Source organism: Somniosus microcephalus, chromosome 4 (assembly GCF_052327205.1).
Source record: "Somniosus microcephalus isolate GS21.2 chromosome 4, FLI_Smic_1.0, whole genome shotgun sequence".
Lineage (NCBI taxonomy): Eukaryota > Metazoa > Chordata > Chondrichthyes > Squaliformes > Somniosidae > Somniosus > Somniosus microcephalus.
In genome coordinates, this window is record NC_140990.1 from 338,442,444 (window position 1) to 338,585,383 (window position 142,940).

Sequence of the window (142,940 nt, forward strand, 5' to 3'; positions counted from 1 at the left end):
GGAGTCGGCCATTTGGCCCCTCGAGCCTGCGCCGCCATTCAATAAGATCATGGCTGATCTTCTACCTCATCTCCACTTTCCTGCACTAGCCCCATATCCCTTGATTCCCTTAATAAAAGAAAACAGACTTGCATTTCTATAGCACCTTTCACGGCCACCGGACGTCCCAAATCGTTTTACAGCCAATGAAGTACGTTTTTTTTTAAGTGTAGTCACTGTTGTAATGTAGGAAATGCGGCAGCCAATTTGCGCACAGCAAGCTCCCACAAACAGCATAATAATAATGACCAGATAATCTGTTTTAAACATAAATATTGGCCAGGGCACCGGAAAGAACGCCCCCTGCTCTTCTTCGAAATAGTGACCGTGGGATCTTTTACCTCCCCGAGAGAGCAGACGGGGCCTCGGTTTAACGTCTCATCTGAGAGACGGCCCCTCCGACAGTGCAGCACTCCCTCAGCACTGCACTGGAGTGTCAGCCTGGATTTATGTTCTCGAGTTTCTGGAGTGGGACTTGAACCCACAATCCTTGTGCCTCCGAGGCGAGGGTGCTGCCCACTGAGCCACGGCTGAGACTCATGGGAAAACGTCAGTCTGTCACAGTTAAAGACACAGGGGTTCAGGGTTCGAATCATTCCGGTCCCAAGCCGTGCTACACTGCGTGTCCGTGCAGCTTCGAAGAGAGATTGCTTACCACGTCACGTCTCTAATTACTCATATACTGTATCCCAAAATGTTATTTTTTGAAAGAAATCTATCTAATCTGCATTTGAATGAAGCAACACTGTTTGCACCATCTCCCTGTGGAATCTGTTCCACAGATTGACCACTTGCTCACACACGATGAGTTAGTGTAGGATGGTCGGTGCTGTATACTGAGAGTTGCAGTGACCAGAGAGGGCCAGGCTGGTGTGGGATAACGTTCTCTTCAGCCCCTCTCAATCCTGTTACTGAGCCAACTTGAGATGTGACCCCTGGGTATCTTGTTCCGACACGATTGGGATTCAGTGTTTCAGTCAAATAAATGAGGAAAGCAGTCTTTGGATAAAACAATTGTGTTTGGAATGAGCTTTTCTCAGTTGGTAGCAGGTCGTCGATTCAACCCAACCGCAGGGACTTCAGCACAGAAGCTAGGCTGGAACCACCGAGGGAGTGCTGCACTGCCTGCGGTCCCATGCAGTGTTTCACTGAAGCCCTGTCTGCCCTCTCAGGTGGACACCATAGATCCCACGGCACAATTGGAACAAGAGCAGGAGTTCTCCCTGGTATCCTGGCCAATGTTCCTCCCTCAACTAACATCACTGATGCTTCTGGGATCATGTACTATGCAAACTGGCTGTTGGATTCACCAAAAAAAACAACCCTCGACCCCTGCGTCCTTCCAAACTATTGCCCCATCTCCAACCTCCCTTTCTCTCCAATGTCCTTGAACGTGTTGTCGCCTCCCAAATCCGTGCCCATCTTTCCCGCAATTCCATGTTTGAATCCCTCCAATCAGGTTTCCGCCCTTGCCACAGTACCGAAACGGCTTTCATCAAAGTCACAAATGACATCCTTTGTGACTGTGGCAAAAGTAAACTATTCCTCCTCGTCCTTCTTAACTTGTCTGCAGCCTTTGACACGGTTGACCACTCCATCCTTCTCCAACGTCTCTCCACCATCGTCCAGCTGGGTGGACTGCACTCGCCTGGTTCCATTCTTATCTATCTAATCATAGCCAGAGAATCACCTGCAACGGCTTCTCTTCCCACTCCCGCATCATTACCTCTGGTGTCCCCCCAGGATCTATCCTTGGCCTCCTCCTATTTTTCATCTACATTCTGCCCCTCGGCAACATCATCGGAAAACACAGCGTCAGTTTCCACATGTACGCTGACGACACCCAGCTCGAGCTCACCACCACTTCTCTCGACCCCTCCATGGTCTCTAAATTGTCAGACTGCTTGTCCGACACCTAGATCTAGATGAGCAGAAATGTTCTCCAATTAAATATCAGAAAGACCGAAGCCAATTTTCAGTCCCCGCCACAAACTCCGTTCCCTAGTCACTGACTGCATCCCTCTCCCTAATATCTGAGGCTGAACCACACTGTTCTTGGTGTCATATTTGACTCTGAAATGAGCTTCCGACCGCATATCCGCAGCATAACTAAGACTGCCTATTTCCACCTCTGTAACATCACCCATCGCTGCCCCTTGCCTCAGCTCATCCGCTGCTGAAACCCTCGTCCATGCCTTTGTTACCTCTAGACTTGACTATTCCAACGCACTCCTGGCTGGCCTCCTGATATACCTATCAATTCATTCCATGAAAAGCGACGAGTTAAGATAGTAACTATAGGTTTTTATTGGCTAAATAACAGAGCCCACCCTCGTGGGTGATCGGTTCCAACAAGGACGAATACTAGCCAAGCGGTCACCTTTATGCCTGGGCAAGCAGGCGGAGCCATGGGCGGAGTCAGCTGAGGTATGCCTAGGTATAACAGCGTGCGTGGCAAGAGGTAACTGTGATAACAACAGTGTAAACAGTGATAACAACAGTGAACGGTTGTGAACGATAACAGTGGTTTACCACATTCACCCCTTGTTTAAAATTGAGTCCGGCGGGGTGAAGTGTACTACCAGTTCGTGTATGTCAGTCTATCAGGAGGCCTCGTAAGCCTTTCTGATCGGCGCAGCAGCGGCGGCGGTGGTGCAGTATCCGATGTTAATGCTGGTGTCTGCGTGGTCGACGAAGGCTCCTGGGGTTCCGGCATGCCGCCTACAGGAGCTGGATTTGGGGGAGTGGTGGGGGATAACGGTGGTATCTCAGGGGTGCCCGAGGGTGCGAGGTCTCGCAAGGAGACTGTGTCCTCCCGCCCATCTGGGTATGCCACATAGGCATACTGGGGGTTGGCGTGCAGGAGGTTCACCCTCTCGACCAGGGGGTCCGTTTTATGGGTCCTCACGTGCTTCCGCAGCAGGACGGGCCCCGGAGAAGTCAGCCATGTTGGTAGCGAGGTTCCCGTCGTCGACTTCCTGGGGAAAACAAACATTTGCTCATGAGGGGTGGCGTTAATGGCAGTACAAAGCAGTGACCGGATGGAATGGAGCACTGCCGGGAGGACTTCCTGCCAGCGAGAGGTTGGGAGGCCCTTAGACTTTAGGGCTAAGAGGACGGCCTTCCAAACTGTCGCGTTCTCTCTTTCCACCTGGCCGTTCCCCCGGGGGTTGTAGCTGGTGGTCCTGCTCGCAGCAATACCTCTCGCGAGCAGGAACTGGCGAAGTTCCTCGCTCATGAAGGATGAGCCCCGGTCGCTATGTATATAGTTCGGGAACCCGAACAAGGCGAAGAGGTCGTTCAGGCATTTGATGACCGTGGTACTGGTCATGTCTGGGCAGGGGATGGCAAAGGGGAAACGGGAGTACTCGTCAATAATGTTGAGGAAGTACACATTACGGTCAGAGGACGGGAGGGGCCCCTTAAAATCGATGCTCAAGCGCTCGAAGGGGCGGGTGGCCTTGATCAGGCTTGCTCTGTCCGGCCTATAGAAATGCGGTTTGCATTCGGCACAGGCTTGGCAGTTCCTGGTCATGGTCCTGACCTCCTCGATGGAATAGGGCAGGTTGCGGGCCTTAATGAAGTGGTAAAGTCTAGTGACCCCGGGGTGGCAGAGGTCGTTGTGGAGGGTCCGCAGTCTATCAACTTGCGCGTTGGCGCATGTACCTCGTGATAGAGCATCAGGGGGCTCGTTGAGTTTACCAGGCCGGTACAAGATATCGTACTCGTAGGTGGAGAGCTCAATTCTCCACCTCAAGATCTTGTCGTTCTTGATTTTGCCCCTCAGCTTGTTATTAAACATAAAAGCGACCGAACGCTGGTCGGTGAGGAGGGTAAATCGTTTGCCTGCCAGGTAATGCCTCCAGCGTCGTACCGCTTCCACAATCGCCTGGGCCTCCTTCTCGACAGAAGAGTGTCGGATCTCAGGGCCCTGGAGGGTCCTTGAGAAGAAGGCCACAGGTCTCCCCGCCTGGTTAAGGGTTGCAGCTAGGGCGAAGTCGGATGCATCGCTCTCCACTTGGAAAGGGATGGACTCATCCACTGCGTGCATTGTGGCCTTCGCAATGTCTCCTTTTATGAGGGAGAAGGCTGCGCATGCTTCTGCTGTCAGGGGGAAGGAGGTGGACTTCATGAGGGGTCTGGCTTTGTCCGCATAATTGGGCACCCATTGGGCATAGTAAGCGAAGAGCCCCAGGGTTCTCTTCAGTGCCTTTTGACAGTGGGGAAGGGGGAGCTCCATGAGGGGGCGCATTCTTTCGGGGTCGGGGCCGATGACTCCGTTCTCTACTACGCAGCCGAGGATGGCAAGGCGCGAGGTGTTAAACATACATTTCTCCTTATTGTAAGTGAGATTCAGCCGTTGGGCCGTACGGAGGAATTTCTCCAGATTAAAATCATGGTCCTGCTGGTCGTGGCCGCAGATGGTGACGTTATCTAGATAAGGGAACGTGGCATGCAGCGCGTTCTGGTCAACCATCCGGTCCATCTCCCTTTGGAAGACCGAAACCCCGTTGGTGACGCCGAAGGGAACCCTAAGGAAGTGGTAGAGGCGGCCATTCGCCTCGAAGGCGGTATACTGGCGGTCCTCAGGGCGGATAGGGAGTTGGTGATAGGCCGACTTAAGGTCGATGGTGGAGAATACCCGGTACTGTGCAATCTGGTTGACCATATCAGATATGCGGGGAAGGGGGTATGCATCCAGCTGGGTGTACCGGTTTATGGTTTGGCTGTAGTCGATGACCAGGTGGTGTTTATTGCCGGTCTTAACGACTACGACCTGGGCACGCCAAGGGCTGGTGCTCCCCTCGATGATGCCCTCCTTCAGGAGTCGCTGCACCTCAGAGCTAATAAAAGCTCTGTCCCCGGCGCTGTACCGCCTGCTCTTGGTAGCGACGGGTTTACAGTCGCGGGTGAGGTTAGCGAACAAGGAGGGGGGGCGAGACTTTGAGAGTGGAGAGGCCGCAGGTGGTACGCGGCGGGCGGTTTAAAAACTGCTGGTTGTAGACTGTGAGTGGGGGGAGGGGTCCACCGTATGCCAAAGTGACACTTTGAAGGTGGCATTGGAAATCCAGCCCTAGTAGGACGGCAGCGCAGAGCTGGGGCAGGACGAGAAGTTTAAAGTTTTTATATTCCGTGCCCCTAACCGACAGGGTCACCACACAGTAGCCGCTGACGTCTGTTGAATGGGACTTCGACGCCATCGAGATCCGATGGCGCGTTGGCCGGACAGTGAGGGAGTAGCAGTGCACCGTGTCTGGGTGAATAAAACTCTCCGTGCTCCCGCTGTCGAACAGGCAGGTCGTGGCGTGGCCGTTTACTTCGATGTCCATCATGGACCTGGACAGATGATGCGGGAGAGCTTGGTCAAGCGTGACGGAGGCCAGTGTATGGCTGAGTGAGCTGCTGTAGTCGGCAGGTGAGGCGGTGGTCGGGTCTGGAGACAAAATGGCGGCCGAGTGCGGCGAACAAAATGGCGGCGCCCATGACGCGGATCCCCACAAGGTCGAAGTTGAACAAAATGGTGGAGAAGATGGCCGCCCCCACGACTCACATGAGGCACTGCTGGCGTCTGTGGCCTTGATCAAAGATGGCCGCCCCCACGACTCACAGGAGGCACTGCTGGCGTCTGTGGCTTTCCCCCTGCAGGCGTTTGCGAAGTGGCCTTTTTTTTCGCATCCGGAGCAGGTCGCGTTCCTTGCAGGGCAGCGCGCCCTTTGATGTCTCGCCTGGCCACAGAAATAGCAGCTGGCGGCCCGATCGCGGGGCTCCGCTGCCGCAGCAGGTCCCGAGGGTGGCGGTCCCGATCGATTCCGGGACACCGACGCCGTAGTAGGTCCCAGGGGCGGTGGTGCGAGGGGTATTGCGGCCTAAGTCGGGCCCGAGTCCCAGGGTCGCGCAGCACTGTACCCGGAGTACGCCTCGAGGTCCCGATGGGCCACTTCCAGGGAGCGAGCGAGGGCTGCAGCTGCTTTCAAGCCGAGGTCCTTTGATTCGAGCAGTCTTTGCCGTGAGTAGTTGGACCGAAGGCCTTTCACGAAGGCATCACGGATATTTCCTTTAGCATGTTGTGCAGCCGATACAGCTTTAAAGTCACAGTCCCTGCCGAGTGTTTGTAGCGCCCATAAAAATTCATCTACAGACTCTCCTGGCTGTTGCGAGCGGGATCTTAGGAGATGTCTGGCATACATTGAATTTACTGGGCTCCGGTACTGCTCTTTTAGCAGGTCGAGGGCCTCCTCGTATGTAGCAAGGTCCCGGATGAGTGCAAATACTTTAGGGCTCACCTGGGCGGTCAGAACTCTTAGTTTGTCGGCTTCCGATGGCACGCCGGAGGCTACCAGGTAGGATTCAAAGCAGCTCAGCCAGTGATCGAAATCGAGGGCTGAATTCGCTGCCTGTGGATTTAGATCCAGGTACGGCGGTCGGAGGGCTCGCAGCCAAGTCGGCAGCTGGGGCTGTTGTAGCTGGCCGTTTGGCTGGTCGTTTGGCTGCTCCAGCCCATTCATTTCAAAATTTAGCCAATAAAATTGATATACCTATCAATTCATTCCATGAAAAGCGACGAGTTAAGATAGTAACTATAGGTTTTTATTGGCTAAATAACAGAGCCCACCCTCGTGGCTGATCGGTTCCAACAAGGAAGAATACTAGCCAAGCGGTCACCTTTATACCTGGGCAAGCAGGCGGAGCCATGGGCGGAGTCAGCTGAGGTATGCCTAGGTATAACAGCGTGCGTGGCAAGAGGTAACCTTGTGTAGTGATAACAACAGTGTAAACAGTGATAACAACAGTGTAACAATAGTGAACGGTTGTGAACGATAACAGTGGTTTACCACACCTCCCACATTCTACCCTCTGTAAACTTGAGGTCATCCAAAACTCGGCTGCCCGTGTCCTAACTAGCCCCAAGTCCCGTTCGCCCATCACCCCTGTGCTCACTGACCTACATTGGCTCCCGGTTAAGCAAAGCCTCAATTTCAAAATTCTCATCCTTGTTTTCAAATCCCTCCATGGCCTCGCCCCTCCCTATCTCTGTAATCTCCTTCAGCCCCACAACCCCCGAGATCTCTGCGCTCCTCTAATTCTGCCCTCTTGAGCATCCCTGATTATAATCGCTCAACCTTTGATGGCCGTGCCTTCAGTTGCCTGGGCCCTAAGCTCTGGAATTCCCTCCCTAAACCTCTCCGCCTCACTCCCTCTCTTTCCTCTTTTAAGATGCTCCTTAAAACCTCCCTCTTTGACCAAGCTTTTGGTCACCTGCCCTAATTTCTCCTTGTGTGGCTCGGTGTCAAATTTTTTTGTCTTTTAATATTCCTGTGCAGCACCTTGGGACGTTTTACTACGTTAAAGGCGCTATATAAATCCAAGTTGTTGTTGTTGCAGTGAGGTGCTTAGGGACATTCCGAGAATGTGAAAGGCACTATATAAAAGAAGGAACTTACATTCAGATAATGCCCTTCGTGCCTTCAGATGTCCCAGAGCGCTTTACAGCCAATGAAGTACTTTTGAAGAGATTGAGTAAACTAGACCTGTGTTCTCTTGAATTCAGAAGAATGAGAGGGGATCTCATTGAAGCATACAAAATTATTACAGGGCTTGACAGGGTAGATGCAGGGAGGATGTTTCCCCTGGCTGGGGAGTCTAGAACCAGGGGTCACAGTCTCAGAATAAGGGGTCGGCCATTCAGGACTGAGATGAGGAGAAATTTCTTCACTCAGAGGGTGGTGAATCTTTGGAATTCTCTACCCCAGAGGGCTGTGGAGGCTCAGTCATTGGGTATATTCAAGACAGAAGTCGATAGATTTCTGACTAGTAAAGGCATCAAGGGATATGGCGATAGGGCTGGTGAATGGAGTTGAGGCAGAAGGTCAGCCATGATCTCATTGAATGGCGGAGCAGGCTCGAAGGGCCGAATGGCCTACTCCTGCTCCTATTTCTTATGTTCTTAAGTGTAGTCACTGGTGAATTGTGGCAGCCAATTTGCGCACAGCAAGCTCCCACAAGCAGCGATGTGACGATGACCAGATCATCGGTTTTACATGTTGGCTGAGGGATAAACATTGTCCAGGACACCGGGGAGAACTCCCCCACTCTTCCTGATTTAGTGCATTGGGATCTTTTACGTCCATCTGAGGGGGCAGACGGAGCCCTCGGTTTAATGTCTCATAACAACAACGTGTATTTATATAGCGCCTGTACCGTAGTAAAACGTCCCAAGGTGCTGCACAGGAGTGTTGTAAGACAAAAACTGTGTCACCAAGCCGCATAAGGAGAAATTAGGGCAGCTGGCCAAAAGCTTGGCCAAAGAGGTAACTGCAAGTACTTTCCTTAAAACCACAATGCTGCGATTACAGCTCAAGTCCTGGTGTTTGAAAACCTTATTTAATTCCTGCAGGTTGTAGGAGGCAGAATGATGCCCGAATCGTAATACACACCCGTTTAATGGCCTCAAGACGATTCTGGACATCTGCTTCGAGAGCCAGACTGCCCGAGCCAGGAGCAGGTGCTCGCCCAAGGTGCAGGTGAGCTGCCCCACTGAGTCAGAAGGTCGTGGGTTCAAGTCCCACTCCAGAGACTTGAGCACAGAATCTAGGCTGACACTCCAGTGCTGTACTGAGGGAGCGCTGCACCGTCGGAGGTGCCGTCTTTCGGATGTGACGTTAAACCGAGGCCCCGTCCGCTCTCTCAGGTGGATGTAAAAGAGCCCACGGCCACTATTTGAAGAAGAGCAGGGGAGTTCACCCCAGTGTCCTGGGGCCAGTATTTATCCCTCAATCAACATCACGAAAACAGATTATCTGGTCATTATCACATTGCTGTTTGTGGGACCTTGCTGTGCACAAATTGGTAGCCGCGTTTCCTACATTACAACAGGGACTACACTTCAAAAGTACTTTATTGGCTGTAAAGCGCTTTGGGACATCCTGAGGTTGTGAAAAACGTGATAGAAATGCAAGTCTTTCTTTTTTCTTTGGGTGTCCTAGTACAAGAAACACAGAGTTAGCATGCAGGCACAGCAAGCAATTAGGAAGGCAAATTGCATGTTGGCCTTTATTGCTCGAGGTGTGGAAGTCTGAGCACAGTTTTAGTCTCCTTATTTAAGGAAAGATATACTTGCTTTAGAGGCAGTGCAAGAAGGTTACGTGGATTGATCCCTGGGATGAGAGGGCTGTCCTATGAGGCAGGTTTGAGTAGATTGGGTCTATAGTCTCTGAAGTTTAGAAGAATGAGAGGTGATCTCATTGAAACATCTAAGATTCTGAGGTGGATTGACAGGGTGGATGCCAAGAGGTTGTTTCCCCCTGGCTGGGGAGTCTAGAACCAGGGGTCACAGTCTCAGAATAAGGGGTCAGCCATTTAGGACTGAGATGAGGAGAAATTTCTTCACTCCGAGGGTGGTGAATCTTTGGAATTCTCTACCCCAGAGAGCTGTGGAGGCTCAGTCGTTGAGTCTTTCAAGACAGAGATCGACAGATTTTTGAATATTAAGGGAATCAAGGGATATGGGGATAGTGTGGGAAAGTGGAGATGAGGTAGATCATCCGCCATGATCTTATTGAAAGGTGGAACAGGCTCGAATGGCCGACTCCTTCTGATGTTTCTGCACCATCCCCATCAGGCCAGGACTCACCAGAAGCAACAACCTCCCCTCACCCCCAGTCTGAGCTTCTCTGACATCTTGCACTCCAGCCACTGCCAGTATTTACCTCTCACCCAAGACCCAGCCCTCCAAGCAGCCGCCATCTTAGTCCTCCTCCGTCCCGGCATGCAGCAGCCCAGCGCTCGGGCGCATGCGCCAGTATTGAGGGCGCAAGGTCTTGTGGGAGTAGTAGTCCACGGGCCCTGGAAAACACCAGTTCACAGGCGGCTATAACCCGGGATCTCGGGTCTGATTGCACTCACAGGGCAGGCAGTAATGATCAGGGAGAGGGACGCGGCGCCCCGAGTCCGCGGGAAGGCTTTGCCAAGCTAAGGCGAACTACAACTCCCAGAGGGCCGAGCGCACCAGCAGCCCCCTCGGACAGGAAGTCCCGCCTCCGGGCGTCAGTGATTGACGGCCGATAGTGACGTCACGCGCCGGCCGGCCTGCCATTGGCTGTTTCCAGGGCGGCCTGTGAGAGCCGGGTGGGTGAGCACGAGCGGGAGGCGCCGGGCTGGTTAGTGAGTGAACTGGTTAGTGAGTGAGTTAGTGAACTAGTTAGTGTGAGACTAGCTGAAGATGGCGGAGCAGGAGCTCAGCCCCCAACTGGAGCTGCACGAAGGCGAGGAGATCGTGGAAGTGATCGAGCTGAGCGAGGGAGAAGAGGCGGCAGGTAAACAGGGCCCGGTGTCACAGCGTTACCCGTCCCCCCGGTGTCACAGCGTTACCCCTCCCCCCGGTGTCACAACGTTACCCGTCCCCCCGGTGTCACAGCGTTACCCGTCCCCCCCCCCCCCCCCCGGTGTCACAGCGTTACCCGTCACCCCCGGTGTCACAGCGTTACCCCTCCCCCCGGTGTCACAGCGTTACCCCCCCCCCCCCCGGTGTCACAGCGTTACCCGTCACCCCCGGTGTCACAGCGTTACCCGTCCCCCCCCCCCCCCCCCGGTGTCACAGCGTTACTCCTCCCCCCGGTGTCACAGCGTTACCCGTCCCCCCGGTGTCACAGCGTTACCCGTCCCCCCGGTGTCACAGCGTTACCCCTCCCCCCGGTGTCACAGCGTTACCCCTCCCCCCGGTGTCACAGCGTTACCCCTCCCCCCGGTGTCACAGCGTTACCCGTCCCCCCCCGGTGTCACAGCGTTACCCCGTCCCCCCGGTGTCACAGCGTTACCCGTCCCCCCGGTGTCACAGCGTTACTCCGTTCCCCCCGGTGTCACAGCGTTACTCCGTTCCCCCCGGTGTCACAGCGTTACCCGTCCCCCCCCCCCCCCCCCCCCCCCCGGTGTCACAGCGTTACCCGTCCCCTTGTGTCACAGCGTTACCCGTCCCCCCGGTGTCACAGCGTTACCCGTCCCCTTGTGTCACAGCGTTACTCTTCCCCACCGTCGCACCGTTACCCTTCTTCTCCACCCCCCCCCCCTTGCTGGTGTCACACCGTTACCTCTCTCCCCCTCTCCACCCCCCCCCCCCCCCCCCCCCCAGGTGCTTGTGCGGTGCTCCCTAAGCACTGCCCCTCCGACAGTGCGGCGCTCCCTCAGTACTGCCCCTCCGACAGTGCAGCACTCCCTCAGTACTGCCCCTCCGACAGTGCGGCGCTCCCTCAGTACTGCCCCTCCGACAGTGCGGCGCTCCCTCAGTACTGCCCCTCCGACAGTGCGGCGCTCCCTCAGTACTGCCCCTCCGACAGTGCGGCGCTCCCTCAGCACTGCCCCTCCGACAGTGCGGCACTCCCTCAGTACTGTCCCTCCGACAGTGCGGCGCTCCCTCAGCACTGCCCCTCCGACAGTGCGGCACTCCCTCAGTACTGTCCCTCCGACAGTGCGGCACTCCCTCAGTACTGTCCCTCCGACAGTGCGGCACTCCCTCAGTACTGTCCCTCCGACAGTGCAGCACTCCCTCAGTACTGTCCCTCCGACAGTGCAGCACTCCCTCAGTACTGCCCCTCCGACAGTGCAGTGCTCCCTCAGTACTGCACTGAAGTGTCGGCCTGGATTATGTGTGTGAACCCACGAGCATCTCACTCTGAGGCTACCACTGAGCCAAGCCGTGATCTGATTGTGCAAAATGTACTGGTACCAAATATAATAATAAAGCTCATGGTGCTGATGGCATCAAGTGCAGTGTGTAGTTCGAGGTTAATCTCCCGTATTATCTCCATTAGCACATATTGAAGCTAATTTTCTAACAGCCTGCACTGTTGCTATCACATCAGACCGCGGATATACCCCCCGGTCCCCCGACAGCCCGCCTGCGAGTCAGTGACGGACGGTGCTTGCTCCGTATTGCCTGGAGAGGATTGGCCTGGGGTGATGGGTCAAGATGCGACTCTGTTCATGGCGATGTGGAGCAGCCCCTCTGACCTGCTTTGTTTTTTTTCAACCCCTCCCCCAGATGACCTTACGAATGAGGCGGAGGAAGAGGAAGATGACGGGGGATGGGAGACCGAGGACGAGGAGTCCATGGAGGTGGTACAGGACGACAGCGATCTGACTTTCTCCAGGCATACTAGTAACTGAAAAGTTTTCTGTGCGGCACTGGAACTGGTCACTTGGGGGTGGGAGAGGGGGCGCTCAGGAAAATGGGGGGTGGGGAGTGGAGCTGCTTCAAAGGGGACCTCTGATGGCACAGTTAGTAAGTGAATATTATAAAATTCTAACAGGACTAGACAGACTAGATGCAGGAAAGATGTTCCCGATGGCGGGGGAGTCCAGAACATGGGGCCACAGTCTAAGGATAAGGGGTAAGCCATTTAGGACAGAGATGAGGAATTTCTTCACCCAGAGAGTGGTGAACCTGTGGAATTCTCTGCCACAGAGGGCGGTGGAAGCCAATTCATTAAATATATTCAAGAAGGAGTTGGATATATTTCTTAAGGCTAAAGGGATCAAGGGATATGGGGAGAAGGCAGGGACAGGGTACTGAATTTGGATGATCAGCCATGATCTCATTGAATGGCGGAGCGGGCTGGAGGGGCCGAATGGCCTACTCCTGCTCCTACCTTCTATGTTTCTATGTATTGAGCAAAGTTGGCCTCAGCACCCCTCGGTTGATCCGGCAGGGTTCCTGCTGCTTGTTATCTCGTAGCCTGTTGGGTGCCGGGTGAGGTCGGGATCTGGTTTAACTGTGATGCCTTTCAGAGTTGAATAGACTGCCGATGCCCATTGTTCGGGCTGGAATCGCGGTCACTTGAGTGAGATCCACAGTGTCCTGACACCAAGCAAGTGGTTACAGGGGAGGAAAGAGGCTGCAAGGGGTTATAGACAGGCTCAGTGAGTGGGCAAGAACATGACAGATGGGGCATAATGTGGAGAAATGTGAAGTTATCCACTTTGGGAGGAAAAATAGAAAAGCAGAATATTTTTAAATGGTGAGAGATTGGGAAATGTTGGTGTTCAGAGGGAGCTGGGGGTCCTTGTACACGAATCACTGAAAGATAACATGCAGGTACAGCAAGCAATTAGGAAAGCAAATGGTATGTTAGCCTTTATTACAAGAGGATTTGAGTACAAGAGTAAAGATGTCTTATTGCAATTATATAGGGCCCTGGGGAGACCACACCTGGAGTATTGTGGACAGTTTTGGTCTCCTTACCTGAGGAAGGATATACTTGCCATAGAGGGAGTGCAACGAAGGTTCACCAGACTGGTTCCTGGGATGGGGGGATTGTCCTATGAGGAGAGATTGAGTAGACTAGGCCTATATTCTCTAGAGTTTAGAAGAATGAGAGGTGATCTCATTAAAATTCTTACAGGGCTTGACAGGGTAGATGCAGGGAGGATGTTTCCCCTGGCTGGGGAGTCTAGAACCAGGGGTAACAGTCTCAGAATAAGGGGTCGGCCATTTAGGACTGAGATGAGGAGAAATTTCTTCACTCGGAGGGTGGTGAATCTTTGGAATTCTCTACCCCAGAGGGCCGTGGAGGCTCAGTCGTTGAGTATATTCAAGATAGAGATTGATAGATTTTTGAATATTAAGGGAATCAAGGGATATGGGGATAGTGCAGGAAAGTGGAGATGAGGTAGAAGATCAGCCATGATCTTATTGAATGGCGGAGCAGGCTCGAAGGGCCGAATGGCCGACTCCTGTTCCTATTTCTTATGTTCTTATGTAGGAGAGGAGAGAATTGATGGAAGGAGATTGGTGGCTCAAACTGAACTGTATCAGCAGGAAAATGCCGAAGCTGCTGATAAATGCTGTGCTCTTGTTCTTTCTAGAGGCGGTATTTTGCTTGAGTTTGGATCCTAAGAGCAACTCGCTGGCAGTGACCGGTGGCGAGGACGATATGGCCTTTGTGTGGAGGTTGAGTGATGGCGAGGTGCTGCTGGAATGTACAGGTAACTCGTTCACTGAGATTGCAAACTAGCGCGGACCTCGCCACTCCAGAGTGGTGCGATTCGCTGCCTGGAAGCAGATTCAATAGTAACTTTCGAAAGAGAATTGGATAAGTACTTGAAAAGAAAAAAAACTGCACGGCTCTGGGGAAAGAGCAGGGACTAATTGGATAGCTCTTCGTCCAAAGAGCTGGCGCGGGCACAGTGGGCCGAATGGCCGACTTTTGTACTGTATCATTCTACGATTCTGCATTGAGAAACAACCTCACAGTCGCGGCAGCCAGTTTGTGCACAGCAAGCTCCCACAAACAGCAATGTGATAAATGACCAGATAATCTGTTTTAATGATGTTGGTTGAGGGATAAGTATTGGCCCCAGGACACCGAGGATAACTCCCCCGCTCTTCTTCGAAATAGTGGTCGTGGGATCTTTTATATCCACCTAAGAGGGCAGACGGGGCCTCGGTTTAACGTCTCATCCGAAAGACGGCACCTCTGACGGTGCAGCGTTCCCTCAGCACCGCACTGGGAGTGACAATCTGGATTGTGTGCTCAAGTCTCTGGAGAGTGGGGCTACCAACTGAGCCATGGCTGACACACAATTGCTGGGGTTAAAAAGTTTCTATATAGATGGAGTAAAATTGATGGCTATAATTTCTCTTTTCTTGCTGAATCATCTATTTAATATCCTACATTACAGCAGTGGCTACACATCAAAGGTGTTTAATTGGCTGTAAAGTGCTTTGGGACGTCTTGCGGTCGTGAAAGGCGCTATAGAAATGCAAGTTCGTTCTTATTAAAAATCCCGTGTCTGCATCATCCTAGCAACTTTTCCCAATATAAATTTCTCTGTCCACATTTATCATGGAAGTTGCTTATTTAATCGTGTCTTGCTGTAATTACAGCCTCCTGCCAGTGGAGATATTTCAGCACCATCACTGGTGGGAGGGTGTTACTACAGCGTGACACGTTTACATAGCACTTCTTCTTATAAATCTGGATCGAAGAGGTTATAGTGGAAATATAAGAACAAGGCCAGAGTGTGTTACTTCATAATGTGGAACTCATTACGCCTCCTCACCCTGGTCCAATGATCCCCCCGCCCTCTAACCCAGCTTCACCTGAAGACTACACTTGGCCGTGACTCCCCATACACAGTGACATGGGAGGGAGAGCGACCAGCTTCTTCTAAATGATTGAGAACGGGTTGGTTTCCTTTGATTGGTCAGATTATGTGAAATGGTGGTCAGTTTAATCTTCAGGTATTTCAGGTCAATTCACCTGAATGCGAAGCTATTGGAAAGTTGTTGGAAAGTTTAAGGAGACTTGAGACTTTGGAAGCTTGTAGAGATTTTGGGAAGGGACTGAAAACCATTCACCAGCGGGAGGCTATGTTCCCTTTAGGCTGTGTGGCCAAGCAGGGGTCCCGCGCAGCCGGTGAGCCAGCTTTTAAATTGAAAAAAACCGCGCCTGTGCGGAATTTTGAATGGGCCGCACAGCCCCCAAAACATTACAGGGAACATTGGTCAGAGGAACATGAAAGCTCACTTGTCGTAACCCATACCAGCACGTGATCGAAACCGACTGCACTGTCAGACCCTAGCTTATTCACTGGTATGTCAAACAGATTGTATCTTTTGCCATTGAAAATGAAAGCTTTGACCTGAAAACACTGTAGTGCTACCTTGAGCTCTTGTCAGCTGCCGTAATCTCGGGCTCTCCGGAATCGAACTGTTTACGTGTTTGTCACAGTCGGTGTTTTGATACAGGAGTATTAACGTCAGGGCCGGTTGGACACAGTGTGGTGGGCCTCGGTACCCTGGGCTTCAGGAGTGGGGCTGGGGCGGGGGGGGGGGGGGGATGCCAGGGTTCGCACTCCTGGTAACTACCCAGTGACTCCCACTGGAGACTGTGGGTGTTGGGGGGTATGTTCCCTGTCTTTTTTGGCACTGAAATGCTGGCAAGCCGCCTGTGCAGGTTCCCTGGAGTTCGACTGAGCGCCCCCCCCCCATTGCCGAATAGCTTGCCTGTTCTCGCCGTCAAGGATCGTGCTGGCAGTATAGCTCCTTGGGCAAGTGCCAGAGACCTGCCAGTGTCTGCACTGATCGTTGGCGTGGTGCTCGTTGACCTGGAATCCATTTCTCTCTCCTGTAGGCCACAAAGATTCAATCGTCTCCGCCTCCTTCAGTCACGATTCTGCTATGGTCGTCACGGGAGACATGAGCGGCCTGATCAAAGTCTGGAAAGTTGAAACCAAGGAACAAGTCTGGTCATTCGAAGTAGGTGACCTGCAGGTGAGGGCCGTGACCGCGGTGACAGTAACTGGCCGGCCCACCCTGGGGTGGAACCAGTTTCTTCAACTCCAGGCTCGGAGGGAATATCTGACCCACGGGGAAAGGACCAAGTGGCACTTCAACCTCTGCCACGGGCACAGAAACAGCCCGGAACAATGGGACAGTGTAGAAGGAGCTTTACTCTATCTAACCCGTGCTGTACCTGCCCTGATACTGTCACTATAACACTGGGGTACAGTACTGGGGGGTACAGGTCTGTCACTGTATAACACTGGGGTACAGTACTGGTGGGTACAGGTCTGTCACTGTATAACACCTGGGTACAGTACTGGTGGGTACAGGTCTGTCACTGTATAACACTGGGGTACAGTACTGGTGGGCACAGGTCTGTCACTGTATAACACTGGGGTACAGTACTGGTGGGTACAGGTCTGTCACTGTATAACACTGGATTACAGTACTGGTGGGTACAGGTCTGTCGCTGTATAACACTGGGGTACAGTACTGGTGGGTACAGGTCTGTCACTGTATAACACTGGGGTACAGTACTGGTGGGTACAGGTCTGTCACTGTATAACACGGGTACAGTACTGGGGGGTACAGGTCTGTCACTATAACACGGGTACAGTACTGGTGGGTACAGGTCTGTCACTGTATAACACGGGTACAGTACTGGTGGGTACAGGTCTGTCACTGTATAACACTGGGGTACAGTACTGGTGGGTACAGGTCTGTCACTGTATAACACTGGTACAGTACTGGTGGGTACATGTCTGTCACTGTATAACTCTGGGGTCCAGGTCTGTCGCTATAACACTGGGGTACAGTACTGGTGGCTGCAGGTCTGTCACTGTATAACACTGGGGTACAGTACTGGTGGGTACAGGTCTGTCACCGTATAACATGGGTACAGCACTGGTGGGTACAGGTCTGTCACTGTATAACACGGGTACAGTACTGGTGGGTACAGGTCTGTCACTATAACACTGGGGTACAGTACTGGTGGGTACAGGTCTGTCACTATCACTGGGGTACAGTACTGGTGGGTACAGGTCTGTCACTGTATAACACGGGTACAGTATGGTGGGTACAGGTCTGTCACTGTATACCACTGGGGTACAGTACTGGTGGGTACAGGTCTGTCACTGTATAACACTGGGGTACAGTATGGTGGGTACAGGTCTGTCACTGTATACCACTGGGGTACAGTACTGGTGGGTACAGGTCTGTCACTGTATAACACTGGGGTACAGTACTGGTGGGTACAGGTCTGTCACTATAACACTGGGGTACAGTACTGGTGGGTAAAGATCTGTCACTGTATAACACTGGGGTACAGTACTGGTGGGTACAGGTCTGTCCCTGTATAACACTGGGGTACAGTACTGGTGGGTACAGGTCTGTCACTGTATAACACTGGGGTACAGTACTGGTGTGTACAGGTCTGTCAGTGTATAACACTGGGGTACAGTACTGGTGGGCACAGGTCTGTCACTGTATAACACTGGGGTACAGTACTGGTGGGCACAGGTCTGTCACTGTATAACACTGGGGTACAGTACTGGTGGTTACAGGTCTGTCACTGTTTAACGGGTACAGTACTGGTGGGTACAGGTCTGTCCCTGGTATAACACTGGGGTACAGTACTGGTGGGTACAGGTCTGTCACTGTATAACACTGGGGTACAGTACTGGTGGGTACAGGTCTGTCCCTGTATAACACTGGGGTACAGTACTGGTGGGCACAGGTCTGTCCCTGTATAACACGGGTACAGTACTGGTGGGTATGGGTCTGTCACTGTATAACACATTAAGTGAATAGTACAGCATTAATGTGTATTTTCTTAATGGGTTTTATTTTTCTCCTCATCTGTCCCAACGTAGCAAATAAAGCTGTGAGGTTGGTTAGACTGGCGTTCCTTCATGCTCTTGCTTTCTGTGTGTACAGTGGGTGGAGTGGCACCCCTGCGCCCACGTGCTGCTGGCTGGCACGGACGAGGGGAGCTGTTGGATGTGGAAAATCCCCAGCGGAGAATGCAAAACCTTCCAGGGCAGTGGCTGTCAAGCGACCTGCGGCAAGATCCTCCCCGACGGTAAGGACCGAGAGTGGGGCGGGGGCTTTCATAAATGGCAGGTGAGCGGCTCTGACAGATTATCATCCAGGGATTGATGAATCCTTGCTGGAACACTCTCCCAGGTAACCAGGGATTGATGCTCCGTTACTGGAACACTCTCCCAGGTAACCAGGGATTGATGCTCCGTTACTGGGACACTCTCCCAGGTAACCAGGGATTGATGCTCCGTTACTGGGACACACTCCCAGGTAACCAGGGATTGATGCTCCGTTACTGGGACACACTCCCAGGTAACCAGGGATTGATGCTCCGTTACTGGGACATTCTCCCAGGTAACCAGGGATTGATGCTGCGTTACTGGGACACTCTCCCAGGTAACCAGGGATTGATGCTCCGTTACTGGGACACTCTCTCCCAGGTAACCAGGGATTGATGCTCCGTTACTGGGACATTCTCCCAGGTAACCAGGGATTGATGCTCCGTTACTGGGACACTCTCTCCCAGGTAACCAGGGATTGATGCTCCGTTACTGGGACACTCTCCCAGGTAACCAGGGATTGATGCTCCGTTACTGGGACACTCTCCCAGGTAACCAGGGATTGATGCTCCGTTACTGGGACACACTCCCAGGTAACCAGGGATTGATGCTCCGTTACTGGGACACACTCCCAGGTAACCAGGGATTGATGCTCCGTTACTGGGACATTCTCCCAGGTAACCAGGGATTGATGCTGCGTTACTGGGACACTCTCCCAGGTAACCAGGGATTGATGCTCCGTTACTGGGACACTCTCTCCCAGGTAACCAGGGATTGATGCTCCGTTACTGGGACATTCTCCCAGGTAACCAGGGATTGATGCTCCGTTACTGGGACACTCTCTCCCAGGTAACCAGGGATTGATGCTCCGTTACTGGGACACTCTCCCAGGTAACCAGGGATTGATGCTCCGTTACTGGGACACTCTCCCAGGTAACCAGGGATTGATGCTCCGTTACTGGGACACTCTCCCAGGTAACCAGGGATTGATGCTCCGTTACTGGGACACTCTCTCCCAGGTAACCAGGGATTGATGCTCCGTTACTGGGACACACTCCCAGGTAACCAGGGATTGATGCTCCGTTACTGGGACACTCTCTCCCAGGTAACCAGGGATTGATGCTCCGTTACTGGGACACTCTCCCAGGTAACCAGGGATTGATGCTCCGTTACTGGGACACTCTCCCAGGTAACCAGGGATTGATGCTCCGTTACTGGGACACACTCCCAGGTAACCAGGGATTGATGCTCCGTTACTGGGACACTCTCCCAGGTAACCAGGGATTGATGCTCCGTTACTGGGACACTCTAATGGGTAGCACGGTGGCATAGTGGTTAGCACTGTTGCCTCACAGTGCCAGGGACCCGGGTTCAAATCCGGCCTCGGGTGACTGTCTGTGTGGAGTTTGCACATTCTCCCCGTGTTTGCGTGGGTTTCCTCCGGGTGCTCCGGTTTCCTCCCACAGTCCAAAGATGTGCGGGTTAGGTTGATTGGCCATGATAAAAATTGGCCCTTAGTGTTAGGGGGGATTAAATACGCGGGGTTACGGGGATAGGGCTTGGGTGGGATGGCTGTCGGTGTAGGGACCGGGTGCTAGGGTTTGGATGATCAGCCATGATCTCGTCGAATGGCGGAGCAGGCTCGAAGGGCCGAATGGCCTACTCCTGCTCCTATCTTCTATGTTTCTATGTAACCAGGGATTGATGCTCCGTTACTGGGACACTCTCCCAGGTTTTCACAGATGTGAGGGCAAAGGTAAAAAGAAGCGACTGAAGATTTTCTGTCCTGAATTTTGCGTAAAGCTTCCTGCTTTATGTCCCCAGGTAAGCGAGCGGTCATCGGCTACGAAGATGGAACAGTGAGGGTCTGGGATCTGAAGCAAGCGTCACCACTTCACATCATCAGAGGTAATGTAGCAGGCAAGGGCTGACCAGCAAGTAGGTCAGTTCTGTTGTGGCACTAAAGGATTATACAGTATCACAGTCACTGAAAACAAGGCTAAGAGTAACAACCCCAACCTTCGCACTCTGACCCTGATGGTGACAGTGCCCTGACTGGCACAATCATGCACGCAACATTCTGATACCATTGAGGAGGTGCCCACAGTTTGAGGGGAGACTGAGGGAGGGGAGGAGTCCCACAGTTTGAGGGGAGACTGAGGGAGGGGAGGAGTCCCACAGTTTGAGGGGAGACTGAGGGAGGGGAGGAGTCCCACAGTTTGAGGGGAGACTGAGGGAGGGGAGGAGTCCCACAGTTTGAGGGGAGACTGAGGGAGGGGAGGAGTCCCACAGTTTGAGGGGAGACTGAGGGAGGGGAGGAGTCCCACAGTTTGAGGGGAGACTGAGGGAGGGGAGGAGTCCCACAGTTTGAGGGGAGACTGAGGGAGGGGAGGAGTCCCACAGTTTGAGGGGAGACTGAGGGAGGGGAGGAGTCCCACAGTTTGAGGGGAGACTGAGTAAGAGGTGCTGGGAGAGAATGAGTTCGAGTAGGAGGCTGTGCGATGCGTCTTAGTATCAGCAGAGGGAGGATGCAGAGTGGGACCAGGAATTTGGAGCACGATTCAAATGCACTTTATATGAGAACTGAGTTGTTGAGACGGGAAATGTTTGGCACAAATGAGGAAACGGAGCTTTAGCGATGGAGGGCGTGGGGGGAGTTCTACTTGAAATCAGAGGAAATAGTGAGCCCAAGAATATCAATCGATGAAGAAGAACTTAAGGTGGAGCCATCAAAGCCGAGAGCCGGGATTGCTCTTGGAAAAATACAAAGAACCGGTATCTTTGGCGAATGAATAGAAGATTATTACGATCCCACTGAGGACTTGGAGGAGGCCGAGGTGTAGTGATTTCGAGAGGACTGAGGAGCGTGAGAGCTGAGGGAAGGTCATGAATGTTGAATGGGACCAGCAGCGAGTGAGTTGGATGATGACTGGAGGGAGGTCAGTGATATGGAGGAGGGAACTGGATCGGAACCCCAGGGGAAATGAGCCAGCAGCGAATGAGCGGCCAGCTCCGTCACCGAAAGAAGCAGCTTTGCAGGAAGCTCGATAACCACGCCTGCAGCGATGGTGGGAGACCATCCAATGGCAGCCTGTTCAGAAATACACTGCGCCACATCACGTCAAAGGCTCAAGTCCCAAGTGCACTTTACTCCTGGTCATCCAATGTCATTTCTTGTTCAACAAGGTTGAATGTATTCAGTAATTCTAATGATGCGATTTAACTGAGCCAGCAATGGGAGCTTTTATATTGAGCCTGACCACAGCAAGAGTAAGAGATAAAGGAAGACGATTGGAGCAGTGTGTGATCGGGGACGGCTACCTGGCCAGAGGCTTCCGCTCCAGTCTCGTGATGTGGCGGTGGAGACTGGGGGGGGAGGGCGAGACTGGGGGGGAGGTGGAGACGGGGGGAGGTGGAGACGTGGGAGAGGTGGAGGCGGGGGGAGCGGGAGACACGGGGGGAGGGGGAGACTGGGGGGGGAGGGGGAGGAGGCGGAGACTGGGGGGGAGGTGGAGACTGGGGGGGGAGGTGGAGACGGGGGGAGGTGGAGACGTGGGAGAGGGGGAGGCGGGGGGAGGGGGAGACACGGGGGGAGGGGGAGACGGGGGGGAGGGGGAGACACGGGGGGAGGGGGAGACGGGGGGGGAGGGGGAGACGGGGGGGGAGGGGGCGACTGGGGGGGGAGGGGGAGACTGGGGGGGGAGGGGGAGACGGGGGGAGGTGGAGACGTGGGAGAGGTGGAGACAGGGGAGGCGGGGGGAGGGGGAGACACGGTGTGAGGGGGAGACTGGGGGGGGGAGGGGGAGCCGGGGGGAGGCGGAGACGGGGGGAGGCGGAGAGGGGGGGAGGCAGAGACGGGGGAGGTGGAGACTGGGGGGGGGGGAGGCGGAGACGGGGGGGGTGGAGACTGGGGGGGGGATGTGGAGACGGGGGGAGGTGGAGACGGGGGGGAGGTGGAGACGGGGGGGAGGTGGAGACGGGGGGGAGGTGGAGACGGGGGGAGGCGGAGACGGGGGGAGGCGGAGACGGGGGGAGGCGGAGACGGGGGGAGGCGGAGACGGGGGGGAGGCGGAGACGGAGACGGGGGGGGAGGCGGAGACGGGGGGGAGGTGGAGACGGGGGGGAGGCGGAGACGGGGGGGGAGGCGGAGACGGGGGGGGAGGCGGAGACGGGGGAGGCGGAGACGGGGGGGGGAGGTGGAGACGGGGGAGGCGGAGACGGGGGGGAGGCGGAGACGGGGGAGGTGGAGACGGGGGAAGGCGGAGACGGGGGGGGGTGGAGACGGGGGGGGAGGTGGAGACGGGGGGAGGCGGAGACGGGGGGGGATGTGGAGACGGGGGAAGGCAGAGATGGGGGGGGGGGATGTGGAGACGGGGGAAGGCGGAGACGGGGGGGAGGTGGAGACGGGGGGGGTGGAGACGGGGGGGGATGTGGAGACGGGGGGAGGTGGAGACGGGGGGAGGTGGAGACGGGGGGAGGCGGAGACGGGGGGGAGGCGGAGACGGGGGAGGTGGAGACGGGGGGGAGGCGGAGACGGGGGGGAGGCGGAGACGGGGGGGAGGCGGAGACGGGGGGGAGGCGGAGACGGGGGGGAGGCGGAGACGGGGGAGGTGGAGACGGGGGGGAGGCGGAGACGGGGGGGAGGCGGAGACGGGGGAGGCGGAGACGGGGGGGGAGGTGGAGACGGGGGAGGCGGAGACGGGGGGGAGGCGGAGACGGGGGAGGTGGAGACGGGGGAAGGCGGAGACGGGGGGGGGGTGGAGACGGGGGGGGAGGTGGAGACGGGGGGAGGCGGAGACGGGGGGGGGATGTGGAGACGGGGGAAGGCAGAGATGGGGGGGAGGTGGAGACGGGGGGGAGGTGGAGACGGGGGGGGGGTGTGGAGACGGGGGGAGGTGGAGACGGGGGGAGGCGGAGACGGGGGGGGGGATGTGGAGACGGGGGAAGGCGGAGACGGGGGGGAGGTGGAGACGGGGGAGGCGGAGACGGGGGGGGTGTGGAGACGGGGGGGGTGTGGAGACGGGGGGGAGGTGGAGACGGGGGGGGGGAGACGGGGGGGAGGTGGAGAAGGGGGGGAGGTGGAGAAGGGGGGGAGGTGGAGAAGGGGGGGAGGTGGAGAAGGGGGGGGAGGTGGAGAAGGGGGGGGAGGTGGAGAAGGGGGGGGAGGTGGAGAAGGGGGGGAGGTGGAGAAGGGGGGGGAGGTGGAGAAGGGGGGGGAGGTGGAGAAGGGGGTGGAGGTGGAGAAGGGGGTGGAGGTGGAGAAGGGGGGGAGGTGGAGAAGGGGGGGGAGGCGGAGACGGGGGGGAGGCGGAGACGGGGGGGAGGCGGAGACTGGGGGGGAGGCGGAGACTGGGGGAGGTGGAGACTGGGGGGGGGAGGTGGAGACTGGGGGGGGGAGGTGGAGACTGGGGGGGGAGGCGGAGACTGGGGGGGGAGGCGGAGACTGGGGGAGGTGGAGACGGGGGGGGGAGGTGGAGACTGGGGGAGGTGGAGACTGGGGGGGGGAGGCGGAGACGGGGGGAGGTGGAGACTGGGGGAGGTGGAGACTCGGGGGGGAGGCGGGGGGGGAGGTGGAGACTGGGGGAGGTGGAGACTGGGGGGGAGGCGGAGACTGGGGAGGTGGAGACTGGGGGGGGAAGGTGGAGACTTGGGGGGGGAGACGGGGGGAGGTGGAGACTGGGGGGGGAGGCGGAGACTGGGGGAGGTGGAGACTGGGGGAGGTGGAGACGGGGGGGGGGAGGCGGAGACGGGGGGAGGTGGAGACTGGAGGTGGAGACTGGGGGAGGTGGAGACGGGGGGGGAGACGGGGGGGGGAGACGGGGGGACGGGGGGAGGCGGAGACTCCCACAGTTTGGAGGTGCTGGCTATAAGATAGGTTGAAGTAAGAGGCAGTGCAATGGGTCCCGATTTCAACAGAGGAAGGGGGCTGGGAGGAGGAACAGTGTAAGACGGGGGAATGAGAGGAAAGTTCCAAGGCGCACTGTCCACAGTCTTGTTGATAAAATGGATAGGAAGGAGTTGGGGTTGGAAGCTAGAGGCGACAGAAATATTTCTGGTAGCTGATACTGTTCTTTTTCTTTTTTTCGTTCCTGGGATGTGGGCGTTGCTGGCAAGGCCCGGCATTTATTGCCCATCCCTAGTTGCCCTCGAAGGTGGCGGTGAGCCGCCGCCTTGAACCACTGCAGTCCGTGTGGTGAAGGTGGTCCCACAGTGCTGTTAGGGAGGGTGTTCCAGGATTTTGACCCAGTGGCGAAGAAGGAACGGCGATATATTTCCAAGTCAGGTGGTGGTGTTCCCATGCGCCTACTGCCCTTGTCCTTCTAGGTGGTAGAGGTCGTGGGTTTGGGAGGTGCTGCCAAAGAAGCCTTGGCGAGTTGCTGTGGTGCTTCTTGTAGATGGTACACACTGATATTTGTATTTATATTGCTCCGTGATGTGATTCTTACTAGTTCTCTCCTGGCCCTCACTCCTGAGGGAGATGTGGTACGATGGGAGGCAGTTGTCCGAGTATAGCGTGACTCTCGCACTCTGTTTGTGCCTCTGTCTCTAGGTCAGGACAGTCACCAGGGTCCCCTGACCTGCATCGCCACCAATGACAACGGGAGCCTGGTCCTGACTGGGTCTGTCGACTGCACGGCCAGACTCCTCAACCCACTCACAGGCAAGGTAATCCGAGTAATCCCGAGTCAACCCGCTCACAGGCAAGGTAATCCAACTAATCTCGAGTCAACCCGCTCACAGGCAAGGTAATCCGACTAATCCCGAGTCAACCCGCTCACAGGCAAGGTAATCCGAGTAATCCCGAGTCAACCCGCTCACAGGCAAGGTAATCCGAGTAATCCCGAGTCAACCCGCTCACAGGCAAGGTAATCCGAGTAATCCCGAGTCAACCCGCTCACAGGCAAGGTAATCCGACTAATCCCGAGTCAACCCGCTCACAGGCAATGTAATCCGAGTAATCCCGAGTCAACCCGCTCACAGGCAAGGTAATCCGAGTAATCCCGAGTCAACCCGCTCACAGGCAAGGTAATCCGACTAATCCCGAGTCAACCCGCTCACAGGCAAGGTAATCCGAGTAATCCCGAGTCAACCTGCTCACAGGCAAGGTAATCCGAGTAATCCCGAGTCAACCTGCTCACAGGCAAGGTAATCCGAGTAATCCCGAGTCAACCTGCTCACAGGCAAGGTAATCCGAGTAATCCCGAGTCAACCTGCTCACAGGCAAGGTAATCCGAGTAATCCCGAGTCAACCCGCTCACAGGCAAGGTAATCCGAGTAATCCCGAGTCAACCCACTCACAGGCAAGGTAATCCGACTAATCCCGAGTCAACCCGCTCACAGGCAAGGTAATCCGACTAATCCCGAGTCAACCCGCTCACAGGCAAGGTAATCCGAGTAATCCCGAGTCAACCCGCTCACAGGCAAGGTAATCCGAGTAATCCCGAGTCAACCCACTCACAGGCAAGGTAATCCGACTAATCCCGAGTCAACCCGCTCACAGGCAAGGTAATCCAACTAATCCCGAGTCAACCCGCTCACAGGCAAGGTAATCCGAGTAATCCCGAGTCAACCCGCTCACAGGCAAGGTAATCCAACTAATCCCGAGTCAACCCGCTCACAGGCAAGGTAATCCGACTAATCCCGAGTCTAACCGGCATTAGATTGGACAGCTCTTTCAAAGAGCCATGATGGGCCGAATGGCGGCGGCCTCCTGCGCTGTAAGATTCTATGATTCTAACAGGCTGAGGGGTGACCAGATAGAGGTCTTTAAGATTATGAAGGGGTTCGATAGGTTAGGCGTAGAGAGGATGACCCCACTTGAGGGGGAGATCAAAACTTGGGGTCACAAATATAAGATAGTCACTAATGAATCCAATAGGGAATTCAGGAGAAACTTCTTTACCCAGAGAGTGGTGAGAATGTGGAACTCGCTACCACAGGGAGTGGTTGAGGCGAACAGCAGAGATGCATTTAAGGGGAAGCTGGATAAACACATGAGGGAGAAAGGAATAGAAGGATATGGTGATGGGGTGAGATGAAGAGGGGTAGGAGGAGGCTCGTATGGAGCACAAACACCAGCACAGACCAGTTGGGCCGAATGGCCTGTTTCTGTGCTGTACATTTGATGTAATTTACTGACCTCTGTGGAGCTATGGTGAAAATTCTTTCTTCCTTTTTCAAGGTTGAGTGAAGATGTCAGTGAGATGATTTAGATTCAGTCGGCTATGGAAGCAGCTGTTCTGTGATGTGTATTGAAGTGGGGTGATACCCCATCTTGTACACGTGGGCCATTTATTCCTTTTCGATAACATAGTGAGTGATTATTTATCATCTTTTTTTTTTAGTCCAAATTTTCTCATTTAAAATATCCAGGAACAAGGTAACCCTGTACCAACCAGTCAGATACCGGATTAACCTGTGGATAAAGAACTTGCATTTATGTAGCGCCTGATCACATCCTCGGGACGCAGCAAAGCACGACCCAGCCAATGAATTACCTTTTGAGATGCAGCCGAAGTTGTTCTGTGGGAAACGGGGCAGCCAATTTGCGCACAGCAAGATCCACAATGAGTCTTGCCCCCTGGTCTGGGAGGGGAGCCTTAAAGTGATCGGGGCCCAACCTTCCCGTTCAGCTGCACGGCCGCACAGCGCGCTCGAGCTCCCGCGCAGACGGTCAGCCGGCTTTTAAATTGAAAGAAACGCGCATGCGCGGAATTTTGAATGGCCCCAAAAAATGACAGGGAACATTGTCGGGGAGCTCGGGTACTTGGTGATGATCAGGAACCCCACCCTAACCCCAGGACGCGACGACCAAGTGTGCCGCCTGAGCTAAGAACGGCCTGTCTGCCTCACTGCTACACTAAGCGGCACCTTTCCCCTGTATAGTGAATTAGATGCCCATTTTGATTTAATTTTCAATCCCTTTTGATGGGAGTTTCGGACATTACAATCACTACCTGTGCCCTGCATTTGTTCTTGAACTTGCAGTGATTTTTGAAGCCAGCAGGTGGCGCAGGCTGATGACGATGGTGAATGGATTTGATAAATGCTGCAGGGGAACTGAGTTGGATTATTTGAAGAGAATATTAAAATAAGTTTGGGAAGAGATAGTAGAGGAGGAGGAGGCTATTCAGTCCCTCGATTCTGTTCTGCCATTCAGTGAGATCATGGCTGATCTGCGATCTAACTTCATATACCTGCCTTTGCCCCATATCCCTTAATACCTTTGGCTAACAAAAGTCTATCAATCTCCGATTTAAAATTAACAATTCATCTAGCATCAATTGCCATTTGCAGAGGAGAGTTCCAAACCTCTACCACCCTTTGGCGTGTAGACGTATTTCCTAACTTCACTCGTGGAGAGCCTGGCTTTAATTTTTAGACTGTGTCCCCGAGTCCTAGGTTCCCCAACCAACTAGGATAGCTATTGTGATTCCTACATTTATAAAGGAAGATCAAACAAGCCCAGGGGACTATAGACCAGTTAGCTCAACGTCGGTGGTAGGAAAGGTAATGGAATATTTACTCGAAGATGCAATAGAAAAGCATCTAGAACCCGAAAATATAATGGAGTAGTCAGCACGGATTTCAAAAGGGAGGGTCATGCTTGACCAACCTTATTGAATTCTTTGAAGAAGTAACAAAGAGTAGACAAGGGTAATGCAGTAGATGTAATATATTTGGATTTTCAAAAGACCTTTGTTAAAGTACTGCATGGTAGATTCCTGACTACGGTCGGAGCACGTCGAGTCGGGACAGGCAGCAGAATGGAGAGCAAGCTGGCTACACCACAGAGAGTAGGGGTTAAAGGTAGTTCCTCGGATTGGGAAGTGGTGTTCCACAAGGATCGGTGCTGGGACCAGTGTTCACCATTTACAGAAACCATTTGGACTCTGGAATCGGAAGTATCATTTCAAAATTTGTGGACGACACCAAATTGGGGGGTGTAGTTAATACAGAGGACTGCGACAAAATACAGGAAGACGTTAATAAACTTGCAGAAAGGTTTTGTAATTGGCAAATTCTCTTCAATATAGGTAAATGAGGGGTGACCTGATCGAGGTCTTTAAAATTATGAAGGTGTTTGATAGGGTAGACGTAGAGAGGATGTTTCCACTTGTGGGGAAGACCGGAACTAGGGGCCATAAATATACGATAGTCACCAAGAAATCCAACAGGGAATTCAGTAAAAACCTCTTTACCCAGAGAGTGGTGAGAATGTGGAACTCACTACTCCAGTCTGTAGTTGAGGTGAATAGCACGGATGCAATTTAGGGGAAGCTGGATAAACACATGAGGTAGAAGGGAATAGAAGGATATGTTGGTGGGAGGAGGCTCGTGTGGAGCACAAACGCTGGCATGGACCAGTTGGGCCGAATGGCCTGTTTCTGTGCTGTACAGTCTATGTCATTCACTGTAATAGAGGGGTGGTTATTACTGGGGGGAGTTCTGCCTGCCTGTTAAATTAAGATGGTTCGAAATTCTTAAACTGCTCATAAGTGAAGATATCTGAATGCACAACAACTACTTGCATTTATAAAGAGCCTTTAACACAAAGACATCCCAAGGCCCATCAGAGAGAGATGCAAGGAAAAAGTGAATGCTGAGCCAAAGAAGGAGATACTGGGCGGGGTGACCGAGAACTTCGCCAAAGAGATGGGTTTTAGGAAAGGCGGCAGAGGTGGAGCGGTTTGGGGGGAATTCCCGAGCACCTCCCCCTTGCTTCGTATGTTACATTTTCCAGCTTGTCTGTACCATTGGGGCCTGCACCCCGAGAGGGAGTGCCAGTGGCCTGGTGCTCTGTGTGGGGAGGCTAGAGCCCTGGGATATGTTGCACTGGAGTGTCAGCCTGGACTAAAGGGCTCAGGTTTCTGGAGTGAAACTTGAACCCACAACCTTCTGACTGAGAGGTGCAAGTGAGATGGGCTGTTTAGCTTCACCTTTGGCTCTTTCTCTTTTCTCTCTGGCTCTCTCTCTCTCCCTCTCTGGCGCGCGCTCCCTCTCCCTCTCTCCCCCTCTCTGTCCCCCCTCTTTTTGGTGCGCTCCCTCTCTGTCTGGCGTGCTCGCTCGCTCTCTCTCTGGCGCTCGCTCTCTCTCTGGCGCTCGCTCTCTCTCTGGCGCTCGCTCTCTCTCTGGCGCTCGCTCTCTCTCTGGCGCTCGCTCTCTCTCTGGCGCTCGCTCTCTCTCTGGCGCTCGCTCTCTCTCTGGCGCTCGCTCTCTCTCTGGCGCTCGCTCGCTCTCTGGCGCTCGCCCGCCGCGCTCGCTCTCTGGCGCTCGCCCGCCGCGCTCGCTCTCTGGCGCTCGCCCCGCCGCGCTCGCTCTCTGGCGCTCGCCCGCCGCGCTCGCTCTCTGGCGCTCGCCCGCCGCGCTCGCTCTCTGGCGCTCGCCCGCCGCGCTCGCTCTCTGGCGCTCGCCCTCTCTCTGGCGCTCGCCCGCCGCGCTCGCCCTCTCTCTGGCGCTCGCCCGCCGCGCTCGCCCTCTCTCTGGCGCTCGCCCGCCGCGCTCGCCCTCTCTCTGGCGCTCGCCCGCCGCGCTCGCCCTCTCTCTGGCGCTCGCCCGCCGCGCTCGCCCTCTATCTGGCGCTCGCCCTCTCTCTCTCTCTCTCTGGCGCTCGCTGTCTCTCTCTCTCTCTCTCTCTCTCTCTCTGGCGCTCGCCCGCCGCGCTCGCTCTCTGGCGCTCGCCCGCCGCGCTCGCTCTCTGGCGCTCGCCCGCCGCGCTCGCTCTCTGGCGCTCGCCCGCCGCGCTCGCTCTCTGGCGCTCGCCCGCCGCGCTCGCTCTCTGGCGCTCGCCCGCCGCGCTCGCTCTCTGGCGCTCGCCCGCCGCGCTCGCTCTCTGGCGCTCGCCCGCCGCGCTCGCTCTCTGGCGCTCGCCCGCCGCGCTCGCTCTCTGGCACTTTCTCGCTCTCTCTCTCGCTCTCTCTGGCACTCTCTCGCTCTCTCTGGCACTCTCTCGCTCTCTCTCTCTGGCACTCTCGCTCTCTCGCTCTCTCTGGCACTCTCTCGCTCTCTCTCTCTGGCACTCTCTCGCTCTCTCTCTCTGGCACTCTCTCGCTCTCGCTCTCTGGCACTCTCTCGCTCTCTCTGGCACTCTCTGGCTCTCTCTCTCTGGCACTCTCTCGCTCTCTCTCGCACTCTCTCGCTCTCTCTCTCTGGCACTCTCTCGCTCTCTCTCTCTGGCACTCTCTCGCTCTCTCTCTGGCACTCTCTCTCTTGCTCTCTCGCTCACTCTTGCTCTCTCGCTCACTCTTGCTCTCTCGCTCTCTCTCTCTAGCTCTCGCTCTCTCTCGCTCTCTGGCACTCTCTCTCCCTCTCGTTCTCTCTCTCTCGCGCTCTCTGGTACTTGCGCTCACTCTCTCGCTCACTCGCTCTCTCTGGCACTCTCTCGCTCACTCTCGCTCTCTCTCGCACTCTCTGGCGCACTCTCTCTCTGGCTCTCTCTTGCTCTCTCGCTCTCTCTCCCTCTCGTTCTCTCTCTCGCTCTCTGGCATTCTCTCTCTCTCGCGCTCTCTGGTACTCTCACTCACGCGCTCGCACTCTCGCTCTCTCTCTGGCACTCTCTCGCGCTCTCTCTCTCTGGCACACTCTCTCTGGCTCTCGCTCTCTGGCACTCTCTCTCTCTCTCTCTCTGGCTCTCGCTCTCTGGCACTCTCTCTCTCGCTCTCTGGCACTCTCTCTCTGGTGCACTCTCTCTCTGGCTCTCGCTCTCTGGCACTCTCTCTCTCTCTCTCTGGCTCTCGCTCTCTGGCACTCTCTCTCTCTGGCTCTCGCTCTCTGGCACTCTCTCTCTCTCTCTCTGGCTCTCGCTCTCTGGCACTCTCTCTCTCTCTCTGGCTCTCGCTCTCTGGCACTCTCTCTCTCTCTCTCTCTCTCTGGCTCTCGCTCTCTGGCACTCTCTCTCTGGCTCTCGCTCTCTGGCACTCTCTCTCTCTCTCTCTCTCTGGCTCTCGCTCTCTGGCACTCTCTCTCTCTCTCTCTGGCTCTCTCTCTCTGGCACTCTCTCTCTCTGGCGCACTCTCTCTCTGGCTCTCGCTCTCTGGCACTCTCTCTCTCTGGCACACTCTCTGGCTCTCGCTCTCTGGCACTCTCTCTCTCTCTCTGGCTCTCGCTCTCTGGCACTCTCTCTCTGGCTCTCGCTCTCTGGCTCTCTCTCTCTCTCTCTCTCTCTCTCTCTCTGGCTCTCGCTCTCTGGCACTCTCTCTCTCTCTGGCTCTCGCTCTCTGGCACTCTCTCTCTGGCTCTCGCTCTCTGGCACTCTCTCTCTCGCTCTGGCGCTCTCTCTCTCTCTGGCACTCTCTCTCTCTCTCTCTCTCTGGCTCTCGCTCTCTGGCACTCTCGCTCTCTCTCTCTGGCACACTCTGGCTCTCGCTCTCTGGCACTCTCTCTCTCTCGCTCTGGCGCTCTCTCTCTGCCTGGCGCTCTCTCTCTCTCTCTCTCTCTCCTTCTCTGGCACTCTCTCACTGGCTCTCTCTCTTTGTCTCTCTCTCGCTCTCTCTGGTTGTTGGGGATACAGTATATCCTGCCTGGTGTGTGCCTGGGTTTGCAGTGCAACACCGAGTGTGCACACTTCTTTTCCTGCTACTGGTCGCTATTTTATAATTACTTTCACACTAACTCATTGTGTCTTTCTCTACAGGTAGTTGGTGTCTTTTCAGTCCAAAACAGCACGAAAGAATGTATGGAGAAAGAGCAAATGGAGGATACCGAATCCAACTCCAATTCGGTGGAGTCTGTGGGATTCTGTAAGGTGTAAGTCTAATCTTCCTCCATGTTCGATGTACCCGATAATCCATCGGGTGTTTGGTTCCATTGATTAGTTACTGAACATCCCGTTCCATTGATCAGTTAGTGGCTTGGTCGATCACTTTGAAGGGCATTAAGAGTAACCCGCGTAGTATGGGGCTGGAGTCACGTATAGGCTAGACTGGGTAGGGGTGGCTAGTTCCGGTCCCGAGGGGCTTTACTAAACCAGTTATATTTCTGCGATAATCTGGTAGTTTTCAGTATAATTTCTGTCTGGTGCCAGCCCACAGATGGGGCGATTTACAGAATTCAGCTTCACAGCCTGCTGCAGAGGGATTTCAACTCACAACCCCCGGGCTGCGATTCTAGTAACCAGTAAAGGACCGCACTTATAGATACTTGGCACAGTTGACGAGTTATTGGATGCCTGGTCCATCGCTGGGTTGTCGGGCGATGGGTATTGTTTGTTTCAGTGTTGCGCAGTGTGCGGTAGGGAATGGGAGGGCCTGGCGAGACGAGATTCTCCGGATCTCCAGCAGTTTAAATATTAATGGTGCATGCCTGCTGGATGGAACTGTAAGGAGATGCTGACTGAGCTCCCTGTGTCAATAAGGCTGGTCTAATGTTTACGGTGCCGATCTGTCAGTGAAGGGGTTAATTATATTTTCCTGGTCTTGGTAGAGGTCCCACAGTACATAGCGGGCTGAGTAATGGACGGTTGTGTATACAGCGGTCGTCTTATCTGCTGTGTGGGACGCTGCTCTGTCTGTTGCAATATAAAGGCTGGGAAACGGCGTCCCTGGATTCGGAGATCGTAGGATAAGGCTGAATAATGACTGGTTTCCCAAACCCACGCGCCCTCATCTCCGGAAGGTGCTGACCCTTCGCTGGGTTATGGGTTCAATGGGCCCCAGCCGCCCTCCGGCACCTCAACCAACTTGTCCACCGGTCATGCGCGAGTCCAGACAGTGATTGTCCGTGTGAGGGTGGTGCAGCCAAGTTTGGTCTTGTCCCCGCATTCCTTTCCGAGGAGTTGCTGGCTGGCTGGTGATCAGGGGCGTGAGTCCTGTCTGATTTCACCCCACCCCCCCCCCCCCCCCCGCCACTTTGCTCACCCAGGGCGCTGAGGCTCGTAGCTGAAAAAAGAAAAAAAGACTTGCATTTCTCTAGTGCCTTTCACGACCACTGGACGGCCCAAAGCACTTTACAGCCAATGAAGGACTTTTGAAGTGGAGTCACTGTTGTAATGTAGGAAACGCGGCAGCCAATTTGCGCACAGCAAGCTCCCACAAACAGCAATGTGATAATGACCAGATCATCTGTTTTAGTGATGTTGGTTGAGGGATAAATATTGGCCCCAGGACATCGGGGAGAACTCCCCTGCTCTTCTTCGAAATAGTGCCATGGGATCTTTTACGTCCACCTGAGCGAGTAGACGGGGCCTCGGTTTAATGTCTCATCCGAAAGACGGCACCTCTGACAGTGCAGCGCTTCCTCAGTACTGCCCCTCCGACAGTGCAGCACTCCCTCAGTACTGTCCCTCCGACAGTGCGGCGCTCCCTCAGTGCTGCCCATCCGACAGTGCGGCGCTCCCTCAGTACTGCCCCTCCGACAGTGCGGCGCTCCCTCAGTGCTGCCCATCCGACAGTGCGGCGCTCCCTCAGTACTGCCCCTCCGACAGTGCGGCGCTCTCTCAGTACTGCCCCTCCGACAGTGCAGCGCTCCCTCAGTACTGCCCCTCCGACAGTGCAGCGCTCCCTCAGTACTGCCCCTCCGACAGTGCAGCACTCCCTCAGTACTGCCCCCTGACAGTGCAGCGCTCCCTCAGTACTGACCCTCCGACAGTGCGGCGCTCCCTCAGTACTGCCCCTCCAACAGTGCGGCGCTCCCTCAGTACTGCACTGGGAGTGTCGGCCTAGATTTTTTTGTGCACAAGTCTCTGGAGTGGAACTTGAACCCACAACCCTCTGACTCAGAGGGCGAGGGTGCTGCCCACTGAGCCACAGCTGACTATCCTGGAACTCCCTCTCTAACAGCACTGTGGGAGCACCTTCACCACACGGACTGCAGCGGTTCAAGGCGGCGGCTCACCACCACCTTCTCAAGGGCAACTACGGATGAGCAATAAATGCCGGCCTTGCCAGCAACGCCCACATCCCAGGAATGTCTTTTTTTAAAGTAATGCTGGAATCTTACTATAACTTTAAATTGTTCTTTGCTTGGCTCCTGCAGGCTTCCTTTGGTTGCCGTTGGCTATTTGGACGGAACCATAGGGATCTGGGATGTTCCGTCGCAGACGCTACGACACAAGTGGCAGCTTCAGGTAAGCGAGCCCTGCAAGCGCTGACCTGCCCTTCCCCTCGTTAGCCTCGTCTTGCTGGGTTGAGTCCTTCTCCTGCCGATCATTCAGCTTCTGGGCCCATGTCAGTGCCTAGGCAGCCAGTGGGTGTCGCTAGAGAACATCCTGACCCTGCTGACCCCCACCCCGGGGGAGGACTAGGCCTTCGCCCAGCGTGGGTACAACTGAAGCTTGGGATTGGGGCTGTGGATGTGAACCTGTGTCGTACGCTGCCGCGTGTTGGGTTTCCAGTGAGCCCAGTGATGCGGCTGAGATTCTTTATCCGGACCTCCTTCCCTCGCTGCCTCTGTCCTCACCTTCAGAAGCCACAAAGCTCGTGTCTGGGTGCTCGGTCACTGTTCCGGATCTCCGGATCTCCTCTCCTGCTTGGTTTCCACTGCTGCTGTAAAGCTCCGTGGAAGGTTTCATTACCCAGGAGGTGCTTTGCAAAGGTCTGTTGTAATTCATGGGAAGAGGAGGAGGCCGTTGGAATAAACGGGTCTTTTTCCGAGTGGCAGGCAGTGACTAGTGGGGTACCGCAGGGATCGGTGCTAGGACCCCAGCTATTCACAATACAGGAAACTTTCGTTTAACCGGAGGTTAAATGTCCGGAAAGCTCTATCTACCGGCAAAATTCAGGAGCCGTTTCCTATAAGTTTCTTTACTTCTCGTTGCTTTTTTTTTCCAGTCAGGCTCTGCAAGGTCTAGCTGAAGCTGTTGCTTAGCTAGAGACGCTTTTAAGCTGCGGCCGACTGTTTTGAAGCTGTTGCTAACAGGGTTTGTTGATTCACACGGAGCTCCGTATGTTTTAACATTAGCGCTGGTTTCTACGGCAGTTTTGATGGTACGGCACCAGCTCGGTCCCGTCGGTACCGGATACCAGAAAGTTTCCTGTATATATTAATGATCTAGACGAGGGAACTAGATGTAATATCTCCAAGTTTGCAGATGACACAAAGCTGGGTGGGAGTGTGTGCTGTGAGGAGGATGCAGAGAAACTTCAGTATGATTTGGACAGGTTGGGTGATTCGGCAGATGTATGGCAGATGCAGTATAATGTGGATAAATGTGAGGTTATCCACTTCGGTGGCAAAAACAGGAAGGCAAATTATTATCTGAACGGCAATAGATTGGGAGAAGAGGAAGTGCAACGAGACCTGGGTGTCCTTGTGCACCAGTCGCTGAAGGTAAGCATGCAGGTGCAGCAGGCGGTTATGAAGGCAAATGGTATGTTGGCCTTCGTAGCGAGAGGATTCGAGTACAGGAGCAAGGATGTCTTGCTGCCGTTGTACAGGGCCTTGGTGAGACCACACCTTGAGTATTGTGTGCAGTTTTGGTCGCCTTATCTGAAGAAGGATGTTCTTGCCATGGAGAGAGTGCAGCGAAGATTCACCAGACTGATACCTGGGATGGCAGGAATGACGTATGAGGAGAGATTGGGTCGATTGGGCTTATATTCGCTAGAGTTTAGAAGAATGAGAGGGGATCTCATTGAAACTTATAAAATTCTAACAGGACTAGACAGACTAGATGCAGGAAGGGTGTTCCCGATGGCAGGGGAGTCCAGAACCAGGGGTCACAGTCTAAAGATAAGGGGTAAGCCATTTAGGACTGAGATGAGGAGGAATTTCTTCACCCAGAGAGTGGTGAACCTGTGGAATTCTCTACCACAGAAGGCAGTTGAGGCCAATTCATTAAATATATTCAAGAAGGAGTTGGATATATTTCTTAAGGCTAAAGGGATCAAGGGGTATGGGGAGGAAGCAGGGACAGGGTACTGAATTTGGATGATCAGCCATGATCTCATTGAATGGCGGAGCAGGCTCGAGGGGCCGAATGGCCTACTCCTGCTCCTATCTTCTATGTTTCTTCTATGTTTCTATGTTCTGCCTCTCCGGCCTGTCCTGCCATTCAGTCAGATTATGGCTGGTCTGTATCTCAGCCCTGGTTCCATTTCCCATAATTGCTTTACCCCAAAAAATTACCCATCTCACGTTTGAAATTGTCAGTTAACCCCCCTCAGCCACAGCAGCTTTTTGGGGGAGAGAGTTCCAGATTTCCACCCCCCTTTGTGTGAAGAAGTGCTTCCGGACATCACCCCTGAACGGCCTGGCTCTAATTTTAAGGTTCTGCCCCCTTGTTCTGGACTCCCCCCACCAGAGGAAATAGTTTCTCTCTCTCTCTCTATCCTTTAATCATCTTAAACAGCTGAATTAGATCATCCCTCAGTAATTTAAACAAGCCTAGTCGATGACTATTCTGTGACTGGTCGAACTGAAATTGTAAACTGAGCTGTGTGCTGGGTTTCTGATCCCTGGATTATTTGTGCTGATCGAGGGGAGAGCTGTTGGTATTGGGGATGGAGGATGGTCACCGCTCTGTCACCCAGGAAGGGCCTCTTTCTGTGTTGTATGACTCTATGAGGGGCCTTTACCTGATTCTAGGATCCTACATTGGCCAACTGACTTTCTCGTGACGCGCTCTGACTTTTAACCTGCTCATCGGGAGATGGTCTCTGTGAGGGTCCTGGGATTGAACCTGGCAGGTCCTGGCTCAGTCCCGCGAGCCATTCCGCAAACGCTGAAAAGGTCACGGACCTGGGTGCGGGCAGGCCAGAGAGTTCGGTCACCATGTTTAGAGCCTGGACGATTCGTGGGGAGAGGGCAGTCACTCTCTGACTGGTGGGGGAGGGAGCGGTCACTCTCTGACCGGTGGGGGAGGGGGCGGTCACTCTCTGACCGGTGGGGAGGGGGCAGTCATTCTCTGACCAGTGGGGGAGGGCGCGGTCACTCTGACCGGTGGGGGAGGGGGCGGTCACTCTGACCAGTGGGGGAGGGGGCGGTCACTCTGACCGGTTGGGGAGGGGGCGGTCACTCTCTGACCGGTGGGGAGGGGGCAGTCACTCTCTGACCGGTGGGGGAGGGGGCGGTCACTCTGACCAGTGGGGGAGGGGGCGGTCACTCTCTGACCGGTGGGGAGGGGGCGGTCACTCTCTGACCGGTGGGGAGGGGGCGGTCACTCTCTGACCGGTGGGGCGGTCGCTCTCTGACCAGTGGGGAGGGGGCGGTCACTCTCTGACCGGTGGGGAGGGGGCAGTCACTCTCTGATGGTGGGGAGGGGGCGGTCACTCTCTGACCGGTGGGGAGAGGGCGGTCACTCTCTGACCAGTGGGGAGGGGGCGGTCACTCTGATTGGTGGGGCAGGGGTCACTGACCGGTGGGGAGGGGGTCACTCTGACTGGTGGGAGAGGGGGCGGTCACTCTCTGACCAGTGGGGATGGGCGGTCACTCTCTGACCGGTGGGGGGGGGGGCGATCACTTTCTGACCGGTGGGGGGGGGGGGCGATCACTTTCTGACCGGTGGGGATGGGCAGTCACTCTCTGACCGGTGGGGATGGGCGGTCACTCTCTGACCGGTGGGGAGGGGCGATCACTCTCTGACCGGTGGGGATGGGCGGTCACTCTCTGACCGGTGGGGATGGGCGGTCACTCTCTGACCGGTGGGGATGGGCGGTCACTCTCTGACCGGTGGGGATGGGTGGTCACTCTCTGACCGGTGGGGAGGGGCGATCACTCTCTGACCGGTGGGGATGGGCGATCACTCTCTGACCGGTGGGGAGGGGCGATCACTCTCTGACCGGTGGGGATGGGCGATCACTCTCTGACCGGTGGGGATGGGTGGTCACTCTCTGACCGGTGGGGATGGGTGGTCACTCTCTGACCGGTGGGGATGGGCGGTCACTCTCTGACCGGTGGGGAGGGGCGATCACTCTCTGACCGGTGGGGATGGGTGGTCACTCTCTGACCGGTGGGGATGGGCGGTCACTCTCTGACCGGTGGGGAGGGGCGATCACTCTCTGACTGGTGGGGATGGGCGGTCACTCACTGCGCTGGTGATCTGCACGATTCATGGGGTGGGCTCTCTGGAAAAAAAGACTTGCATTTCTATAGCGCTTTTCACGATCACCGGACATCCCAAAGCTTTTTACAGCCAGTGAAATATTTTTAAAGTGTAGTCACTGTTGTAATGTAGGAAACGCGGCAGACAATTTGTGCACAGCAAGCTCCCACAGACAGCAATGTGATCATGACTAGATAATCTTTTTGTTATGTTGATTGAGGGATAATTATTGGCCAGGACACCGGGGATAACTCCCCTGCTCTTCTTCGAAATAGTGGCCATGGGATCTTTTACGTCCACCTGAGAAAGCGGACGGGGCCTCGGTTTAACGTCTCATCCGAAAGATGGCACCTCCGACAGTGCCGCGGCTCAGTACTGTACTGAATGTTAGCCTAGATTTTTGTGCCCAAGTCCTGGAGTGGGACTTGAACTCACGACCTTCTGACTCAGAGGCACAAGCTGACAAGCAATGTTCCCTCTAATTTTGTTTTGGGTGTGCAGTCCCTTTAAGTGGCTGCGCGGCCCATTCAGATTTTCGCGCATGCGCGATTTTTCCCAGTTAAAAGCCTGCGCGGGACCTCCGGACCGCTGCGCAGTGGCACAGCATCAACGGGAATGTTGCTGACCAGTTTTTCCATCTTTCAGGCCGGCATCGTGCAGCTGCTGTGGGAGGACCACTCGCCAATTATATACACTGGGAGCCTTGACGGAGCCGTGCGCATCTGGGACGCCCGGTCGGGAAGAATGGAGAGTGAATGCTGCGGCCACGCAGCAGAAATCCTGGACTTTGTGGTGAATAAGTGAGTGTCTCTGTCTCTGTTTCAGCCCTTCTACCACTAGAGGCCCAGAGCGGCCAGGACTGCGCGATTTGCCCATCCTGTGCCATGTGGGATATCCTGGGTGACCACGTGTGCAGGAAGTGTCGCCAACTGCAGCAACTCGAGCTCCGGGTTTCGGAGCTTGAGCGGCAGCTGGAGTCACTACAGTGCATCCGCGAGGCTGAGAAATACTTGGAAAGCACGTTTCTGGAAGTGGTCACCCCGCAGCCTCAATGTGCAGGCAGAGAGGGAATGGGTGACCACTAGACAGAGGCGGAGGACCAGGCAGGTAGGGCAGGAATCCCCAGAGTGCATCTCACTCGCTAACCGGTTCACAGTTCTGGAAACTGGTGGGGGTCATGGCTCCTCTGGGGAGAGCAGCCAGAGCCAAGACCACGGCACCGCGGGTGGCTCAGCTGCACGGGAGGAGGAAGAAGAGCGGAAGAGCAATAGTGGTAGGGGGTTCATTGGTTAGGGGAACAGACAGGCGTTTCTGTGGATGCAGACGTGACTCCAGGATGGTATGTTGCCTCCCTGGTGCCAGGGTCAATGATGTCACTGAGCAGCTGCAGGACACTCTGAGGGGGGAGGGTGAACAGCCAGAGGTCGTTGTCCATATCGGTACCAATGACATAGGCAGAAAGAGGGATGAGGTCCTGCAGGCAGACTATAGGGAGCCAGGAAAGAGATTAAAAAGCAGGACCTCAAAGGTAGTAATCTCCGGATTACTCCCAGTGCCACGTGCTAGTGAATACAGGAATAGGAGGATAGAACAGATGAATGCGTGGCTGGAGAGATGGTGCAGGAGGGAGGGCTTTAGATTCCTGAGGCATTGGGACCGTTTCTGGGGAAGGTGGGACCTGTACAAGCCGGACGAGTTACACCTCAACAGAGCCGGGACCAATATTCTCGCGGGGAGGTTTGTTAGTGCTGTTGGGGAGGGTTTAAACTAGCTTGGCAGGGGGATGGGCACCAGCATATAGGAGTAGAAAAGAGGAATAAGGTGCATAAAAGAGTGAGTGAGTTGGACAGTACTTGAGAAGAAAGTAGTACTAGAGGTGGAAATAGTACCGTATTAGATAGGAGCAGACTAAGAAAGGCTCCGAAAAATTCAAAAATGGGTTTAGAATGCATGTACGTAAACGCACAAAGTGTGGTGAATAAGGTTGGTGAGCTACAGGCACAATTAGTCGTGTGGCAATAACGGAAACGTGGCTTAAAAACGGTGAGGACTGGGCACTTAATATTCAAGGGTACAAGGTGTTCATAGAAACATAGAAGATAGGAGCAGGAGTAGGCCATTCGGCCCCTCGAGCCTGCTCCGCCATTCAATGAGATCATGGCTGATCATCCAAATTCAGTACCCGGTCCCTGCCTTCTCCCCATATCCATTGATCCCTTTAGCCTCAAGAAATATATCCAACTCCTTCTTGAATATATTTAATGAATTGGCCTCTACTGCCTTCTGTGGTAGAGAATTCCACAGGTTCACCACTCCCTGGGTGAAGATATTCCTCCTCATCTCAGTCCTAAATGGCTTATCCCTTATCCTTAGACTGTGACCCCTGGTTCTGGACTCCCCCGCCATCGGGAACATCCTGCCTGCATCTAGTCTGTCTAGTCCTGTTAGAATTTTATAAGTTTCAATGAGATCCCCTCATTCTTCTAAACTCTAGCGAATATAAGCCTAATCGACCCAATCTCTCCTCATACGTCATTCCTGCCATCCCAGGTATCAGTCTGGTGAATCTTCGCTGCACTCCCTCCATGGCAAGAACATCCTTCCTCAGATAAGGCGACCAAAACTGCACACAATACTCAAGATGTGGTCTCACTAAGGCCCTGTACAACTGCAGCAAGACATCCTTGCTCCTGTACTCGAATCCTCTCGCTATGAAGGCCAACATACCATTTGCCTTCTTAACCGCCTGCTGCACCTGCATGCTTACCTTCAGCGACTGGTGCACAAGGACACCCAGGTCTCGTTGCACTTCCCCTTTTCCCAATCTATTGCCGTTCAGATAATAATCTGCCTTCCTGTTCTTGCCACCGAAGTGGATAACCTCGCATTTATCCACATTATACTGCATCTGCCATGCATCTGCCCAATCACCCAACCTGTCCAAATCATACTGGAGTTTCTCGGCATCCTCCTCACAGCACACACGCCCACCCAGCTTTGTGTCAGAAAAGATATGAAGGGAGATGGGGTGGCAGTGCTGATTAAGGAGGACATTATAGTGTTGGAAAGGGGGGATGTTCTTGAGGGGACAAGGACAGAATCCATTTGGTTAGAGTTGAGGAGCAAAAAGGCTATGATCGCGCTATTGGCGTATTCTATAGGCCTCCAAATAGTGAGAGGGAAGTAGAGGAACAAATCTGCAGGGAAATCGCAGAGCTATAGAGTGGTGATATTGGGGGACTTTAGTTACCCAAATATCGATTGGGATAAGGGAAAGGAGGGGAGGAATTTCTGAAATGTGTTGAGGAGAATTTCCTTGATCAATATTGTAGTGTCCGTGTGTAGATAAAGACACTGAAGACAGGAGTTGGTTCATAGGTATTTACTAAGCAAGTCTGGGGGGGGGGGTCTAAAGGATATACACAATACACAGGCTTATATAGCCCAAGTGGCAATTACCGGCATTACGCACACCTGGGGCTCTTAAAGGCACATACACCACCATTGCTCTTAAAGGCACATACACCACAATTCCTCCCCTTCTAGCTAACTAGTACATCATATTTTAAGTAATTATTAATTAAATGTTATATGCAAAATAAGATACATTGCTGTATTAATTAATTATAAGTTAGTCTCTCAGGAGGCTTCCTGACTCGGTCCGGATAACGCCTCGGGGGTGTAGTAGTTTCTGGTGGTGTAGTAGGTTCTTCTGGCAAGGCTGATTCGGCTTGAATGCCAGTGTCGGGTTCATCGGGTTCCAGTCTCACCGGATCGGAGGTAGATATGGGTATATCTACTTCATCGTTAGATGTATAGAGTGGTGGTGTAGGTTGTCCCTTTTCGGATGACTTGATGATTTGGTCAGCATGGCGTCTTATTATGCTTTCTCCGATGTCCACGGTATACATCAGTGGTCCTAGTCGTGTGCAGATAGTTCCAGGCTGCCATTTCTCGGTACGGTAGTCCCGGGCCAAAACCGGTTGGCCTATCTGGAAGGTCCTAGTTGGCTTTTCATTCATGCCCTGAAACTGCCGGTTCTCCACGTCCCTTCGGATGTTGGGCTTGACCAAATCCAGCCGGCATCTTAGGTTTCTATTGTAGAACATCATGGCGGGAGTTTGGTTAGTAACCATATGTGTTGCATTCCTATATGCAAATAAGAAGTTATCCACCTTGTGCTGAAGTTTTATGTCTTCATTGCTCATGGCCTTTATGGCCTTCTTGAAGGTCTGGACAAACCTTTCAGCCAATCCATTGGTGGCGGGATGGTATGGGGCGGAGGTGTAGTGCTTTACCCCATTGTTCTTTAAGAACTTTCTGAATTCTTCGGACACAAATTGCGGTCCATTATCAGAACATATCTGTTCCGGCAGCCCATTCCTGGCAAATATGGTCCTTAATACTGTGATGGTTTTTTCCGTGGTGGTGGAGGACATCTTTATTACCTCCGGCCACTTGGAGTGTGCATCAACTGCGATTAGAAACATTGAGTCCATAAATGGACCAGCAAAGTCGATGTGCACCCTTTACCAGGGAGATGAGGGCCACTCCCGTGGATGTAGAGGGGCTTGTGGTGGAGCGTTTTGGACCTTCTGGCATCCTAGGCAGCTCTTGGTCATTTCTTCGATGTCTCCATCGATACCTGGCCACCATACAAACGCCCTAGCTAGGTTCTTCATTTTCACTCCACCCAGATGCCCCTCGTGAAGCTCCTTTAGCACTTTATCCTGGAGTTTGGGTGGAATCACCACTCTGGATCCACACATCAAGGTTCCTCGGCACACTGACAGCTGTTCTCTTCTTTGCGAGAATGCTGGCAACAGTGGCTCGCCATGTGCTGGCCATCCCTTCACTGTTAAATCGTAGACCCGTGAGAGAGTAGGGTCATTTCTTGTCTCCCTTTCAATGGCAGAATTTGTCACCGGTAGACATTCCACTATGGTAGAGTGGAATATCTCTACTGGGTCTACTGTAGGTGCCTCTTCTATCGTTGGCAACGGTAGGCGCGATAAGCCGTCAGCATTCCCATGCTGTTTTGACCCTTTGTATTCAATGTTGTATTGGTGTGCCCCTAGAAAAAGGGACCACCTCTGTAGTCTTTGTGCCGTCATAATGGGGACACCTTTTTTAGGGTTGAATATGGAGATGAGGGGTTGATGGTCAGTCAGCAAGGTAAATTTTTGTCCGTGTAGGTAATGGTTGAATTTCTTCACTCCCCATACCAGGCTGAGTGCTTCCCTGTCTATTTGGGCATAGTTACGCTCAGCTGAGTTTAATGAGCGTGACGCAAAAGCTATCGGCCGTTCTGAGCCATCAGGGAATCTATGGGATAATACCGCTCCTATGCCGTAAGGGGATGCATCGCACGCCAGTCTGATTGGTAGTGATGGGTTGTAATGAGCCAAAACTTTCTCGGATGTGATTAAGTCTTTACATTTATGGAAGGCACGTTTACAGTCTTCGTTCCATTTCCAAATCACTCCTGTCTGTAGAAGATCATTAAGAGGGTGTAGAATAGTTGATAAGTTCGGTAAAAATTTATGATAGTAATTTATTAATCCCAGGAATGACCTGAATTGTGAAACATTTTCAGGTGCTGGGGCTTTTATAACTGCTTCAATTTTTTCAGGTGACTTATGCAACCCTTCCTTATTAATTATGTGGCCACAATATGATATCTGATTTTGGAAAAATTCGCACTTGGGGCGATTTGCTCGTAGGCCCCGTTCTTTCAGCCTAGTGAGCACCTGCTCCAAATTGGCAAGGTGCTCGTTGTCGTTTTCTCCTGTTATAAGGATGTCGTCTAGGTAGCATTGAGTCCCCGGAATCCCTTGCAGGACTTGCTCCATAGCTCTTTGCCAGATAGCTGGAGCTGATGCTACTCCAAAAACCAGTCGATTGTACTGGTACAGGCCTTTGTGTGTGTTTATTGTGAGATACTTTTTAGAGGTCTCCTCAACCTCCATCTGTAGATATGCCTGTGCCAAGTCAATTTTTGTGAAACGTTTCCCTCCGGATAGTGAGGCGAAAATATCTTCTATCCTCGGAAGAGGATACTGTACCGTGTGAAGGACCGGGTTTACAGTCACCTTAAAGTCCCCACAGATGCGAATTTTTCTCTGTTCCTCAGAGTTATTTTTCAATGCTTTTTTCATGACTGGAACGATGGGTGTTGCCCATTCGCTCCAATCTACTTTGGATAATACGCCTGCCTTTTCCAAATTCTTCAGCTCTGCCTCGACTGCCGGACGTATTGCGTATGGCACCGGTCTTGCCTTAAAAATTTTTGGAATTGCTGTATCTTCCACTTTTATTGAGGCGGTGATGCCTTTCAAGGTTCCTAGTTTCTCTTGAAACACTTCTTTGGCGTTGGCCAAGATGTCTTTTAATCGTTCAGGTATGATGTCATCATTGTTTTTTTCCTTACTGGTCACCGTCAGTGCCTGAATGGAGTGCCAGTCTAAACGTATCTTCCTTATCCATTCACGTCCCAACAACGGTGGACCACCATCTTGTAGAATGTATAAATACAACTTTTGTATTTCTTTGCCGTTGTATACCACAGGCACCCTTATTTTTCCTTTGGGGTAGACTTTCTGCCCCGTATATGTTTTTAAGATAATGGATGTGTCTTTTAGAGGTATATGCGAAAATAGCCTCTCGTAATCTCGTCGATTTATCACGGTTAGAGCTGATCCTGTATCTAGCTCCATTTTAACTGGGGACCCTGCTATTGTGAGGGTAACCCAAATGGTTTGGTAATCTTCATTGGCAATTACATTGTGTAATTTGAGAGAGCTTAGTCTCTTGTTCCCAGAGTCGCTATCGCTCTTCTGGTCTTTGGAGCTACTGTCCGTCATCATTTGTACCTTTCTGTGCTTTTCCTTATTGATTCTTTTCCCGTTAGTGGATTTTTTATTTTCAGATCGGCATACACGTGGAATGTGTCCTATCTTTCCGCATCGCTTGCATGCTTTTTCTTTGAACCAGCAATCCCTCTGGTCATGGTTGGATCTGCCGCATCGATAACATTTCTTGAAACCCCGTGTCATTTCATGGGTGCCGAAGTCCTGTGGCCTTTGCTTTATCTTTGCCACTCCTATTGCACTGAAAGCCTTGTCCAGTGTTGAATCTTTTCTAGAAGATACCTTCTTTTGTGTTTCTACACTTAGGGGATCGCAGATGAATTTGTCTTGCAGAGAATCTGCCAGTCCTGCCTCGAATTGGCAGTGTAGGGTATCAACAATCTCTTCAAAATTCTTGTCCATCGGTTCGGCTGGAGTGATTAAGTTGCGTAACAGCTTGTATGTTTCTGCGCCCATTAGATCCAGAAGAACTGAAGCTTTTTTTTCATCTTCTATTCCATTTGCGGTGCAAAACACCTCCACTCTTTCTACATATGTGGTCCAATCCTCTATCTTGTTATCAAAAACATCAATATTGCCAAAGTTAGGCTTTGTTTCGTTATCAAAAGCATCAATATTGCCAGACTTAGGCATTTCAAAAAAAAGATATGGCGCTTCCCGCGCTTTTTTTTTCTCTGTAGCAACGATATGGCGCTTCCCGCGCTTCCCCGCCACTGCTACCGATAACAACGCTGTTTTACTGTGGTTTCCGTTTATTCACTGTTGGAGACTCATTCCCGACGGAGGTCTAAATGCTGACCTGCTTGCCGCGCCGGCCGTCTCCCGAGTGCACCCTCCCAGTCCGTTATTGCTTGCCTCCGATTTCGCTGCTTGCCTCAGCTGTAGAGCCCGCCGCTGGAGCCCCAGCCTGACGCCCAGGAAGGATTAGCGCAGTACCTGTCACCAGCTTGGCCAGCTGGTGAAACCACAGTTTCTCTTACTTCCTTGAGTCTTCTGGACGCTGGAGGAATCGATGTCCTTGAGGTGCTGCCGAATTGCAGGTAAGTCCGTTTCCACTTCGTCGCCACTGTAGTGTCCGTGTGTAGATAAAGACACTGAAGACAGGAGTTGGTTCATAGGTATTTACTAAGCAAGTCTGCAGGGGGGGGGTCTAAAGGATATACACAATACACAGGCTTATATAGCCCAAGTGGCAATTACTGGCATTACGCACACCTGGGGCTCTTAAAGGCACATACACCACCATTGCTCTTAAAGGCACATACACCACAATTATGTTCTTGGCCCAACTAGGAAGGAGGCATTGCTGGGGAATGAGGTGGGCCAGGTCGACCAAGTGTCTGTGGGAGAACACTTGGGTACGAGTGATCATCGTATCATAAGATTTAGATTAGCAATGGAGAGGAGCAAGGAACAATCTAGAGTGGAACTTCAAAACTGGAATAGGGCTAACTTCGATGGGATGTGAAAGGAGCAAGCCAGGGTAAATGGAACCAAAGACTCTGTAACAGAACAATGGGTGATCTTTAAGGAGGAGATGTTCCAAGTACAGGCTAGGTACATTCCAACAAGAGAGAAGCGTAAGGGAACCAAAGCAAGGGCTCCTTGGATGACGAGGGAGATAGAGAAGATGATGAAACAAAAAAAGAGGGTGTATGATGAATGTCAGGTGAATTCTTCAAGGGAGAACCAGACCAAATACAATAAGTTGAGAGGGGATGTGAAGATGAAAATAAGATTGGCAAAGAGAGAATATGAGAGTAGAATGGCAGTTAACATAAAAGGGAACCCAAAAATCTTATACCAGCATGTAAACAGTAAGTGGGTAGTAAGAGGCGGGGTGGGGCCTATTCGAGACAAAGAAGGTGATATATGCTTAGAGGCGCAGGGCAAGGCTAGAATACTCAATGAGTACTTTGTATCGGTGTTTACTAAGGAGGTGGATGCTGACAAACTATCGGTAGAAGTGGAAAAGGTAGAAGCAATGGAAGGGGTGAAAATTGATGGACAGGATGCACTAGAAAGGCTGGGTATGCTTAGAGTGGACAAGTCGCCTGGTTCAGATGGCTTGCATCCCAAACTGCTAAGGGAATTGGGGGAGGAGATAGCGGAAGGGCTTGCCATAATTTTCCAATCTTCCCTAGATGCGGGGGAGGTGCCTGAAGATTGAAAAGTGGCAAATGTGACGCCATTGTTTAAGAAAGGGTGTAAGGATAGAAGGCTGGTTAACAAAATTGAGGTTCATGGAATAGGTGGGTCAATGGCAGCTTGGATAAGGGATTGGTTTAAGGACAGAAAACAGCGAGTTGTGATAAATGGCTGTTTTTCAGACTGGAGGATGGTAGACAGTGGTGTTCCCCAAGGGTCAGTGCTGGGGCCACTGTTTTTTTTGATATATATAAATGACCTGGATATTGGAATATAGAGTAGAAGTTCTAAATTTGCCGATGACGCCAAACTTGGAGGTGTGGCAAACAGTGAGGATGATACCAATTGACAGCAACAGGACATAGAAAGACTAGCAGAATGGGCAGACAAGTGGTGGATGGAATTTAATACAGAGAAGTGTGAGCTGATGCAATTTGGCAGAAGGAACAGGGAGAGGCAATATACACTTAATGGCACAGTTTTAAAGAGTGTGCTGGGACAGAGGGACCTGGGAGTTAATGTGCATCGGTCCCTGAAGGTGGCGGGACATATTGAGAGAGTGGTTAACAAAGCATATGGGATCTTGGGCTTCATAAATAGAGGTATTGAGTACAAAAGTAGAGAAGTTATGCTGAACCTTTATAAAGCGCTGGTTAGTCCACAACTGGAGTATTGCGTCCAGTTCTGGTCACCACACTTGAGGAAGGATGTGAAGGCCCTCGAGAGGGTGCAGAGGAGATTTATCAGAATGGTTCCGGGGATGGGGGATCTTAGCTACAAGGACAGGTTGGAGAAGCTGGATTTGTTTTCATTAGAGCAAAGGAGGTTGCGGGGTGATTTGATAGAGGTGTACAAGATTATGACTGGTTTGCATAGGCTAGACGGGGAAAGGCTGTTCCCACTAATTGATGGTACAAGGACTAGGGGACACAGATTTAAGGTTTTGGGCAAGAGATACAGGGGGGACGTGAGGAAAAACTTTTTTACGCAGCGAGTGGTGAGGACCTGGAACTCGCTGCCGACGGAAGTGGTGGAAGCGGAGACACTCAATGTTTTCAAGGGGAGACTGGATAGGCACTTGAGGGAAATAAACTTGCCGGGCTACGGGGATAGAGCGGGGGAATAGGACTGACTGGATCGCTCTACAGAGTGCCGGCACGGACTCGATGGGCCGAATGGCCTCCTTCTGTGCCGTTATGACTCTATATGACTGGGAAAGATCCAATGCAATCCATCTCGCTGGTCCCAAGGTTCAAAGCATCCCGTCTCACACGCTCACACCCCTTAATAACCTCTTTCACCAAAGCAGGGCAGGGTAGTGGTTCTGTTACTGGACTGGTAATCCAGGGAACATGAGTTCAACCCCCACCGTGGGCACGTTGAGAATTTGAAGTCAGTTTATTTTAAATCTGGAAATAAAATGCCGGTCTCGGTAAAAGTGACCATGAAGCTGCTGGATTACCATAAAAACCCAACTGGTTCACTGCTGTCCTTTAGTGAAGGAAATCTGCCGTCCTTACCCAGTCTGGGCCTATACGTGACTCCTGTCCCACACCAATGTGGTTGAGTTTTAACTGCCCTCTGAAATGGCCTCGTAAGTCATTCCGTTGTAGCAAACCACCCAGTGGTTCCAGAAGAAGGCCCACCACCATCTCTCAGAGCATCGAGGGCAATAAATCCCAGCCTTCCCGCGACGCCCACATCCCAAGAATGAGTTTACAAGTAAAACTATTCAGCTCTGTCTTTAATTTCGCGGCACTATATAGGAATGTAGGAGCCTTAAGTATATATAGTAACAGGAGTCGGCCTCTCGAGCCTCCTCTGCGATTCGAGTAGATCATGGCGCCTTAGCTCAATATCCCTTGACACCCTTGGCCTAACTAAAGTCAAGCGATCTCAGTCTTGAAAGTTGTCTGTTGTGCGTTGTCCCGGTCCTCTGTGCGAGCTTGTTTAATCTGAATCAGTTCACCTGAGTTTGAGCCCGTGCTCTGTGGCTACATTGAACAGTTTATTGTGCGCAGGCTTCTATAAAAAAATGGACCCTCCACGTTTCCTGCAGCTCGGAGTGGGGACACGCCCAGGGCGTTACCACTTTAAGACTGCCGCCGCTTTAACCGTCGCTGCCTGGATGTGAGGCTGCTATTAAGGGAACGTTTCAAAAGGCTGACGTTTGGAGAGGAAGTAGAACCCATAATAGTTTTCAGAAAGGAAGTGGATAAATATTTGAAGAAGAAAAATTTAAAAGGGCAATGGGGGAAAAGGGCAGGGGAATGGGAGTAAGTGGGTAGCTCTGTCCGAGAACCAGCACAAGCACAGTGGGCCGAAAAGATTCCTATCGTGGTGCAAAATTCCAAGTTTCATTCATTTCTGTTGGGGCCAGCTTGGCGCAATCGGTAGCACTCTCACCTCTGGGCCGAATGTTCCAGCTTCAAGCCCCACTTGAACTCTCAGTCCAGGCCGGCACTCCATTGCTTGTACTGAGGGAGTGCTGCGCTGTCGGAGGAGGAAAGTTGGACATCCCGTATCACTGTTGGAAGAAGAGCAGGGCGTTCTCTTGGTGTCCTGGCCAGCACATAAATCACTGCTGGAGTATTGTGTCCAATTCTGGGCACCGCACTTTAGGAAGGATGTCAAGGCCTTGGAGAGGGTGCGGAGGAGACTTACTAGACTGGTCCCAGGGATGAAGGACTTCAGTTATGTGGACAGACTGGAGAAGCTGGGATTGTTCTCCTTAGAGCAGAGAAGATTAAGGGGAGATTGAATAGAGGGTTCAAAATTACGAGGGGTTTTGATGGAGTAAATAAGGAGAAACTGTCTCCATTGGCAGGCGGGTCGGTAACCAGAGGACACAGATTTAAGGTAATCGGTAAAATAACTAGGGGGCGATGAGAATTTTTTTTTACGCAGCGAGTTGTTGTGATCTGAAATGCGCTGCCTGAAAGCTGATTCAATAGTAACTTTCAAAAGGGAGTTGGCTAAAAACTTGAAAAGGAGAAATTTGCAGGGCTACGAGGAAAGAGCGGGGGAGTGGGACTAATTGAATAGCTCATTCAAAGAGCCGGCACAGGCACGCTGGGCCGAATGGCCTCCTTCTCTGGTGTACGATTCGATTCCTGCCTCACCCAATACTACCCAGAAAAAAACCACACTTTGTGGGTGGTTACAGGCACAGAGCAGCTGCTCCAGTCTCTGCATTCCAAAAACACACTCATTGCCTGGGATGAGCTTTCAGATGTTTTACTTTTAATTGTGTCAAACTTACAAACCTCTGTGACCCTTTCCCAAGGCCTTTAACCTGCATCAATCATTGTAGTGGGATGATATTAGTAACTACTTCTGCATCATAACTAGTTTAGCTTTTAGTGGGAAAAGAAGTCTGCGCCAGCTCCCACTGTGTGACTAAATAATTCTCGAGGGTTAGAGTCATAGGCCTAGAAATTCAGTATAGCCACTTTTGGGGCGGTAAAGTCGGGCGGCCGCTAAAGTTTGCGCCCGGCGCAAAGTCGCGCCCCCTTCGCCGATATTCAGTCGCATCGCCCCAAGAGATTGCTGCTGCGCAAAAACAGGCGATGCACGACTATCTTTAGGCGCTAAGCCGGCGGTGCTGAGCGATACCCCCGAGGCCGGGCGCAGCGCAGGTGCGGCGAGTTCTTGATTGACGGCAGACACTCTGGCGCCGGTCATCTCTTAAAGGGGGAGGGTGGATTTGTTTGCCTGCCACGCCCTGCACACTGAAGCCCTCAACCTAGGCCTGACCACTTCAGCTTCACCTGTACAACGCCCAGGACTATGGAGAAGGCCAGGGAGAGAGCGCAGCGCTTCAGTGATGGTGACCTGAGGCTGCTGGTTGGCGGAGTGGAGCGCAAGCGCCATGTTTTGTTCCCAGAAGGTGGCAAGAGGCCGCTGCCCAGCGCTTACCGGAAAGCCTGGAGGGAGGTGTCCAACAGGGTGTCTTCCAACAGCGTGGTTGCCAGGACTCCTGTGCAATGCCGGAAGAAGTTCAACGACCTCACTCGGGTTGTCAGGGTGAGTACCCTTTCCAGTGTCCTCCTGATCCTTGCATGTGCACCTCACATTATGGGCAAAGGGACCTGAAAGCCCTAATGGCCAGCCCTCATCCAGCAGCTATGGGACTGGCATGAAAATCAATTGCACATTCAGCACTTTACACACTGTCCAAGCTATTCGCCATGGGAGGCATTGCAGACAAGATCAGGGCTACACACTGTACTAGCTATTCGACCATGGGAGGCATTGCAGACAAGATCAGGGCTACACACTGTCCAAGCTATTCGACCATGGGAGGCATTGCAGACAAGATCAGGGCTACACACTGTACTAGCTATTCGACCATGGGAGGCAGTGCAGACAAGATCAGGGCTACACACTGTACTTAGAGGCCGTCCTTTCTCTTGCAGGCCAAGGTTGCGCACAACCGGCGCAACCAAACTGAGACCGGGGGAGGCCGTCCTGACCTCAAAGAGCTCTCCGACCTCGACCAGCGTGTGGAGCGCATTATGGGAGGCCGGCTGATTGGCCCCGTCGCCACTGGAGATGCCGACCCTGTTCTGGACACCAATGGTAAGGGCATCACCTTTTGGACCTCTCTCGTTCCACTTGCGCATCAGATCAGCATCCTTTGCCACTGTCCGACCAATGCGGTGAATGGCACCACTCATGCCTCCCTCGCTGCCGCCCTGTCCTCACTCTAAAGCTACTTTTGTGCCTTCCTGCTTTCAGATGGTGAATCGCCAGGTGAGGAGGCGGGCCCTCAAGCTGCCACTGTCAGCCCTTCGGAAGACGAGGAGGAGGAAGAGGAAGCCGGCCCATCAGTGCCACCCTCAGCCGTGCCAGCCCATGGCGATGTAGGGGACACGTCTTCCCTGGAGGGGAGCCGGGGGGAAGGGTCGGAGGAGAGTGAAGCTCCGGGGCCCAGCAGCCTGCAGCAACGCGGGAGGGGTGGGGAAGCTCGGCAGCCTTCTCCCCGGAGGGTGAGTGCGGCCTCCAGTCCTGCAACGGTGAGCGCAGAGGAGGTGCGCCTCCTAGAGGAAATGGCCGTCCAGGCTGAGCGCAGGCACACTGAGCTCATGGCTGCAGTGGGAAGGATGCCTGACTCCATAGAGTCACTGGCAAGGAGTGTGCAGGAATTCGGGGCAGCACAGGCCAGGAGTCTGCAACAATTCAGTGCAGCACAGGACAGGAGTCTGGAACAGTTCAATGCAGCACAGGCCAGGAGTCTGCAGGACATCAATGCAGCACAGGCCAGGAGTCTGCAGGACATCGCGGCAGCACAGGCCAGGAGTCTGCAGGACTTCGCGGCAGCACAGTCGGCTTCTAGCCAAGTGCTCAGTCGTGCCGTCCATTCACTGGCTGGTGTGATGCGGACACAGACCAGGGCCACACGGGCACTAACTGCTGCCACCCTCGCTGGATCAGCCAGGCATCGCCAGGGCACTCGCCGCGCAGCAGCAGCCCAGCAGTCTGTCCTTCAGCTGTTTGCTGCACATGCTGCAGTGCTGGCCCGTGCGAGTGCCAATGTGTCAGGCGACCAGCGAGCACCTGCGATCTGCCAGGTTGCCACCATTCCTGCAGCCGACACTGCCACGCCGCCATTGCAGCTGCCAGGAGCTGCTGGACACAGTGCTGCCGCCCAGCCAGAGTTGGAGCAGTCAGCAGCCGGCCACTCCAAGGCCGGAGCTGGTGCAGGCCGACCCCCAAGGGCAACTGCCGTCTCGCCATCTGCCCCTCAGCAGCCTTCCCCCAGCCTTGCTGCAGCCACTGGGCTCCCATTGAGGAGGAGCAGCAGGGCGGGCAGGGGCCAGGCAAGGATGCGCAAGGCATCGCCCTCGCAGGGCAAAAAGTAGAGGTATGCACAAATGCTTGGTGCTTGTTGGAAGGCCGACACTGGTGCAGTTGTTTTTGTGTAAGGCCGAGACTGGTGTCTATCTTTATTTGTGTAAGGCCGAGACTGGTGTCTTTCTTTCTTTTTGTAAGGCCGAGACTGGTAGTTTTGTGTTTTTGGAGGGGGCTTCTCCACATGAGCATGTAATGTGGGAAGGGCAGAGGTTTTCAATAAATTTTTGCTCTTAAATTGCAGTGTCCATGGTTTTTTGGTTAAGTCCTGGTTGCCCTGCTCGGCTGAGGGCTTGTGGAGCGGCTACATTCATCTGCTGACATTGGCACAAGCCAGTCCCTGAGAGGGGGCCTAGAACCGACGTTCAATAAGCCGGCGACGGGCGGCCCTTGCACTTTGTGCCTCCCTCCTGTGCTGGTCCTCCTGCTCCTCCTCCTGAGGTGGTCCTCCAATCTGTGGTGGCAGTGGCTGAGTCCTGCGGATAGCCAGGTTGTGCAGCATGCAGCAAACGACCACGAAATGGGAGACTCGCTCCGGAGAATACTGCAGGGCTCCACCGGAACGATCGAGACAGCGGAACCGTTGCTTCAGGACGCCGATTGTTTGTTCGATGATGTTCCTGGTCGCTTGATGGCTCTCGTTGTATCGCTCTTCAGCAGGGGTGCTGGGTGCACAGAGCGGGGTCATCAGCCAGGTACACAAAGGATAGCCTTTGTCCCCGATAAGCCATCCTCGTGGGCGAGGCTGTGCCTGGAACATGTCTGCCACAGAAGTCTGTTGCAGGATGAAGGCATCGTGGCTGCTGCCTGGAAAGCGGACATTGACAGCTAGGATGAGCTGCCTGTGGTCACACACCAGCTGTACGTTCAGCGAATGGTAGCCCTTCCGGTTGCGGTAATCCTCGGCATTCTCCAGAGGTGCCCGCAAAGCCACATGCGTGCAGTCAATGGCGCCCTGCACCATGGGGAAGCCCGCGAATGCTGCAAAGCCCATTGCACGCTGTTGCTGCTTGTCAAGGGCCATGGAGAAGGAGATGAACTGACGTCTCCTTTGGAAAAGGGCATTGGTGACCTGGCGGATGCAGCAATGCACGGCGAACTGGGAGATGTTGGCAATGTCCCCAGTAGCGGATTGGAAGGAGCCGGTGGCATAAAAGTTGAGAGCCACCTTCACTGCCACCGACAGAGACGTCCTGCTCCTCAGCTGTGGCTGCAGATCAACGGCAAGCAGCTGGCAGATCTCTGTGACCACGTCCCTTCTGAATCGCAGCCTCCGAACACACTGCTCCTCAGACATGTTGAGATAGGAGAACTGCTGGCGGTATACCCTGGCTGGGTAAGGCCTCCTTTGCCAACGCCTGTTGCCCCCTCTCCGTCTAGCCAGGGCTGCCACTCTCTCACGGCGTCTGTGAGCCCTTTGGATGTAATTGAGAAAGCCAGCGTTGACACCCATTGCAGCCCCCATAATATGCTGGCAAACAATGAGATGTCAATGAAGGCAAAAACTTTTTGAAAGCTGTGGCCTGAAGCCAGAAGTACCTGTCCGAGTGCTGGGCCAAAGCAGAAAGCTATCTACCTTGGTCTCTCTCCAAAGATCCGTTTCGCAAGAAGGTGTGCTGCAATATGGCAGCCTTTTATATTGCAGGATGAGTGCCCTTTAATTTGCGCCCCCCGCGCCCCGCATCGGCTGATCACCGTTCCACTTAACAGTCGCTAGGGGCGCCAGGCGCACAATGGGGCGGCGCGACTGAAGTTCCGGTTGGGGGCGCACAAAGGGCGTTGCATGAGGAAATGACGTCATGATCTGCGCGTGCAGCTGAGCGTGCGCAAAGACTTTGCGCCGGCGCTAAATCTCTAGTGAAGTTGGGGCGAGGCGCAGTTCGCGCTGCGCCCGGGCGCTACCCGCCTAGCGCCCGACATCTACTCCTCCTAAGGCGCTAATGGCTGGCGCAACCAACTGAATTTCTAGGCCATAGAGTCATACAGCACAGAAAGAGGCCCTTCGGCCCATCGTGTCCGCGCCGGCCATCAAGCCCTGTCTAATCTAATCCCATTTTCCAGCACTTGGTCCGTAGCCTTGTATGCTATGGCATTTCAAGTGCTCATCCAAATGCTTCTTGAGTGTTGTGAGGGTTCCTGCCTCTACCACCCTTTCAGGCAGTGAGTTCCAGATTCCAACCACCCTCTGGGTGAAAAAGTTTTTCCTCAAATCCCCTCTAATCCTGCCCCTTACCTTGAAACTATGCCCCCTGGTTATTGACCCCTCTACTAAGGGGAAAAGTTCCTGTCTATCTACCCTAGCTATGCCCCTCATAATTTTGTACACCTCAATCAGGTCCCCCCTCAGCCTTTTCTGCTCCAAGGAAAACAACCCCAGCCTGTCCAGTCTCTCTTCATAGCTGAAGTGCTCCAGCCCAGGTAACATCCTGGTGAATCTCCTCTGCACCCTCTCCAATGCAATCACATCCTTCCTATAGTGTGGCGACCAGAACTGCACACAGTATTCCAGCTGTGGCCTAACTAACGTTTTGTGCAGATCCATCATAACCTCCCTGCTCTTATATTCTATGCCTCGGCTAATGAAGGCAAGTATCCCATATGCCTTTTTAACCACCTTATCTACCTGTCCTGCTGCCTTCAGGGATCTCTGTACATGCACACCAAGGTCCCTCTGCTCCTCTGTCTTTCCTAGGGTCCTACCATTCATTGTGTATTCCCTTGCCTTGTTAGTCCTCCCAAAATGCATCACCTCACACTTTTCAGGGTTAAAATCCATTTGCCACTGTTCTGCCCATCTAACCATCCCCTCTATATCGTCCTGTAGCCTGAGGCTTCCCTCCTCGCTATTTACCACTCCACCAATTTTCGTGTCATCTGTGAACTTACTGATCATACCTCCTACATTCATATCTAAATCATTAATGTACACTACAAACAGCAAAGGACCCAGCACCGATCCCTGCGGTACACCACTGGACACGGGCTTCCAGTCACATAAACAACCTTCGAACATCACCCTCTGCCTCCTGCCACTAAGCCAATTTTGGATCCAATGGGCTCTTAGCTTCTTGACCAGTCTCCCATGCGGGACTTTGTCAAAAGCCTTACTGAAGTCCATGTAGACTACATCAACTGCACTACCCTCATCCACACATCTAGTCACCCAATTCACAATTCACAATTCAAATCGCTTTATTGGCATGATAAGTTACATCTTATGTTGCCAAAGCATCAAAATACATTTATGGTTTACCACATAAACGCAGTTCTATTCATACAGTGTATAAACAGGTATATCCCTGAGTGTATAAATATACATTCGCATTGTTTATATATATTCTTTTCTTAGTTTACTGGTTGGCTCTCTGTTCATGGCAAGCTGTAACATAGCGTGCCGCCAGTGTTATACAGCTTCTCTCCTCTCCCAGTAGGAATGGGAGTTTTTGGTTGTCATTCAGATTTCTGAAATCAGGGCACCCTCTCAAAATTCAATCAAATTGGTCAGACATGATCTCCCCCTGACAAAGCCATGCTGACTATCCCTGATTAACCCTTGCCTCTCCAAGTGGAAACTAATTTTGTCCCTCAGAATTTTTTCCAATAATTTCCCTACCACTGATGTTCGGCTCACTGGCCTGTAACTCCCTGGTTTACCCCTACTACCTTTCTTGAACAATGGTACTACGTTAGCTGTTCTCCAGTCCTCTGGTACCTCCCCTGTGGCCAGAGAGGTTCTGAAAATTTGTGTCAGAGCCCCTGCAATCTCCTCCCTTGCCTCACACAGCAGCCTGGGATACATCCTGTCGGGGCCTGGGGATTTATCCACTTTTAAGCCTGCTAAAACCACTAGTACCTCCTCGCTCTCAATACTAATTTGTTCAAGTATATCACAATCCCCCTGCCTGATTTCTATGCCTACATCGCCCTTCTCCACAGTGAACACAGATGCAAAATATTCATTTAAAACCTCACCGACATCTTCCGGCTCTACACACAGATTGCCACTTTGGTCCCTAATGGGCCCTACTCTTTCCCTGGTTATCCTCTTGCCCTTAATATACTTATAAAACACCTTGGGATTTTCCTTTATTTTGCCCGCCAGTGTTTTTTCATGCCCCCTCTTCGCTCTCCTGCACTTTCTATACTCCTCTAGGGCTTCCACTGTTTTCAGTCCTTAGTATCTGCCAAAAGCCTCCCTTTTTTTCCAAATCCATTCTTGTATATCCCTTGACATCCTGGGTTTGTTGGTCCCACCCTTGACCTTTACGGGAACATGTTGGCGTTGTACTCTCTCTATTTCCTTTCTGAAAGACTCCCACTGCTCTGATGTGGATTTTCCTACAAGTAGCTGATCCCAGTCCACTTTGGCCAGACCCTGCCTTATCATTAAAATCGGCCTTCCCCCAATTTAGAACCTTTATTTCCAGTCCAGCTTTGCCCTTTTCCACGACTACCTTAAATCTCACCAAATTATGGTCACTGTCACAAAAATGCTCTCCTACTGACACATCTACCACTTGCCCGGCCACATTCCCTAGAATTAGGTCCAGTACCGCCCCCTCTCTTGTAGGACTTTCTACATGCTGGCTCAAAAAGCTCTCCTGGATGCACTTTAAGAATTCCGGTCCTCTAAGCCTTTCACACTCTGACTATCCCAGTTAATATTGGGGAAGTTGAAATCCCCTACTATTATTACCGTATTATTTCTACACTTCTCTGAGATTTGCCAACATATCTGTTCCTCTATCTCCCCCTGACTGTTTGGGGACCGAAAGTACACTCCCAGCAAAGTGCTTGCCCCCTTTTTGTTTTTAAGTTCTACCCATATGGCCTCATTAGAGGAACCTGCTAAGATATCATCCCTCCTTACAGCAGTAATTGACTCCTTGATTAATATTGCGACACACTCTCTTTTACACCCCCCTCTGTCTCGCCTGAAGATTCTATATCCCGGAATATTGAGCTGCCAGTCCTGCCCCTCCCTCAACCATGTCTCTGTGACAGCAACAATATCATACTCCCATGTGTTCATCAACACCTTCAATTCATCTGCCTTACTTGCAAGACTCCTTGCATTAAAATAAATGCCATCCAGCCTTGCCATACTCCCTTGTGCCGTTACATATTTGCTCTGCCTTCCAGGCTGACTTGTTTTTTCCTCTATATTTGGCAGTGCATCATCCCCTACTATAGCTCCACTCCATATCCCATCCCCCTGCCAAGTTAGTTTAACCCCTCCACAACAGTACTAGCAAACCTCCCCGCAAGGATGTTGGTCCCGTTCCGGTTCAGGTGCAACCCGTCCGACTTGTACAGGTCCCACCTTCCCCAGAAGCAGACCCAGTGATCCAGGAAACTAAAGCCCTCCCTCCTACACCAACTACTTAGCCATGCATTCATCTGCTCTATCCTCCTATTCCTATACTCACTAGCACGTGGCATCGGGAGTAATCCAGAGATTACAACCTTTTGAGGTCCTGCTTTTTAATCTGCTACCTAGCTCCCTAAATTCTTGTTGCAGGACCTCATCCCTCTTTCTACCCATGTCGTTGGTACCAATGTGATCCACGACCTCTGACTGTTTGCTCTCCCCCTTCAGAATGCCCTGCAGCCGTTCAGTGACATCCTTGACCCTGGCACCAGGGAGGCAACAAACCATCCTGGAGTCACGTCTGCGGCCACAGAAACGTCTATCTGTTCCCCTTACGATAGAATCCCCTATCACTATTGCTCTCCCACTCTGTTTCCTCCCCTCCTGTGCAGCTGAGCCACTCGCAGTGCCACAGACTTGGCTCTTGCTGCATTCCCCTGAGAAACCATCTCCCCAACAGTATCCAAAACGGAAAATCTGTTGGAAAGGGAGATGGACCCAGGGGACTCCTGCACTACCTTCCTAGTTCTTTTACTCTGTCTGGCGGTCACCCATTTCCTGTCTGCCTATGCACTCTTTACCTGCGGTGTGACCACCTCGTTAAACGTGCTAACCACGAAGATCTCAGCTTCGCGGATGCTCCACAGTGACTCCAACCGCAGCTCCAGCTCCGAAACGCGGATTTCGAGTAGCTGCAGCTGAAGACACTTCCTGCACATGTGTTTGCCCTGGACACCGAAAGTGTCCCTGACTTCCCACATAGCACAGGAGGGGCACTCCACGCTGCCGAGCTGCCCTGCCATGTCCTACCCTTAATTTACTCCCTTTAAATGAAAGAATATTAAATACTCTTAGGGACCTTACTTCCCTTTAAACACTACTTACTCTAGTTCTAGTGTGACATAATAGTTTATCTCCCTTCTATAATGGTGAGTGTAGCAGTGGGAAGATCGGGTGACTTTGGACCTATGGTTCCCAACGCGCTCTCATAGGAACAGGAGGAGGCCATTCAGCCCCTCGAGCCCGTTCCGCCATTCAATGAGATTATGGCTGATCTACGACCTAACTCCACGTACCCGCCTTTGACACTTAATACCTTTGGTTAACAGAAAGCTATCAATCTCCGGTTTAAAATTAACAATTGAGCTCGCATCAATTGCCGTTTGCGGAAGAGAGTTCCAAACTTCTACCACCCTTTGTGTGTAGAAGTGCTTCCTGTATAAGTAGGTCTGGCTCTAATTTTTAGGCTATGCCCCCTAGTCCTAGACTCCCCAACCAGCGGAAATAGTTTCTCTCTCTCTACCCTATCTGATCCCCTTAATATCCTGAGAACTTCACTCTAATCACCCCTTAACCTTCTGAATTCCAGGGAATACAACTTTAGTTTGTGTAATCTCTCCTCGTAATTTAGCCCCTGGAGTCCGGGTATCGTTCTGGTAAATCAGTGCTGGGGGTTTTCTTTGCTAATTGATAGAGATTGATTGTCATGATTAGTCGAAAACTCCTATTATTGTTTATCATGCACCTACTTCGGAGGCACAGTAAATAGTGGAGAAGGGAGCAGAAAGTTGCAAAGGGACATTGAGAGATCGAGCGAGTGGGCAAAACTGTGGCAGAGGGAGTTCAATGTCGGGGAGTGTGACTCTTTGGACACAAGAAAAATAAATCTGAGTATTTTCTAAATGGTGAGAAGCTGGGAACTGTGTAGGAGCAGCGAGATTTAGGGGTCCATGTACAGAAATCACTAAAAGCCAGTGGGCAGGTACATGAAGTAATCTTGTATTAAAAGGCTGATCGAATGTTGGCCTTTGGCTCGAGGGGGCTGGAATACGAAGGGGTTGAAGTTATGTTCCAGTTGTACAGAACTCTGGTCAGACCCCATCTGGACACTGCGTTCAGTTCAGGGCCCCGCACCTTAGGAAGGGTATATTGGCCTTGGAGGGAGCGCAACACAGATTCTGGAGCTAAAAGAGTTAAATTATGAGGACAGGTTGCATAGACTGGGCTTGTGTTCCCTCGAGTTTAGAAGATTAAGGGGTGTTTAAGATGATTAAAGGAGTTGATAGGGTCGAGAGAGAGAAACTATTTCCTCTGGTCAGTGGGGGAGTCCCGGTTACACGGCCACAGGTGCAGGAACCCCGGTTACACGGCCACAGGTGCAGGAACCCCGGTTACACGGCCACAGGTGCAGGAACCCCGGTTACACGGCCACAGGTGCAGGAACCCCGGTTACACGGCCACAGGTGCAGGAACCCCGGTTACACGGCCACAGGTGCAGGAGTCCCGGTTACACGGCCACAGGTGCAGGAACCCCGGTTACACGGCCACAGATCCAGGAGTCCCGGTTACACAGCCACAGGTGCAGGAACCCCGGTTACACGGCCACAGGTGCAGGAACCCCGGTTACACGGCCACAGGTGCAGGAACCCCGGTTACACGGCCACAGGTGCAGGAACCCCGGTTACACGGCCACAGGTGCAGGAACCCCGGTTACACGGCCACAGGTGCAGGAACCCCGGTTACACGGCCACAGGTGCAGGAACCCCGGTTACACGGCCACAGGTGCAGGAGTCCCAGTTACACGGCCACAGGTGCAGGAACCCCGGTTACACGGCCACAGATCCAGGAGTCCCGGTTACACGGCCACAGGTGCAGGAACCCCAGTTACACGGCCACAGGTGCAGGAACCCCGGTTACACGGCCACAGGTGCAGGAACCCCGGTTACACGGCCACAGGTGCAGGAACCCCGGTTACACGGCCACAGATCCAGGAGTCCCGGTTACACGGCCACAGGTGCAGGAACCCCGGTTACACGGCCACAGGTGCAGGAACCCCGGTTACACGGCCACTAATATAAAGTAAAACTTACCTGAACCTACTCCTGAATTTTGCCGGTTAACAGAGATTTCCGGATTTAGGTGCCGGTTAAAAGAGAGTTTCCTGCCGATGGATCGTAGACTCTCTTCGTCTATCAATTCCTAAGTTCCTCTAATCACTTTCCCCAACCTTACCCCTACCCACCTAGTGATGCTACTACCTCCCCCCTCCCCCCGTGCCATTGCAGACACACAGCATTTTAAATGGACCACTGCCGCCAGCATTTATGGAGCAGGTGCAATGGGGTGAGGACTAGGTAATTCCCTCAGTAAGCTGCTCGGAGAGATTTTATCTCTTCGCCCTGTTGCCCTAAATGTCTGCTGAATACCAGCTGACGGGGAGTGCGGTTCACAGGCACATTGAGGATGTCGAAACCCATGACGGGCAGGAAATGATCACACTTAAGCCGGTACGCGTTAACATTGTGCGATCAGCTTCTTTTGCTGCATTTAATCCACCCCCTCAAATTTCCCTCCCTGCCAGTGACAGGCTTGTACCCACCCACCCACAGGCTTCTGATTCAGGGGCTCCGTCCGAAACACTAACATAGGAACAGGACGAGGCCATTCAGCCCCTCGAGCCTGTTCCACTATTATATTAGATCCAGGCTGATCTGTACCTCGACTCCATTTACCTGCCCTTGCTCCCTAGCCCTCGCTACCCTGACCCAACCAAAATCTCTCCGTCTCAGCCTTGATCATTTCAATTGAGCCCCAGCACCCACAGCCCTTTGTGGGAGGGAGTGCCAGATTTCCTCTACCCTTTGTGTGGGAAAAGTGCTTCCTGATTTCCCTCCTTTATGGCTTAGCTCTAATGTTTAGGTTACCCCCCTTGTTCTGCACTCCCCCCACCAGTGGAAATAATTTCTGTATTTACCCTAGCAAATCCCTTTATCATTTTGCACCCCCAGCACCCTCCCAAAAGGCCGATACGCCCTTCCTGAGGTGCGGTGCCCAGAACTGTACACAGTCGCTGCAGGATGGGGTCTGACCAAGGCTCTGTATAGCTTGAAGCGTTCTGTCCTCCCCTTTGTATTCCCGCCCTCTTGTGATAAAGGCCACATTCCATTAGCCGCCTTCATTATTTTTTGTACCTGTGCACTGGCTTTTAGTGACTTGTGCAAAATCTCGTTGCTCCTCCACGGCTCCCAGCGTTTAGAAAATATTCCGATTTGTCACTCTTGCATCCAAAGTGGATGACCTCACACTTCCCCACCTGCCACAACTTTTCCCCCTCACTTTACACTAACCGGTCTCTTTTCCAGAAGCTGGTTATTCCCTGCTGTGTATTCTCAGCGTTTTCTGTTTATCGTTCATATTTCCCACATTCCCAATTTTTCTTGATGTAACTCTGTGGTTTCTTTTCCCCCCGACAGGGAGGCATCTGTGATCGTCACTGCTTCAGGAGACCGGACAGTGAAAGTCTTCTACCTACAGCGGCCGGAGCGGTAGACCGAGCTTTGTCGCATTTAATCGCCCTCGCCCCCCCCCCGCTGTCCCCACCTCACAGGCTGGGTTGCTGCAGCACCTTGTGTGACCTGGACTGTGCTGTGAAACAGGGACTATCCTTTCTGATTATGACTCACTTTTTGTAAAAAAAAAAATTAAAATGTCTGAATTTTTTGCTTTTAGTTTAAAAAAATGTGTTGGGACAGAGGCAGGAACGAAACGATAAACAGCCTGGTGTAGTTGTTGAAGGAGGTTCGATCTGTACCACCATCTGGGACTCTCGGCACTGGTCCACATAGATAGAAAGAAGTGTAGAGGGAGCTTTACTCTGTATCAAACCCCCTGTACCTGCCCTGGGAGTGTTTGATGGGACAGTGTAGAGGGAGCTTTACTCTGTATCTAACCCCGTGCTGTACCTGCCCTGGGAGTGTTTGATGGGACAGTGTAGAGGGAGCTTTACTCTGTATCTAACCCATGCTGTACCTGCCCTGGGAGTGTTTGATGGGACAGTGTAAAGGGAGCTTTACTCTGTATCTAACCCCATGCTGTTCCTGCCCTGGGAGTGTTTGATGGGACAGTGTAGAGGGAGCTTTACTCTGTATCTAACCCCGTGCTGTACCTGCCCTGGGAGTGTTTGATGGGACAGTGTAGAGGGAGCTTTACTCTGTATCTAACCCATGCTGTACCTGCCCTGGGAGTGCTTGATGGGACAGTGTAAAGGGAGCTTTACTCTGTATCTAACCCCATGCTGTTCCTGCCCTGGGAGTGTTTGATGGGACAGTGTAGAGGGAGCTTTGCTCTGTATCTAACCCCGTGCTGTTCCTGCCCTGGGAGTGTTTGATGGGACAGTGTAGAGGGAGCTTTGCTCTGTATCTAACCCATGTTGTACCTGCCTTGGGAGTGTTTGATGGGACAGTGTAGAGGGAGCTTTACTCTGTATCTAACCCATGCTGTACCTGCCCTGGGATTGTTTGATGGGACAGTGTAGAGGGAGCTTTACTCTGTTTCTAACCTGTGCTGTACCTGCCCTGGGAGCGTTTGATTGGACAGTGTAGAGGGAACGTTACTCTGTATCTAACCCCGTGCTGTACCTGCCCTGGGAGTGTTTGATGGGACAGTGTAGAGGGAGCTTTACTCTGTATCTAACCTGTGCTGTACCTGCCCTGGGAGTGTTTGATGGGACAGTGTAGAGGGAGCTTTACTCTGTATCTAACCCGTGCTGTACCTGCCCTGGGAGTGTTTGATGGGACAGTGTAGAGGGAGCTTTACTCTGTATCTAACCCATGCTGTACCTGCCCCTGGAGTGTTTGATGGGACAGTGTAGAGGGAGCTTTACTCTGTATCTAACCCGTGCTGTACCTGCCCTGGGAGTGTTTGATGGGACAGTGTAGAGGGAGCTTTACTCTGTATCTAACACGTGCTGTACCTGCCCTGGGCATGTTTGCCAGTGACTCTGGACTCTATTCAGGGCAAAATATTAATGCCAGTGATCAGTACATAAAAAATATTACAAAAGAGTAATTTTTTTAAACTCTTTTTAACCGAGTAACTGCGATTAGTAATGTGAAAATGACCTTTGACCCACCATGTCGGGTGCAGTGTGTGGACGCCCCAGTATGGTGTGTGTGGGAGAATTTAGTTGTAGCTTTATTTGCTGTCGGGAGAGGTTGCTGAGCAGAGAGCAGGTCGTGCCATCCGCACCCTTCACCAAAACAGGGCGCGGGGAAATGGACGGGTGGATCACGATTGGCTCCTCCTGCTGCTGTCCGCCCCCGGCACTCAAATCTTCGTCACGTTTTCACTTTCCCTGTTGCCCCTCCCAAAACAATTAGCCGCTTGATGTACTTGTAAAGGAAAGGTTTGCAGGGCTCTGGGGAAAGAGCAGAGGAATAGGACTAATTATACAGCTCTTTCAAAGAGCCGGCATAGGCACGATGGGCCGAATGGTCTCCTCCTGTGCGGTAAGACTCTGTGATTCGTTGCCCAATGTTGGGTTGCGGGGTGCGAGGCGGTGTTTCTGCACTCCTTGCGATTCCCCCAGTGCGGATCTCCCAGTTGAAGTGGGTGTGCGAGGAATGCTGGTGGAAGTGGGGATTCAAGCAGTCAGGGTTGGGAAATCGGCGAATGGCAGATCGTGTTCCAGCAGCCAATCAACAACAACTTGTATTTATATGGCGTCTTTAGCGTAGTAACACGTCCCGAGGCACTTCACGGGAGCGATTATCAAACAAAATTTGACACCGAGCCACATAAGGAGATACTGGCACAGGTCAGTCAGTGGTAGGTTTTAAGCAGCGTCTTAAAGGAGGAGAGAGAGGCGGAGAGGTTTGGGGAGCGAGTTCCAGAGCTCAGGGCCCAGGCAGCTGAAGGCACGGCTGCCAATGGGGGAGCGATTAAAATCAAGCGTGTGCAAGAGGCCAGAAATGTCAAGGCAATGCAATTGGGGGGCTACTGGATTACATTGACGGAATAAGTCGAATTATCCATTTTATTGCATGCCGATTCTGAGATTTGCACTGTTGCTGGATGATTAACTTCTGCAGATCCATCTATTTTTCCATGAAAACTAATGACTGTGCTAATTTACCATGTTTTCTCCATACTGATTGTTCTCTGGGTCTGGAGGGTTGACGGCAGGGCAGTGGAAACCCCTTCGATCTGTGTGTTGACTAACGCCAAGGGCGATGGAACAGCCCATTCCCGATACATCACCGTGCCCTGACCTTTCATATCTTACTAAGTAACTACAATTCTGTTGGAATGTTTCTGGCCTTTACAGGTGTGATTTGAATTGAGATTTAAAACTTTTCAAAGACTCTATGCCCCTGAATTTGCGGTCGGTATGCTGGGGAACTGTCAGAGTATGCCATCGTACCGCCTTTGGAACTGACCGCAACTTCAGGATTTGGCAGATGCTGTTGATGATAACTCTGAAACTGCTCCCCGCCCCCCCCCCCCCCCCCCTTCCACACAGAGCCGGCAATCAGTGAAATCTCGTAAATCATTGAAACGGACAAACTTCAGCTCTTCCACAGTAATTACACTGTTAAATTCCCCACTAAAAATTAGACCCAAAGGGATTCGGTGTAACTGGGGTTTTAACAGCGTATTGACTGCTAAACAAATGTTAAGGGCCTGGAAAACTAATTTTAATTTTGTGCAGTGTGAAATTTGTCCATTTTAATAAAAGATTAACATTTTTAAGAAACTTTAAAAAAAAGTGTTAAATTTGTTTTTAAGTTTGTGCAGGTTTACCTTTTCCCCGTGTGAGAGTCCCAATCTTTCTTTTGCGTTCATAGTCATAGAGTCATAGGCCTAGAAATTCGGTATAGCCGCGTTTGGGGCGCTAGTCCTGGCGATGCGCAAAGTTTAGCACCAGGCGCAATTTAGCACCACCTAGCGCAATATTGGGTTGCAGCGCCCCTAAAGGTGATTGCGGCGCTAAATCAGGCGCTGCACACTACTCTTAAGGCGCTAACCCGGCGGCGCAAACCAATTTTGCGGCAGCGGGGCGCAGCAAAGGTGCTGTCAATAATCACTTTCCCTGAGACACACTGGCGCCGGCCAGCTCTTAAAGGGGCAGGTCAATTGGCATCACCAGACACACTCACTGCCTTGTAGGCCTTCAAAGCGGTGGGAGCCTACCTGTGGCGCACCAGCCTAGCAAGACATGGAAAGGGTGAGGCAGAGGGCGGAACGCCTCACTGATGGGGCATTGGATGCTTTGGTTGGCGCAGTGGAATCAAGGCCAAGGAAGATGGTCGGAATGTGATTTATGCTTTGAACAGTCTCCCGGGTGTGAGAGGCAGTTATGTGTCAGTATATTAGTTTTGCTTTCTGTTGCCATAGCTTTCTCATGTTTGAAGGAACCACATTTTGTGTAATGAAACACTTTCTTCATTTACAATGGCCATGCCTGCTATTTACATGCATCTTGCCCTTCACAGGCTTGGGGGTATCAGACCGGTTCCATTCCTGTTCTTGGAATGGCAGCAAGCATTCCGTGAGAGGGGCCTAGAAGCTACTTCTGATCAGCCTCTGACGCGCAGCCTGAGAAGAGCCGCTCGCGTAGAAGTTCAGGCCAGCAGGCATCTTCTCAGACACCGACAGAGATGTCCTGCACCTTATCTGAGGCTGCAGATCTGGCTGAAGCAGCTGGCACAGCTCAGTCACCACCTCCTTTCTAAATCGCAGCCTTCTGACACACTGCTCCTCCGGCATGTTCATGTAGGAAAACTGCTGTCGGAAAACCCTGCCAGCATAAGGTCTGCTGTGGCAACGTCTGTTGGCCCTCCTCCGTCTGGCCATGCCCGCCCCCCTCTCCCAGCGTCTCAGTGCCCTTTCCAGATGATTCAGCAGCAGGACGTTCCCCTCCAATGCAGCCCCCATAGTAAGTGCCCACAGGAAGGTTCCCTGTTGTCAAGGCTCACCAACAGCAAGGTGATGGTCAGAAGGCTGAAGATCATCTGCCTGCGCTGGCTCAGTGGTCAAATGGCTCTCAGTGTGCAGCTCAGCAACTCTTTGTAGCTCTCGAGGAAGTTGTGCTCCAAAAATGGCTGCCACTTTTAAACCACACCAGTCCCCTTTAAATAACGCTCCTCCAGCCCGAGAGCGACTTGGTAAGGCCCAGGTAAGCTGTCACTATTGGCGCCAGGCGCAACAGAGGGGGGCGCCACTGAATTTCCGGTCCAGGGTGCCCAAAAGGCGTTGCACACTCAAATGACGTCATAATCAGCCTGCGCCCGTGAGCGGGCGCTAAGATTTAGCGCCGGCGCTAAATGCATGCTCAATATGGGGCGAGGCGCCCTGCGCCCACCCGGAAATTGGCTAGCGCCCCACTTCTTGGCCTCTTTAGGCGTTAATCGGTGACGCTAACAACCGAATTTCTCCCCCATAAAGTCATACAGCACAGAAAGAGGCCCTTTGGCCCATCGTGTCCACGCCGGCCATCAAGCCCTGTCTATTCTAATCCCATTTTCCAGCACTTGGTCCGTAGCCTTGTATGCAATGGCATTACAAGTGCTCATCTAAATGCTTCTTGAATGTTGTGAGGGTTCCTGCCTCTTCCACCCTTTCAGGCAGTGAGTTCCAGATTCCAACCACCTCTGGGTGAAAAAGTTTTTCCTCAAATCCCCTCTAAACCTCCTGCCTCTTACCTTGAAACTATGCCCCCTGGTTAGTGACCCCTCTACTAAGGAGAAAAGTTCCTTTCTATCTACCCTATCTATGCCCCTCATAATTTTGTACACCTCAATCAGGTCCCCCCTCAGCCTTCTCTGCTCTAAGGAAAACAACCCCAGCCTGTCCAGTCTCTCTTCATAGCTGAAGTGCTCCAGCCCAGGTAACATCCTGGTGAATCTCCTCTGCACCCTCTCCAATGCAATCACATCCTGCCTATAGTGTGGCGACCAGAACTGCACACAGTACTCCAGCTGTGGCCTAACTAGCGCTTTGAACAGCTCCATCATAACCTCCCTGCTCTTATATTCTATGCCTCGGCTAATGAAGGCAAGTATCCCATATGCCTTTTTAATCACCTTATCTACCTGTCCTGCTGCCTTCAGGGATCTCTGTACATGCACACCAAGGTCCCTCTGATCCTCTGTCCTTTCTAGGGTCCTACCATTCATTGTGTATTCCCTTGCCTTGTTAGTCCTCCCAAAATGCAATACCTCACACTTTTCAGGGTTAAATTCCATTTGCCACTGTTCTGCCCATCTGACCAACCCGTCTATATCGTCCTGTAGCCTGAGGCTTCCCTCCTCGCTATTTACCACTCCACCAATTTTTGTGTCATCTGCAAACTTACTGATCATACCTCCTACATTCATATCTAAATCATGAATGTACACTACAAACAGCAAAGGACCCATCCACACACCTAGTCACCCCCTCGAAAAATTCAATCAAATTGGTCAGACATGATCTTCCCCCTGACAAAGCCATGCTGACTATCCCTGATTAACCCCTGCCTCTCCAAGTGGAGACTAATTCTGTCCCTCAGAATTTTTTCCAATAATTTCCCTACCACTGATGTTAGGCTCACTGGCTTGTAATTCCCTGGTTTAGCCCTACTGCCCTTCTTGAATAATGATACTACGTTGGCAGTCCTCTGGCACTTCCCCTGTGGCCATAGAGGTTCTGAAAATTTGTGTCAAAGCCTCTGCGATCTCCTCCCTTGCCTCACACAGCAGCCTGGGATACATTCCGTCAGAGCCTGGGGATTTATCCACTTCCCTGCCCTCTCCCTGTAACCCCTAATTCCCTTATCTGCTAGGAAAATGTCTATCTCCATTTTAAACTTATTTAATGTTGCAGCTTCCACAGCTCTCTGGGGTAGCAAATTCCATAGATTTACTACCCTCTGAGTGAAGAAGTTTCTCCTCATCTCAGTTTTGAAAGGGCAGCCCCTTATTCTAAGATTATGCCCCCTAGTTCTAGTCTCACCCATCAGTGGAAACATCCTCACCGCATCCACCCGATCAAGCCCCCTCACAATCTTATATGTTTTGATAAGATCGCCTCTCATTCTCCTGAACTCCAATGAGTAGAGTCCCAACCTACTCAACCTTTCCTCATACATCAACCCCCTCATCTCTGGAATCAACCGAGTGAACCTTCTCTGAATCGCCTCGAGAGCAAGTATATCTTTTCTTAAATATGGAAACCAAAACTGCACGCAGTATTCCAGGTGTGGCCTCACCAATACCCTGTATAACTGCAGCAAGACTTCCCTGTTTTTATACTCCATCCCCCTTGCAATAAAAGCCAAGATTCCATTGGCCTTCCTGATCACCTGCTGCACCTGCATACTAACTTTTTGTGTTTCATGCACCAGGACCCCCAGATCCCTTTGTACTGTAGCACCTTCACAGGAACATGTTGGCGTTGTACTTTCTCTATTTCCTTTCTGAAAGACTCCCACTGCTCTGGTGTAGATTTTCCTACAAGTAGCTGATCCCAGTCCACTTTGGCCAGATTCTGCCTTATGTTAAAATCGGCCTTCCCCCAATTTAGAACCTTTATTTCCAGTCCATCTTTGTCCTTTTCCATGACTACCTTAAATCTCACCGAATTATGGTCACTGTCACAAAAATGCTCTCCTACTGACACTTCCACCACTTGCCCGGCTACATTTCCCAGAATTAGGTCCAGTACCGCCCCCTCTCTTGTCGGACTTTCTACACGCTGGCTCAGAAAGCTCTCCTGGATGCACTTTAAGAATTCCGCACCCTCTAAGCCTTTCACACTCTGACTATCCCAGTTAATATTGGGGAAGTTGAAATCCCCTACTATTATTCCCCTATTATTTCTACACTTCTCTGAGATTTGCCTACATATCAATGCAGGCAAAGAAATCGGGCAAGGGGACTGTGACATACTTGAACATATTAGCATCGAGAGGGAGGAGGTGCTAGCGGTTTTAGCAGGCCAAAAAGTGGATAAATCCCCAGGCCCGGACGAGATGTATCCCAGGCTGCTGTGGGAGGCAAAGGAGGAGATTGCAGGGGCTCTGACACAAATTTTCAGAACCTCTCTGGCCACAGGGGATGTACCAGAGGACTGGAGAACAACTAACGTAGTACCATTATACAAGAAGGGTAGCAGGGATAAACCAGGGAATTACAGGCCAGTGAGCCTAACATCTGTGGTAGGGAAATTATTGGAAAAAATTCTGAGGGACAAAATTAGTCTCCACTTGGAGAGGCAAGGATTAATCGGGGATAGTCAGCATAGCTTTGTCAAGGGTAAATCATGTCTGACAAATCTGATTGAATTTTTTGAGGGGGTGACTAGGGGGGTGGATGAGGGAAATGCTGTGGATGTGGTTTACATGGACCTCAGTAAAGCTTTTGACAAAGTCCCGCATAGGAGACTGGTCAAGAAGGTAAAAGCCCATGGGATCCAGGGTGCCTTGGCGCTTTGGATCCTAAACTGGCTGAGTGGCAGGAGGCAGAGGGTGATGGTCGAAGGTTGCTTTTGTGACTGGAAGCCTGTGTCCAGTGGGGTACCTCAGGGATCTGTGCTGGGTCCCTTGTTGTTTGTGATCTACATAAATGACTTGGATGAGAATGTAAAAGGTATGATCAGTAAGTTCGCAGATGACACGAAAATTGGTGGGGTGGTAAATTGCGAGGAGGAAAGCCTCAGGCTACAGGACGATATAAACGGGTTGGTCAGATGGGCGGAAAAGTGGCAAATGGAATTTAACCCTGAAAAGTGCGAGGTGATGCATTTTGGACGGACAAATAAGGTAAGGGAATACACAATGAGTGGTAGGACCCTAGGAAGTACAGAGGGTCAGAGGGACCTTGGTGTACATGTACATAGATCCCTGAAGGCAGCGGAACAGGTAGATAAGGTGGTTAAAAAGGCATATGGGATACTTGCCTTCATTAGCTGAGGCATGGAATATAAGAGCAGGGAGGTTATGATGGAGCTGTACAAAACGCTGGTGAGGCCACAGCTGGAGTACTGTGTGCAGTTCTGGTCACCTCACTATAGGAAGGATGTGATTGATTTGGAGAGGGTGCAGAGAAGATTCACCAGGATGTTACCTGGGATGGAGCGCCTCAGCTATGAAGAGAGGCTGGACAGGCTGGGGTTGTTTTCCTTGGAGCAAAGAAGGCTGAGGGGGGACCTGATTGAGGTGTACAAAATGATGAGGGGCATAGATAGGGTAGATAAAGAGGAACTTTTCCCCTTAGTAGGGGGGTCAATAACAAGGGGGCATAGATTCAGGGTAAGGGGCAGGAGATTTAGAGGGGATTTGAGGTGGAGCTTTTTCACCCAGAGGGTGGTTGGAATGTGGAACTCAATGCCTGAAAGGGTGGTAGAGGCAGGAACCCTCACAACATTCAAGAAGCATTTGGATGAGCACTTGAAATGCCATTGCATACAAGGCTATGGACCAAATGCTGGAAAATGGGATTAGACTGGACAGGGATGGATGGGCGGCGTGGACACGATGGGCCGAAGGGCCTCTTTCTGTGCTGTAAAACTCTATGACTATGACTCTATATCTATTCCTCTATCTCCCCCTGACTGTTCGGGGGCCAATAGTACACTCTCAGCAAAGTGCTTGCCCCCTTTTTGTTTTTAAGTTCTACCCATATGGCCTCATTAGAGGAACCTGCTAAGATATCATCCTTCCTTACAGCAGTAATTGACTCCTTGATTAATATTGCGACACCCCCTCCTCTTTTACACCCCCTCTGTCTCGCCTGAAGATTCTATACCCCGGAATATTGAGCTACCAGTCCTGCCCCTCCCTCAATCATGTCTCTGTGATAGCAACAATATCATACTGTAATGTGTTCATCAACACTTTCAATTCATCTGCCTTACTCGCAAGACTCCTTGCATTAAAATAAATGCCATCCAGCCTTGCCATACTCCCTTGTGCCGTTACATATTTGCTCTTCCAGGCTGACTTGTTTTTTCCTCTATATTTGGCATAGCTCCACTCCATATCCCATCCCCCTGCCCAGTTAGTTTAAACGCCCCCCCCCCCCCCCCCCCACAGTACTAGCAAACCTCCCCACAAGGATGTTAGTCCCGTTCCGGTTCAGGTGCAACCCGTCTGACTTGTACTGGTCCCACTTTCCCCAGAAGCAGACCCAGTGATCCAGCAAACTAAAGCCCTCCCTCCTGCACCAACTCTTTAGCCACGCATTCATCTGCTCTATCACCTATTCCTATACTCACTAGCACGTGGCCCCGGGAGTAATCCAGAGATTACAACCTTTGAGGTCCTGCTTTTTAATCTGCTACCTAGCTCCCTAAATTCTTGTTGCAGGACCTCTGGATGCAGGAAGGATGTTCCCGATGGCCGGGGAGTCCAGAACCAGGGGTCACAGTCTAAGGATAAGGGGTAAGCCATTTAGGACAGAGATGAGGAGGAATTTCTTCACCGAGAGTGGTGAACCTGTGGAATTCTCTACCACAGAAGGCAGTGGAGGCCAATTCATTAAATATATTCAAGAAGGAGTTGGATATATTTCTTAAGGCTAAAGGGATCAAGGGATATGGGTAGAAGGCAGGGACAGGGTACTGAGTTTGGATGATCAGCCATGATCTCATTAAATGGCGGAGCAGGCTCGAGGGGCCGAATGGCCTACTCCTGCTCCTATCTTCTATGTTTCAGTGTTTCATCCCTCTTTCTACCCATGTCGTTGGTACCAATGTGAACCACGACCTCTGACTGTTCGCCCTCCTCCTTCCGAATGCTCTGCAGCCTCTAACTATTTTTAAAAAGTTAGAATTTTAAGGGCTTACTCACTTCCTTGTTTGCTGGCTGTGAGAATTCTGCCTTTTGATTGGCTGCTTAGACAGCCCATTGACGTCACAGCAGCTCGGACAAGGGGATTCCCCTAACTTCCGTTGAATTGAATGCAAGATCGGAAAACCCAAAGTTCTCGACGCGGGATTGCGAGATCCTTGTGCAGAGCGCACTTTGGGGCCGGCAATGATCACCTTCACTTCGCTGCTGATTGCAAATTTAGGGCCAGTATTTATATAATGTGCATTCGCCCCTGTGATAATCTGAATGCTGGGACAACCATTTCTGTCGAGAAATAAACTCCCCAATACTGTGTATAGCTGGCCCCAAGAGATTCTCTGCACTTCACACGCCGGAGTGGCTGCAATGCCCTGGTCTCACCTGGGGTTTCAAATGGTCACCTCAGTCAAGATCTCCTCCAGGAGTGCTACAATTGGCCTCACCGTCCCTGGGCTGGGAGAGATCAGGGTTCCCAATCCTGATCACTGTCGGGGGATCCATGCACGGGCATCAAGCGGACCCAGCCACCACAGTCCAATAGCTCGTCGAGTTGCCAAGACTGGCTGGCTAGCCTGACCAATGAAGGATGGCCGCTGACTCCCAGTTCAAGGGGGTGGGGCCTGCACCAGCTTTGTGCTGTCTGTAGCTTCATCATGTCTGTGTATCTCTCAGTTACAGCACAGTTCCCAGCTATCAGTTGTTAGAATTACACAGCATAGCAGGAGGCCATTCGGCCCATCGTGCCTGTGCCAGCTCTTTGCAAGAGCTCTCCAATTAGCCCCACTCCCCCTGCTCTTTCCCCAGAGCCCTGTGAATGTTTCCTTTTCAAGTATTTATCCAATTCCCTTTTGAAAGTTACTATTGAATCTGCTTCCACCGCCCTTTCAGGCAGCGCATTCCAGATCACAACAACTCGCTGCATTAAAACATTCTCCTCCTCTCCCCTCTGGTTCTTTTACAAATTATCTTCAATCTGTGTCCTCTGGTTACCGACCCTCGCACCAGTAAAAACAGTTTCTCCTTATTTACTTTGTCTGAACCCTTCACATTCATCGTTGAGACAACAGCACTCCGCATAGCCCTATCCAAACCCCTACACATGCAAAGCTAAAAGCGAACATGCCAGTGATTAAGGAATATAAGCAGATGGGACTGATTTGGCTGGTATTTGTCGGGATGACTTGGGCTGGCTGAGGTTCGCAGGCTGTGGTTTTAATGCCCCTAATATTCAGAACACAACTCCCTCTTCGTGACTACTGATACCGTCCCTCAGTGTCACAGACACTGCCATGTTTGGTACCAACCTTTGAAAAATACTTGCAGCCAGCCATACCACTATTATTGGACCTGGTTTGTGTGGGTGAAGCCTGCCAGGGGAAGGTAACGGTTGAAGAAGCAGCTCAGTGACGTAATGTTCCAACAGTTTGCTGGGTCGTCGAGTTGGGTCAGTGAGGCGGATGAAATACTTTGACTGTTGATGTGTTGCTATCGCTTTATATATATATTTACAAATTCTTGTAACAGAAAAGTGAGGCAGAAGTTTTTAAAGACCTCCCACGTTCCACCCTACGTAAACTTGAGGTCATCCAAAACTCGGCTGCCCCGTGCCCTAACTCGCACCAGGTCCCGTTCACCCATCTCCCCTCTGCTCGCCGACCTACATTGGCTCCCAGTTAAGCAACGCCTCGATTTTAAAATTTTCATCCTTGTTTACAAATCCCTCCGTGGCCTCACCCCTCCCTATCTCTGTAATCTCCTCCAGCCTCACAACCCCCCCCCCCGAGATATCTGCGCTCCTCTAATTCTGGCCTCTTGAGCATCCCTGATTATAATCGCTCCACCATTGGTGGCCGTGCCTTCTGTTGCCTGGGCCCTAAGCTCTGGAATTCCCTCCCTAAACCTCTCCGCCTCGCTACCTCTCTTTCCTCCTTTTAAGACGCTCCTTAAAACCTCCCTCTTTGACCAAGCCCTGCCCTAATTTCTCCTGATGTGGCTCGGTGTCAAATGTTGTTTTGCTAACACTCCCGTGTAGCGGCTAGGGACGTTTTACTATGTTAAAGGCGCTGTATAAATACAAGTTGTTGCTGTTTTTTTCTTGGGAGATAAGCACGGAGTTGAAGTGATGGCAGCGAGTATTTGCCGTGTTTCAGTGAGATGTTAACCGGGGTCTCATCTGAATGCTTTGTCTGCTCAGGTAGAAGGGACTCCTTCTGCTGTACTGGCCTACATTCCTCCTTCAGCAACCGCCTCCCGTGTGTTGTGCTGTCGTGATAGCATTTCAAAAGGGTACAGGGTTTCATCAGAATGTCACCACAGAGTAAATGTTCCTCTCCCTCACACAAGGTTACGTAGACGGGGTAACGGCGCTCTCAGTTCCTGTTTGAATTTGATCCAAGAACCACCATATCCAGAGAACCTGACGCGAGTAAATTGACCCTCTGTCTTTGTGTAATAAAGTTACTAGAATCATAGAATGATACAACACGGGAGGAGGCCATTCGGCCCATCGAGCCTGTGCCGGCTCTTTGAACGAGCTCTCCAATTAGTCCCACTCCCCCCTGCTCTTTCTCCAGAACCCTGTCAATTTTTTCCCTTCACGTATTTATCCAATTCTCTTTTGAATGTTACTATTGCATTCCAGATCACAACAACTCACTGTGTAACAAAGTTGATCCTCTGGTTCTTTTGCCAATCACCTTAAATCTGTGCCCTCTGGTTACCAACCCTTCTGCCACTATTTACTCTGTCTAAACCATTCATGATTTTGAACACCTCTATCAAATCTCCTCTTAACCTTCTCTGCTCTAAGGAGAGCAACCCCAGCTTCTCCAGTCTGTCTACATAATTCAAGTCCCTCATCCCTGGTTTTATTCTAGTAAATCTCCTCTGCACCCTCTCCAAGGCCTTGACATCCTTCCTAAAGTGCGGTGCCCAGAATTGGACACAATACTCCAACTGAAGCCTAGCCAGTGTTTTATAAAAGTTTAGCAATAACTTCCTTGCTTTGGTACTCTGTGCCTCTATTGATAAAGCCAAGGCTCACTTCAATGTTCCCTCTCATTTTTTGGGGGCTCGTGCGGTCCCTTTAACGGCCATTCAAAATTACACGTGTGCGCGTTTTTTCTATTTAACAACTGGCTCACTGGCTGCGCGGGACTTGCGGAGCGCTGCACTGCTTAGAAGGAAGGTTGGATCCCATCTGCTTTTTGAACAGCCTTCTCAACTTGCCCTGCCACCTTCAAAGATTTGTGTGCGTACCCCCACAGGTCTCGCTGTTCCTGCACCCCCTTTAGAATTGTACCATTTAGTTCATATCGCCACTCCTCATTCTTCCTACCAAAATGTATCACTTCAACTTCTCTGTGTTAATTTCATCTGCCACGTGTCTGCGAATTTCACCAGTCTGTGTCCTCATGAAGCCTGTTACTGTCCTCACTGTTTACTACATTTGAATTTTGTATAATCTGCAAACTATGAAATTATGCCCAAGTCCAGGTCATTAATATATATCAAAAAAAGCAGTGGCCCCAATACCGACCCCTGGGGAACACCACCGTATACCTCCCTCCAGTCTGAAAACCATCCGTTCACCGCGGTCTGTTCTGCTTTCTGTCCCTCAGCCAATGTTGTGTCCATGCTGCCACTGTCCCTTTCTTCACACGGGCTTTAATTTTGCGAACAAGTCTGTTATGTATTAATCGACGAAATGGTACCTTTCTCATCAGGACAATTTCAAATCCTGATATACCTATCAATTCATCCAATGAAAAGCGACGAGTTAAGATAGTAACTATAGGTTTTTATTGGCTAAATAACAGAGCCCACCCTCGTGGGTGATCGGGCCCAACAAGGAGGAATACCAGCCAGTCGACCACCTTTATACCTGGGCAAGCAAGCGGAGTCATGGGCGGAGTCAGCTGTGGTCAGCCCAGGTATAACAGCGTGACAAGAGGTGACCTTGTGTAGTGATACAACAGTGTAAACAGTGATAACCATAGTGTAACGATATAAACAGTGATAACCATAGTGTAACGATAGTGAACGATAAAAGTGGTTTACCACATTTGTTAAGTCTGTGAATTATTTAGTTAATTAAGACACAGACTAATGAGTAACAATAAAAACAGGTCTTTACTGGTTGGAGATAGGGACTATACTGAATACAAGATTACTGCACAGTGCTTATATACCGGTGTGTTCACCCCCGGTATTACATCTACAGCAGCCTGAGAAAGTAGTACATCTCTTAAGGTGGAACAGGCTTAAGCTCTCTTAAGGTGGAACAGGTTACATACACAACACTCCTCCCTTCTTAGCTTTATAGTCATCCCCCCATTTAACATAACGTAATAACATATATACATATATAACTTCATGTTTAACGTAACATATCACAGATTCAGTCTCTGCGGAAAACAGTTCACAGATTCAATCTCTGTGGTGTAGTCGGTTCACGTTACTCATTCAATAGTCCTTTCATGGATTTAACAGCTTGAACTTCCGAACTGATTTGGCTCCGTTCGGAGGGACCACGTGTGTGATCTGGTAGAGGTGATAATGGTTCAGATGGGTCATCTTCTGTTTTTACTTTTCCTTTTCTGCTTCTTGGAGACTCTCTGGGCTCCATTGTCAGCTGCCACAGCTGCCAGCTGCATGCGCAGTTCCTCCTTCTCTTCCTCCTGTTTCCGTCGTAGAGCCAGCTTCTCCCGATGTTCCGTAGACTTTTGGTGCTCCTCCATGATTTCTGCACTTTGGGAGTCGAAGTTACAAGCTGGGCAGGACAGGACATCGTAATATTCGGTGTCGTCCACCAGGTCATGGTAATATTCGGTGTCGTCCTGAGCTAGACCAGTGAGAGGGTCGTCTATTTCCTCCATACCCAGCTGGACGTTAGCCAGCTCTTGTTCCAAATCCAGACATCTTTCCTGAAGAGACTTCTTCATGTGTACCTCTGCATCCAGCTTTTTCTGGGCTTTCAGCAAGTCGTTTACTAGTGACCTCATTTGTGATTTTAATACTTCAACTTCCTTTGGAGATTGATTGATCGGACTATGCAATCCCTCTACCGGAGCAGCTGTTTCAGCGGTCTGTTGTTCTACATTGACGTGAGTCAGCGTACTTTTGGCATCCAATGGCTGCTCTGTTGCAGTCGTTTCAGTCTGTGTCGTCACATCAGCCATCTCAATGACTTTTGAGAGCTCCGAACCCTTTTCCTTTGAAGGTCGCAGCTCGTGTTCAAGTTTTTCCCATTTCAGAGTCTTGTCCCTCAGTATATGAAGGAGTTGGCTGACCGTTAACTCTTCTGACACCAGATTATGGCACGCACCTTCAGAACCTGAATCAGCTTTGATTCGTTCGGCCTCCTCGCGCAGATGGTTGGTGTGCTCCTGCTCCATTTTCTCCATCAGTTGCTTCTGTTGCCTTTCCAGATTCTCCCACTCTGTAACAAAGAACTTTTTTATTTCATTCATCTCTTGCTCAAAACGGCGAATCATTTGTTCTAATTGCTGTTGTAGTTTGAAATGGAGTTGAGTTCGAGCCCAGTGTCCCTCAAAAATGTGCATATCAGTAGACTTGACAGACTCAGAATTCTCTGTTAAACTATGTTGTTGTTGCTCAGTGGAATTCTGTGCTGAAACTTTGTCTTTTGCACATGGGTTGGTCTTACCATCATCAGTTCTAGAGTCTGGGCTGATTATCTGCACCGAGTTCTCACTCTTTATGGCTTTTAGCGAATGCCAGTCCATATTTATGTTTCTAAACCACTCCCGGCCTAGTAGTGGTGGACCTCCCTCCGGTAGCACATATAAGTCCATTATTTGACTTCCTTCGCCCTTATTGGCCACTGCAACCTTTATTGTCCCGATGGGGTACACTCTCTGCCCCGTGTAGGTTGTCAATATAATCTCCGTATCCTGTAGGGGAATATGTTGGAATAACCTTCTGTAATCTTTCTTATTCATGACCGACAATGCCGATCCAGTGTCCAATTCCATTTTTACTTGGACTCCTTCTATCTGAAGAGTAACCCAAATTGTCTGGAGGTCTGCACCCTTACCAACGTTGAGTACCCTTAAGCTAGCCAGTTCAATACTGCTTAAGCCAGCCAGTTCATTACTGCTAGCATCTGAATCGGACTCCTGTTCGGCCACCTTGTGTACCTTTGCGTATTTTCCTTGCGGTGGCTTCTTGTTGCTGGTCTTCTTCCCTGACCTGCATACTCTAGTTATGTGTCCAAGCCTACCACAAGTTCTACATTCTTGGTTTTTAAACCAACACTGGTTCTGATCATGCGTTGTCTTTCCACAACGATAACATTTGCCAGAAATCACACCCAATTTGTGTGCACTGAGCTCCGGTGACCGTAGCTGCATTACTGCCGTGCCTCTCGCTGCGGCTTCGTGTGCTGCTGCCATAGTGACCGCCTTCTCAAGCGCCAGCTCATTCTTTTCGAGCAGTCGCTTTTGTGTATCCTGTTTAAATAAACCACACACAAATTTGTCTCGTAGTGCATCTGTCAGTCCCGTTCCAAACTGGCAATATTTCGCTAATTTACGCAATTCCAGCAAATATTCAGCATTGCTTTCATGCTGTAGCTGCCTTCTGTCGTAAAATTTAAATCGTTCCGCTAGCATCAGCGGCGTGGGGTTTAGATGATCTTTCAGGACAGTAACAATCTCATCGAACGTCTTATCCGCCGGTTCATCTGGTGATAACAGGTGTTTCAATTGCCCGTATGTCTTCGCACCCATTAAATTTAATAATGTTAGAGCTTTATCTTGGTCACGAATTTTATTGGCCTTACAATAATATTTTACTCTTTCAACATATATGGCCCAATCTTCGAGGTCACTATCAAAGGTGCTAATATTCCCGTGTTTAGGCATTGTAGATTTGCAATTTCTCAGATTTTCTTTTCTTTACTTGTTATCAAAGATGGCGGCTTCCTGCTCTTGCCGTCGTCCTCCGCCCACAAAATGGCAGTTTTCCCGCGCTTGGCGGTCTTCACCCGTCCCCCGACGCCGTCTCCCTTCAGCCCCCGAGTGCGGCCCTTATCTTCGCCGCGATCGCCCGAGTGCGGCCCTTATCAGCGGATGCGATCGATGGCCCGGCTGCGCCTCGCACTTGAAAGCGGCCCGGCCCTTATCAGTGCTTGCGATCGATGGCCCGGCTGCGCCTCGCACTCCAAAGCCCTTATCTCCCGATCGCGATCGATGGCCCGCGCTGTGCACCGCGGCTCTCGCGCCTTCAATTTCTGCAGCCGCTGCCCTTTCAGCCCGAGTGCGGCCCTTATCGGTGGTTGCGATCGATGGCCCGGCTGCGCCCCTCACTTCAAAGCGGCCCGGCCCTTATCTGCCGATCGCTATCGCCCTGTACCTCTGTCTTCCCCAGCCCTGTCTTCTACTCCGGTTCACAAGCTGATGGAGGCTTCAGGGTCCTAATGCCTGTCGCTTCCAGTGGGGTGGTGTGGTTTGAAACCTCTCTTCAACCGCCGTGGAATAACTGCCGCAGGGTAAGAACCTGACTCATCGCCGGTGTTAAGTCTGTGAATTATTTAGTTAATTAAGACACAGACTAATGAGTAACAATAAAAACAGGTCTTTACTGGTTGGAGGTAGGGACTATACTGAATACAAGATTACTGCACAGTGCTTATATACCGGTGTGTTCACCCCCGGTATTACGTCTACAGCAGCCTGAGAAAGTAGTACATCTCTTAAGGTGGAACAGGCTTAAGCTCTCTTAAGGTGGAACAGGTTACATACACAACAACATTCACCCCTTGTTTAGATTTGAGTCCGGCGGGGTGAAGTGTACTACCAGTTCGGGTATGTCAGTCTGTCCGGAGGCCTCGTAAGTCTCTCTGATCGGCGCAGCAGCGGCGGCGGTGATGCAGTATCCGATGTTAATGCTGGTGTCTGCGTGGTCGGCGAAGGCTCGTGGGGTTCCGGCATGCCGTCTACCTGGGGTGGATTTGGGGGGGTGGTGGGGGGTAACGGTGGTGTCTCAGGGGTGCCCGAGGGTGCAAGGTCTCGTAAGGAGACTGTGTCCTCCCGCCCGTCTGGGTATGCCACATAGGCGTACTGGGGGTTGGCGTGCAGGAGGTCCACCCTCTCGACCAGGGGGTCCGTTTTATGGGCCCTCACGTGCTTTCGCAGCAAGACGGGCCCCGGAGAAGTCAGCCATGTTGGTAGCGAGGTTCCCGTAGTCGACTTCCTGGGGAAAACAAACATTCATTCATGGGGGGTGGCGTTAATGGCCGTGCAAAGCAGTGACCGGATGGAATGCAGCGCTGCCGGGAGGACTTCCTGCCAGCGAGAGGTTGGCAGGCCCTTAGACTTTAAGGCTAAGAGAACGGCCTTCCAGACAGTCGCGTTCTCTCTTTCCACCTGGCCGTTCCCTCGGGGGTTGTAGCTGGTGGTCCTGCTTGCAGCAATGCCTCTCGCTAGTAGGAACTGGCGAAGTTCCTCGCTCATGAAGGATGAGCCCCGGTCGCTATGTATATAGTTCGGGAACCCGAACAAGGCGAAGAGGTCATTCAGGCATTTGATGACCGTGGTACTTGTTATGTCTGGGCAGGGGAAGGCAAAGGGGAAACGGGAGTACTCATCAATGATGTTGAGGAAGTACACATTACGGTCAGAGGACGGGAGGGGCCCCTTAAAATCGATGCTCAAGCGCTCGAAGGGGCGGGTGGCCTTGATCAGGCTTGCTCTGTCCGGCCTAAAGAAATGCGGTTTGCATTCGGCGCAGGTTTGGCAGTTCCTGGTCATGGTCCTGACCTCCTCGATGGAGTAGGGCAGGTTGCAGGCCTTAATGAAGTGGTAAAGTCTGGTGACCCCGGGGTGGCAGAGGTCGTTGTGGAGGGTCTGCAGTCTATCAATTTGCGCGTTGGCGCATGTACTTCGTGATAGAGCATCTGGGGGTTCGTTCAGTTTACCAGGCCGGTACAAGATATCATAATCATAGGTGGAGAGCTCGATTCTCCACCTCAAGATCTTGTCGTTCTTGATTTTGCCCCTCAGCTTGTTATTAAACATAAAAGCGACCGAACGCTGGTCGGTGAGGAGGGTAAATCGTTTGCCTGCCAGGTAATGCCTCCAGCGTCGTACTGCCTCCACGATCGCCTGGGCCTCCTTCTCGACCGAAGAGTGTCGGATCTCAGGGCCCTGGAGGGTCCTTGAGAAGAAGGCCACAGGTCTCCCCGCCTGGTTAAGGGTTGCTGCTAGGGCGAAGTCGGATGCATCGCTCTCCACTTGGAAAGGGATAGACTCATCCACCGCGTGCATCGTGGCCTTAGCAATGTCTCCCTTTATGAGGGAGAAGGCTGCGCACGCTTCTGCCGTCAGGGGGAAGAAGGTGGATTTCATGAGGGGTCTGGCTTTGTCCGCATAATTCGGCACCCATTGGGCATAGTAGGCGAAGAGCCCCAGGGTTCTCTTCAGCGCCTTTGGACAGTGGGGGAGGGGTAGCTCCATGAGGGGTCGCATTCTTTCGGGGTCGGGGCCGATGACCCCGTTCTCTACTACGCAGCCGAGAATGGCGAGACGCGAGGTGTTAAACACACATTTCTCCTTATTGTAAGTGAGGTTCAGCCGTTCGGCCGTACGGAGGAATTTCTCCAGATTAACATCGTGGTCCTGCCGGTCGCGGCCGCAGATGGTGACGTTATCTAGATAAGGGAACGTGGCCTGCAGCCCGTTCTGGTCAACCATCCGGTCCATCTGGATCAATATGTCGAGGAACCAACTCGGGAACAGGCTATATTGGACTGGGTACTGTGCAATGAGAAGGGACTAATCAGTAATCTTGTTGTACGGGGACCCTTGGGTCAGAGCGATCATAACATGATCGATTTCTCACTCGAAATGGAGAGCGAAGAAATTGACTCAGAGACTAAGGTCCTGAATTTAAACAAGGGGAATTATGATGCCATGAGACGGGAACTGAGTAGGTCTGATTGGACAACGTTCCTGGGAGGACTGGAGGTAGATAAACAATGGCAAACATTTAAAGATAGAATGACAAAATTGCAAAAATTGTTTATACCAATCTGGCATAAAAGGAAATCTAAAAAGGTGACTCAACCGTGGATAACAGGGGAAATTAGAGACAGCATAAAATCCAAAGATAGGGCGTATAAAATAGCCAAAAAAAGCGCCAGAGCGGAAGATTGGGAACAGTTTAAGATAGAGCAAAGGAGGGCAAAGGGCATGATCAAGAGGGGCAAAATAGCTTACGAAAACAAGCTGGCGGAAAATATAAAAACTAACTCCAAAAGCTTTTATAAATATATCAAAAGGAAAAGACTGGTGAAAACCAAAGTTGGTCCATTGCAGTCAGATACGGGGGAATATATAATGGGAAATAAGGAAATGGCAGATCAACTAAATGCATACTTTGGGTCAGTCTTTACGAAGGAAGACACAAAAAACCTCCCTGGGATATCGGGAAAAATAGGGACATTGGCAAAGGAGGAACTGACGCAAATCAATATCTCTAAGGATATGGTGTTAAGGAAGCTAAAGGGATTGAAGGTGGACAAATCCCCAGGGCCTGATAACATGCATCCTAGGGTACTGAAGGAGGTGGCCCTAGAGATAGCGGATGCACTAAGGATGATTTTTCAGAATTCATTAGACTCGGGAACAGTGCCGATGGATTGGAGGGTAGCTAACGTTACCCCACTATTCAAAAAGGGGGGTAGGGAAAAAGCAGGTAATTACAGACCTGTAAGCCTTACATCAGTTGTGGGCAAAATGCTGGAGTCCATCATTAAGGATGAAATAGCGGAGCACTTAGCAAATGGGGACAGGATAGGACAGAGTCAACATGGATTTACAAAGGGTAAATCGTGCTTGACTAATCTATTGGAATTTTTTGAGGGAGTAACTGGTAGAATAGATGGGGGAGAGCCAGTAGATGTGGTGTACCTGGACTTCCAAAAGGCCTTCGATAAGGTCCCACATAAAAGATTAGCATGGAAAATTGAGGCTCATGGGATAAAGGGGAAAGTTTTGGCGTGGATAGGGAACTGGCTGTCAGATAGAAAACAGAGAGTTGGAATAAACGGCTCATTTTCTGAATGGCAGGCAGTAACAAGTGGGGTACCACAGGGATCTGTCCTGGGCCCCCAGCTGTTCACAATTTACATTAATGACCTGGATCAGGGAGTCGGATGCAGCATTTCCAAATTTGCAGACGACACTAAACTAGGAGGGGGGGTGGGCTCAGAGGAAGAGACCAGGAAGCTCCAGAGCGATTTGGACAGACTGGGCGATTGGGCGGATAAATGGCAGATGCACTATAATGTGGACAAGTGCGAAGTTATCCACCTTGGGTGCAGGAACGGGAGGGCAAATTATTATTTAAATGGCAATAGATTGGGAGAGGGGGAAGTACAGAGAGACCTGGGTGTTCTTGTACACCAGTCACTGAAGGCGAGCATGCAGGTGCAACAGGCGGTCAAGAAGGCAAACGGTATGCTGGCCTTCATAGCAAAAGGGTTAGAATACAGGAACAGGGATACCTTGCTGCAGCTGTACAGGGCACTGGTGAGACCACACCTCGAGTACTGTGTACAGTTTTGGTCGCCTCATCTGAGGAAGGATGTTCTTGCCATGGAGGGGGTGCAGCGGCGATTCACCAGGCTGATACCAGGAATGGCGGGAATGACCTATGAGGAGAGACTATGTAGTTTAGGGATGTACACACTGGAGTTTAGAAGATTGAGAGGGGACCTCATAGAAGTGTATAAAATTCTGACAGGTCTAGACAGACTGGATGCAGAAGGAATGTTTCCCTTGGCGGGTGAGAACAGAACTAGAGGACATAATTTAAGGATAAGGGCTAAACCATTTAGGACAGAGATGAGGGGGAATTTCTTCACTCAGAGAGTGGTGAACCTGTGGAACTCATTGCCACAGAGGGCAGTGTACGCCAGCTCATTAAATATATTTAAGAGGGAATTAGATATATTTCTACGGGCAAAAGGGGTTAAGGGTTACGGAGAGAAGGCGGGGACGGGATACTGAATTAAAGGATCAGCCATGATCTCATCGAATGGCGGAGCAGGCACGAAGGGCCGAATGGCCTACTCCTGCTCCTATCTTCTATGTATCTATGTATCTATGTATCTCCCTTTGGAAGACCGAAACCCCGTTGGTGACGCCAAAGGGAACCCTAAGGAAGTGGTAGAGGCGGCCATTCGCCTCGAAGGCGGTATACTGGCGGTCCTCAGGGCGGATAGGGAGTTGGTGATAGGCCGACTTAAGGTCGATGGTGGAGAATACCCGGTACTGTGCAATCTGATTGACCATATCAGATATGCGGGGAAGGGGGTATGCGTCGAGCTGGGTGTACCGGTTTATGGTTTGGCTGTAGTCGATGACCAGGCGGTTTTTATTGCCGGTCTTAACGACTACGACCTGGGCACGCCAGGGGCTGTTGCTCCTCTCGATGATGCCCTCCTTCAGGAGACGCTGCACCTCAGAGCTAATAAAAGCTCTGTCCCCGGCGCTGTACCGCCTGCTCTTGGTGGCAACGGGTTTACAGTCGCGGGCGAGGTTAGCGAACAGGGAGGGGGGCGGGACCTTGAGGGTGGATAGGCCGCAGGTGGTATGCGGTGGGCGGTTTAAAGGCTGCTGGTTGTCGACTGTGAGTGGGGGGAGGGGTCCACCGTATGCCAAAGTGACACTTTGAAGGTGGGATTGGAAGTCCAGCCCTAGTAGGACGGCAGCGCAGAGCTGGGGCAGGACGAGGAGTTTAAAATTTTTATACTCCGTGCCCCTAACCGACAGGGTCACAACACAGTAGCCGCTGATGTCTGTAGAATGGGACCTCGACGCCATCGAGATCCGGTTGCGTGTTGGCCGGACAGTGAGGGAGTAGTGGCTCACCGTGTCTGGATGGATGAAACTCTCCGTGCTTCCGCTGTCGAACAGGCAGGTCGTGGCGTGGCCGTTTACTTTGATGTCCATCATGCACCTGGACAGGTGATGCGGGCGAGCTTGGTCCAGTGTGACGGAGGCTAGTGTATGGCTGAGCGAGCTGCTGTCGTCTGCGGGTGAGGCGGTGGTCGGGTCTGGAGACAAGGTGGCGGTCGAGTGTGGTGGACAAAATGGCGGCGCCCACGAGGTTGAATAAAATGGCGGAGGAGATGGCCGCCCCCACAACTCACGTGAGGCACTGCTGGCGTCGGTGGCCTTGATCAAAGATGGCCGCCCCACGACTCACACGAGGGGATACTGGCATCTGTGGCCTTGATGAAAGATGGCCGCCCCACGACTCACACGAGGGGATACTGGCATCTGTGGCCTTGATGAAAAATGGCCGCCCCCACAACTCGCATGAGGCACTGCTGGCGTCTGTGGCTCTCCCCCTGCAGGCCTTAGCGAAGTGGCCTTTCTTGAGGCAATCGGAGCAAGTCACGTTTCTTGCAGGGCAGCGCGTCCTCGGGTGTTTCGCCTGGCCACAGAAGAAGCAGCCGGCGGCCCGATCGCGGGGCTCCGATGTTGCAGCCGGTACCGGGGGTGGCGGTCCCGATCGGTTCTGGGACGCCGACGCTGAGGTAGGTCCCAGAGGCGGCGGTGCGAGGGGTAATGCGGCCGGGGTCGGGCCGGAGTCCCAGGGTCGCGCAGCACAGTACCTGGAATACGCCTCGAGGTCCCGATGGGCCACTTCCAGAGAGCGAGCGAGGGCTGCAGTTGTATTCAGGTCGAGGTCCTTTGATTCTAGCAGTCTTTGCCGTGAGTAGTCGGACCGAAGGCCTTTCACGAAGGCATCGCGGATATTCCCTTCAGTATTTTCTGCAGCCGTTACAGCTTTAAAGTCACAGTCCCTGCCGAGTGTTTGTAGCGCCCGTAAAAATCCATCTACAGACTCTCCTGGCTGTTGCGAGCGGGATCTTAGGAGATGTCTGGCATACATAGAGTTTACCGGGCTCCGGTACTGCTCTTTCAGCAGGTTGAGGGCGTCCTCGTATGTAGTAAGGTCCTGGATGAGTGCAAATACTTTAGGGCTCACTTGGGCGGTCAGAACTCTTAGTTTGGATCCCGGAGGCACGCCGGATTCTCCCAGGTAGGATTCGAAACAGCTCAGCCAGTGTTTGAAGTCAAGGGCTGAGTTCGCTGCCTGTGGGTTTAGATCCAGGTACGGCGGTCGGAGGGCTCGCAGCCAGGCCGGCTGCTGTGGCTGTTGTAGCTGGCCGTTTGGCTGGTCGTTTGGCTGCTCCGATCCACTCATTTCAAAATTTAGCCAATAAAATTGATATACCTATCAATTCATCCAATGAAAAGCGACGAGTTAAGATAGTAACTATAGGTTTTTATTGGCTAAATAACAGAGCCCACCCTCGTGGGTGATCGGGCCCAACAAGGAGGAATACCAGCCAGTCGACCACCTTTATACCTGGGCAAGCAGGCGGAGTAATGGGCGGAGTCAGCTGTGGTCAGCCCATGTATAACAGCGTGACAAGAGGTGACCTTGTGTAGTGATACAACAGTGTAAACAGTGATAACCATAGTGTAACGATATAAACAGTGATAACCATAGTGTAACGATAGTGAACGATAAAAGTGGTTTACCACAAATCCTAAATCCACCAAGGCTTCACAATCTATAACAACCACGCTGCATCTTCCTGTAGGACCTTTGATGATAAGATCTCCCGGCTATAACTGGCGTACACCTGTCTGGTATCTTCTGCCAGTAGCCTGTTCAGTAGATGCTAATTCTCTCAGTGTCAGTGCTTCCACTGATTAAGTGCATAATTAGACCGAGAGGTCTATGTTCTCTTGATTCAAAATCATGAATTGATCCGCTTGCGCCCAGGTCAGTTCTTTACATGTAATCCGAGCTGGTCAGCTGGCCATCACCTTCTTGCTGAAATTCCGCTAACCACTGAATCTTAAGAAAGAACGACTTGCATTTCTATAGCACTTTTCACTACCACCGGACATCTCAAAGCGCTTTACAGCCAATTAGGTGCTTTTGGAGTGTAGTCGCTGTTGTAATGTGGGAAACGCGGCAGCCAATTTGCGCACAGCAAGCTCCCACAAACCGCACGGTGATAATGACCAGATAATCTGTTTTTGTTATGTTGGTTGAGGAATAAATATTGGCCAGGACACCGGGGAGAACTCTCCTGCTCTTCTTCGAAAGAGTGCCATGTCATCTTTTACGTCCATCTGAGCGCAGACGGGGCCTTGGTTTAACATCTCATCTGAAAGATGGCACCTCCGACAGTGCGGCGCTCCCTCAGTACTGCCCCTCCGACAGTGCAGCGCTCCCTCAGTACTGCACCTTCGACAGTGCAGCACTCCCTCAGAACAGCCCCTCCGACAGTGCGGCGCTCCCTCAGTACTGTCCCTCCGACAGTGTAATGCTCCCTCAGTACTGCCCCTCTGACAGTGCAGCGCTCCCTCAGTACTGTCCCTCCGACAGTGTAATGCTCCCTCAGTACTGCCCTCCGTCAGTGCAGCGTTCCCTCAGTACTGCCCCTCCGACAGTGCAGCGCTCCCTCAGTACTGCCCCTCCGACAGTGCAGCACTCTCTCAGTACTGCCCCTCCGACAGTGCAGCGCTCCCTCAGCACTGCCCCTCCGACAGTGCAGCGCTCCCTCAGTACTGCCCCTCCGACAGTGCAGCACTCCCTCAGTACTGCACCTTCGACAGTGCAGCACGCCCTCAGTACAGCCCCTCCGACAGTGTAATGCTCCCTCAGTACTGCCCTCCGTCAGTGCAGCGCTCCCTCAGTACTGCCCCTCCGACAGTGCGGCACTCCCTCAGTACTGCCCCTCCGACAGTGTAACGCTCCCTCAGTACAGTCCTTCCGACAGTGTAATGCTCCCTCAGTACTGCCCCTCCGACAGTGCAGCGCTCCCTCAGTACTGCCCCTCCGACATTGTAACGCTCCCTCAGTACTGTCCCTCCGACAGTGTAATGCTCCCTCAGTACTGCCCCTCCGACCGTGCAGCACTCCCTCAGTACTGTCCCTCCGACAGTGTAATGCTCCCTCAGTACTGCCCCTCCGACAGTGCGGCGCTCCCTCAGTACTGCCCCTCCGACAGTGCAGCACTCCCTCAGTACTGCCCTCCGTCAGTGCAGCGCTCCCTCAGTACTGCCCCTCCGACAGTGCAGCGCTCCCTCAGTAGTGCCCCTCCGACAGTGCAGCACTCTCTCAGTACTGCCCCTCCAACAGTGCAGCACTCTCTCAGTACTGCCCCTCCGACAGTGCAGCACTCTCTCAGTACTGCCCCTCCGACAGTGCAGCACTCTCTCAGTACTGCCCCTCTGACAGTGCAGCACTCCCTCAGCACTGCCCCTCCGACAGTGCGGCGCTCCCTCAGTACTGCCCCTTCGACAGTGCGGCGCTCCCTCAGTACTGCCCTCCGGCAGTGTAACGCTCCCTCAGCACTGCCCCTCCGACAGTGCAGCACTCCTTCAGTACTGCCCCTCCGACAGTGTAATGCTCCCTCAGTACTGCCCTCCGTCAGTGCAGCGCTCCCTCAGTACTGCCCCTCCGACAGTGCAGCACTCCCTCAGTACTGCCCCTCCGACAGTGCAGCGCTCCCTCAGTACTGCCCCTCCGACAGTGCAGCACTCTCTCAGTACTGCCCCTCCGACAGTGCAGCGCTCCCTCAGTACTGCCCCTCCAACAGTGCAGCGCTCCCTCAGTACTGCCCCTCTGACAGTGCAGCACTCCCTCAGTACTGCCCTCCGACAGTGCAGCGCTCCCTCAGTACTGCCCCTCCGACAGTGCAGCGCTCCCTCAGTACTGCCCCTCCGACAGTGCAGCGCTCCCTCAGTACTGTCCCTCCGACAGTGTAATGCTCCCTCAGTACTGCCCCTCCGACCATGCAGCACTCCCTCAGTACTGTCCCTCCGACAGTGTAATGCTCCCTCAGTACTGCCCTCCGTCAGTGCAGCGCTCCCTCAGTACTGCCCCTCCAACAGTGCAGCGCTCCCTCAGTACTGCCCCTCCGACAGTGCAGCGCTCCCTCAGTACTGCCCCTCCGACAGTGCAGCACTCTCTCAGTACTGCCCCTCCGACAGTACAGCGCTCCGTCAGACAGTGCAGCGCTCCCTCAGTACTGCCCCTCCGACAGTGCAGCGCTCACTCAGTACTGCCCCTCCGACAGTGCGGCGCTCCCTCAGTACTGCCCCTCCGACAGTGCAGCACTCCCTCGGCACTGCCCTCCAACAGTGTAACGCTCCCTCAGTACTGCCCCTCCGACAGTGCAGCGCTCACTCAGTACTGCCCCTCCGACAGTGCAGCGCTCCGTCAGTACTGCCCTCCGTCAGTGCAGCGCTCCCTCAGTACTGCCCCTCCGACAGTGCAGCGCTCCCTCAGTACTGCCCCTCCGACAGTGCAGCGCTCCCTCAGTACTGCCCCTCCGACAGTGCAGCGCTCCCTCAGTACTGCCTCTCCGACAGTGCAGCGCTCCCTCAGTAGTGCCCCTCCGACAGTGCAGCACTCTCTCAGTACTGCCCCTCCGACAGTGCAGCACTCTCTCAGTACTGCCCCTCCGACAGTGCAGCACTCTCTCAGTACTGCCCCTCCGACAGTGCAGCACTCTCTCAGTACTGCCCCTCTGACAGTGCAGCACTCCCTCAGCACTGCCCCTCCGACAGTGCGGCGCTCCCTCAGTACTGCCCCTTCGACAGTGCGGCGCTCCCTCAGTACTGCCCTCCGGCAGTGTAACGCTCCCTCAGCACTGCCCCTCCGACAGTGCAGCACTCCTTCAGTACTGCCCCTCCGACAGTGTAATGCTCCCTCAGTACTGCCCTCCGTCAGTGCAGCGCTCCCTCAGTACTGCCCCTCCGACAGTGCAGCGCTCCCTCATTACTGCCCCTCCGACAGTGCAGCGCTCCCTCAGTACCGCCCCTCCGACAGTGCAGCACTCTCTCAGTACTGCCCCTCCGACAGTGCAGCGCTCCCTCAGTACTGCCCCTCCAACAGTGCAGCGCTCCCTCAGTACTGCCCCTCTGACAGTGCAGCACTCCCTCAGTACTGCCCTCCGACAGTGCAGCGCTCCCTCAGTACTGCCCCTCCGACAGTGCAGCGCTCCCTCAGTACTGCCCCTCCGACAGTGCAGCGCTCCCTCAGTACTGTCCCTCCGACAGTGTAATGCTCCCTCAGTACTGCCCCTCCGACCATGCAGCACTCCCTCAGTACTGTCCCTCCGACAGTGTAATGCTCCCTCAGTACTGCCCTCCGTCAGTGCAGCGCTCCCTCAGTACTGCCCCTCCGACAGTGCAGCGCTCCCTCAGTACTGCCCCTCCGACAGTGCAGCGCTCCCTCAGTACTGCCCCTCCGACAGTGCAGCACTCTCTCAGTACTGCCCCTCCGACAGTACAGCGCTCCGTCAGACAGTGCAGCGCTCCCTCAGTACTGCCCCTCCGACAGTGCAGCGCTCACTCAGTACTGCCCCTCCGACAGTGCGGCGCTCCCTCAGTACTGCCCCTCCGACAGTGCAGCACTCCCTCGGCACTGCCCTCCAACAGTGTAACGCTCCCTCAGTACTGCCCCTCCGACAGTGCAGCGCTCACTCAGTACTGCCCCTCCGACAGTGCAGCGCTCCGTCAGTACTGCCCTCCGTCAGTGCAGCGCTCCCTCAGTACTGCCCCTCCGACAGTGCAGCGCTCCCTCAGTACTGCCCCTCCGACAGTGCAGCGCTCCCTCAGTACTGCCCCTCCGACAGTGCAGCGCTCCCTCAGTACTGCCTCTCCGACAGTGCAGCGCTCCCTGAGCACTGCCCCTCCGACAGTGCAGCGCTCCCTCAGTACTGCCCCTCTGACAGTGCAGCATGTAGTGTCCGTGTGTGGATAAAGACACTGAAGACAGGAGTTGGTTCATAGGTATTTACTGAGCAAGTCTGGGGGGGGTTTCTAAAGGATATGCACAATACACAGGCTTATATAGCCCAAGTGGCAATTACCGGCATTACGCACACCTGGGGCTCTTAAAGGCACATACACCATAATTGCTCTTAAAGGCACATACACCACAATTCCTCCCCTTCTAGCTAACTAGTACATCATATTTTAAGCAATTATTAATTACATGTTATATGCAAAATAATATACATTGCTGTATTAATTAATTATAAGTTAGTCTCTCAGGAGGCTTCCTGACTCGGTCCAGATAACGCCTCGGGGGTGTAGTAGTTTCTGGTGGTGTAGTAGGTTCTTCTGGCAAGGCTGATTCGGCTTGAAGGCCAGTGTCGGGTTCATCGGGCTCCAGTATCACCGGATCGGAGGTAGATATGGGTATCTCTACTTCATCGTTAGATGTATAGAGTGGTGGTGTAGGTTGTCCCTTTTCGGATGACTTGATGATTTGGTCAGCATGGCACCTTATTATGCTGTCTCCGATGTCCACGGTATACATCAGTGGTCCTAATCGTGTGCAGATAGTTCCAGGCTGCCATTTCTCGGTACGGTAGTCCCGGGCCAAAACCGGTTGGCCTATCTGGAAGGCCCTAGTTGACCTTTCATTCATGCCCTGAAACTGCCGGTTCTCCACGTCCCTTCGGATGTTGGGCTTGACCAAACCCAGCCGGCATCTTAGGTTTCTATTGTAGAACATCATGGCGGGAGTTTGGTTAGTAACCATATGCGTTGCATTCCTATATGCAAATAAGAAGTTATCCACCTTGTGCTGAAGTTTTATGTCTTCATTACCCATGGCCTTGATGGCCTTCTTGAAGGTCTGGACAAACCTTTCAGCCAATCCATTGGTGGCGGGATGGTATGGGGCGGACGTGTAGTGCTTTACCCCATTGTTCTTTAAGAACTTTCTGAATTCTTCGGACACAAATTGCGGTCCATTATCAGAACATATCTGTTCAGGCAGCCCATTCCTGGCAAATATGGTCCTTAATACTGTGATGGTTTTTTCCGTGGTGGTGGAGGACATCTTTATTACCTCCGGCCACTTGGAGTGTGCATCAACTGCGATTAAGAACATTGAGTCCATAAATGGACCAGCAAAGTCGATGTGCACCCTTTGCCAGGGAGATGAGGGCCGCTCCCATGGATGTAGAGGGGCCTGTGGCGGAGCATTTTGGACCTTCTGGCATCCTAGGCAGCTCTTGGTCATGTCTTCGATGTCTCCATCGATACCTGGCCACCATACAAACGCCCTAGCTAGGTTCTTCATTTTCACTCTACCCAGATGCCCCTCGTGAAGCTCCTTTAGCACTTTATCCTGGAGTTTGGGTGGAATCACCACTCTGGATCCACACATCAAGGTTCCTCGGCACACTGACAGCTGTTCTCTTCTTTGCGAGAATGCTGGCAACAGTGGTTCGCCATGTGCTGGCCATCCCTTCACTGTTAAATCGTAGACCCGTGAGAGAGTAGGGTCATTTCTTGTCTCCCTTTCAATGGCAGAATTTGTCACCGGTAGACATTCCACTATGGTAGAGTGGAATATCTCTACTTGGTCTACTGTAGGTGCCTCTTCTATCGTTGGCAACGGTAGGCGTGATAAACCGTCAGCATTCCCATGCTGTTTTGACCCTTTGTATTCAATGTTGTATTGGTGTGCCCCTAGAAAAAGGGACCACCTCTGTAGTCTTTGTGCCGTCATAATGGGGACACCTTTTTTAGGGTTGAATATGGAGATGAGGGGTTGATGGTCAGTCAGCAAGGTAAATTTTTGTCCGTGTAGGTAATGGTTGAATTTCTTCACTCCCCATACCAGGCTGAGTGCTTCCCTGTCTATCTGGGCATAGTTACGCTCAGCTGAGTTCAATGAGCATGATGCAAAAGCTATCGGCCGTTCCGAGCCATCAGGGAATCTATGGGACAATACCGCTCCTATGCCGTAAGGGGATGCATCGCACGCCAGTCTGATTGGTAGTGATGGGTTGTAATGAGCCAAAATTTTCTCAGATGTGATTAAGTCTTTACATTTATGGAAGGCACGTTTACAGTCTTCGTTCCATTTCCAAATCACTCCTGTCTGTAGAAGATCATTAAGAGGGTGTAGAATAGTTGATAAGTTCGGTAAAAATTTATGATAGTAATTTATTAATCCCAGGAATGACCTTAATTGTGAAACATTTTCAGGTGCTGGGGCTTTTATAACTGCTTCAATTTTTTCAGGTGACTTATGCAACCCTTATTAATTATGTGGCCACAATATGATATCTGATTTTGGAAAAATTCGCACTTGGGGCGATTTGCTCGTAGGCCCCGTTCTTTCAGCCTAGTGAGCACCTGCTCCAAATTGGCAAGGTGCTCGTTGTCGTTTTCTCCTGTTATAAGGATGTCGTCTAGGTAGCATTGAGTCCCCGGAATCCCTTGCAGGACTTGCCCCATAGCTCTTTGCCAGATAGCTGGAGCTGATGCTATTCCAAAAACCAGTCGATTGTACTGGTACAGGCCTTTGTGTGTGTTTATTGTGAGATACTTTTTAGAGGTCTCCTCAACCTCCATCTGTAGATATGCCTGTGCCAAGTCAATTTTGGTGAAACGTTTCCCTCCGGATAGTGAGGCGAAAATATCTTCTATCCTCGGAAGAGGATACTGTACCGTGTGAAGGACCGGGTTTACAGTCACCTTAAAGTCCCGACAGATGCGAATTTTTTTCTGTTCCTCAGAGTTATTTTTCAATGTTTTTTTCATGACTGGAACGATGGGTGTTGCCCATTCGCTCCAATCTATTTTGGATAATACGCCTGCCTTTTCCAAATTCTTCAGCTCTGCCTCGACTGCCGGACGTATTGCGTATGGCACCGGTCTTGCCTTAAAAAATTTTGGAATTGCTGTATCTTCCACTTTTATTGAGGCGGTGATGCCTTTCAAGGTTCCTAGTTTCTCTTGAAACACTTCTTTGGCGTTGGCCAAGATGTCTTTTAATCGTTCAGGTATGATGTCATCACTGTTTTTTTCCTTACTGGTCACTGTCAGTGCCTGAATGGAGTGCCAGTCTAAACGTATCTTCCTTATCCATTCACGTCCCAACAACGGTGGACCACCATCTTGTAGAATGTATAAATACAACTTTTGTATTTCTTTGCCGTTGTATACCACAGGCACCCTTATTTTTCCTTTGGGGTAGACTTTCTGCCCCGTATATGTTTTTAAGATAATGGATGTGTCTTTTAGAGGTATATGCGAAAATAGCCTCTCGTAATCTCGTCGATTTATTACGGTTAGAGCTGATCCTGTATCTAGCTCCATTTTAACTGGGGACCCTGCTATTGTGAGGGTAACCCAAATGGTTTGGTAATCCTCTTTGGCAAGTACATTATGTAATTTGAGACAGCTTAGTCTCTTGTTTCCGGAGTCGCTATCGCTATTCTGGTCTTTGGAGCTATTGTCCGTCATCATTTGTACCTTCCTGTACTTTTCTTTATTGATTTTTTGTTTTCTGTCAGTGGATTTATTTTGTCCAGATTGGCATACCCGTGCAATGTGTCCAATCTTACCACATTGCCTGCATGCTTTGCCCTTGAACCAGCAGTCCCTCTGGTTATGGGTGGATCTGCCGCAGCGATAACATCTTCCGAACTCCTGTGTCATTTTATGGGTGCCGAAGTCCTGTGTCTCTTGTTGTATCTCTGCAGCTCCTTTTGCTGCTGCTTCGTATGATACAGCCATACTGAAAGCTTTGTCCAATGTTAAATCTTTTTCAGAAAGCAGTCTTTTTTGTGTTCCTTCACTTAAGAGACCACAAACAAATTTGTCTCGAAGATAATCCGATAGTCCTGCTCTGAATTGGCAGTACTTTGATAGCTTTTTTAATCCGGTTAGGTAATCAGCGTTACTTTCATTCTTGTGTTGATTTCTCTTGAAGAACTTGAATCGTTCCGCTATCAGCAGCGGTGTTGGGTTTAAATGCTCCTGCAGGGTATCAACAATTTCTTTAAAAGTCTTGTCCTTTGGTTTGGCTGGAGTGATTAAATTTCGTAACAGCCCGTATGTCTTCGCGCCCATTAAGTTCAGAAGTATTGAAGCTTTTTTTTCATCTGTTATTCCATTTGCAGTGCAATAAACCTCTACTCTTTCCACGTATGTGGTCCAATCTTCTATTTCGCCATCAAAAGCCTCAATATTACCAGATTTAGGCATTTCAGAAAAGATATGGCGCTTCCCGCGCTATTTTTTTTTCTTTTTTTTTCTCTCTGTAGCAACGATATGGCGCTTCCCGCGCTTTCCCGCCGCTGCTACCGATAACAACGCTGTTTTACTGTGGTTTCCGTTTATTCACTGTTGGAGACTCGTTCCCGACGGAGGTCTAAACGCTGACCTGCTTGCCGCGCCGGCCGTCTCTCGAGTGCACCCTCCCAGTCCGTTATTGCTTGCCTCCAATTTCGCTGCCTGTCTCAGCTGTAGAGCCTGCCGCTGGAGCTCCAGCCTGACGCCCAGGAAGGATTAGCGCAGTACCTGTCACCAGCTTGGCCAGCTGGTGAAACCACAGTTTCTCTTACTTCCTTGAGTCTTCTGGACGCTGGAGGAATCGATGTCCTTGAGGTGCTGCCGAATTGCAGGTAAGTCCGTTTCCACTTCGTCGCCACTGTAGTGTCCGTGTGTAGATAAAGACACTGAAGACAGGAGTTGGTTCATAGGTATTTACTAAGCAAGTCTGGGGGGGGGGTTTCGAAAGGATATACACAATACACAGGCTTATATAGCCCAAGTGGCAATTACCGGCATTACGCACACCTGGGGCTCTTAAAGGCACATACACCATAATTGCTCTTAAAGGCACATACACCACACAGCACTCCCTCAGTACTGCCCTCCGTCAGTGCAGCGCTCCCTCAGTACTGCCCCTCCGAGAGTGCAGCGCTCCCTCAGTACTGCCCCTCCGACAGTGCAGCACTCTCTCAGTACTGCCCCTCCGACAGTGCAGCACTCTCTCAGTACTGCCCCTCTGACAGTGCAGCACTCCCTCAGCACTGCCCCTCCGACAGTGCGGCGCTCCCTCAGTACTGCCCCTTCGACAGTGCGGCGCTCCCTCAGCACTGCCCCTCCGACAGTGCGGCGCTCCCTCAGTACTGCCCCTTCGACAGTGCGGCGCTCCCTCAGCACTGCCCCTCCGACAGTGCAGCACTCCCTCAGTACTGCCCCTCCGACAGTGTAACGCTCCCTCAGTACTGCCCCTCCGACAGTGCAGCACTCTCTCAGTACTGCCCTCCGACAGTGTAACGCTCCCTCAGTACTGCCCCTCCGACAGTGCAGCACTCCCTCAGTACTGCCCTCTGACAGTTTAACGCTCCCTCAGTACTGCCCCTCCGACAGTGCAGCACTCCCTCAGTACTGCCCTCCGACAGTGCAGCACTCCCTCAGTACTGCCCCTCTGACAGTGCAGTGCTCCCTCAGTACTGCCCATCCGACAGTGCAGCACTCCCTCAGTACTGCCCTCCGACAGTGCAGCACTCCCTCAGTACTGCCCTCCGACAGTGCAGCACTCTCTCTGTACTGTCCCTCCACAGCTGACACAGCTTGGGAGAGTTGCCACCCAGCTGCCCGTTTTGCCTTTTTAAAATCCATTCTCGGGATATGGGCGTCGCTGACAAGGCCGGCATTTATTGCCCATCCCGAGTTGCCCTAGGGAAGGTGGTGGTGAGCCTTTGTCTTGAACCGCCACAGTCCGTGTGGTGAAGGTGCTCCCACAGTGCTGTTAGTGTGGGAGTTGCAGGGTTTTGACCCAGCGACGATGCATGCTGTAACCCCCACTCCTCCTCGTATTCATATTCCTGACACAGGACTGGGAATTCATTGCAATGATGCTTCTTGCGCCTTCTTTATTCCTCCTTTCATTTCCATCATCGTAATCCTCGTTACCTGTGCTGTTGCTTCTGAAACTATCTCTGCCCCTGTTGGGGACTTGTGGTGTGGGACTTCTGACTTGCGGAATCGCCTCTGTGGTCTGTCGTTTCTGTTTCTTCTGAATCAACATCCCCATTTCTGAATCTATCGTTGTTCCCCAAATTCTTACTTCAATAAATTGACTTCTCTTGGAGCCCTGGCTCATGGTCACCTGCGTGTTGAGCTGATATGTGACTAGTTATTGAAGTTACTCATTGGGCCTTTGGTTATAATCCTTAGTAAAGGGTTTGGTATTTCTATAGCAACAGCAACTTGCTCTTATATAGGCGCCTTTAACGTAGTAAAACTTCCCAAAGCGCTTCACAGGGGCGACACCAAGCCAAAGAAGGCGATATTAGCAGGGTATCTTAAAACTTGGTCAAAGAGTTGGGTTTTAAGGAGGGCCGTAAAAGGAGGGGAGAGACGAGGAGAGGTTTAGGGAAGCGTCATAACGGCACAGAAGGAGGCCATTCGGCCCATCGAGTCCATGCCGGCTCTCTGGAGCAATCCAGTCAGTCCCATTCCCCGCTCTATCCCCGTAGCCCTGCACGTTTATTTCCCTCAAGTGCCTATCCAGTCTCCCCTTGAAAACATTGGGTGTCTCCGCTTCCACCACTTCCGTCGGCAGCGAGTTCCAGGTCCTCACCACTCGCTGCGTAAAAATGTTTTTCCTCACGTCCCCCCTGTATCTCTTGCCCAAAACCTTAAATCTGTGTCCCCTGGTCCTTGTACCATCAACTAGTGGGAACAACCTTTCCCCGTCTAGCCTATCCAAACCCATCATAATCTTGTACACCTCTATCAAATCACCCCTCAACCTCCTTTGCTCTAATGAAAACAAATCCAGCTTCTCCAACCTGTCCTTGTAGTTCAGATTCCCCAATCCCCGGAACCATTCTGGTAAATCTCCTCTGCACCCTCTCAAGGGCCTTCACATCCTTCCTAAAGTGTGGTGACCAGAACTGGACGCAATACTCCAGTTGTGGCCTAACCAGCGCTTTATAAAGGTTCAGCATAACTTCTCTACTTTTGTACTCAATACCTCTATTTATGAAGCCCAAGATCCCATATGCTTTGCTAACCACTCTCTCAATATGTCCCGCCACCTTCAGGGACCTATGTACATTAACACCCAGGTCCCTCTGTCCCAGCACACTCTTTAAAACTGTGCCATTAAGTGTATATTGCCTCTCCCTGTTCCTTCGGCCAAAATGCATCAGCTCACACTTCTCTGTATTAAATTCCATCTGCCACTTGTCTGCCCATTCTGCTAGCCTTACTATGTCCTGTTACAGTCGACTGGTATCATCCTCACTGTTTGCCACACCCCCAAGCATTTAGGAATTCCAGAGCTTAGGACCTAGGAAGCTGAAGGCACGGCCCCCAAGGGTAGGGTGAAGGAAGTGGGAGATGGACAAGAGGCCAGAATTGGAGGAGCGCAGAGTTCTCGGAGAATTGTAGGGCTGGAGGAGGTTACAGAGATCGGGAGGGGCGAGTCCATGGAGGGATTTAAACATGAGGATGAGAATTTTATATTGGAGGTGTTGGGGATCCAAGAGGCAACCGTGATGGTTGAGCTGGAGTTGATGCGGGCTGCTATTGGCCCAGAAATTCGGGTCGGGGGCTTCCCGCGGGTGCAAGCCCCCGACCTGCACTTACCTTGCGCGCCGGCCGTTGAGCTGTGGGCCCCCGTGGGATTGCGATCCTGGGCCTCCTCCAACTGTCGGCGCGCAGTGCTTGCGTATCCCAGGGGCGCAGTTAGTTCGAAGCGTCCCCTGGGATCACGTGGGCCATGGAGAGCCAATGGCAGCAGGGAATGCTTCATTCATAAAATTGACAGGAAGAGCTGTCAAAACTATAAATACTATAAGCCCCAAAAATCACTAAAACTTCAAATAAATTTTTTAAAAATCGCATTTTAAAAATAATTATAAACTACATGAAATAACTATTTTAAACAATAATTTCAATTTTTGAAAAAATTAATTACATTTTCTAACGGGGCTAAAAATAAATTGACCTTTCCTTAAAGTATTTAAAAATAATAAACCCGTGGAAAAAATGTTTTAATTTTAATTAATTCACCACTTACCTTGTTAAAAGTAGGCCTTACGCCTGCTTTTTACGTGTGTAACTGCTGAAGACTTACCCTCCCAGAGAAACCTGCAAAAAAAACGTAAGTTCCAGGCGCACGCGCTGCCTCTCCGGCGCACGCGTTCGACCTCTGAACCCCTTCCTTTAAGGGAACGGAAGTTCCGGTTTCCCTCGCATGCGCAGTGCGTGCACAAAACCGGCACTTCCATTGGGCCTACGGGTGAGTACCCCACGCGTACTCACCCGTGGAGACCCGAATTTCTGGGCCAATAATTATCTAATAATTGTTATCAAAATCCTCTTCCAGATTTGTCCTTTTGGAGATTCCTGTGGCTTTCCTTCACTCCCTCTCTGCCTGATTCAGCACAACAGTTACAACTTTATTTCTCCGTTTATGGTCTGGAGATAAGGATGTCCTTATCATCGCTGCAGGAGTTCCTCAGGGCAGCGTCCTAGGCCCAATCATCTTCAGCTGCTTCATCAATGACCAATGATAAGGTCAGCAGCAGGACTGTTTGCTGCTGCCTCAGTGCTGCACTGTAGTGTCAGCCGACATTGTGCGCTCTCGGGTCTGTGGCATGGGGCTTGAAACCAGAATCTTCTGACAGAAGTGAGGGTCCTACCCACTGAGCTAAATTTACAGGAATATTTGGCCAATGGTCCGAATGAACTTTCATATTTGTCAGGGTGTAAAACGGGCGTTATCCGCTGCAGACACCGTCTGATTATCCACTCCATTGGCAATCTGCATTCACCTTGTTTTACACTGCCGTAGTGTTGTGGCGTACCGATCACAGAAAGGACACAATCCGCTTTTCGGTCCGTACACTATAAATCAGGCGTCATGCCTTTAAGAAGGATCACACCTTTAAGAAACTCGATCTGCAACATAGTTAAGCCCAGAGCGGGGGAGGAGCAGTCGAAGCTGTGGACTGATTAAAGGCAGTCGGACTTGGTGTAGTCTCTGATGCCATTTTTGTGTTCAACATGTGGTCTCAACAATTAAACCTTTTCTGTTGAACCTCTCCGAGTTCAGTATTTTTTGCTAGGAGTACGTAGACTCCTACATTGGTGACCCCGATGCTCAGGACGACTCCTAAGCGTAACCATGGCTGACACAAACGCAGTTTCTGTGAAGCTGCCGGAGTTCTGGGAGAACCTAGCCACCGCCTGGTTCCTTCAAGCCGAATCGCAATTCCGACTCCGCGGCATCACCGCCGATGCAACGATGTACGACTACCTCCTCGCCTCCCTGGGCAGTTCCACAATCACGAAAGTCTGGACAACACTACAAAACCCTTCGGAGGAAGGCAAGTACGCACATCTCAAGGCCGCGCTCCTTAAAAAATTCACAGCCTCCCAATTCGTGCGCAACTGCCACCTCCTCGACCTCCTGGGCCTCGGTGACTCCACGCCGTCAGACTTGCTCTCACACATGCTTGCTCTGACCGACGAGAAACCGCCCGGCTCCCACTTCCGCATGCTCTTTATCTGCCAACTACCCCCCAGCATCCGCCCGGCAATCGTGGCGTCCAGCCTCACGGACCTCGAGGCCCTAGCCGACGAAGCCGATAAGCTCCTGTCCGCCGGCTCCAACCACGCCGTCACCCCCGACCTGGCCTCCGCAGCGTCGGCGCGCGCTCCACCCTCTATCTCGCGGCCACACAGCTCGGCCACGAGGCCCCCCAGGCCCCCACGTCCCCCAAGCCCTCCGACCCAGGGCTACTGCTACTTCCATACCCGGTTCGGCACATGGGCACGCCGCTGCAGCCATCCCTGCACGTTTCCAACCGCCCCCACACCGGCCTACACGATGGCCGTGGGGCAAGCAGGCGCGCTGCTGTATGTTACGGACAGCGCCTCCGGACGCTGTTTCCTATGCGACACGGGCGCGCAGCGCAGCATCATCCCCGCGTCCGCCCTCGAGATCCAGCGAGGCGGCCACGGCCCTGCGCTGGCTGCCGCCAACGGCACCGACATCCGGACGTACGGCACCCGCACCGTCACCATCGACCTCACAGGCCGCCGCTACCACTGGGAGTTTATCACCGCCAAGGTGCTCTCCCCGCTCCTCGGTGCGGATTTTCTGTGCGCCCACAGCCTGTTGGTCGACATGCCTCGGCGCCGCCTCGTGGACATGAACACCATGTCACCTATCCCGGGCGCCATGGCCCCCCCTAACCCACCGAAATGGCGTGGCAGTGCCGCGCCCGCTCAACGGATGACTACTCAGCACTCCTGGCTGAGTTCCCAGCCCTCACCAACCCGACCTTCTCCGCGAAAGTTGCTAAGCACGGGGTAGAACACTTCATCCCCACCACAGGCCCACCGGTGTATGCCCACGCCCGCAGGCTGGACCCGGCCAAGCTGGAGATTGCGCGGGCCGAGTTCGCCACAATGGAACAGCTCGGCATCATCCGCCGCTCCAACAGCCCCTGGGCCTCCCCACTCCACATCGTCACCAAACCCGACGGGGGATGGCGCCCCTGCGGGGACTACCGGCGCCTAAACAATGCCACCATGCCGGATCGGTACCCCATACCGCACATTCAAGACTTCTCGGCTAGACTGGCCGGCTGCTCAGTCTTCTCCAAAGTCGACCTGGTGCGCGGTTACCATCAGGTGCCAGTCCACCCCACGGACGTTCCCAAGACGGCCATAATCACCCCTTTTGGGCTATTCGAGTTCCTCCGAATGCCCTTCAGCCTCAAAAACGCGGCCCAGGCCTTCCAGCGGCTCATGGACTCGGTCCTCCAGGACCTGAAGTTCCTCTTTGTCTACCTGGATGACATCCTGGTAGCTAGTTCCTCCAAGCAGGAACACATCGAGCACCTCCGCACCCTGTTCCAGCGGCTCAGTGAGCATGGGCTCATCATCAGCCCAGCCAAGTGCCAATTCGGCCTCAGCAGGATCGAATTCCTCGGCCACCACATCACGCAGGACGGAGCCATTCCCCTGCCCGCCAAGGTGCAAGCCGTCCAGCAGTTCCCCCGGCCTACCACCATCAAAGGCCTCCAGGAGTTCTTGGGGATGATCAACTTTTACAACCGCTTCATTCCCGCAGCGGCCTCCCTCATGCGGCCCCTATACGAAGCCCTCCGGGGTAAGAAAGACAGAATGGCGATCGAGTGGTCGGTGGACATGTTGACCGCTTTCGACTCGACCAAAAAGGCGCTCGCCGACGCCACCATGCTCGCTCACCCACAGCCCAACGCCAGGGTGGCCCTCACCACGGACGCCTCCGACCACGTGGTCGGCGCCGTGTACGAAAAGTGGGTCGACGGGGCCTGGCAACCGCTGGCCTTTTTCAGCCGCCAACTGCGCCCCCAGAGGCCAAATACAGTGCCTTTGACCGCGAGCTCCTCGCACTGTACCTGGCAGTCCGCCATTTTAGATTTCTTCTGGAGGGCCACCCCCTTCACCGCGTTTGTCGACCACAAACCCCTGACATTCGCGATGGCAAAATCTGCGGACCCGTGGTCAGCCAGGCAACAATGCCAGCTCGCCGCGGTGTCCGAATTCACCACGGACATCCGGCACGTCTCCGGTCGAGACAACGTGGTGGCCGACTGCCTATCCCGCCCCGCCGTCCACGGCGCCCACCTGGCAGTGGACTATGCTCAACTGGCAGCGGAGCAACGCACCGACCCCGATCTGCTCTCCACGCCCACAACCCTCCCAGGGCTGCGACTGACCGACGTCGCCTGCGGCCCGTCCGCCGTCACAGTCAAATGCGACACCTCCTTGGCGCAACCCCGCCCCGTAGTCCCGGCGTCCTGGCGAAAATGGGTGTTCGACATCGTCCACGGCCTCTCACACCCCGGCACCCGCGCGTCCATTAGACTGGTGGTCAACCGATTTGTCTGGCGTGGCCTGCGCAAAGATGTGCACGTCTGGTCCAGATCCTGCATAGCTTGCCAGCGTGCCAAAATCCACCAGCACGTCAAAGCCCCACTCGAGGAGTTCACCGTGCCAGAAAGAAGGTTTGACCACATCCAGATCGACCTCGTCGGCCCCCCGCCACCATCACAAGGTCACACGCACCTGCTGACAATCGTGGACCGTTCCACCTGCTGGCCCGAGGCCATTCCACTGACGTCCACCACCACCGCCGACATCGCGAGGGCGTTCATCGGGACCTGGGTCGCTCGGTTCGGCGTCCCCTCCGACATGACGTCGGATAGAGGCCCGCAGTTCACCTCTGATCTGTGGGCCGCCATCGCCCGAAACCTCGGGGTGGCCATTCACCGCACCACAGCTTACCACCCCCAAGCCAACGGACTGTGCGAGCGATTCCACAGGTCCATGAAGGCGTCCCTCCGCGCCAGCCTTGAGGACGAGGCCTGGATCGACCGCCTCCCGTGGGTGCTACTTGGCCTACGCTCCGCGGTCAAGGAAGACCTGCAAGCCTCGGCGGCGGAACTCGTGTTCGGCCAGCCGCTGCGTGTACCTGGAGAGTTCCTGCCACCGCCACGACCCCCCGGTCGGCTGACCAGCAACGCCGCGCTTTCGCCAACCGAGCACAACAGTTCGCTCCGGTACCCACCGGCCGGCACGGCAAACCAGCAACCCGCGTACCACCTAGCCTGCACATGGCCAAATTTGTTTTTGTGCGCCATGACGCCCACCGAGGACCTCTACGGCCCCCATACGATGGACCCTACAAGGTACCCCAGACGGGGAACAAGTTCTTCCTTCTCCAAGTGGGCGGCAGAAATAACAAGGTGTCGGTCGACCAGCTCAAGCTGGCGCACCTAGAGCCCAACGAACCCGTTCAAGTCGGCCAACCCCCACCGCGGGGCAGATCGCCTAAGAGCCCGACGCGTCCGACCGCCCCGCTCCCGACACCAACCGCCAAAAGCCGTTCCGGCCGTGCCATCAAGCCGCCACGCCGGTTCGTACACTCCCTACTAGCGGATTCTGGGGGGAGCTGTGTGGCGTACCGGTCACAGAAAGGACACAATCCGCTTTTCGGTCCGTAGACTATAAATCAGGCGTCATGCCTTTAAGAAGGATCACACCTTTAAGAAACTCGATCTGCAACATAGTTAAGCCCAGAGCAGGGGAGGAGCAGTCGAAGCTGTGGACTGATTAAAGGCAGTCAGACTTGGTGTAGTCTCTGACGCCATTTTTGTGTTCAACATGTGGTCTCAACAATTAAACCTTTTCTGTTGAACCTCTCCGAGTTCCGTATATTTTGTTAGGAGTACGTAGACTCCTACAGTGTCGTGGTTATGTTAACAGACGAGCAATCCAGGGGCCTGGACCAACAATCCCGAGAACGTGAGTTCAAATCCATCCATGGCAGTTTGACCAATTGAATTCAGTTTAAAACATCCGGCTGGCGGGAGAAGGACATTGGAAGCAATTTCCAGCGGGTACTGACAGAGGTGCTAATTACGTTTACCAGTTAATAATCATAGATTCATAGAAACTTACAGCACAGAAGGAGGCCATTCGGCCCGTCGTGCCTGTGCCGGCTCTTTGAAAGACCAGTCGTGCTCAGTCACACACTCCCGCGTATTGTCCGTAACCCTGTGAGTTCCTCATCCTCGAGAACCCGTCCAACTCCATGTTAAAATTATTGATGGAATCAGCTCCCACCACCTGTTCAGGTCGAGCGTTCCCGATCCCGACAACTCTCGGAGTGAAAACATTTCTCCTCATCTCCCTCGAGATCTTTCACCAATGATTTTGAATCTCTGACCTCTGGTTATTGACCACTCGCCAGAGTGAATAGTTTTTCTCTATTTACTCGATCAAAACCTCTCATCATCTTGAAAACCTCGATTAGGTCACCTCTTAACCTTCTCTGTTCCGAGGGGAACAGTCCGAACTTTTCCAACCTCTCCTCATAACTGAAGCCCCTCACCCCTGGTAACATCTTGGTAAACCCCCTCTGTCCCCTTTCTAAGGCCTTTCCATCTTTCCTGAAGTGTGGGGCCCAGAATTCTCCACAATACTCCAGGTAACCAGTGATTTATAAAGTTCTAGCATGATCTCTTTGCTTTTATTTCCATAAAATTACGAAGTATTTACAGCACAGAAACAGGCCATTCAGCCCAACTGGTCCGTGCTGGTGTTTACTCTCCACACGAGCCTCCTCCCACCCTTCACCTAATTCCATCACCATATCCAATTCTTTCTTCCTCGTGTGTTTATCCAGCTTCCCCTTAAATCCATCTCTGCTATTCGCCTCCACCACTCCCTGTGGTAGCGAGTTCCACATTCTCACCACTCTCTGGGTAAAGAAGTTTCTCCTGAGTTCCCCGTCGGATTTATTAGTGATTGTCTTATATTTATGGCCCCTAGTTCTGGCCACCCCCACAAGAGGAAACATCTTTTCTCTGTCTACCCCATCAAAACCTTCCATCATTTTAAAGACGTCCATCAGGTCACCCCTCAGCCTTCTCTTATCTAGAGAAAAGAGCCCCAGCTTGTTCAGTCTTTCCTGATAGTTAGAACCTCTTGGTTTTAGGTATCATCCTTGCAAATAATAAGAAACACAGGAGTGAGTTACAGGCTGGAATCTAATCGAGGGGTTCGGGGGTTTTATATATAGAATAACAGGTACCTGGGAGTGAGTTACAGGCTGGAATCTAATCGAGGGGTTCGGGGGGTTTTATATATAGAATAGCAGATACCCAGGAGTGAGTTACAGGCTGGAATCTAATCGAGGGGTTCAGGGGGTTTATATAGAATAACAGATACCCGGGAGTGAGTTACAGGCTGGAATCTAATCGAGGGGTTCGGGGGGTTTATATATAGAATAACAGATACCCAGGAGTGAGTTACAGGCTGGAATCTAATCGAGGGGTTCGGGGGGTTTATATATAGAATAACAGATACCCGGGAGTGAGTTACAGGCTGGAATCTAATCGAGGGGTTCGGGGGGTTTATATATAGAATAACATATACCCGGGAGTGAGTTACAGGCTGGAATCTAATCGAGGGGTTCGGGGGGTTTATATATAGAATAACAGATACCCGGGAGTGAGTTACAGGCTGGAATCTAATCGAGGGGTTCGGGGGGTTTATATATAGAATAACAGATACCCGGGAGTGAGTTACAGGCTGGAATCTAATCGAGGGGTTCAGGGGGTTTATATATAGAATAACAGATACCCGGGAGTGAGTTACAGGCTGGTTCAAATCGAGGGGTTCTGGGGGTTTATATATAGAATAACATATACCCAGGAGTGAGTTACAGGCTGGAATCTAATCGAGGGGTTCGGGGGGTTTATATATAGAATAACAGATACCCGGGAGTGAGTTACAGGCTGGAATCTAATCGAGGGGTTCAGGGGGTTTATATATAGAATAACAGATACCCGGGAGTGAGTTACAGGCTGGAATCAAATCGAGGGGTTCGGGGGGTTTATATATAGAATAACAGATACCCGGGAGTGAGTTACAGGCTGGAATCTAATTGAGGGGTTCGGGGGGTTTATATATAGAATAACAGATACCCGGGAGTGAGTTACAGGCTGGAATCTAATCGAGGGGTTCGGGGGGGTTTATATATAGAATAACGGATACCCGGGAGTGAGTTACAGGCTGGAATCTAATCGATGGGTTCGGGGGGTTTATATATAGAATAACAGATACCCGGGAGTGAGTTACAGGCTGGAATCTAATCGTGGGGTTCGGGGGGTTTATATATAGAACAACAGATCCCCGGGAGTGAGTTACAGGCTGGAATCTAATCGAGGGGTTCGGGGGGTTTATATATAGAATAACAGATACCCTGGAGTGAGTTACAGGCTGGAATCTAATCAAGGGGTTCGGGGGGGGGTTTATATATAGAATAACAGATACCCAGGAGTGAGTTACAGGCTGGAATCTAATCAAGGGGTTCGGAGGGGTTTATATACAGAATAACAGATACCCGGGAGTGAGTTACAGGCTGGAATCTAATCAAGGGGTTCGGAGGGGTTTATATACAGAATAACAGACACCCGGGGTGTGAGTTACAGGCTGGAATCTAATCGTGGGGTTTGGGTGGTTTATATATAGAATAACAGATACCCGGGAGTGAGTTACAGGCTGGAATCTAATCAAGGGGTTTGGGGGGGTTTATATATAGAATAACAGATACCCGGGAGTGAGTTACAGGCTGGAATCTAATCCAGGGGTTCGGGGGGTTTATATATAGAATAACAGATACCCTGGAGTGAGTTACAGGCTGGAATCTAATCCAGGGGTTCGGGGGGTTTATATATAGAATAACAGATACCCTGGAGTGAGTTACAGGCTGGAATCTAATCGAGGGGTTCGGGGGGGTTTATATATAGAATAACAGATACCCGGGAGTGAGTTACAGGCTGGAATCTAATTGAGGGGTTCGGGGGGGTTTATATGCAGAATAACAGATACCCGGGAGTGAGTTACAGGCTGGAATCTAATCGAGGGGTGTGGGGGGGTTTATATATAGAATAACAGATACCTGGGAGTGAGTTACAGGCTGGAGTCTAATCAATGGGTTTGGGGATTTATATATAGAATAACAGATACCCGGGAGTGAGTTACAGTCTGAAATCTAATCGAGGGGTTCGGGTGGTTTATATATAGAATAACAGATACCCGGGAGTGAGTTACAGGCTGGAATCTAATCGAGGGGTTCGGGGGGTTTATATATAGAATAACAGATACCCGGGAGTGAGTTACAGGCTGGAATCTAATCGAGGGGTTCGGGTGGTTTTTATATAGAATAACAGATACCCGGGAGTGAGTTACAGGCTGGAATCTAATCAAGGGGTTCGGGGGGGTTTATATATAGAATAACAGCTACCCGGGAATGAGTTACAGGCTGGAATCTAATCGAGGGGTTCAGGGGGTTTATATATAGAATAGCAGATACCCGGGAGTGAGTTACAGGCTGGAATCTAATCGAGGGGTTCGGGGGGTTTATATATAGAATAACAGATACCCGGGAGTGAGTTACAGGCTGGAATCTAATCGGGGGGTTCGGGGGGTTTATATATAGAATAACAGATACCCGGGAGTGAGTTACAGGCTGGAATCTAATCGAGGGGTTCGGGGGTTTATATATAGAATAACAGATACCCGGGAGTGAGTTACAGGCTGGAATCTAATTAAGGGGTTCGGGGGGGGGGTGTTATATATGGAATAACAGATACCCGGGAGTGAGTTACAGGCTGGAATCTAATCGAGGGGTTCAGGGGGTTTATATATAGAATAACAGATACCCGGGAGTGAGTTACAGGTTGGAATCTAATCGAGGGGTTCGGGGGGTTTATATATAGAATAACAGATACCCGGGAGTGAGTTACAGGCTGGACTCTAATCGAGGAGTTCGGGGGGTTTATATATAGAACTAGCTGGGGAGCCCCGCGTTGCGAGGGCAATTTTGGGGCGCTTGGTCTCCCTGCCCCTGTGTGTCCCCCCTCTCCCTGTCATGTCCTCTCCCTGTCCTATCCCTCCCTCCCCTCCCCTCTCTCCCTCCCCTCCCCTCCTCTCCCTCCCTCCCCTCCCCTGTCTCCCTCCCTCCCCTCCCCTCGCCCACCCGGGAGTGAGTTACAGGCTGGAATCTAATCGAGGGGTTCGGGGGGTTTATATATAGAATAACAGATACCCGGGAGTGAGTTACAGGCTGGAATCTAATCGAGGGGTTCGGGGGGGTTTATATATAGAATAACAGATACCCGGGAGTGAGTTACAGGCTGGAATCTAATCGAGGGGTTCGGGGGGTTTTATATATAGAATAACAGATACCCGGGAGTGAGTTACAGGCTGGAATCTAATTGAGGGATTCAGGGGGTTTATATATAGAATAACAGATACCCAGGAGTGAGTTACAGGCTGGAATCTAATCGAGGGGTTCGGGGGCTTTATATATAGAATAACAGCTACCCGGGAATGAGTTACAGGCTGGAATCTAATCGAGGGGTTCAGGGGGTTTATATATAGAATAGCAGATACCCAGGAGTGAGTTACAGGCTGGAATCTAATCGAGGGGTTCAGGGGGTTTATATATAGAATAACAGATACCCGGGAGCGAGTTACAGGCTGGAATCTAATCGAGGGGTTCGGGGGGTTTATATATAGAATAACAGATACTCTGGAGTGAGTTACAGGCTGGAATCTAATCGAGGTGTTCGGGGGGTTTATATATAGAATAACAGATACCCGGGAGTGAGTTACAGGCTGGAATCTAATCGAGGGGTTCGGGGGTTTATATATAGAATAACAGATACCCGGGAGTGAGTTACAGGCTGGAATCTAATCGAGGGGTTCAGGGGGTTTATATATAGAATAACAGATACTCTGGAGTGAGTTACAGGCTGGAATCTAATCGAGGTGTTCTGGGGGTTTATATATAGAATAGCAGATACCCGGGAGTGAGTTACAGGCTGGAATCTAATCGAGGGGTTCAGGGGGTTTATATATAGAATAACAGATACTCTGGAGTGAGTTACAGGCTGGAATCTAATCGAGGTGTTCTGGGGGTTTATATATAGAATAGCAGATACCCGGGAGTGAGTTACAGGCTGGAATCTAATCGAGGGGTTCAGGGGGTTTATATATAGAATAACAGATACTCTGGAGTGAGTTACAGGCTGGAATCTAATCGAGGGGTTCGGGGGGGTTTATATATAGAATAACAGATACCCAGGAGTGAGTTACAGGCTGGATTCAGAGGGGTTCGGGGGTTTATATATAGAATAACAGATACCCGGGAGTGAGTTACAGGCTGGAATCTAGTCGAGGGGTTCTGGGGGTTTATATATAGAATAACAGATACCCGGGAGTGAGTTACAGGCTGGAATCTAATCGAGGTGTTCTGGGGGTTTATATATAGAATAACAGATACCCGGGAGTGAGTTACAGGCTGGAATCTAATCGAGGTGTTCTGGGGGTTTATATATAGAATAACAGATACCCGGGAGTGAGTTACAGGCTGGAATCTAATCGAGGGGTTCGGGGGTTTATATATAGAATAACAGATACCCGGGAGTGAGTTACAGGCTGGAATCTAATCGAAGTAGAAGCTGTGATTTAAAATTGTGATATTTAACTCATCAGAGACAAGTTAAGGGAATATTTGGAATGTGTTGCATCCTTTTCTGTAACTTACGTTTAAAATGCTTTGTACGTCATTGGAGAAAAGCAGAGCTGTTTGAAAATGCAACATTTCACAAGAGTTAAAAAGAAATCCTGAGTAACCCTGAGTCTCATTTAAACCATTGGGCCAGTGAAGGGCAATGGGAGGAGCACAGAGAGAGGCGGTGGAGGGGACGAGGCAGAGAGTTTAAAGCAGAGGCTGGAAGGTGAAGCTCGACATCAGCAGATGACACTTCACCGTCCGATCCAACAGCTCCACTCCGCTCATTTAAGAGACGGGGTTTGTTCTGTGCCGGAGCCCCTGTGTGGGGGGTTTTAAGCAGTGGTCAAGGCAGTCGGCAGCGAGTGTGCTGGGCTGTGAGGGGAGCAGAGAGTTTAATCCTGAATTCAGTCTGTGGCTGAAGTCGCTGCCCATTCCCGTCCCTGGGAAGATTGATGAATGTCATTGCAACCGCCTGCGGAACAGGCCAAAACCTCAACGTCTTCTCTGTGAAACAGGAACGCCCTTGGAGGAAGAAAACTTCCATCGCAAGAAAGGTTCAGGGTCATCGACTCCTGGAACACTTCAGAGTCATTGCATTTGTAAGTGGACTGATTCAGATAGAAGTCTCACCTCGAAGTTCGGGGGAAGTGCCGGGGGCAGCGGTGAGGAGCAGGACAGACCCGAATGCCAACCCAACACTCAGCATGAACTCCAGAGGAGTTGAGCATTAAGCGGCTGCCCAGCCACTTGGAAGAAATCATTCCACCGGGAACAAAGGACACTTGGAGCACGGGTGGTCGGTGGGCAGTGGGCTCAGAACTGTCCTTAGAAGAGATTCATTCCACTCAACATCCTGTTGGCAAATCCTTGGACTGCTCTTGTACCAAGTCCTCCAGAATTGGACTGGCATTGAGCTGGTCTCGCACTGAGCCGGGTATTGATGTCACTCCTCTGCATTTTAAGGTTGGAGCCTAGTCTGTGTAATATGAATGAGAGTTGGGATGAATGCTTGAACAACTCCAGTTGCTTTGCCTCCCAGAAGGCTCTGATCAACTTACTCTCCATTCCTCTATCCAGCATCATCGTTGCGGGCAACCTGGTCATCATCGTGGGGATCATCGGCAACAAGAGGCTGCACAACCCCACCAACTATTACTTCCTGAGCTTGCTGCTGGCCGACCTGTGCACCGGCCTCATCCTGCCCTCCATCCCCAGGATGAGCTTCAAGAGCAGCTTCGCCTTCCAGGTCTGTTTCTTCTTCCATCTCTTCCCAAACTTCATCTTCCTCTCTTTCCTATCCAACTTGGTGGTGGTTCACTACGACAGGTATGTTTGCATCGTCCGCCCCTTGCACTACGGGATCTCCTGGATTCACCAACAGGTCCCCATGGTCATTTTGGCCGCGTGGGTCCTGCCCTTGCTCTTCGCCTCGCTGCCTCTGATTGGCTGGAACCAATGGAACCCAGGAACCACACATTGCTATTTCAATTTCATCTTCCCCCCTTCGTACATATACCTGGAGACCTACGGCTTGCTCATCCCTTCCATCTTAGCCATCACCGCCATGACTGTCCGATTACTCCACGTGGCGCGGAGTCAAATTAAAGCAATTAAGAAGGTTCACAGATCCGTCCAAAGGAATACAGCCTCGCTGGTGGAGCAGCAGATGGACTTCAAGTACGCCAAGTGCGTCATAGGGTTCTTCCTCATCTTCCTGGTTTGCTGGGTCCCTTACATTGTTTACATCCACGTCTCCTTCTTTGAGCGGAGTAAAGGCTCCAGGACCCACATCATCCTGTCCTGTTTAGGGACCAGCAGTGCCGCCCTGATCCCCTTCGTCCTGGTGCTGAACAACAAGGAATACTTTGAACTGTGGAGAAAAGTTTTCCGAAGAGTTTGGCAATGTTGTGGAAAAGACTCTAACTTCAACTGAGATGTTTTTTTTGCTGTAAGATATTTATTGGTTTTAGCTGTTATTATTTTAGGTGCCAGCCATGGCTCGGAATCAGAAGGTCATGGATTCAAGTCCCCACACCAGTGACCTGAACACAAAATCTAGGCCGACACTCACAGTGCAGTACTGAGGGAGTGCCGCACTGTCAGAGGGGCAGTACTGAGGGAGCGCTGCACTGTCGGAGGTTCAGTACTGAGGGAGTGCTGCACTGTCGGAGGGGCAGTACTGAGGGAGTGCTGCACTGTCGGAGGGGCAGTACTGAGGGAGCGCTGCACTGTCGGAGGGGCAGTACTGAGGGACTCTGCTGCACTGTTGGAGGGGCAGTACTGAGGGAGCGCTGCACTGTCGGAGGGGCAGTACTGAGGGATTCCGCTGCACTGTCAGAGGGGCAGTACTGAGGGAGCGCTGCACTGTCGGAGCGGCAGTACTGAGGGAGCGCCGCACTGTCGGAGGGGCAGTACTGAGGGAGCGCTGCACTGTCGGAGGGCAGTACTGAGGGAGCGCTGCACTGTCGGAGGGGCAGTACTGAGGGAGTGCTGCACTGTCGGAGGGCAGTACTGAGGGAGCGCTGCATTGTCGGAAGGCAGTACTGAGGGAGAGCTGCACTGTCGGAGGGGCAGTACTGAGGGGGCGCTGCACTGTCGGAGGGGCAGTACTGAGGGAGCGCGGCACTGTCGGAGGGGCAGTACTGAGGGAGTGCTGCACTGTCGGAGGGCAGTACTGAGGGAGCGCTGCACTGTCGGAGGGGCAGTACTGAGGGAGTGCTGCACTGTCGGAGGGGCAGTACTGAGGGAGCGCCGCACTGTCGGAGGGGCAGTACTGAGGGAGCGCCGCACTGACGGAGGGGCAGTACTGAGGGAGTGCTGCACTGTCGGAGGGGCAGTACTGAGGGAGTGCTGCACTGTCGGAGGGCAGTACTGAGGGAGCGCTGCACTGTCGGAGGGGCAGTACTGAGGGAGTGCTGCACTGTCGGAGGGGCAGTACTGAGGGAGCGCCGCACTGTCGGAGGGGCAGTACTGAGGGAGTGCTGCACTGTCGGAGGGGCAGTACTGAGGGAGTGCTGCACTGTCGGAGGGGCAGTACTGAGGGAGCGCCGCACTGTCGGAGGGGCAGTACTGAGGGAGTGCTGCACTGTCGGAGGGGCAGTACTGAGGGAGTGCTGCACTGTCGGAGGGGCAGTACTGAGGGAGTGCTGCACTGTCGGAGGGGCAGTACTGAGGGAGTGCTGCACTGTCGGAGGGGCAGTACTGAGGGAGTGCTGCACTGTCGGAGGGGCAGTACTGAGGGAGCGCCGCACTGTCGGAGGGGCAGTACTGAGGGAGCGCTGCACTGTCGGAGGGGCAGTACTGAGGGAGCGCTGCACTGTCGGAGGGGCAGTACTGAGGGAGCGCCGCACTGTCAGAGGGGCAGTACTGAGGGAGTGCTGCACTGTCGGAGGGGCAGTACTGAGGGAGCGCCGCACTGTCGGAGGAGCAGTACTGAGGGAGTGCTGCACTGTCGGAGGGGCAGTACTGAGGGAGTGCTGCACTGTCGGAGGGGCAGTACTGAGGGAGCGCCGCACTGTCGGAGGGGCAGTACTGAGGGAGCGCTGCACTGTCGGAGGGGCAGTACTGAGGGAGCGCTGCACTGTCGGAGGGGCAGTACTGAGGGAGCGCCTCACTGTCGGAGGGGCAGTACTGAGGGAGCGCCGCACTGTCGGAGGGCAGTACTGAGGGAGCGCCGCACTGTCAGAGGGGCAGTACTGAGGGAGTGCTGCACTGTCGGAGGGGCAGTACTGAGGGAGTGCTGCACTGTTGGAGGTGCCGACATTAGGCTGAGACGTTAAACCAAGGTCCCCGTCTGCTCTCTCAGGTGGATGTAAAAGATCCCATGGCACTGTTTCGAAGAAGAGCAGGGGGAGTTCTCCCCGGTGTCCTGGGACTAATATTTATCCCTCAATCAACATCACTAAAAGCAGATTATCTGGTCATTATCACATTGCTGTTTGTGGGAGCTTGCTGTGCGCAAAATATTTCCTACATTACAACAGTGACTACACTTCAGAAGTACTTCAGTGTCTGTAAAGCGCTTTGGGACATCTTGAAGTGGTGAGAGTCGCTAGCACTGAGGCACGGCCAGCACGCAGGGAATACAGCCGCTTCATTCAGCTCATTCTCTTTAACCATAAACCACATCAGCAAAAGCATGGAGACTTTTCCAAACCCGGTGATCAGTTTCCAATTCACTTCAACCCAACTGAGATTCAGCTTTCTGTTTTATTTCTTAATTTCTCTCGAGGATAAGTTTGATTTAGTTTTATTTGCTTTGAGTTGGCCGGGTGCAGGCAGACTCCGTAGAGTTAGTTTCTGATCCTTAAGATTTGGAGTTTTGTTGTGAGTGCGTTTTCTGAACTTCTCACGGACAGCTCGTAACTGGAACCTTGAAGGTTTCGGGTCCTGCGTCAAACCATAGCTGACGGAGGCTTTGAAGGTCCATCTTGGCGCAGCTGGTCAGTGGGAATCAGTCAAAGCGATGAAAAGAAAGAAAAGATTTGCATTTCTGTAGCGCCTTTCACGACCACCTCAAGATCTCCCAAAGTGCTTTACAGCCAATGAAGTACTTTATTTGAAGTGCAGTCCCTGTTGTAATGTAGGAAACGCGGCAGTCAATTTGCGCACAGCAAGCTCCCACAAACAGCAATGTGATAATGATCAGATCATCTGTTTTAGTGATGCTGATTGAGGGATAAATATTGGCCCCAGGACACCGGGGAGAACTCCTCGGCTCTCCTTCGAAATAGTGCCATAGGATATTTTACGTCCACCTGAGAGAGCAGCCAGGGCCTCGGTTAAGCGTCTTATCCAAAAGACGGCACCGCCGACAGTGCAGCACTCCCTCAGTACTGTCCCTCCAACAGTGTAGCGCTCCCTCAGTACTGTCCCTCCAACAGTGTAGCGCTCCCTCAGTACTGTCCCTCCAACAGTGCTGCACTCCCTTAGTACTGTCCCTCCAACAGTGTAGCGCTCCCTCAGTACTGTCCCTCCAACAGTGTAGCGCTCCCTCAGTACTGTCCCTCCAACAGTGTAGCGCTCCCTCAGTACTGCCCCCCCACAGTGCTGCACTCCCTCAGTACCGCCCCTTAGACAGTGCAGCGCTCCCTCAGTAACGCCCCTCCCACAATGCTGCACTCCCTCAGTACCGCCCCACAGTGCTGCACTCCCTCAGTACCGCCACTCCCACAGTGCTGCACTCACTCTGTACCGCCCCTCTGACAGTGCAGCATTCCCTCAGTACCGCCCCTCCGACAGTGCAGCACTCCCTCAGTACCGCCCCTCCGACAGTGCTGCACTCCCTTAGTACCGTACCGCCCCTCCCACAGTGCAGCACTCCCTCAGTACTGCCCCTCCGACAGTGCAGCACACCCTCAGTACTGCCCCTCCGACAGTGCAGCGCTCCCTCAGTACTGCCCCTCCGACAGTGCAGCGCTCCCTCAGTACTGCCCCTCCGACAGTGCAGCGCTCCCTCAGTACTGCCCCTCCGACAGTGCGGCACTCCCTCAGTACTGTCCCTCCCACAGTGCACCACTCCCTCAGTACCGCCCATCTGACAGTGCAGCGCTCCCTCAGTACTGCCCCTCTGACAGTGCGGCGCTTCCTCAGTACTGCCCCTCCGACAGTGCGGCGCTCCCTCAGTACTGCCTCTCCGACAGTGCAGCGCTCCCTCAGTACTGACCCTCCGACAGTGCAGCACTCCCTCAGTACTGACCCTCCGACAGTGCGGCACTCCCTCAGTACTGCCCCTCCGACAGTGCAGCACTCCCTCAGTACTGACCCTCCGACAGTGCGGCACTCCCTCAGTACTGCCCCTCCGACAGTGCGGACTCCCTCAGCACTGCCCCTCTGACAGTGCTGCACTCCCTCAGTACTGCACCTCCGACAGTGCGGCACTCCCTCAGTACTGCCCCTCCGACAGTGCGGCACTCCCTCAGTACTACCCCTCCGACAGTGCTGCACTCCCTCAGTACTGCCCCTCTGACAGTGCTGCACTCCCTCAGTACTGCCCCTCCGACAGTGCGGCACTCCCTCAGTACTGCCCCTCTGACAGTGCTGCACTCCCTCAGTACTGCCCCTCCGACAGTGCTGCACTCCCTCAGTACTGACCTTCTGACAGTGCTGCACTCCCTCAGTACTGCCCCTCCGACAGTGCGGCACTCCCTCAGTACTGCCCCTCTGACAGTGCTGCAGTCCCTCAGTACTGCCCCTCCGACAGTGCTGCACTCCCTCAGTACTGCCCCTCCGACAGTGCTGCACTCCCTCAGTACTGACCCTCTGACAGTGCTGCACTCCCTCAGTACTGACCCTCCGACAGTGCTGCACTCCCTCAGTACTGCCCCTCCGACAGTGCGGCACTCCCTCAGTACTGACCCTCCGACAGTGCGGCACTCCCTCAGTACTGACCCTCCGACAGTGCGGCACTCCCTCAGTACTGACCCTCCGACAGTGCGGCACTCCCTCAGTACTGCCCCTCCGACAGTGCGGCACTCCCTCAGTACTGACCCTCTGACAGTGCTGCACTCCCTCAGTACTGCCCCTCCGACAGTGCTGCACTCCCTCAGTACTGACCCTCTGACAGTGCTGCACTCCCTCAGTACTGCCCCTCTGACAGTGCTGCACTCCCTCAGTACTGACCCTCTGACAGTGCTGCACTCCCTCAGTACTGACCCTCGGACAGTGCTGCACTCCCTCAGTACTGACCCTCGGACAGTGCTGCACTCCCTCAGTACTGACCCTCTGACAGTGCTGCACTCCCTCAGTACTGCCCCTCCGACAGTGCGGCACTCCCTCAGTACTTACCCTCCGACAGTGCGGCACTCCCTCAGTACTGACCCTCCGACAGTGCGGCACTCCCTCAGTACTGACCCTCCGACAGTGCGGCACTCCCTCAGTACTGCCCCTCCGACAGTGCGGCGCTCCCTCAGTACTGCCCTAGGAGCGTCAGCCTAGACTTTTGTACTCGGAGGTGAGGGTGCTACCAACTGAGCCATGGCAGAGACTGTAAGTACCAAATGGACACAGAGTGAGTCAGCCCCTGGAATTTATACTCGCCAGTTAAATCAATAAAGGCTCTTTAGATTTCTAACACTTTGTCTCCTCACTGAAATTTCTCAGAACGAAGAAAGACTTGAAACTCTGGTATCACGTGTGAATTACATGTTAAAATTTGCATCACGTGTGAATTACTTGTCAAAGCTGGTATCAGTAAAAGCGACCATGAAGGTGTCGGATTGTCGAAAAAACCCATCTGGTTCACTAATGTCCTTTAGGGGAGGAAACCTGCCACCCTTACCCGGTCTGGGCCTATATGTGACTCCAGTCTCACACCGATATGGTCGACTCTTATCTGCTCTCTCAAATTGCGTAGAAAGTTGCTCAGTCGTATGAATCATGTAACAGTTCCAGAGGACGTCTCACCACCACCACGTTCTCAGGGCAACTAGGAATGGGCAATAAATGCTGGCCTTGCCAATGATGCCCACATCCACAGAACGAATTTTTAAAAAATTGTTAATAAGGTTAATTTGGAACTCTGATCTGTCCCAAAGTGGCCGCTGTAAAAACCATCCATAGAATGGTTACAGCACGGAAGAAGGCCATTCGGCCCCTCCAGCCCATGATATGAGACTGAGACTGGCTGTCCGAGAGTCCCTATGAGGGTGAGGTGGTTCTTCCCATCGCTCAGGTACTCTATCCAGTGGGTTTCTGGTCATGTAACAGGCACGAACAGGAAACAATGGTAGATTGAGAAGTTTAAGGAGAGAGAGGTGATGACACAAGTTGGGTCACCAAGGTAAGGCTTGTGTGATGACAAAACAGATTGGGTCGAATCTTGCTGGAAATATAATGGTGTGTTAACGACGCGTGCTGTTATTAATGTGCAAATCAACCAGCAAGCTCAGGAGATTAAGAGATTCTGAGAGGTTCGTGGATAGCACATTTAGTGAGTTGGTCACACCGCAGGGAAGGGCTGCACAGGAAGACAGGAAATGGGTGACCACCAGGCGGAGCAATAGAAGCAGGCAGGTAGTGCAGGAGACCCCTGTGACCATTCCCCTCTCAAACAAGTATACCGCTTTGGATACTGTTGAGGGGGATGACTCACCAGGGGAAGGCAGCAGCAGCCAACTTCCTGGCACTGGGGGTGCTCCTGCTGCCCAGGAAGGGGGGAAAAAGAGTGGGAGAGCAATAGTGGTAGGGGATTCTATAGTAAGGGGAACAGATAGGCGTTTCTGTGGCCGTAGACGTGAATCCAGGATGGTTTGTTGCCTCCCTGGTGCCAGGGTCAAGGATGTCACTGAGCGGCTGCAGGGCATTCTGGAGGGGGAGGGTGAACAGCCAGTGGTCGTGGTCCACATTGGTACCAACGACATAGGTAAAAAGAGGGATGAGGTCCTGCAGCAAAAATTTAGGGAGCTAGGTGAAGGATTAAAGAGCAGGACCTCAAAGATTGTAATCTCTGGATTACTCCCGGTGCCACGTGCTAGTAAGTATAGGAATAGGAAGATAGAACAGATGAATGCGTGGCTAAAGGGATGGTGCAGGGGGGAGGGCTTTAGTTTCCTGGATCACTGGGTCTGCTTCTGGGAAAGGTGGGACTTGTACAAGTCGGACGGTTTACACCTGAACCAGAGGGGCACCAATATCCTTGCGGGGAGGTTTGCTAGCACTGCTGGGGAGGGTTTAAACTAACTTGGCAGGGGGTTGGTGTACAGAGTGGAGCTATAGTAGGGGGTGATTTACAGCCAAATACAGAGGGAAAAACAAGTCAGTTGGGAAGGCAGAGCAAATATGTAAGGGCAAAAGAGAATATGGCAGGGCTGGAAGGCATTTATTTTAATGCAAGGAGTCTTGCAAATAAGGTGGATGAACTGAAGTTGTTGTTGAACACATGGGAGTACGATATTGTTGCTATCACGGAGACATGGTTGAGGGAGGGTCAGGACTGGCAGCTCAATATTCCGGGGTATAGAATCTTCAGGCGAGACAGAGGGGGGTGTAAAAGGGGAGGGGGTGTTGCAATATTAATTAAGGAGTCAATTACTGCTGTAAGGAGGGATGATATATTAGCGGGTTCCTCTAATGAGGCCATATGGGTAGAACTTAAAAGCAAAAAGGGGGCAAGCATTTTGCTGGGAGTGTACTATAGGCCCCCAAACAGTCAGGGGGAGATAGAGGAACAGATATGTAGGCAAATCTCAGAAAAGTGCGAAAATAATAGGGTAATAAGAGTGGGGAATTTCAACTTCCCCAATATAAATTGGGACAGTCAGAGTGTGAAAGGCTTAGAGGGTGCAGAATTATTAAAGTGCATCCAGGAGAGCTTTTTGAGCCAACATGTAGAAAGTCCTACAAGAGAGGGGGCGGTACTGGACCTAATTCTGGGGAATGTAGCCGGGCAAGTGGTGGAAGTGTCAGTAGGAGAGCATTTTGGCGACAGTCATAGAGTCATAGAGTCATAGAGTAATACAGCACGGATAGAGGCCCTTCGGCCCATCGTGTCCGCGCCGGCCATCAAGCCCTGTCTAATCTAATCCCATATTCCAGCATTTGGCCCGTAGCCTTGTATGCTATGGCATTTCAAGTGCACATCCAAATGCTTCTTAAATGTTGTGAGGGTTTCTGCCTCCACAACCCTTTCAGGCAGTGAGTTCCAGACTCCAACCACCCTCTGGGTGAAAAAGTTCTTTCTCAAATCCCCTCTAAACCTCCCGCCCTTTACCTTGAATCTATGCCCCCTAGTTATCGACCCCTCTACTAAGGGAAAAAGCTCCTCAGCATCCATCCTATCTATGCCCCTCATAATTTTGTACACCTCAATCATGTCCCCCCTCAGCCTCCTCAGCTCCAAGGAAAACAAACCCAACCTGCCCAGTCTCTCTTCATAGCTGAAGCGCTCCAGCCCTGGTAACATCCTGGTGAACCTCCTCTGCACCCTCTCTAACGCGATCACATCCTTCCTGTAGTGTGGCGACCAGAACTGCACACAATATTCCAGCTGTGGCCTAACCAGTGTTTTATACAGCTCCATCATAACCTCCTTGCTCTTATATTCAATGCCTCGGCTAATGAAGGCAAGTATCCCATATGCCTTTTTTACCACCTTATCCACCTGTTCCGCCGCCTTCAGGGATCTGTGTACTTGCACACCCAGATCCCTCTGACCCTCCGTCTTGCCTAGGGTCTTTCCATTCATTGTGTATTCCTTTGCCTTGTTAGTCCCCCCAAAGTGCATCACCTCGCACTTTTCCGGGTTAAATTCCATTTGCCACTGTTCCGCCCATCTGACCAACCCATCTATATCGTCCTGCAGACTGAGGCTACCCTCCTCGCTATTTACCACCCTACCAATTTTTGTATCATCCGCGAACTTACTGATCATACCCTTTACATTCATATCCAAGTCATTAATGTAGACCACAAACAGCAAGGGACCCAGCACCGATCCCTGTGGTACCCCACTGGCCACAGGCTTCCAGTCACAAAAACAACCTTCGACCATCACCCTCTGCCTTCTGCCACTAAGCCAGTTTTGTATCCAATGTGCCAAGGCACCCTGGATTCCATGGGCTCTTACCTTCTTGACCAGTCTCCTGTGCGGGACTTTATCGAAGGCCTTACTGAAATCCATGTATACCACATCCACTGCGTTACCCTCATCCACACACCGAGTCACCCCCTCAAAAAATTCAATCAAATTAGTCAGACATGATCTTCCCTTGACAAAGCCATGTTGACTATCCCTGATTAATCCTTGCCTCTCCAAGTGGAGACACATTTTGTCCCTCAGGATTTTTTCCAATAATTTTCCTACCACTGATGTTAGGCTCACTGGCCTGTAGTTCCCCGGTTTTTCCCTACTACCCTTCTTGAATAATGGTACTACATTAGCGGTTCTCCAGTCCTCTGGCACATCCCCTGTGGCCAGAGAGGTCCTGAATATATGTGTTAGAGCCCCCGCAATCTCCTCCTTTGCCTCACACAGCAGCCTGGGATACATTTCATCCGGGCCTGGGGATTTATCCATTTTTAGGCCAGCTAAAACCGCCAATACCTCCCCCCGCTCGATGTTAATATGTTCGAGCATATCACAGTCCCCCCGCCCTATTTCTATGTCTACATCGTCCTTCTCCATAGTGAAAACAGACGCAAAAAATTCATTCAGAACCCCTCCTACATCTTCCGGCTCCACACACAGATTGCCACTTTTGTCCCTAATGGGCCCTATTTTTTCCCTAGTTATCCTCTTACCCTTAATATACTTATAAAACATCTTCGGATTTTCCTTTATTTTGCTTGCCAGTGTTATTTCATGGCCCCTCCTTGATCTCCTAATTTCTTTTTTAAGTATCCCCCTGCACTTTTTGTACTCCTCTAGGGCTTCCTCCGTCTTTAGCCTTTTGTATCTACCAAAAGCCCTCCTTTTTTTCCTAATCCATTCCCGTATATCCCCTGACATCCAAGGTTCCCTGTGGTTTTTGGAACCACCCTTGACCTTTACGGGAACATGTTGCCATTGTATGTTCTCAATCTCCCTTCTGAAAGCCTCCCATTGCTCCGATGCGGATTTTCCTACAAGTAGCTGATCCCAGTCCATTTTGGCCAGATCCTGCCTTATCCTATTAAAATCGGCCTTCCCCCAATTTAGAACCTTTATTTCCGGCCCATCCCTGTCCTTTTCCATGGCCACCTTAAATCTTACCATATTATGGTCACTATCACCAAAGTGCTCACCTACTAGCACTTTTTCCACTTGGCCGGCCACATTCCCGAGAATTAGGTCCAGTACCGCCCCCTCTCTTGTAGGACTTTCTACATGCTGGCTCAAAAAGCTCTCCTGGATGCACTTTAAGAATTCTACACCCTCTGAGCCTTTCACACTCTGACTATCCCAGTTAATATTGGGGAAGTTGAAATCCCCCATTATTATTACCCTATTATTTGCACATTTCTCTGAGATTTGCCTACATATCTGTTCCTCTATCTCCCCCTGACTGTTTGGAGGCCTATAGTACACTCCCAGCAAAGTGCTTGCCCCCTTTTTGTTTTTAAGCTCCACCCATATGGCCTCATTAGAGGACCCTGCTAATATATCATCCCTCCTTACTGCAGTAATTGACTCCTTAATTAATATTGCGACACCCCCTCCTCTTATACCTCCCCCTCTGTCTCGCCTGAAGATTCTGTACCCCGGAATATTGAGCTGCCAGTCTTGCCCTTCCCTCAACCATGTCTCCGTGATAGCAACAATATCATACTCCCATGTGTTTATCAACACCTTCAGTTCATCCACCTTATTCGCAAGACTCCTTGCATTAAAATAGATGCCATCCAGCCTTGCCCTTATATATTTGCCCTGTCTACCAAGCTGACTTGTTTTTTTCTCTATAATTGGCAGCACATCCCCCCCTATTTCAGCTCCCCTCTGTATCCCATCCCCCTGCCAAGTTAGTTTAAACCCCCCCCAACAGTGCTAGCAAACCTCCCCGCAAGGATATTTGTCCCGCTCTGGTTCAGGTGCAACCCGTCCGACTTGTACAAGTCCCACCTTTCCCAGAAGCAGGCCCAGTGATCCAGGAAAGTAAAACCCTCCCCCCTACACCAACTCTTTAGCCACGCATTCATCTGCTCTATCCTCCCATTCCTATACTTACTAGCACGTGGCACTGGGAGTAATCCAGAGATTACAACCTTTGAGGTCCTGCTCTTTAATCTGTTACCTAGCTCCCTAAATTCTTGATGCAGGACCTCATCCCTCTTTTTACCTATGTCGTTGGTACCAATGTGGACCACGACCATTGCCTGTTCACCCTCCCCCTCCAGAATGCCCTGCAGCCGCTCAGTGACCATAATTCGGTGAGATTTAAGGTGGTCATGGAAAAAGACAAAGACGGCCCGGAAATAAGGGTTCTAAATTGGGGGAAGGCCGATTTTAATATGATAAGGCAGGATCTGGCCAAAGTGGACTGGGAGCAGCTGCTTATAGGAAAATCCACATCAAAACAGCGGGAGACTTTCAGAAGGGAAATAGAGAGAGTACAACGCCAACGTGTTCCTGTAAAGGTCAAGGGTGGGACCAACAAGCAAAGGGAACCTTGGATGACAAGGGATATACAAAAATGCATTAGAAATAAAAGGGGGGCTTTTGGCAGTTACAAAAGACTAAAGACGGAAGAAGCCCTAGAGGAGTATAAAAAGTGCAGGGGCATACTTAAAAAAGAAATTAGGAGGGCGAGGAGGGGCCATGAAATAACACTGGCGAGCAAAATAAAGGAAAATCCTAAGATGTTTTATAAGTATATTAAGGGCAAGAGGATAACCAGGGAAAGGGTAGGGCCCATTAGGGACCAAAGTGGCAATCTGTGTGTAGAGCCAGATGATGTAGGCGGGGTTTTAAATGAATTTTTTGCATCTGTGTTCACTATGGAGAAAGACGATGCAGACATAGAAATCGGGCAAGGGGACTGTGACATACTTGAACATATTAGCATCGAGAGGGAGGAGGCGCTAGCGGTTTTAGCAGGCCAAAAAGTGGATAAATCCCCAGGCCCGGACGAGATGTATCCCAGGCTGCTGTGGGAGGCAAAGGAGGAGATTGCAGGGGCTCTGACACAAATTTTCAGAACCTCTCTGGCCACAGGGGATGTACCAGAGGACTGGAGAACAGCTAATGTAGTGCCATTATTCAAGAAGGGTAGCAGGGATAAACCAGGGAATTACAGGCCAGTGAGTCTAACATCTGTGGTGGGGAAATTATTGGAAAAAATTCTGAGGGACAAAATTAATCTCCACTTGGAGAGGCAAGGATTAATCGAGGATAGTCAGCATGGCTTTGTCAAGGGTAAATCATGTCTGACAAATCTGATTGAATTTTTCGAGGGGGTGACTACGGGGGTGGATGAGGGAAATGCTGTGGATGTGGTTTACATGGACTTCAGTAAAGCTTTTGACAAAGTCCCGCATTGGAGACTGGTCAAGAAGGTAAGAGCCCATGGGATCCAGGGTGCCTTGGCGCGTTGGATCCTAAACTGGCTGAGTGGCAGGAGGCAGAGGGTGATGGTCGAAGGTTGCTTTTGTTACTGGAAGCCTGTGTCCAGTGGGGTACCTCAGGGATCGGTGCTGGGTCCCTTGTTGTTTGTGATCTACATAAATGATTTGGATGAGAATGTAAAAGGTATGATCAGTAAGTTCGCAGATGACACGAAAATTGGTGGGGTGGTAAATTGCGAGGAGGAAAGCCTCAGGCTACAGGACGATATAAACGGGTTGGTCAGATGGGCGGAAAAGTGGCAAATGGAATTTAACCCTGAAAAGTGAGAGGTGATGCATTTTGGACGGACAAATAAGGCAAGGGAATACACAATGAGTGGTAGGACCCTAGGAAGTACAGAGGGTCAGAGGGACCTTGGTGTACATGTACATAGATCCCTGAAGGCAGCGGAGCAGGTAGATAAGGTGGTTAAAAAGGCATATGGGATACTTGCCTTCATTAGCCGAGGCATAGAATATAAGAGCAGGGAGGTTATGATGGAGCTGTACAAAACGCTGGTGAGGCCACAGCTGGAGTACTGTGTGCAGTTCTGGTCGCCTCACTATAGGAAGGATGTGATTGCTTTGGAGAGGGTGCAGAGAAGATTCACCAGGATGTTACCTGGGATGGAGCGCCTCAGCTATGAAGAGAGGCTGGACAGGCTGGGGTTGTTTTCCTTGGAGCAGAGAAAGCTGAGGGGGGACCTGATTGAGGTGTACAAAATGATGAGGGGCATAGATAGGGTAGATAAAGAGGAACTTTTCCCCTTAGTGGGGGGGTCAATAACAAGGGGGCATAGATTCAGGGTAAGGGGCAGGAGATTTAGAGGGGATTTGAGGAGGAACTTCTTCACCCAGAGGGTGGTTGGAATGTGGAATTCAATGCCTGAAAGGGTGGTAGAGGCAGGAACCCTCACAACATTCAAGAAGCATTTGGATGAGCACTTGAAATGCCATTGCATACAAGGCTATGGACCAAATGCTGGAAAATGGGATTAGACTGGACAGGGATGGATGGGCGGCGCAGACACGATGGGCCGAAGGGCCTCTTTCTGTGCTGTAAAACTCTATGACTCTATGACTATGAGATACGGCGTGCGTTGCAAACCTCCGGAACTTGCTGGTCGATGTACGCCGCTCCGCCATTAGCTTTGCACAAACGGCATCTCGCCCTCAGCCGCCCCGTTATTTTTAATAACTTGCTGGATTTGCACATTAATTGCCCATTAAACTCGCCGCAGAATGTTAGGGCCAGTAACTAACAGCATAAGTACCCTTTTTTAACAATGTGATAATTGTTAATGCAATGCCAGTCAAACTCTCTGGCCCAGAATGCGAACAATTGAAACTGTTCAACCTCATTCCTGCAGGCAGCCAATTGTTGTTGGAGATTTTTAAAATGTCAAATTTTAAATTTACATTTTTTTCTTCCTTTTTTCTGTTTGTTTTGTCTCTCTCTTAATCCAATCCAAGGAGAACCAGTGGATGTGGTGTATTTGTATTTGCAAAAAGCATTTGATAAGGTGCCACACAAGAGGTTATTACACATAATTAGGGCTTACGGGATTGTGGGTAATATACTAGCATGGATTGAGGATCGGTTAACGGGCAGAAAACAGGGTAAGAATAAATGGGTCATTTTTGGGTTGGCAGGCTGTAACTAATGGGGTGCCACAGGGATCAGTGCTTGGGCCTCAGCTATTCACAATCTATTTTAATTGAGGGGATCGAGTATAATGTATCCACGTTTGCTGATGATACAAAGCTAGGTGGGAAAGTAAGTTGTGAGGAGAACACAAAGAGGCTGCAAAGGGATATAGACAAGTTAAGTGAGTGGGCACGAACATGGCAGATGGAATATAATGTGGAGAAATGTGAAGTTATCCACTTTGGTAGGAAAACTAGAAAAGCAGAGTATTTTTTAAATGGTGACTGACATGAATCAGTCATTCATGAAAGAAAGACTTATGAAATAATACTGAGCGGCCTGCGGGTGGCGCTGTCCAGGGAGAGTATAAATACTCGGGCACGGGCCCAGCTTGCTCAGGACATTCTTTAACAGGAACTAGTGAAGCACACAACTAGACCGCCATGTTGTAAAACAGTTGATTAAAGCTTTGTTTAACGCTTAGACCAAATGCCTAGTAGTTTTCTTACGTCAGTGAGAGATTGGGAAATGTTGGTGGTCAGAGGGACCTGGGTGTCCTTCTACACGAATCACTGAAAGTTAACATGCAGGTACAGCAAGCAATTAGGAAAGCAAATGGTATGTTGGCCTTTATTACAAGAGGATTTGAGTATAAGAGTAAAGACATCTTACTGCAATTATTTAGGGCCCTGGTGAGACCACACCTGGAGTACTGTGTACAGTTTTGGTCTCCTGTCTATATCCCCTTGATTCCTGGGATGGGGGGATTGTCCTATGAGGAGAGATTGAGTAGACTAGGCCTATATTCCCTAGCGTTTAGAAGAATGAGAGGTGATCTCATTGAAACGTATAAAATTCTTACAGGGCTTGACAGGGTAGATGCAGGGAGGATGTTTCCCCTGGCTGGGGAGTCTAGAACCAGGGGTCACAGTCTCAGAATAAGGGGTTGACCATTTAGGACTGAGATGAGGAGCAATTTCTTCACTCAGAGGGTGGTGAATCTTTGGAATTCTCTACCCCAGAGGGCCGTGGAGGCTCAGTCGTTGAGTATATTCAAGACAGAGATCGATAGATTTTTGGATATTAAGGGAATCAAGGGATATGGGGATAGTGAAGGAAAGTGGAGTTGAGGTAGAAGATCAGCCATGATCTTATTGAATGGCGGAGCAGGCTCGGGTGGCTGAATGGCCGACTCCTGCTCCAATTTCTTATGTTCTTAATCTTTCTTTCCCTCTCTTTATTTCTCTTTCTGTGCTTGATTTGACTCTAATTCACCTGATTTCCTTCTCTGTCATTCCTCTGTTTCTTTCCCTATCCTTAAACCAGATTGGTTGATTGTACTGTTGGTCCTGTAGTTCACTCAGGTCCCCGAGGCCCCGTTGCCCTCGCTGCGCGGTTATCAGCTCGCACTTCCAGCAACAATTATTTGAGCTGAAAGGTTCAGTTAAAAGTCAAACTAACGGGACAGGTCGCGAGACGGCCCGCTCCAGCGAGACGCCGTCCAATGTTTCAGTTCAGGGGCCGAGGGTTGCTCGAGAGGCAAGAGATTGCGAAACACAAGGTGTCCGCACGCAAACTGTTGTAAATGGGGTTGTGAGGCCGCAGAGAGCAGAACCCAGTAAGGATGAGTCAGATTTACTGTTGCCGTTTGTAACCTTCTTGTAATGACTGGGCGGGAGCTTAGTCAGTGCTGGATGATGAGTGAGATTTACCAGATGGCACCGCCAGGACTTTGAGCAATACAATAACAGGAGAACTAAAATACTGGAGCTTAAAAGGGCAGTGGGCCCATGACAAGACTTGAGTCTGTCTACCCCAGGCCCTGACGGGAGTTCATGGGGCCTCCTCTTCTCAGTGAATACTCGGTGTTTCTGGTCCCGCCTGATCTTCCTGCCCCACCGAGCCTCTTGTACCTGTTCCTCCCTCCCTCCCTCCCCCCTTCCCACCATTGTATCACAAGTCCTTGGAAATTCAGGGCCAGACCCTTTAAAAATAACTTGCATTTCTATAGCGCCTTTCATCACCTCAGGACGTCCAAAGTGCTTTACAGCCAATGAAATACTTTTGAAGTGGAGTCGCTGTTGTAATGTGGGAAACGCAGCAGCCAATTTGTGCACAGCAAGCTCCCACAAACAGCAATGTGATAATGACCAGATAATCTGTTTTAGTGATGTTGATTGAGGGATAAATATTGGCCCCAGGACACCGGGGATAACTCCCCTACTCTTCTTCGAAACAGTGCCATGGGATCTTTTACGTCCACCTGAGAGAGCAGACGGGGCCTCGGTTTAATGTCTCATCTGAAAGATGGCACCTCTGACAGTGCAGCGCTCCCTCAGTATGGCGCTCCCTCAGTACTGCCCCTCCGACAATGCAGCGCTCCCTCAGTACAGCCCCTCCGACAGTGTGGCGCTCCCTCAGTACTGCCCCTCCGACAGTGTGGCGCTCCCTCAGTACTGCCCCTCTGACAGTGCAGCGCTCCCTCAATACTGTCTCTCCGACAGTGCAACACTCCCTCAGTACTGCCCCTCTGACAGTGCGGCGCTCCCTCAGTACTGCCCCTCCGACAGTGCAACACTCCCTCAGTACTGCCCCTCCGATAGTGCAACACTCCCTCAGTACTGCCCCTCCGACAGTGCAACACTCCCTCAGTACTGACCCTCCGACAGTGCAGCGCTCCCTCAGTACTGCCCTTCTGACAGTGCAGCACTCCCTCAGCACTGCCCCTCCAACAGTGCAGCACTCCCTCAGTACTGACTCTCCGATAGTGCGGCGCTCCCTCAGTACTGCCCCTTCGACAGTGCAGCGCTCCCTCAGTACTGCCCTTCCGACAGTGCAGCGCTCCCTCAGCACTGCCCCTCCAACAGTGCAGCGCTCCCTCAGTACTGCCCCTCCGACAGTGCAGCGCTCCCTCAGTACTGCCCCTCCGACAGTGCGGCACTCCCTCAATACTGCACTGGGAGTGTCAGCCTAGATTTTGTGTTCAAGTCTCTGGAGTGGGACTTGAACCCACAACCGTCTGACTCAGAGGTGAGAGTGCTACCCACTGAGCCACGGCGGACACCCCTCCAGCTTAGCGCCAGTCTGGGTCAGGGTTGATGATCCGTGCGGAGCAGAGAGGTAGGAGGGAGCAGGCCCTCAGAGCCGAACTTACAAGCTGCATCAGTGAATCCTGAATCATGCAAAGGCGTCATCCATCAACCTTTGGGATTGTGAAAGTGCTGCTCATACTCTCTGTCCCATTACTGTAAGACGGGAGGAATTCAGCCCAATCCCCTTTTTCCACTACGCAATTCAACAATTCGCTTGGATGAAGAAGACCGTTTTGACCCATTAATCTTGTCCTTCCAGAATGTATTTTTGGTCTGACACGTGCAGAAACCAACCCTCCTGAAATACTGACACCCATGTATAGAGTTTCTGTCTGTACACTCTCGCCTTGGACGAGGACACAGCCCATTTTCCTAAACCCAGTTTTGAGCTGCTAGATCTGTTCTTAATGTATCCCATTTAGCACGGTGGTAGTGCCACACAGCACCTTGAGTATTGTGTGCAGTTTTGGTCGCCTTATCTGAGGAAGGATGTTCTTGCCATGGAGGGAGTGCAGCGAAGATTCACCAGACTGATACCTGGGATGGCAGGAATGACGTATGAGGAGAGATTGGGTCGATTAGGCTTATATTCGCTAGAGTTTAGAAGAATGAGAGGGGATCTCATTGAAACTTATAAAATTCTAACAGGACTAGACAGACTAGATGCAGGAAGGATGTTCCCGGTGGCGGGGGAGTCCAGAACCAGGGGTCACAGCCTAAGGATAAGGGGTAAGCCATTTAGGACTGAGATGAGGAGGAATTTCTTCACCCAGAGAGTGGTGAACCTGTGGAATTCTCTACCACAGACGGCAGTTGAGGCCAATTCATTAAATATATTCAAGAAGGAGTTCGATATATTTTTTAAGGCTAAAGGGATCAAGGGATATGGGGAGAAGGCAGGGACAGGGTACTGAATTTGGATGATCAGCCATGATCCCATTAAATGACGGAGCAGGCTCGAGGGGCCGAATGGCCTACTCCTGCTCCTATCTTCTATGTTTCGATATAACCTGCTCAACCTTTCCTCATAAGACAACCCCTTCAACTCAGTAATCAACCGTGTGAATCGTCTCTGAACTGCCTCCAATGCAAGTATATCTCTCCTTAAGTAAAGAGACCAAAACTGTACGCAGTACTCCAGGTGTGGTCTCACCAATACCCTGTACAGTTGTAGCAGGACTTCCCTACTTTTACACTCCATCCCACTTGCAATAAAGGCCAACATTCCATTTGCCTTTCTAATTACTTGCTGTACCTGCATGCTAACTTTTTGTGTTTCATGTACGAGGACCCCCAGATCCCTCTGTACCGCAGCATTATGTAGCCTCTCTCCACTTAAATAATAATTTGCTTTTTTATTTTTCCTATCAAAGTGGATAACCTCACATTTTCCCACATTATACTCCATCTGCCAAATTTTTGCCCACTCACTTAACTTATCTATATCCCTTTGCAGACTCCTTGGGGTCGATTTTCAGTGTGCCGTGAGGCGGGCTTTTAGGCGTGCGGGGGGCTAAAATCCTGAATTCGGGGGTCCCGACACCATCTCGCCCAAAACCCGCCTCCACGTAAGTTTCAAAGGAGGCGGGTACCCGCCCCGCCCTGGGACCCGCCGACCCGAGGCGGGAAGGGATTAGTGCCAATTAACTGCCTATTAACAGGCAGTTAACAGGCAGTTTTTAGTCTAATCCCTATTTTGAGGGGTGTCGTGTGGGATTCCCAACAGCTCCAAACCACGGCAGGTTAGAGGAGTCGGGCCGTTGGGTTGAAGGATTTGGAGGGGTCGCGATGTCGGTGTTCAGGTGAGTGATGGGTGCATGAGTGCAAAGGTAAGTGTGTTTGATGTGTCTAAAGTGTGTAAAGAAGTTTAGCGGGCTCGAGGGGCCGTGTGGCGGAGCAGGCTCGAGGGGCCGTGTGGCGGAGCAGGCTCGAGGGGCCGTGTGGCGGAGCAGGCTCGAGGGGCCGTGTGGCGGAGCAGGCTCGAGGGGCCGTGTGGCGGAGCAGGCTCGAGGGGCCGTGTGGCGGAGCGGGCTCGAGGGGCCGTGTGGCGGAGCGGGCTTGAGGGGCCGTGTGGTGGAGCGGGCTCGAGGGGCTGTGAGGCCGACTCCTGCTCCTATTTCTTGTGTTCTTGTACTAACTATGATACAATATTGACGACCAGAGAGAGAGCTTTGTTTGAATTCTTTATTACATGATACCCACCAACAATGATAAATATTTTCCCCTGTCCGGAAGAGCACATTTCACCATAAACTTCTTAAAAAATAAGAAACCGAAGGGCCGAGGGAGAACACCAGAAAGTTTGGATAAAGTACCCGTGAAGCGGAGATAAGTCATGCAATATTCAAAAGGTGACACCAAGCTTGTTTTTTTATAGAGACCTGTGGACTGTAGGAGGCAGGAGAGATGGAGGGAGGGGAGGAGTCCCACAGTTTGAGGGGAGACTGAGGGAGGGGAGGAGTCCCACAGTTTGAGGGGAGACTGAGGGAGGGGAGGAGTCCCACAGTTTGAGGGGAGACTGAGGGAGGGGAGGAGTCCCACAGTTTGAGGGGAGACTGAGGGAGGGGAGGAGTCGCACAGTTTGAGGGGAGGCTGAGGGAGGGGAGGAGTCCCACAGTTTGAGGGGAGACTGAGGGAGGGGAGGAGTCCCACAGTTTGAGGGGAGACTGAGGGAGGGGAGGTGTCCCACAGTTTGAGGGGAGACTGAGGGAGGGGAGGAGTCCCACAGTTTGAGGGGAGACTGAGGGAGGGGAGGGGTCCCACAGTTTGAGGGGAGACTGAGGGAGGGGAGGGGTCCCACAGTTTGAGGGGAGGCTGAGGGAGGGGAGGGGTCCCACAGTTTGAGGGGAGACTGAGGGAGGGGAGGGGTCCCACAGTTTGAGGGGAGACTGAGGGAGGGGAGGGGTCCCACAGTTTGAGGGGAGACTGAGGGAGGGGAGGAGCCCACAGTTTGAGGGGAGACTGAGGGAGGGGAGGAGTCCCACAGTTTGAGGGGAGACTGAGGGAGGGGAGGAGTCCCACAGTTTGAGGGGAGACTGAGGGAGGGGAGGGGTCCCACAGTTTTGAGGCCCTGGGTAAGAATGAGTTGGAGATGGTGCGATGGGTCTGGGTTTGAACACGGTGAGGTTGAGGGAGGAGGGAGAGTGAGTCGGATGGGGGATTTGGAGATTAGGAGGGGTGAGTTCAGAGAACTGAGCAGAGTAGGATCAAATAAAAAGAGACAAGAATGGCTATGAGAGCGAGTGATTAGCATTGCGTTACATTAAACATTAGTGTAAAGACCAGCGATACAATTTAAACTCAATTCCATACAAGAAAAAGCTTTTGTTTGCTGCCTCCTCCCATTCAGGCCTGTGGTTCGCCAGGTAGCGATGATGTGGAGGGAGTGTTTCCACGTGCGGTGCAGCCAGCGACGGACTGTTCGAGGCGTGAGGAAGAGGAGGCTGCTCTTTCCATTCCTTTCAAACCATCCGCAGTCACCAAGTGAATTTAATAATCTGATTCCAAAACAAAACAGGATTTTGCTTGTTTAAAGGAGTTCGTGTCTACAGAGGTGCATTCCAATCACTAGTTAAAAGTTGCCCCTCGTCATCCATCCTGTTCCTTGTCGGAGAGGAAAAGTTGATCATAGAATCATAGAAATTTACGGCACAGAAGGAGGCCATTCGGCCCATCACATCTGTGCCGGCCGACAAAGAGCTCTCCAGCCTAATCCCACTTTCCAGCTCTTGGTCCGTAGCCCTGTAGGTTACGGCACCTCAAGTGCATCTCCAAGTATAGGAAACTTTCAATTTACCGGCACCTAAATAACCGGAAATCTCGGTTAACCGGCAAAATTCAGGAGTAGGTTCAGGTAAGTTTTACTTCATATTGTACTTGCCTTCCTGGATCTGTTGCTGTGCAAGGGTGTGGCTGCAGCTGTTGCTAAGCTACAGAGACGCTTGGAACTTGTGGCCATTGTTCTGAACCTGTTGCTAAGCAGCAGGGTTTGTTGCTTTACACGGAGCTCTCAGCTCTCCGTATCTTTTACTATAGCTCTCGGTTATCCGGAATTTTTGATGAACCGGCACCACGTCGGCCCCGTCCGTGCCGGATAAAAAAAGTTTCCTGTACTTTTTAAATGTGATGAGGGTTTCTGCCTCTACCACCCTTTCAGGCAGTGAGTTCCAGACCCCCACCACCCTCTGGGTGAAAAATGTTCTCCTCAACTCCCCTCTAATCCTTCTACCAATTACTTTAAATCTGTGCCCCCTGGTTATTGACCTCTCTGCTAACGGAAATAGGTCCTTCCTATCCACTCTATCTAGGCCCCTCACAATTAAATCTCCCCTCAGCCTCCTCTGTTCCAAAGAAAACAACTGCAGCCTGTCCAATCTTTCCTCATAGCTAAAATTAACTTGGGTTGAGCTCGGGGCAACTTTTGGCTAATGGCCCCTGGGAACTGGGCTGAGACTGTCAAAAGCCATTTCACATTGGGAGTCTTGCAGGCAGCAGACTGACCATTCCATTGGCCTGGACTACAGTTCAAGTCCCAAAGGTGGAGGGTCACCTGCTGCACCCAGCGGCCAAGCAGCCTCAGCTTATTCTCGAGTCTCAGCTTGTTGCGAAATGAGGATTAAACGTGAGGATAGGTCAGGAAGACCAGTGGGATTATTCTCCATTAGTTATCAGCATACAAGGTCAGAGGTGAAATATGGGCAATGCCACAGGCGGTCTGTAAGCTTCTCCAATGGGCCTTCACCAGTTGGACCTGTGGTTCCCAAAGCTCTCCATCACTGGGGGTTTTCCTCGCCTCGTGTGCGGCTCTGTTGTAGACTCACTGATAGAGGTTGATCGCTGTGATTGGTCAACATCTCCCAGTATTGTTGTACTGCGACCACCAGGATGGTAGAAGGTGAACGAGATGGACCTTAGTCTTTCTCAGTCTTCCAATGCCTACGTTCCCATGTTCTGTGTATATAAACACGTCAAACTCAAGCTTGTTTGATGGGACACTGAGTTACTCTAACCTTTGGTTCTGGTATAACTAGAAGCAGCTCGAATGGCAATTGTTCCGAATGTTTATTGTTTCAAGAAGGAATCTCCCCCACCAATGTTTCCCCTAAGGTGCGGCCGTGCATCAATCGTGAGCTCTCACACAATCCACTCACTAGCCGCTGGTAGAGATACTGCGCATGATCGGTGCGCAGCACATTTAAAGGGCCCGCGCGGGAAAAACAATTAGAGGGAACATTGCTCCCCACCCCCCCCTCCTTCCCCCAGGCTAACTCCCCCACCCACCCCTCCCTCCCCAACCACCCCTCCCCCCTCAATCCCCCTCCCTCCCCAACCACCCCTCCCCCCAACCCCCCCTCCTTCACCCAGGCTAACTCCCCCACCCACCCCTCCCCCCCAACCGCCCCTCCCCCCATCCGCGCCTTCCTCCCAACCGCCCCTCCCCCAACCGCCCCTCCCCCCCAACCCCCCCAACCGCCCCTCCCTCCCAAACCACCCCACCCCCAACTGCCCCTCCCCCCCCCCCAACTTCCAGGAGTGGGCAAGCTGAGGTTCTGCTTCTGCATCTCCTGAAGGCTTCCTCAGGGTCCAACACTTTTACCCGAGGGTTGTGATATCTCAGCCTCCCCTCTCACAGGGAGAGGTAAAACATTTCTCTCTTTTTTTAGAATTACATGGAATTTTACAACACAGAAACAGACCATTCGGCCCAACTGGTCCGTGCGGGTGTTAATGCTCCACACGAGCCTCCTCCCACCCCTCTTCATCTCACCCCATCACCATATCCTTCAATTCCTTTCTCCCTCATGTGTTTATCCAGCTTCCCCTTAAATACATCGCTGCTATTCGCCTCACCCACTCCCTGTGGTAGCGAGTTCCACATTCTCACCACTCTCTGGGTAAAGAAGTTTCTCCTGAATTCCCTATGGCATTTATTAGTGACTGTTTTATATTTATGACCCCCTAGTTTTGGACTATCTTCTCCATAGAGAAAAATCTTCTCTACGTCTACCCTTTCGAACCCTTTCATAACCTTGAAAACCTCGATCAGGTCACCTCTCAGTCTTCTCTTTTCTAGAGGAAAGAGCCCTAGCCTGTTCAGTCTTTCCTGATGGGAATAACCTCAGTTCTGATATCATTCTAGTAAATCCTTTTTGCACCTTCTCCAGTGCCTCTGTATCCTTTTTATAATATGGGGTCTTTGCAATTGTTTTTTTATGACCCCCAAGTTCTTGTCTCCCCCACGAGTGGAATCACCTTCTCTATGTCTACCCTATCGAATCCCTCTAACAGGTCTCTTTCTTTCACACCATTTCACGTGTTTGAAAACTCGAGTAGAATATTTTCCTTCTTACATGATTTTGAGTGCTTTCGGATTGAGTTTCCCTTTGGACCGGTCATAGTGCTGACCACTCGGGTTATAGTGCCACTGGCCGGACCGTTATCCCTGCAATAGAATCAATGAAACTCAATGACATAAGGGCAAAAAATTGCAAGACAGTAGATACGCGACTGGCTATTCGAATGTAAAGGCATTGGTGTAAAGACACATCGAACTATTCAGTGCACAAGATCCATTGCTCGTTGTGTAGCCTGACTGATTTGGGGCAACTAATTTAAATGATTGGGACATACAAAATTGACGGGCTGGAAAAGACCAGCTGGTCGCTCAAAAGCTGCCCCAGTAGCTTAGCAACGCAGCGGGGAGAAGGGTCATGAGTTCAGATCCCACCGAGGCAAGTTGTGAAATTTAATGGAACAAATCTTGGTTGGCATCAGAAAAAAATAGAAAGACCAGGTCATTAAAAACCCAACTGGTTGACTGATGTCGTTCAGGGAAGGGATGGGAGCCTGCCGCCCTGACCCAGCCTGAGCCGACATGTGACTCCAGTCTCACACTGTGCTGTGGGGCTCAGGGCAACCAGGGACGGGCAATAAATGCTGCCTCGCTGGTGTCGCCCTCATCCCGCCCAGTATTCCCACACGCACTCCCGCTGTGCTGCACTGGAGAAGAAGTGAAAAAATTACCCTCCAAATCCTCCTGAATCTGGATTAGCTGAAGATGTGCCCTTTAATAACAACAGAAAACGTTGGAAAAAACTCAGCAGGCCAGGCAACATCCGTGGAGAGAGAAACAGAATCAACGTTTCGGGTCGAAACCCTTCGTCAGAACTGAGAGAAAAAGGCAGGAAATGAAACAAAAGGCAGTTTGGGGGCCGGGAAATGGGGGAGGGGATGAAAGAAGAGACATTGAGAGATATTCAAGGTGAGACGAGAGAGTAATAGGACAGGTAAAGAAACAATGGCTGTAGATGAAGTGTGAAATGCGCTGGCAGAGTGAGAGACAGTTGCCGTGTGGGAGAGAGAAAACAAAAAGGAAAAGGCACAAACCAAAAGTGTGGAATCAAATGCCCTTTAAGACCACTTAATCGCAGATTGGGTTGGGGGGGGGGGGAGTGCTCCCCGGTGTCCAGGACAATATTTATCCCTCAACCAACATCGCTTAATGAAAAACAGATGATCTGGTCATTTATCTCATTGCTGTTTGTGGGATGTTGCTGTGCGCAAATTGGCTGCCACGTTTCCTACATTACAGTAGTGACCACACTTCAAAAAGTCCTTCAATGGCAGTAAAGCGCTTTGGGATGTCTCGAGGTTGTGAAAGGCGCTGGAAACATAGAAACATAGAAACATAGAAGATAGGAGCAGGAGTAGGCCATTCGGCCCTTCGAGCCTGCTCCGCCATTCAATGAGATCATGGCTGATCATCCAAATTCAGTCCCCTGTCCCTGCCTTCTCCCCATATCCCTTGATCCCTTTAGCCTCAAGAAATATATACAACTCTTTCTTGAATATATTTAATGAACTAGCCTCCACCGCCCTCTGTGGCAGAGAATTCCACAGGTTCACCACTCTCTGGGTGAAGAAATTCCTCCTCATTTCAGTCCTAAATGGCTTACCCCTTATCCTTAGACTATGACCCCTGGTTCTGGACTCCCCGGCCATCAGAAACATCCTTCCTGCATTTAGTCTGTCCAGACCTGACAGAATTTTATAGGTTTCGATGAGATCCCCTCTCAATCTTCTAAACTCCAGTGAGTATAAGCCCAATCGACACAATCGCTCCTCATACGTCATTCTTGCCATCCCAGGTATCAGCCTGGTGAATCTTCGCTGCACTCCCTCCATGGCAAGAACGTCCTTCCTCAGGTAAGGTGACCAAAACTGCACACAATACTCAAGGTGCGGTCTCACCAAGGCCCTGTACAACTGTAGCAAGACATCCTTGTTCCTGTACTCGAACCCTCTTGCTACGAAGGCCAACATACCATTTGCCTTCTTAACCGCCTGCTGCACCTGCATGCTAACCTTCAGCGACTGGTGCACAAGGACACCCAGGTCTCTTTGCAATTCCCCTTCTCCCAATCTATTGCCATTCAAATAATAATCTGCCTTCCTGTTTTTGCCACCAAAGTGGATAACCTCACATTTATCCACATTATAGTGCATTTGCTTTCTCCGGCTCCGTGTATTTTGTGCAGTGTTTACCTCTCCTCCTCTCCGTCCAGCAGCTTTTTGTAGGTGGCGATCTCCATGTCCAGCGCCATCGTGGCGTTCATCAGTTCCTGGTACTCGCGCATCTGCTCAGCCATGTCCGTCTTGCCCTTGCGCAGGGCCTCCTGCAACTCGCTGATGTGGTTCTTGGTCTCGTTGATGGCCATCTGCCCCCTGTCCTCCGCCTCCCCGATGCTCGACTCCAGGGAGACACGCTGCGGGAAAAGAACACGTGTTCAGTTACAGTGGCCAACCCTCCAGGGTTGCCCTGGAGTCTCCAGGAATCGAAGATTAATCTCCCGGTGATACATCACAGGAGGAGGCCATTCGGCCCATCGTGCCTGTGCCGGCTCTTTGAAAGAGCTCTCCGATTAGTCCCACTCCCCCTGCTCTTTCCCCGGAGCCCTGTGAATTTTTTCCTTATCATTTCCTTATCAAGGTGGCAGGACATATTGAGAAAGTGGTTAGCAAAGCATATAGAGGTATTGAGTACAAAAGTAGAGAAGTTATGCAGAACCTTTATAAAGTGCTGGTTAGGCCACAACCGGAGTATTGCGTCCAGTTCTGGTCACCACACTTTAGGAAGGATGTGAAGGCCCTGGAGAGGGTGCAGAGGAGATTTACCAGAATGGTTCCGGGGATTGGGGAATCTGAACTACAAGGACAGGTTGGAGAAGCTGGATTTGTTTTCATTAGAGCAAAGGAGGTTGAGGGGTGATTTGATAGAGGTGTACAAGATTATGATGGGTTTGGATAGGCTAGACGGGGAAAGGCTGTTCCCACTAGTTGATGGTACAAGGACTGGGGGACACAGATTTAAGGTTTTGGGCAAGAGATACAGGGGGGGCGTGAGGAAAATCTTTTTTACGCAGCGAGTGGTGAGGACCTGGAACTCGCTGCCGACGGAAGTGGTGGAAGCGGAGACACTCAATGTTTTCAAGGGGAGACTGGATAGGCACTTGAGGGAAATAAACTTGCAGGGCTATGGGGATAGAGCGGGGGAATGGGACTGACTGGATTGCTCTACAGAGAGCCGGCACGGACTCGATGGGCCGAATGGCCTCATTCTGTGCCGTTATGACTCTATGGGGGAGAAATTGGGTGGAGCCGCAAACGGGGCGCCAAGCTCGCCTGAGCACCAGATTTAGCGCTGCGATCGGAGCAGCAGCGATCGCCGGAAATTCAGCTTGAGCGCCCCAAGAGGGACACGGGGCGAGGCTCGAGGCGCTCCGCGTCCCTCTTAGGGCGCTGAAACTGAATATCGCAGCGCAACGTGCCGCAGCGCCACACGCTGCGGCACGGCGCGCTGCGGTACTGCAGGCCTTCCTCCCATTCTTAAGGGGGAGGGGCCTGCACCAGCGCGATCGGAGATCGCGAGTGCCGGGAGAAGAGCCCGGCACCGAGGAGAAGTGCCGGGCTCTCGGAAAACAGCCGGCAATGCCGCGGGGGGCGATCAGGAGGCCAGGGACGGAGGTGCTGGCAGGCGTCCACCGAAAAAAACGGCCGCCCCGCACCTCCACCTTAATTTGCGCCACTGCCGCCACAGGTAGGCCCCGTGAACTGGGCGCGATTTGCGAACGGCGCCACAGAGGCGGTCGCTGCCAAATATCGAGATCGGGGCGGTAGCGGGGCGCTGTGCACACCGATGACGTCACCGGTGGCGGCGCAGCGCAACAGGCTAACGCTGCCATTACTGCCCCAGCTAAATATCGCGGGAGGCGTGGCCAGTGGCGCTAAAGCCACTGAGTGCCCTCTTTAGGCGCTAACTGGTGGCGCAGCCCACCGAATTTCTAGGCCAATGACTCTATTGAAGCATTAAAAAGGGTTTTTTTCCTCCCAATTTCTTTGAACGTTTTTGTTTATACTTTATAAAAATATTGGAGAGTGGAGCAAAATGAGGCCATTTCACTGACTCACAAATCATCCAAACACGCAAGGAAGAATCTGTTGGCTGTCCAATTGGCCGCGAGAAGGCGGGGCACTGCCAGGATTGACGAGTCAGGCAAATAATGGCGGGGGAGTGGGGCGGGACGTCATGTGATGCCACCGCCAGGATTACGTCCGAAGTTGGCGACCCCGAGTGTTCAGCGATATTTCGAGATTGTCTCGGCTCCACTCACACTGGCAGGATCAATGTCTCATTTAAAGGTTGGCCAATTCCTGACTCGAATCAAAACATCCGAGGAATAATTTCCAGAATCAAGAGATGCTTCGAAAGCTTTTAAAAAAGTGTGTTTATTAAAGTAAAACAAAATAGCTTTGTGATACAAGGCAATACTTGGGGCCAATTTTCCTGTCATACGTCTCCACCCCCACAGGAAATTCCTGGGCTTCTCACAGGGGTGGGATTGGGTACAGCACAGGGTTAGATACAGAGTAAAGCTCCCTCTACACTGTCCCATCAAACACTCCCAGGGCAGGTACAGCACAGGGTTAGATACAGAGTAAAGCTCCCTCTACACTGTCCCATCAAACACTCCCAGGGCAGGTACAGCACGGGTTAGATACAGAGTAAAGCTCCCTCTACACTGTCCCATCAAACACTCCCAGGGCAGGTACAGCACGGGTTAGATACAGAGTAAAGCTCCCTCTACACTGTCCCATCAAACACTCCCAGGGCAGGTACAGCACGGGTTAGATACAGAGTAAAGCTCCCTCTACACTGTCCCGTCAAACACTCCCAGGGCAGGTACAGCACGGGTTAGATACAGAGTAAAGCTCCCTCTACACTGTCCCATCAAACACTCCCAGGGCAGGTACAGCACAGGGTTAGATACAGAGTAAAGCTCCCTCTACACTGTCCCATCAAACACTCCCAGGGCAGGTACAGCACGGGTTAGATACAGAGTAAAGCTCCCTCTACACTGTCCCATCAAACACTCCCAGGGCAGGTACAGCACGGGTTAGATACAGAGTAAAGCTCCCTCTACACTGTCCCGTCAAACACTCCCAGGGCAGGTACAGCACGGGTTAGATACAGAGTAAAGCTCCCTCTACACTGTCCCACCAAACACTCCCAGGGCAGGTACAGCACAGGGTTAGATACAGAGTAAAGCTCCCTCTACACTGCCCCATCAAACACTCCCAGGGCAGGTACAGCACGGGTTAGATACAGAGTAAAGCTCCCTCTACACTGTCCCATCAAACACTCCCAGGGCAGGTACAGCACAGGGTTAGATACAGAGTAAAGCTCCCTCTACACTGCCCCATCAAACACTCCCAGGGCAGGTACAGCATGGGTTAGATACAGAGTAAAGCTCCCTCTACACTGTCCCCATCAAACACTCCCAGGGTAGGTACAGCACAGGTTAGATACAGAGTAAAGCTCCCTCTACACTGTCCCATCAAACACTCCCAGGGCAGGTACAGCACAGGTTGGATACAGAGTAAAGCTCCCTCTACACTGTCCCATCAAACACTCCCAGGGCCGGTACAGCACGGGTTAGATACAGAGTAAAGCTCCCTCTACACTGTCCCATCAAACACTCCCAGGGTAGGTACAGCACTGGTTAGATACAGAGTAAAGCTCCCTCTACACTGTCCCATCAAACACTCCAAGGGCAGGTACAGCACGGGTTAGATAAAGAGTAAAGCTCCCTCTACACTGTCCCATCAAACACCCCCAGGGCAGGTACAACTCTGGTTAGATACAATATGTGCGAATAATTTAGTATTGGAGCTTCTGGCCCTCAGTTTTAGTGAGAGGACTTTCACAAGCTGCTGTTTGGGATGTTATTTTATTGTTGAGCCATGGGTTTCTGAATCCCCTCCTTCACCTGTTGGCCACATTGAGTCCTGTGCGGCGAGTCAGGTCCATACCTGGTTCTGAAGCCCATCAATGTCTGACTTAATCCTCTGCAGGTAGCGATTCAGCTCGGCAAACTCGTTCTTTGTATTCCTGAGGTCATCGTTCTGACTGGTTTTATCATTCTCCAGATCCAGTAACTGTTAACAAGCAGAGTCGATATCAGCGACACCGTTTACGGACATACCTGGCACATGTGTGTGTCTCACTGTCAACGCGGTCGTGAGAGAGACTGAGTGATTGCATGGGGAGAGATGGGTTAATAGAGACTGAGTGACCGCACGGAGAGAGAAGGGTTAATAGAGACTGAGTAACTGCACGGAGAGAGAAGGGTTAATAGAGACTGAGTGACCGCACGGGGAGAGAAGGGTTAATAGAGACAGAGTGACCGCATGGGGAGAGAAGGGTTAATAGAGACTGAGTGACCGCACGGGGAGAGAAGGGTTAATAGAGACTGAGTGACCGCACGGGGAGAGAAGGGTTAATAGAGACTGAGAGACCGCACGGAGAGTGAAGGGTTACTAGAGACTGAGTGACCGCACGGAGAGAGAAGGGTTAATAGAGACTGAGTGACCGCACGGAGAGAGAAGGGTTAA

At 51.9% G+C, this 142,940-nt stretch overlaps 3 protein-coding genes across 3 annotated transcripts in view; 2 read left to right on the top strand and 1 right to left on the bottom strand.

Moving 5' to 3' along the window:
• The first annotated feature begins 10,129 nt into the window (after positions 1–10,129).
• Positions 10,130–63,136, top strand: aamp (angio-associated, migratory cell protein). The gene is made up of 11 exons (XM_085986943.1): positions 10,130–10,352; positions 12,074–12,190; positions 13,897–14,016; positions 16,167–16,306; positions 18,254–18,398; positions 20,242–20,325; positions 24,968–25,083; positions 32,051–32,163; positions 34,390–34,480; positions 39,041–39,195; positions 62,890–63,136. Exons 1-11 carry the CDS (start codon positions 10,259–10,261, stop codon positions 62,963–62,965), a joined length of 1,251 nt encoding a protein of 416 aa, XP_085843069.1. The 5' UTR covers positions 10,130–10,258; the 3' UTR covers positions 62,966–63,136.
• Positions 63,137–111,041: 47,905 nt separating this feature from the next.
• Positions 111,042–113,297, top strand: LOC147120713 (G protein-coupled bile acid receptor 1-like). The gene has a single exon (XM_085983875.1). The coding sequence runs from the start codon at positions 112,174–112,176 to the stop codon at positions 113,164–113,166; it is 993 nt and encodes a 330-aa protein (XP_085840001.1). The 5' UTR covers positions 111,042–112,173; the 3' UTR covers positions 113,167–113,297.
• An 18,868-nt stretch (positions 113,298–132,165) lies between these two features.
• The window catches only part of LOC147120714 (keratin, type II cytoskeletal 8-like), a 45,088-nt gene continuing 34,313 nt past the window's right edge, over positions 132,166–142,940 (bottom strand). Inside the window, exons 5-8 of the mRNA XM_085986944.1 lie at positions 142,359–142,484; positions 138,534–138,754; positions 136,340–136,431; positions 132,166–133,486 (exon numbers count right to left, since the gene is read on the bottom strand). Coding sequence (XP_085843070.1) covers positions 133,479–133,486; positions 136,340–136,431; positions 138,534–138,754; positions 142,359–142,484 — 447 coding nt within the window. The 3' untranslated portion in view covers positions 132,166–133,478. The remainder of the gene's footprint in view (positions 133,487–136,339; positions 136,432–138,533; positions 138,755–142,358; positions 142,485–142,940) is intronic.

What these genes read in the sequence shown, in the direction of transcription:
- aamp (XM_085986943.1), top strand. Translation starts at nt 10,259, where the DNA reads ATGGCGGAGCAGGAGCTCAGCCCCCAACTGGAGCTGCACGAAGGCGAG. An exon ending in GGTGCTGCTGGAATGTACAG is followed by an intron (nt 14,017 to 16,166) that starts GTAACTCGTTCA and finishes TCTCTCCTGTAG; the next exon opens with GCCACAAAGATTCAATCGTC. An exon ending in ACCACTTCACATCATCAGAG is followed by an intron (nt 20,326 to 24,967) that starts GTAATGTAGCAG and finishes CTCTGTCTCTAG; the next exon opens with GTCAGGACAGTCACCAGGGT.
- LOC147120713 (XM_085983875.1), top strand. Translation starts at nt 112,174, where the DNA reads ATGTCACTCCTCTGCATTTTAAGGTTGGAGCCTAGTCTGTGTAATATG.